The sequence below is a fragment of the Poecilia mexicana genome, unplaced genomic scaffold (genome assembly GCF_051168715.1).
Source record: "Poecilia mexicana isolate PSO_F unplaced genomic scaffold, ASM5116871v1 scaffold_6, whole genome shotgun sequence".
Lineage (NCBI taxonomy): Eukaryota > Metazoa > Chordata > Actinopteri > Cyprinodontiformes > Poeciliidae > Poecilia > Poecilia mexicana.
Window position 1 is genome coordinate 31,930,337 of NW_028263375.1, and position 112,131 is coordinate 32,042,467.

Consider the following 112,131-nt stretch of genomic DNA (forward strand, 5'->3'; position numbering starts at 1 on the left):
AAGCACATTTCTAAAAGAATGTTTAAGGAAATGTAACACAGTATTACTCATGCAGCTTGTAAAGACATTTTTCTTTATGCTATTACTTTTCGACCTTTATTAGTTTTTACATAACTTTTACAAAGGATATTTACACAGTGCACCTTTATAATGAACAGCTGAAGCCAAACATTTGCATACACTGTGTGAAACAACTTTTTTCTCATTAAGTGGGTTTCATATTTTAGGCCAAATGAAGTTACAAGAACTATTTTAATGAATCAGCTAATTGAGAGCATTTTTCTTGGCTTTATTTGAATTCAGAAGCTAAGTATAATGGCATCTCCTGTTCCAATCTGTTTTTCTTCGGAGCTTAAGAAAATCCTGATCCAAGACTGTTGCTGTTGCCTTTAGTGAGTTGTTAAGAAGGCATACAGTTATGGTTTATGTTCTTCATTTTATGAAACAACCATCTTTTGTACAATCACCTCCAGAAAATCAGGAGCAGTCCTCAGGACGTTTGCAGCTTCTTTCTGCAAAATGACTAACTTGTATCTGTACTCTAGTACCAAGTGATTAATCAAATATTTTCAATTAACTTTAGCTGTAAGTGAAAATTAATATAGTTCAAAATACTATTTCTATTTACATTGAAATTACTTTCCTCTAACTCAACATATGCAAAGGTTTTGGTTGACGTGTTCTTGAGGAACGTTGGTTCTGCTCCACCTCCTGATCGTCCTCTGAAGAAGACATTTAGAGACCATGTCAGGATGAAGACATGCGGAACCAAGACGTCTTGGTTCCGCATGTCTTGGTTCCGCATGTCTTCTTTCTCATGCCTCTCATGTTTGTCTGTTTAATTGTCTCCTTTAGTTAAGTTTTTCTTTTGGATCTTTAGCCTCTAGTTCAGTTTCTCTCAATTCTGGTACTCAGGAGCCACCGCCCTGCATGTTTCAGGTGTTTCCTTACTGCCACAAGCTTGACTTGAATAAATAGGGGATTAACAGGCTTCTCCAGCACTTGATGACATGCAAAGGAGGTCATGTAGTCATTTTGTCAACACCATCAAAAACAGAAGGACAGGATAGTGAGATATTGCTGTGAAGGATTCTTTACCTCCCTTCACATGTAAACTGGACTGTCTTGTTCTCTGCTTTCTTTTACAATGTGTGTTTTGGTTTTCCAGTAAGCACATTTTTGTCCAGATAAATTTTGGACGTGGTCTCCAGGTTGAGGTTTTGCACTCCAGGCTTTTCAGTTGTAATATTTTTGTCCTCTTTTACTTGTTTTTCCTCATGTCTGCTTGTGTATAATCTTGATCAGACTGTAACTGCTTTTGCTGTCTTGGGAGCAATAGGCCAATAGTTAGTGTCTGCTCTGCTCCAAATAAAAGACGTAAAAGTGAAAAGCCAGTCAATTCATGAACTGTTGGGTTGTACAGCCAAAATCTATCCAGACAATATACAACAGGACAGAGACGTCTTTAGAGATATATTTCTAATGTACTTTGGAGGCCAGTAGATTGTTACAAATATACCATCATTTAAAGATTTGAACTGTATGCAAAAAGTATTGTTCCCGTATTTTAGTTTTTCATAGGTAGAATAATAATAAAGCATTATGAAAAACACAAAAACAAACACCAAGATGAGATAATACAGTAAATATGTATCACATTTGGTTTGTGTTGAGGACTTTTTTCATACATTAACACTTCAGGCTAATAGAATTATGGCAGAAGCTGCATTTCTGTGGGATCTTTATGTTTTACTTCTCAAACGACAGAACGATATAAACCTAAACATCAGAATGTTCGACTTCCAACATTCATTCAACAACTTCGTTAGTCCAGGAAGTCTAAAGGTGTTTGTGATCATAATCCATAATCGGCTAATTGCAAGAGTGTGTCAGTGTGTTAGGGCACTGTGCTGCTGCTCCCCTTCGGTGGCTCTGATTGGTTGCTAGAAAGGTTGTCTCCAGCAATCGCTTTAATCCTCTTAGATAAAACAGAGCCTTCATCCAATCCCCTTCATCAATCCTTTCTCCCCTCCTACTTTTCTCTCTCTCTCCCTCTGTCTGCCTGTCTGTTACATATGGAAGCAGAGTTTTTAATCCAAATGGATTGTGCAGCAAATTTGGCTGCCGTGGAGAGGAGCAGAAACCACTGCGAGTGTGACAAAAAAAAAACAAAAAAAAAACTGAAGGATCCAAACAGATAAAATTGATGTGTTTCTCTGCAGTCTGTGCTAGGTCCTGACATTTCCTTTTCCATTCAGTTCATTGCAGATGGCTCTGAGATCTTCAAGGGCTTGCCTTTTTCCCTGACAAGGATCAGAGCTGACAGGAGATGCCACCTAAAGAACACCTTTACCAAGACAGTACGGAAGCCAAAAAGGGTCAAAAGTCCATCAGCAAAAATCTTGGCACTCTCTGCCTGCTGGAAGCATGAGGAAACCATTCTCTTCAAACTCCTGATTGAACTTTAAATCTGAATTCCCTGAGACATATGAACTGGGATTAACTTTGGGAAAGCAGGATGGAAACAGGAACGTTGGGAATAAGGAGCCTACTGAGGATTCTGGGATGTTTCTGCTTGTGGATTCTGGCTGATGCTCAAATGAAGATCCCACCAGAGACGTAAGTTCCACCTTGTATTGTTTCTTATGGATGATAACTTTCTCTTCTCAGTCACACAAAATAGAGCACCATACAGTAAAGGGTTTTCCACCAAGTGATTTAATTAACTTCTCTTGGACATGATGAAACTTTTAAACCATGAAAGTTTAAAAGTTTCTTGGCAAACAAGTTTCTTCTGTCTAATGGTAATTCTGCTGACTCTGAATCTGTGGAAGGAGTCCAGACTAAGGTGATGGCACAGAGGCATTTCAACCTCAAAGAAATCACCACTAAATTTGAACAGTCAAAAATACCAGTGAGACAAAAACCTTGTCAGCAACTGCAGGAAGAATTTAATGATGTAATGCAATTAAAGTCTTTCCCATTAAATTTTAAGACGGGTAAAAATAACTGCTCTTGTCATAAACTTTGGATCAGGTTAAGGCAACGCAACAATATGAAATGACTAATTTCTGCACTCTAAAATGCAATACCTATTCTTACTTAAATTAGGTTTGTATGCTTTACTTAAATCTCACTAAATTGTTAATTCAACTCAAATAATGTGAGTAATGTACATGTTTGACCTGGGAAAGGTACAAGACTAAGTTATTCTGAGTAAACTGGATTTGAATATTTTTGTTACTGGAGCAAATGCTTCAGCTCAGCAGTACGCATGCGCAGTAAAGTGCGGGAAGCTTCCAGAATGTTTGTGGACTTGCACATTAGAAGAAACTGAGCATCTTTAAAGGTGAGTTATTCCTCCTTAGTATGTTTTCATGTGTCATTTATGCCTTTACAACTCTTATATGTGGTTACAGGTTTATTTTTCTTGTAAAAGATGATGCATGATCCTTGCAGGCTAATATGCTAATGTTAGCATGGGCTCATGGGTCCACCATTAGCTAAAACTCCCATGCCTTTTACTTGAGAGCCTTTAATGTTTTTGTCCATGTTAAGAGATCAGATTAATAATTTCCTATCTTTCAACTGCAGCCCTTTAGCTTGTTTGTAAGTATAAACTCAGCCTGCTAACGTTCATGTAGCATTAATTTCACTCGGCCATGGAGTGTATGTGGTATTCAGGAACAATCCGATTTTTTTTTTTTAACGGCTCTATGCCTTGAACGGGAGGACTCAAGTCTCAGTTGGTTAGAGCCGTTGTTCTATCAGATAGCCATACGCTGTCAGGATACCATACATGCAGTTAGTACGCATGCCCGCGTATGCGCATTAAGAAGCCCGACCGTCAGTAGAGTTGTCAGTTCAGCATACGCAACAAGTTATGACGAAAATAAGTCGTTAAATTGTTTATAATATCATATAATATGATATCTATATAAATATACATGCATTGTCGTGGTTTCAACGTGTATTTAAAGCAGGTCTGACTGCAACTGCAGTCAACTACAACACATGCCCGTGTAAAACTCATTAACCTACTTAACCGCTAAGTCAGGATGCCATACAGCTGTTAATAACAAAGTGTATGATGTTCTACGTTATGATTCTATGTTGCTGATTAAATAAAATCATATGGTAATGACTGCGTATACATGTCTGAGCTAAGTATGACTATCTGACAACGTATGCTGATCTGACAGAACAGCGGCGGAAAATTAAAGCACGTGGGGTGAAGCAGGTCAAAATGCATCAACACAACGAATCTAATATGGTATAAAAACAGTGCCATACTTGACGGAGTTTGGCTACATCGAGGCTCACTGCAGTAAAAAAGACTTACGGAGCGATCAGATAGCAGGTAAAGCAGCGCACAGCTACAAACACTCACCCGGATTAGCATGACGGTCAGAAAGCTAAACAAATAACCTGGAAAATTATTTAAGTCTTCGAGCTGCGATGTAAGACGCTGGTTCTGCTCTCGCTGTTGAACCGCTGCTACGCTACAGGTAGTAATATTTCACAGATGGAGCTTCGCTTCTGCTCCATCTGGTAGTGACTCTCACACCGAACCTCTGCTTAAAGCTGCAGCATCTAACTTAAAAAAAAATACATTTTACATATGTATTAAAACTTTCGCTGTCCTAACATGAGACAGATAATCTCTGAAAAAATAATCGATCTCCTCCCTGTTCTGCATAATTACTCTGCTCAGTCTGAAACAGCCAATCAGAGCTAGCAGTAATCAGCTAGCCGCCATGCTATCAGGAAGTTTTCATTCTGTAAATCTGGATTGTTTATTGTAATGGAACCTGTTTTTGCCTTTGAATGTTAAGTTTTATACTTGAACTTCTTGGCAATGTTGAGAGGTTTTATTTTGGCTCTTTGTATTATTTAGCCTCTTCAGAGCCTTCATATGTTATCAGTCTGTTAAAGATGGTATTATTGATAGCAGTACAATTTGCACAATGCCTGTTTTGTTTAGTTTTCTTCTTGGAAAAAGTTATTAAAAACAAGTTTTTGTATAAATTAAGGTGAATTCATGGTTCCTTTTTCCACATAATGTAACTGGTAGGGTTTATGATAAAAAATAAATAAATAATAATTATGTGATCGGTATCGGTGATCGGCCCTCATGGGTGATCGGTATCAGTATCGGCAGGAAAAAACCTGATCGGCACATCTCTAGTAAAGGCCAATATAAAAAGAAACTCCATGAAGTTGTAATTGGCTCCAGATAAAGCTGAATTACAAACATGAGGGTCATAAATCACAGTGATGTAGTAGACATGATCCAGATTCTGTTGCATAGTGATGCATCCTTCTGACTGCATGTCTGCCTTCTATCCAGGGTGCAGCAGTGGGCATCGGTGTTCTCTGTTCAGCTCCGAGTCTTTTCAACCAAATTCTCTGGCTCTCTGCTCCTTCAGAAGGTAAAACAAAACCGCCTTAACAGATGCACAAATTTCACAGATGGATATGATTTGATGTGTCACTAAATTTGCTTCATTTGCTCACACTTAGACAAACATCCTTTTTGAATAACACCGAGAATCAGCTTGAGGGAATCAGAACCAACGTATATAAATGAAATCCTGTGGCAAAAAATAACAAAATGCATTTTATATATATATATATATATATATATATATATATATATATATATATATATATATATATATATATATATATATATATATATATAAAGGGGGAGAGAGAGAGAGAGAGAGAGAGAGAGAATAGAATAGAATAGAATAGAATAGAACAGAACAGAAAAATTGTTGGTCTCAGTGGGTAAATTTAAGTGTCACAGCAAGAAGTTAAGGTACGTGGGGACAAGTAATAAAAGTACAATAATAAAGGTAATGTGTAGCTGGGTTTGTTAATCCAAAGCAATGTGTCACATTAAGCTTGTTAACAAGCTTAGGCTACTAGTTTTGTTGTTGTTCAAAGGTGGGTAGTTCTGGTTACATTTACTTGATGAACTTTTTGAAGACAAAGTGTACTTATAGGAGTAGTTTTACTGCACTGCACTTTTTAATTTTACTTGAATAATATTATGAACTTACTTGAGTAAATTGATTTTGCATTTAAAGCAATAGACTTAAGAGAAGTAGACCTCTGCAACGTATGAGCTAATGTTTATGTGAATCCAAGCATGATTGTTCAGCATTTTCTTCATGTCACTGTTTACACTGTTATTGTTTTTTGTAAACATGGTTATTTTATTTGAAAGGTTACATAATCTTCTGTTTATGTATTTATGATAAATTAAATGTTTACTTAATGTAAACATTGCTGTCCATAGCATTCTTGTAAGTGTTCAGTGTTGACAAATTAACAAAATTGTAAATTGAAAGCAAGATTGCTCAGATATGTTTCACAAAGAGGTGCAAAGTGTTGATCATTTTAACTCTACATATCCTTACATAACTCTGATTTCTGATAGAAGTTAAGTGAATTTAATAAGTGGCATTATTTTTATATTAGAAAGCAGTGAGAGAACCAGGAGAATCATGTATTTTCCATTACTTGTATCTGTGCAGTGCAGTTGTGGGTTGGTGTAAAACCCACAAAAAGATGTTCAATTAAATCACTGATTTGTGGGTTTTAGAAGCTACAAAATTGATAAAAGCACAAAAACCACAAACCTAATATTTCTGAACAAATGGAGACAGAGACAATGGAGAGTTTTGTAGACAGTGGAAGTTTGCACTGCTAATTTATTTACCTTCTGTGTGCTTCAAAGGCTAATTGGAATTAGCGATTAACTTAGTCAAGGGTAAATAACCAAACTGCATTTCTTCTGACATACAACAACCTAATCCACTTGAAGTTTTTTCATCTCTTACTATTTAATCACTGTCTGGAGTGAGAAATAAAAAAAAAAACTTATAAGAGCATATTTTCCTTATGGTTTGAACCAGAGATATTTGGGATTACTTGTTGGGTCTCTTACAAATACTCCAGGGAGTGAGATTACGGTACACTTGAAGGTGGATAATTTGACACCAAACATAACATATTTTGAACTTATCTGCTGTTGTTTTTGCTCAAACTGACACCAGATATGCTTTTCTTTTCAGAAACTAAAGGATGTAGAATCCATTATCAAGATTACGGAGCTGAATGGAGATGATTTACTGAGGGACTACTCTGAGGAAATTGAACGAATGTTGGGAAGTAAGATGAAGTCTGTAAAGGTAAAACAAAAACCCCTCCTAGGTTATAATAGAGCATGTTTAAACACAGTGCTAGTAAGACCAAGTTCTTCTTGTGAAAGGCAGAACAAGGTACTAAAATTTAGCTGAATGCTGGGCCAAAGAAAAGTTATATATATATATATATATATATATATATATATATATATATATATATATATATATATATATATATATATATTACTATTTCCAAATATGGCATATACCAAGGAGATGCTCTGTCCCCACTGCTGTTCTGCATAGGCCTGAACCCCCTCAGCCAAATCATCAACAAGACTGGCTACGGATACCGACTTAAGAATGGGGCCACAATCAGTCACCTCCTCTACATGGATGACATCAAGCTGTACGCCAAGAGCGAGCGAGACATCGACTCACTGATCCACACCACCAGGATCTACAGCACTGACATTGGGATGTCATTCGGACTAGAGAAGTGTGGCCGGATGGTTACAAAGAGAGGGAAGGTCGTCCGCACAGAAGGGGTCTCACTCCCAGAGGGAACGATAGCAGACATAGAGCACAGCTACAAGTACCTGGGAATACCACAAGCAAATGGCAACCTCGATGAGGTCACAAGGAAAGGAGCCACAGCCAAATACCTCCAACGAATAAGGCAAGTCCTGAGAAGCCAGCTCAATGGCAAGAACAAGATCCGTGCAATAAACAGCTATGCCTTACCAGTAATCAGATACCCTGCCGGAATAATTAGCTGGCCAATGGAAGAGATGAAGGCCACGGATGTTAAGACTCGGAAGCTACTAACCATGCATGGAGGGTTCCACCCCAAATCCAGCACCCTGAGACTGTACACGAGCCGTAAGGAAGGAGGCAGAGGACTAGTGAGTGTGAGAGCCACTGTCCAGGATGAAACATCTAAGATCCATAAATACATCAAGGACAAAGCCTCAACGGACGATGTGCTCAGCGAATGTCTCAGGCAATGGGGAACAGAGGACGAGGTGCTGGAGGAACCATCATGGGAAGACAAGCCCCTACATGGGATGTACCACCGACAAATAACTGAAGTGGCTGATATCAGGAAATCCTACCAATGGCTGGAGAAAGCTGGACTCAAGGACAGCACGGAGGCCCTCATCCTGGCCGCCCAGGAACAGGCCCTAAACACCAGAGCAATAGAAGCTCAGATCTACCACACCAGACAAGACCCAAGGTGTAGGTTGTGCAAGGAGGCCTCTGAGACAGTCCAGCACATAACAGCAGGGTGCAAGATGCTGGCAGGGAAAGCGTACATGGAACGACATAACCAAGTGGCGGGCATAGTGTACAGGAACATCTGTGCAGAATATGGACTGGAAGCCCCGAGGTCAAAATGGGGAACACCCCCAAAGGTGGTGGAGAATGACCGAGCTAAGATCCTGTGGGACTTCCAGATCCAGACAGACAAGATGGTAATGTCGAACCAACCAGACATTGTGGTGGTGGATAAAGAACAGAGGAAAGCCGTTGTGGTGGATGTAGCAATACCAAGTGACCACAACATCAGGAAAAAGGAGCATGAGAAACTGGAGAAATACCAGGGCCTCAGAGAGGAACTGGAGAAGGCCTGGAAGGTGAAGACCACAGTGGTGCCTGTGGTCATCGGGGCCCTCGGGGCAGTCACCCCCAAACTGGAGCAGTGGCTCAAACAGATCCCAGGAACAACATCAGACATCTCAGTCCAGAAATGTGCAGTTCTAGGCACAGCCAAGATACTGCGCAGAACCCTCAAGCTCCCAGGCCTCTGGTAGAGGACCCGAGCTCAGAGGATGAAAGAGACCACCCGCGGAGGGTGAGAGGGGAATTTTTTTTTTTTATACACACTGCTGAAAAAATTAAAAGGAATACTTAAACAACACAAGTAAATCAAACTTCTGTGAAATCAAACTGTCCACTTAGGAAGCAACACTGATTGACAATCAATTTCACCTGCTGTTGTCAGCACATTCAACTTTGTACAGAACAAAGTATTCAATGAGACTGCCTAGTTTTTTGGTTTGTTTGTTTATTACCATCATTTATAAGTTCGACATATTAATTATTTTTGCCTCTCTATGTAATGGAAACACTGTATCACTGTTTTAAATCATTTAAAAGCAGAATTTGCCTTCTTTCTTGCTTGTTTTTGTCTTAAATATATTTAATGGAATAATCCTTCTCTGTTCTAACAGAGTAGATCATTAATGCTTTCAGTGACCTGTATAAGAACAATATTTTTTGCCCATATTGAAATATTCTTAAGAAAATAATTGCAGATTAAATAATCAGAGCTTGCCTTCATTGATGGTGAGCAGAGCAGCTCTATATGCTTTTAGGTTGGAACTTCCTCCTCTTTTTTTAGGTTTTATTTGTGCTTTGTGGATGCAGAACAGGATGTCGATCTGCTTCTTCATGTTGAGAGTCTGATTTTTAGGTAGTATCCTGCACTGTCATGGTTCTGATTTCTGATTGGCCGATTAGATTGGTTTGCTGCAAGGAAGCTAAATGAGGTCAGGTGTTTAATGAGATGGAGCTGAACTCTTTCCAGGATCCTTCTTTGATTTTGAAGGTACAGCAGATAGAAATCACATAAAGTGGAACAGCTTTCTCACAGAGTTTCTGACTATCTGATGAATTCCTAATAAGCACAAGGCCGTGAAGAATTAAATAATACAATTAATATTATTTTTAACATTTACCCTTTAATCTCTGTGAGTGTAATATTTTAGTTTGTTAGTCTTATGTCTAAAGAAAGATAATTTCATGTAGTTTAAAACCATCATATGAAAAACAAAGTTTTGGTCTGACAGACCAATGTAAACACAAGAGTTAATGCATCTATTTGCGGACAGGCTTTACGTTACAAGATCTGGGTTATGGTCGTTGTTATAAGCAGATTGTTTCAGGCTACTCAAAAGGTTTAGAATTGGTTAAGGGTCTCACTGATTGTCATGCTGATTCAAGTCACTTCAGCTGTATGAACAAATCAAAGTAACTGTTAGGAGATAGAAAATGAAGGTGGTTTGTCCCTTGGAAACAATTCCAGACCACTGGAGTGTTGGAAGTGAAACGGTGTTCTCCAGGTAAGACCAGAACAAACTACAAAGAAACCAGCATTGGTGCAAAACCAATTCTTTTGTTCTAGTCACTGTACACAGAGGTTCTACACATTGTTCGTCCAATCTCTAGTTTTAATTTAATCTTATTGTGTCTGGTCTATTTCTTGCTAGAGGTTAGCAGAGTCTGCAGAAGATGCTGACCTGTACCATGAATACAACAGTTCACTGCAGGTCAGTGGATCCTCCTCTTTGTTATCACACAGATCTGTCTGTCTGCTTGTCAGTCTGTCTATTTATCTAAAATCCTTGATTTTCAAGCGAGGGAGATGCTGTTCCACACACCACTGCCCACACCAAAAACTGTTTTTCATTGATAGACTCAACTTGGCAAATTTTTCATGTAAACAAAAACCTATTTACTGCTCAACCCACGAATGCATTTTCCTTTAAAATGTGGTGCCATTTAAATGGGAAAAGTGACAAGTGTGTGTGTGTGTGTGTGTGTGTGTGTGTGTGTGTGTGTGTGTGTGTGTGTGTGTGTGTGTGTGTGTGTGTGTGTGTGCGTGTGTGTGTGTGTACATAAATATTAGCGTGTGTGAGTGTGTGTCTATCTAATTTGTTAGAGGTATAATTGGCTTGCACTGTTAGATAACGGATAATGCTGACTGTGAGTGAACTGGAGGTAACAGCAGGCTGGTTTGGAGTTGGGGCAGCAACACGCAGGAGCTTTACGACTTCAGCTGACACCTGAAATTAGATTACATCAACTTTAGCTCGCTGTGAGGAAACTGGGTCAACACCAATGCAAGAAATCTTTGCTAAAAAAAAAATCCTATATGAATCCATTAACATAACTAATTTCTGCTGGTTGCTACAAAAACGAAAATAGCAAAAAATAAATAAATAAATAAATAAATAAAATGTTTAAAGACATGCATGTCATGAATATAGAAGAACTAAAGATTCACGATGCCCTTTGTGTTCTTTGGGCAGATATTTATCTTTTCTGAAGTTACCCATCTGACTTTCAATGTAATGTTACTCTAATTTGGCCCAACATGAAGAACTAATCGGCCCATAAACCTATGAACTGGTTGTCCCACCTTTACCTTTAACACCTGCCATTCAGTGTTTGCAATGACTGACATCAAGTTTTTCTATCTCTTTGGAGTAGCACAGGTCTTCTCTTCTTCAAGAAACTGTTTTATATCTGCCAATGTGGAAGGTTTTAAAGAATGTTTGGAGAGTTTAAAGTCATGGCACAGAATTAAGTTCAGAGGTTCACTAGACATCTCCAAATCCAAAATATACTTTTCTTTTCCATCAGTTCTGACAAGGACGTGCTATGTATAGCACCATAGCTACCCTAGACCATCACACTAGCAACATCTTGTTTGTGAGCATAATGTTATCTTTGTCTGTTTGATGATAGGTAATATTGAAGTGTGATTAAAAGAAGCAATAACAGAACTCTGTAGGAGGAAAGACATTTTTATGTATCTACACCAAAGACACTGTCTACAACTCTGCCAGAGTACAGCTCCTCCCACTGATGTCAGATCACATATTTTATCCTGTTTTCATTTAAAGAAATATATATATAGAAATGAGAAAATGTTAAACATACAGAGCATTTCTGAATTTTTGATTTAAGGTCCACATTGAGTCCTTTTCATTTGCTGTCCCAGTTTTTTGCTGATTCTGTTTTCAGAGAACAGACAGACAGCACTGACATGCAGCAATGATTGATATTGAAGAGTTTAATTCCCTTTTACTGTCTCTCAGTTTGATTATTACAACTCCATGATGATCAACACGATGGATGAAGATGGGAACTATGTGGAGCTGGGCGGAGATTTTCCGCTTGAAGAAAACGAACATTTTAACAACCTGCCTGTGAATACGCAACAGAGCACCATCCAGGTTCCCACCAATGTCTACAACAAAGGTTGTGAGGAGGTTCACATCACACAACTGCTTGTGGAAGTAAAATTGCCCAAATCTTTCTCATAATTTTGTCATTTTCCCAAGCAGATCCCAAATTGCTTAATGCCATCTACAACTCTGAGGCTTTGAATGATGTCTACATTAACAACTTTCTGAGAGATCCCACACTTACTTGGCAGTACTTTGGCAGTTCCTATGGCTTTTTTAGAATCTACCCTGGTAAGTTTATCTTGACCTTTCTCATGTTCCTGTTTTTAAGTATAATAAACTGAAAATTTATTTTAATAAATTTCTTCTATGTTTGTTTGTGCCTGTTTTTGATGTGGGAACCTGATGTAATAACATCAGGTTCAAAGAAGCTCTTTCTGAAACATATGTCTCTTTAAAAGTTTTACAAATGTATTTTTTTAGCACATTTTAAAGCATCAGCATTTGACCAAAGTGCTTCACAACAATCACGACAAGCATAAAACAGTACATAGAATAAAACTAGAATAATGTGAAAAAAACAAAGAAGAATTAGGACTTCTAAGAACTTTTAAGTATTTCATACTTAATCAGTTAAAAAAAAGAGTTTTTAATTAACATTGGAAGGAGTGCACACTCTAAGCACTGAGAACATGTAAAGGAATGTTTAATTTCTTCTACGTTTTAATTTCATCTTGAGATATGAAGGAGAAACTGGTTGGTTTACCAAAGTCTTCCCTAAGGTGTGTGGATGTTAGGAAGATGCCAAGACATAGAGGAAGCTGTTTTAGATGATAATGTCAACAAAAGCTTTGTTAGAGGTACTTTCATATAGATAGGAAACAAACTAAATTCTGAAGGATGCCACATATGAGATGAGTGAATGCTACAGGCAGACACTACAACACTAATGATTGAGAGCAACTTAAAAATGTATCTGTAACAGTGAAGTAGTAAACCTCCCTGATGACATGTTATTGTTATGTTATTAATGCAATTATTAGTTTCATGGTCACAGCCAGCCCAGTCATGTTTGAGTTCTCCGATTGAGATCCATTTCTCAGATGCAAATTGTCAAACACACAACTCTTCATTCTAATCATGCAATGCTCCGTTCTTATCATTCAAATCTCCACTCCATTCTAGAACAAATTAACGCAGAAACATTTTCATGAGCTACTAAATAGTGATGCAACTTAAGAAACCAGTGTGCCCCCCTCTATTATTCTTTAGTTTAAACTTAAGTTGTAACGGCATTGAAGTGAACCTGGCAAATAGAGCAGAAAAATTAGGAAAATGTTTACCAAAATTTCTAAAAACACAGATACATGTTTGCTCTTCAAAAAACATGCTTTATATGCACCAAATCTATGTTTGGTTTAAAAACTTGCCATGTCATATAAAATAATCCACTGTTTCCCTGAGTAGTAATACCTATTTGTATCAATGTCAAATTGAAAGGAAAATGGAAGCGCTCATGAACACATTAATAAGACAATTAGCTTAATAGCTAGCACTTATTTATACGGTTATCTTGTTGACTATTTAACAAAAACAGAAAATAAATTATACATTTAAGTCATATGTTTTCTTAATTAGAAAATATATTAATTAAGGTAGAACTGTACCTTCCTTATTGGTTTTGCCCTAATTAAGGAAGTTGAAATATTTTTACCTTGTAAGTGGTCATATTTTAATCTCATTTTGCAGCAGTTTTGAGTGATATGAGTCTCAGGTAATTTTCTTAGTATTGGTATCAGATTATTGTTTTTTAATTGTGACAACCTTCGTGACTGTAAACTTCCTCTTTCAGGTATTAAATGGACTCCTGACAACAACGGTGTGGTAGCTTTTGACAGCAGAAACAGAAATTGGTGAGTTCTGTCCAGTTCTCAGAGCACACTGAAGTCAACATTAGATGTGTATTTTCATATGTTTTGAATCTCTTATTATTTTTTGTGACCTGTTGTCTCTGAAGTAAATGTTGAGAATGAATTTTGGCCATTGAGTGATTCTCAAGCCACTCAATGGCCAAAATCTGATGTAATAGACTATTACATCAGTCTATTACATCAATAGACTGATGTAATAGAGCACATCATTCTATTGACATGAGTCAATAGAATGATGTGCTCTAATAGATTCTCTGATTCACTGACTCCACATTAGTTACTTTACTCTTTCGACTTCTTTTTTACTAGACATGGTCTTTTTCTGCTTACTCATGAGATAAATAAACTGCCCATGCAGAATAATAAAGTCATGGGAATTTATTGTTCTTTCAATGTTTAACACCAGATCATACGGAGCCCCCCAGGGGACATGGGGAATTTTTTTTCTTTTGCGTTCCCTCGCAAAACTTTTGCGTTCCCTCGCAATACTTTTGCGCTCCCTCGCAAAACCTTTTGCGTTCCCTCGCAAAACCTTTTGCGTTCCCTCGCAAAAGGTTTTGCGTTCCCTCGCAATAATCTACTGATCAGTTCATGCGGCATAATTGATACTATAAGCCTTTTTTACGGTGGAAGCCGTACTTTTTGCTTTAATACAAGCTTATAAGGTTTTTCCATGGACTATTGAGTTCTGTCACAATTATCGATTTTTTAAATTTTTATTATGCTCCAAACTTTGCGAGGACTGACCCCCCAGCTCACCCGCTGCCTCATACACACCGAGCCAGCAGCGTCACCTTCCCATTCATACTTCATGACAGTCACTCCCACATCGACACGCCCACCACCAGGTGTCAAAGCCGCTGCTCCTGTCATATCAATAATTACTTATTTCATTCATATTGCTCTTATAGAGCCTCAGTGAAAACGTGTTTATTATTATTAACGCTTTGCTGCAAAAAACTGATTGAAAATCGATTTATTTACTGCATGTTTATGTCTGTTAAAGCTTAGATGGAACGGCACAGAAAGCAGCCCTTTAAACCATTCAGACACGAACACAACAGAGACACAATCAGATGACTTATTACCCCGCGATAATAACTCAATAGTCCATGGAAAAACCTTATAAGCTTGTATTAAAGCAGAAAGTACGGCTTCCACCCTAAAATAGGCTTATAATATAAATTATGCCGCATGAACTGATCAGTAGATTATTGCGAGGGAACGCAAAAGTTTTGCGAGGGAACGCAAAACCTTTTGCGAGGGAACGCAAAAGTATTGCGAGGGAACGCAAAACCTTTTGCGAGGGAACGCAAAAGTTTTGCGAGGGAACGCAAAAGAAAAAAAGTTCCCCATGTCCCCTGGGGGGCTCCGTAAGATCACTGTATTGCATGGCGTATATTTTTTTAGTTAATTGTTTTTTAGCAAGCAGGAATAACTCTGCTCTGTAGAGTTCTGGTCAGACCTGGTTCCCTTAAGTGAATAAACTGAACGGCGACCTGGACCTGTGATCCTCTCTAAAAGACGTTAAGCTGTTTCCTCAGCCAGGTCACTGCAGCCGACATGGCACCATATGTGACTGTTCATGCGCTCTAAATAATACCAGAGAACTGTATGTCCCTGAACATTTCTCCACAAAGCGAGTTTTCACCTGAGACCCCAGACACTGCTAGATCTATGAAAATGTGTTATGAAAAAATAATGTGAGAATACATTTTTACTTAAATAATTAACACTAGGGTCCTGATATTGATCTAAATGTGTCTTTTGCTCCACTGTTTCACAGGTACATCCAGGCAGCTACATCTCCCAAGGATATTATCATCATGGTGGATATCAGTGGCAGCATGAAGGGATTAAAGATGACCATAGCCAAACACACCATTAACACCATCCTGGACACACTAGGAGAGAATGATTTTGTCAATGTCATTGCTGTGAGATGCATTTTTAACAAGTCTCCTTATTCACAAACACACTGCTACTTTGCAAGTGATTGATTAGATGCGCTTACTCAGTTACATTTATTTTCTTTATTTATGTTACACCTTGTTTGTCTAGGGGGTAACATAAGTGTTACACCCCCACAGTTCATAAGTGGGGGCTTGTCCAGGATATTTTTGTTGAACATGACTAGGGGTGTTGTAAACGAATATTTTAGTAATCGAGTAATCTAGCGATTATTCTTACGATTAATCGAGTAATCGGATAAAAAAAAAAGTAAAATGAAATATTGGTAAATCTGGCATAATACCGGTGTTACTATCAGATATCAATGTCAGTCCAATTTTTCATATTTGAGCATCCCTAACAGTTGCTTTTTTGTAGTTTAGAAAACTAACCTGTAACAATAATAGCTCACTTTCTAAGTTAACCAGAAGAAAAGTTATAGAAAAATCTGAAATTATATTGAATTTAATAACAAAGAGGCAGGCTCACAAATGTGCTTATAAAAAATGTCTACAATCCAGCTTTTAGTTTATGTATTCATCTTCAGTGAGTTTAATAGATTAATTAAACTCACCTTGCCACCTAACCTGTTCACGCTTTGGGTTTGAAAATACGGGAAATGCCGCCTGGAGTGGGAGGAGAGGGCGAATGAACGAACGTAAGATGGGTGGAGGGGAGGAAATAGACCAGCGGACTGACGAACCGTTATACCGGGGGACGAACACGGGGGGAAGCAATACGGGATATTTACGACACCTTCACTGGTCACACTCAGAAACTCATCTACCAGCCATGTACGATGCGCTCCGCCACCCGTTTCTTCAGACCGGGATATGAAATTTATTGTGCGGTTCGTCGGTAAAGCTACATTTACACGGTAAGCATCAGCTACTCAGCCGCCCGCCCTGTTCAGTCTATCCGCTCACCTCAGCGCTCTTCCCGCCGTTCGCTTTCAACCAGCAGCCCCGGAGGAGAAATGCTGCCGTACTCCAGGCATTCCCCCAGTCATTTTAAGGATGCTTATTGGTTCCCCAAAAACGATAAAAAGTCGGGCATTATCATCAATCAATAAAATCCCCATGGGCCAATCTTGAAGATTGGACTTTATGCCGCTGAGACTTAGCTTTTGTCAACAACTCAGAGGCGGAAGTGAGAGCTCCGCGCAACGCAAATGAAGTCCTGGCCGGAACACGGTGCGCTAACTAATAAAACATAAATTAACGAAGCTTCGAGGCAGGTAAATTTTCCTCGAGGAATTTTAGTAATCGAGGTACTCGAATCATTCGAGGAATCGTTTCAGCCCTAAACATGACAAAGTTTATTTTGAAAATTTTGTGGCAGACCCTACTATTGAACAAGTTATTGACTGTAGGAAGGGTGATCTGTTTGACATTACTGATCATTATGAAATACCTGTGTTGAAATCATTACTTAAGAAAGACCTTAAGTCTGTTGTTTTAAAAGGATGATCTGACAAAGGAGTGAACCAACACCAAATAAAATTTGAATTTGTGTCTCTATTATTGATACTTTGTTAGTTAGAAGGGGTGGGACAAATTGATCCTTCAATTTTGTGCTTATACCACCATACCACTATTGTGTATCAGACTTTTATTGCAGAAGTGTTGGAAACGTGAGATCATAGTAAAATAACTGTTCACATATTGTCAGTTTGCATACATAATTTGATCACTAAACAAACCAGGTTAGCAAAATGTAATTTTTGGACATACTAAAAAATTATATCATAGGAGCACCACAAGTCCCACACATGTATACCTCATACGTACACCATTGTTACAAAATCACCACAATTGTGATATAAAAACCATAACATTACATCCAGACATTTGTCTCACCTCAAAATACTGGATCCTTGACACTCAAAGTTAATATGGCTATTTTTTTCTGACCATATAGAGCATTGAAATGAAGTTTCCACACAATCAACTGATCCTTTAAGACATAAGACTGCTCTGTCACAAAAAAAAGAAACACGATTTGTCCTGATACAACAGAATCCTGCAAATTCCAGATATCAATTCAAAGGGACCTAATGTGCTCTTTCACATGTGCACATCATAACAGGAGTGAGTCAGAAGTGGTACATATGCTATAAAGCCTCAGCAGGAGCCGGAGCCTCGTGTGCTTTCTGAATGTACTTTTTCTTTTGTCTGCCTCTCTGTAGTACACTGACTATGTTCGCTATGTGGAGCCATGTTTCAGAGGAACATTGGTGCAGGCTGACTTGGACAACAGGGAGGTAAGATAATTATCATCTTCTTTAGAGAGATTAAAGAGCTGAGCATGCATCTCAGCTGACATTTAACACACACACACAACTTCTAACATCAATTTCATGGCCTGCTTCTAATGCCACTACACTATGCTAATTCACTAGGTTAGAGTGTAATTTGACCTTCAGGGGATGGGGCATTCTCAGTGGTAATTAGGTGAAAGGTGGGTTACATCCTAGATACCTCAACAGTCCATCTAAGGGCAACTCAGAGACACAAGGGACAAACATCCAGACTTACAGAAACCATCAGTTATTTGGGCACTTAGAGAGACAAATTGAGCTAGCATGTCTATATATAGACTGTAGGAAGAAACTGGAATATCTGAAGAGAACCCACTCACTCCTTTTTCTGGAAGCCTATTACTGTGGTTAGTAGCCTCTTATGCCTCATTTCCACAGAGAGTTAAGGTACAGGTCAGTTCTGTATGCTAGTTAGTCTATTTCTGTTGTAAAAGTGACTTGTATATAGCTAACCCAAACTGCAACAAGCTCAAGGCATTGTAGTGCATCACAATTGTTGTCACACTCATATGATGCCACGTTGGATGTATCTTTTTAACCCAGGTTGATACCAACTAGTGTTGGAATTGATTTTGTGGCCATAAAATAGCATCAGAATAGCAGCGCTCCATGGTGCTTCTCAGTGCAAACAAGGTAATACTGTAATAGTATAAAGATTATCATACAAAATGTCTTCATCACTGTTTTATTCAGTCTCTTGAATAAAACAGAAGAGCACAAGTATCTTTCCTTGTTAGAACAGAAGTGACAAATGTGTGTTTTACCATCACAGCTGTTTTTGTACAGTTTCTACCATGTGGCCAGAATTCTGTAAGTGTTACATCTGGTGTAATAGAGTTTGCCATTTCTCTTTCAGCACTTTAAGCTGCTGGTGGAGGAGTTGCATGTTAAAGGAGAAGCAAAAATAAAGAATGCCATGAAGGAGTCTTTTAAGATCCTAAATGAGGTTTGTTTATTTTTGGCTTGATGGGTTGGAAGTCAGTTTTGCTGTTTTGCTGTTTTTCAATAATCATTCAGAAAAGAATGCCTTGAATCTGGAAAGGAGTTTTACTGATCATCATCTTTTTTTCCCATCTGTATGTTTGTCTACAGGCGAGGATGAATGGTCAGGGCAGCATGTGTAACCAGGCCATCATGCTAATCACAGATGGAGCCATGGAGGACTTTGAATCTGTCTTTGAAGAATTTAACTGGCCAGAGCGCAGGGTGAGGAATAAGAAGGAGTTCAATAATGTTCTTACCAATATGATTTTAGCATCAAGGTTTCCATCTTCCCCTAGAGACTGTTGTTCATTAGCCTGGTAAAAGACAGCCTCTTGTTCTACTCTTTACTGGACCTTTGGCTATTGAGAAACTATTGCATGCTGGAGGCATGAACTCTGTTGAAGTTTTAAAGGGCTGAATCAGATTTTACCAATCGCTAATGTTTGGCTATGACCTATGTATTGCGCCAGCTTGATTATGATGGAAGCTATGTTATGAAGCTTACCGGAAATTGATGAAAATTTAAATGCTGTAAACAACCCCCTCACCACCCCCTGCAAAGAGACACATGCTGAGTTGAACAACATCTTTGCATCATCATCTAAAATATCTTAAAGACTCTTGCTCTGATTTAATTCCTCATTATTTGGAAGCGTGGCCAACACAGACTGAATGACTTCATTCACTTCCTCTGCTGCCTCTGCCAAACTAGGCTAACTACATTTCTAAACAGAATTGTCTGCACATCTTACCAGTTTTGAGGTCAGGACCATTCCATAAACCTGATGGCCGTCTCCTTTATTCATTCCAAAATCTGTTTTGATATGTACATGGAATCAGTGTCACCACTGTCCAAGCTCATCCAGTTAACCCATATTAATATTAAATCAGATCCAATAAAAGGTCATTTCAAGGGTCAGGCATGGCAGGTTCTATATTTGCCCTTGACTTTCCTCTCTGTATGGTGTTTTTTTTAATGCTGGGGCTAAAGTTCTGTTTCAGCATGGTGTCTGAAATTACTCATGTTTTACCTTTTCAGAACATCAGTGAATGGATTTTCAGATTTCTATTTGTAAAAAAAAAAAGTTAAGTGATGTATTTTCTTTCCTACTTTACAATTATTCACAACTTTATGTTGATCTATCACATAAAATGCATCCAACTTCAAGTAAACAATGTGCAAAATAGGAACATATTTATTGTATGTTCATAAAGTTCTACGTTTGTGACAATAAAAGGCTCACTGATGGTTTCCAACTCGTCCAACAGAGCATAAACATTGTTTGCATTTAGAAAAGATCACTGACCTGGATTTTTATGGATGAGGTGTTTTCCCTAAACCCTCTCATCTGGCTTCTCTCGCAATACTGAACTGTACTTTTTATGTGAGCATGATTCTTTCTACCAATTGAAAACATCTTCAGTACAACATTTAATAATTTGTCAACATTGTATATAACACGCCTTTCCATTAACATGATTCTCTGTTTAGGTTCGAGTGTTCACCTACCTGATTGGTAGAGAGATGACATTTGCTCAAGCAACCAAGTGGATCGCTTGCAACAACAAGGGTCAGTCCAGTATGTGTGTGTGTGTGTGTGTGTGTGTGTGGGTGTGTGTGTGTGTGTGTGTGTGTGCGTGTGTGTGCGTGTGTGTGTGTGTGTGTGGCTATTGCTCTGAATGGGCACAGTCATAAAGACTATGATCTTGTGGTTTCGTCAGGTTACTACACACACATCTCAACTCTGGCTGACGTTCAGGAGAATGTCATGGAGTATCTGCATGTGCTCAGTCGACCAATGGTTATCAACCACGACCATGACATCATCTGGACAGAAGCCTACATGGACACAGTGGTAAGATGACCCGTCCACATTGCAGCACAATCACTTGAGTGTCCTTTCCCCGAACATGATGCACATTGCTCATCATCTTCATTTTCATTTTCTTCATGTCTGTATCTTCATGTCCATCTGTCTTTTCCTTAAACTGTATTTGGACTCATTCTCCCATGAACCTGTTGGCCATGCAACCCACTCTGGCAGCTTCCCAACACAAAGGAGGTAAAAAATAAAATAAAATAATAAAAAATAAATAAATAAAAAGAATAATACAACCTTTTTACTGTGAGATGAAAGTTGACCGTTTCTGGCATATTTATTTCTTTAAGTTCTTTTTTTCAGCTCTGGCCAAATATTTGATACTATTGCAAACTTTGTGCTCATAGTTAATTTCTTCCATTATGGTAGGAGCCAAATATTTTATCAACATGCTTATTATGTTATTAGTTACTGTCTGCTAGTAAAGTTCCCACAATCTGGATTCAAAGCATTCGGTTAGGGTAAACTTGCGCAGCACAAACTTCAGCTGAAAAGAACTGCAGAAAACAGGGACATAATCTGACATTCTTCACACTACTGGCTGACATTGGCAGTGTTGTCAACATGCATTTAAAATGTCCTTTATTTTACACAAAGAAATTCAGCTTCATAATGCCATCTGGTCAATCAGTTTTCTGCTGTCTAAAATTATATTTTTTTGTAAATGCCTTGTTTTGAATATGTACATATATAAACTGAATTGAATTAATGAGGAACCATGTTCTTTGTCTTTTAGCTTTTCTACACCAAAGCTCAGAGTCTGCTGCTGATGACTTCAGTGGCCATGCCAGTTTTCAGCAAGAAGAAGGAAACAGTCAGTTCAACAATTCGCCCTATGATATTCTCTGAAAGTCAGATATATATTTATTTGTTCAGATACAATATTTAATCCACATTTATGTCTAAATTATAATGGAACAACTCTCTGAACAATTGATAAGTGAAGTTTATCATACATGGCTGAAGTACATTTTTTTTCATTTTCAACATAAAAAAAACATAAAAGTTATGAAAAACAATATGTGGACATTACCCACAATAGTAATCATGTAAAGTAGGTGTAAAACCAATCAGTGAATACAATAAATAAGAAATATAATATTACAAATTCTTAAAAAATGTTCAAGTTATTGCTTTGCACACATTCAAACATGATTGAGAATTTATACCAACGTCCGACCCAAAATAGAAACAAATCCGAAACAAAAAATCAGCTTAGATCTAGTTAATAGTTTTCATAGTGGAAAATATTCATATATTAACAGAAGACATTTAAACAGTGACATTACCAGAGAAAGGAATAACTGAATCACTGAAACATGACGTTAAGAGAGGTTGTGTGTAAACTCTGCCTTCATGATGCTGCCTGTCTTCAGCTGTCGCATGGCATCCTGCTGGGTGTGGTTGGCACTGATGTTCCCCTCATGGAGGTGATGAAGCTGGCGCCGAGATACATAGTGAGGCCGAGTGTTCTTCACTTCTCCAGCTTTTCAAAACTTTAATTCACACACTTGTGAATAAAGCTGACAGCAGTATTTTGTGTTTTATCAGCTGGGGCCACATGGCTACGCCTTCCTCCTCAACAACAATGGTTACATCCTGGCTCATCCTGACCTCCGACCTCTGGTGAGTACAGCTTCTGAATACTTTCTTTTCTGCCGCAGTGATGGATAAAGCAGAGCTGCTGAGCATCAAACTAAATCCAAACTTAATGTTCAGCAATAGAAAGATGTAAGAAACTGGCAGTCACTGTCACTGACTGCTTAGCAACAGAACAGACTTTAAGTCATCCTTAAAATCCTCTTCAATTAGTGGCCAAAGATCAGAACAGGTCAGACATAATATTTTAGTTTATTTTTTTTTCTAAAAGCAGAACATTACTACCTTTTTTTTACTTTATGCTGACAAAGGATAATCATGACAACAAACTCCAACACTCGATAAATGAGGCGTGTTTATCCAAATGTTAGAGGGATTTAAAGTGATTATATTAACGTGTAGACAATGGAAACAAAAGTATGCTTGTATATTATTCACTAGATCAATTTTGATGGAAAATATAGAACAGTAAGTTATTCAGTAACACAATATTTAAGAAGGGAAAAGTTGAAGGATGCACAAAGAATTTAACAAAAAAGTAGAAAAAATTATACAGAAGGAAATGAAAAGGAATGCTCTGAACATTCTCTGTATGCTCTGAACTCAAAGACCACACATTAACATAACCCAATAACATATACGTACACATATATAGTTAGCACAAAATTAGAGTAATTTGTGTTTGGTCTATCACTTTTTTATATCAATTCTTCTATAAATAAATCTTTACAAAATCAACTGGTGCCATAGATTAGGTTCCTTTGCCCATGTCAGGCAGTTTATTTTGTTATTGACTCTGATTTTTTGTCCTGGGTGAGTGAAGTCTGGCCAGCCCTTTGAATATTTTAGCAGGGACCCCAGCTCAGATACACAGTAACGGTGCTCCTCTGTCCTACAGTATAAAGACGGTAAGAAGCTAAAGCCAAAGCCAAACTACAACAGTGTGGATCTGTCAGAGGTGGAGTGGGAGGACACAGAGGAGATGGTAAACACACACAGGATTAAGACTAAAATGGCTGCAATTTAAATCTGAATGTATTCAACAGTAAAGACTCAATAGATTGAGTCTGTGGACCTGATTTAGTTATGTGAAGAATCTTTTTGCACTATTATTGTAATCTGTCTGCCGTACTGATTGTAGGGCAGACAGATATTTGCTTAGTAATTGTTCACGTGGATGCAAATGTTGTGCTTTGGTATTGTTCACTTCTATCTAGTCTAATTTTGTATTTTTATTCTTACAGCTGAGGACACCTATGGTGAAAGGAGAGACAGGCAGCATGACCCTGAACATCAGAGCTTCTGTGGATAAAGGGGTGAGAAAGTTCTGTACAACAAAAGCTTCTTATTCCATCCTGCTTAGAGTTGACTGTAGTCGATTAAAATGTGTTATATTAATAACTCCTGCTCACCCACAGTGACTGTTTTTACCAGAACTGTTGTTGTAACTCGGTTCATGTAAAAACTGGAGCTAAAAACTGGGCGTCTCACAGGCAGGAAGTAGTAGTGATATTATTCTGACTGCTGACTGTGCTCAGGGAAATCTTCATAAACTGGAAGATTAATAGACAGGTTCGGTTTACGTTAATAAGTTAACCCACAATTCAGTTTATCTTAAAATTAAATATTAAATCACATAAATAAGAAAGGATTTTTAACACAGAAATGTATGTTCACTGTATGTATCTGGAATCAGTTCTTCATCAAGCCTGCTTCTGTTTTAATCATTGCTTGTCAGGTTTATGCTAAGTTTTGTTTGTCTGAAAGGAGAACAGTCTGCAACTGAGCAGCAGTCCACAGTCCTTTTTTATGTATCCCAGCTGAGATGCTTCCAGCATTGTCTGTCAAGACTGGTTTAACAATGTTGCTTTTATCCCTGTTTCTTGTCCTCGCCTTTTTCTACTGCGCAACTTCCACACTTTGAAAAGCCGACTTCTTTGAGCAGAGCCTTCCCCATAAGAGAACCTTAAAATAAAATGTATAGATTTCAAACCTCAGATTCTTAGAGCTGCCACCCAGGAAAAATAAAAGCAGAACTATATTGAGTTAAACGTGAAAACCTTTTGTTATAACTTCACTTACATGCTTTTCTATTGATCCTTTGCAATATTATAATATTCTGATAATTTTCAAAGCTAACAGAACTAACTGGTTGACGTATCACTGTGTGTGATGAATCTATATAAGTGTGAGAGTTTGAATTGAATTCCTGTAATAATGTTTTGATGTTATTCTGATTTATTGACATGTATCATGTTCTAAACATGCTATGGGCAATTTGATTACAATTTCTGTTTTGAATATTGCATGATCAGATGTGTTTTTTTATTCAACAGAAAAGACCAATGTACCTCACCAACAACTACTTCTACACAGACATTGCTGAAACGCCTTTCAGGTATAACACAGTTCATCTTTTCGTTTTTTCATGCTGTATATATGTTGGATTCAATACTCTTATTTTCTTTTGTTTGTTTCAACAATTTCCATATACTTCAATATATACAAATGGGAAAGATGTGCTGAAATGAATGTTCTTTTTGTGGCTTGTGTTCTTCAATAGCATCAGTGGAATCTACCAGTTGTTTATTCAGTATAAAGTTTACCTTTGTCCCTGTCTTTACCCGTTAGCTTTGGCCTGGTGCTGACCAAGGGTCACGGCAGTCTGATGTTTACAGGAAATGTATCAGTGGAAGAAGGTAGGATTTTCGGTTATGGTTTTACAATATTTCCTCACATCTTTTTTTAATCCCGGCCAAAAAAATTGCCGCAAAATGCGGTCATATGTTTTGGTCACCCCCATGTGACCAGCCATAGGATTGTCATGAGCAAGATTTAAAATGGCAAGACGAAATTTCTGTGGTACCACAATTTGATTAACTGCCCGCCAGTCATCCTCTGCAGTGGCCTGTGATGGTGTCCATTTACGCACCAACAGGCCATCTACACAAAAATATCCCTCGTGCATTTTCTCAATTTCATCATTTGACACAACACGGTTGAACAAAGGGACAAGAGAGGGATCACGACTTTGTTCCAGAATAAGATTTCCCCTCGACATGTTGTCGTAAAGAGCCTCCCCCTGGTCCACATCATGTGAAGGTGCCACAGGTGTAGAAGGCACCGACGTACCTGCAGAATCCAAGTTGCTTTCCCCATTCAAAGGGTCATCTGATAAGCTGCGTTCCTCCAGGTTGATCACATCACCGATGTCCAGTTCCATGTTTTCCCGGGCCATAGCTCGAGTAACCGCACACACGGGAAACACCTTTGGATATTTTCTCTGCAACTCATCTGGGGCATCTGATATCACTGGAACTGTTGTAACTTCCGGATTAATCAAAATTTTACCCCCTGCCAAATCGTTTCCCAGAAGAAAATCAATCCCTTTTATTGGGAAAACTGGACTTGCGGCCACCACCACCTCACCAGAAACCAACTTCGAAGTCAAACAGATGCGATGAAGAGGGATGCGTAAGAAATTCATTCCAAGACCTTGCACCAACTCATATGAATTTAGAAAGGTCTCATCATTTAACGGCAGAACACTATCAAGAATAATGGATCTAGATGCTGCCGTGTCCCTCAAGATTGTTACAGGTACTCTTTGTCCGCCCGCTATGGAGACACTCCCAGTCATGAGAAAAGGTGCATAAATTCCCAGCTCTACGTTCCCCGCCTCGCAGGAAACTAAAACTGGGGGTGGCTTAGCTGGCGTGGCCGCTGTAGCTGACAAAGGCTTCTTGTTGAGCAAAAAACAGTTGGCCATAATATGACCACGCTTATTGCAATGAGCGCAAACTGGCCTCCTACCAACTCCACTTTCAAAGCGATGTTCCACCTCAACGTTGGGCTTCGCAGGAGGCGGGGCACTACGCAGCGGCACATAAGGCTGCCTGTCAAATACATTTTTATGAGTCAAAACATACTCATCCGCCAATACAGCCGCCTTGGAAATTTCAACAACCTTATGTTCATTTATATACGTTACAATCTGCTTAGTTAGACAGTTCTTAAATTCTTCCAGCAGAATTAAATCACGTAACTGACTGAAATTTTCCACGCCCAGTGCTAAACACCAACGATCAAAGAGGACCTCCTTGTCATGGGCAAATTCTACATAACTCCGACCTTCATCCTTAACAAGACCGCGGAACTTTTGCCTATACGCTTCCGGCACAAGTTCATATGCTTTGAGAACAGCTGATTTCACTGAGTCATAATTCAAACTGACGTCAGACGGAAGTGAAGCATAAACCTCTTGAGCTTTCCCCGTAAATACGCACTGCAATAATAACGGCCAAAATTGCTTTGGCCATTGTAATGATATAGCCACTCTCTCAAATAGGACAAAATACATGTCCACATCATTTTCGGAAAAGGGTGGTATCAAACGAATGCACTTGCTCATATCAAAGGTAGAGGAACCCCACGGGGCAGTCGAGCTGCTCACTTCAAGCTCTTTCAAACGAACTTCTTTATTTGCTTCAGTTTCCAATTTACGCAGTTGGAACTCATGATCCAATTCCCGTTCTCTGAGATTGAGACGGCGAAGTTCAAGCTGTAGTTCCAATTCACGAAGATAAAAAGAAGTTTTTTCAGTCCCAGCGCCCTGACAGTCTTGATGACCAGTATGGGCATCAGGGCTAAGCAGAGGAGCCGTGTCAGAGTTAGTTTGAATGTCAGCACCAGAGTCAACCTGTGGACCAGCATCAGAACCAACGCGAGGAAGAACGCCAGCGTCAATCAGAGCAGAAACAATCTCAGATTTCATTTCCGCCTTTTTTAACTGCTTAGAAACGGAGATCGAAAACTCACCAGCAATTAATAAAAGCTGATCCTTTGTACAACAATCAATTTGCTCGATTGTAGGATTGTCCGAAAACTCTTCCAGGCTAAACTCCATTTCGGTTTAGAAAGTCGTAACAAACTAAAACGAACAAAACGAGAACCAAAGACGCTCCTTGCAACCCACAAACATCAATAAGTGCCGGAAATCCGCCCAAATATGACGAGCCCCCAATATGTTACGGCCCGCACAGGGCACACAACATAAAAGGTCCAGACCAAGTTATATAAAACAAAAGTTTTATTCAGACTGTGGCTGGACATAGAGGTACTGGGGAATCGTGGCAAATAAACAAAAGAGTGGGAGCATTCACAAACCAGCCAGCAGTTGGCCGTCGGATTCGGGCCGCTCCCCTCGCCCAGCCTCGCCGGATCATTCACCCTACAACCAAAAACCGGAAAAACCTCGGCTTGGCCAACGATCCCCAGACCTAACAACACAAAAGGAAAGTTAACCAACAAGAAAACACATTGAAGGAGCAGGAGCGAGGCATGGAGACACGCCACCAACCAGGAGCTCTCCCAACTTCCTCGCTGCTCTGGTGGGTGGGGCTTGATCCCTTTAAACTCTCGCCAGCCAATCAACTGCAAGAAGAAAACAGCAATTAAACAGGGATTCATTCACAATAGTGACAGGCGCCCGTCACATCTACACACCAGCAATATTTTATCTTGTCATTATAAGAAATCAAACAATATGTTCAACTCAGTTGGATTATCTGACAGTTCTCTTGAATGCTGTAATTAATGCAGAGTGAATGAAACATCAACACTCTTGCTCTTCAACTGACATCAACTCCTGTGATTTATTTTACTGACTTACATATTTTTACTTTCCAATATAGGTCTGCATGATATGACCTCCCCTGACCTAAGCCTCGCCTCTGAGTGGTACGTCTGAAATGCGAACTGACATTTAGAGTAAATCAGGATAATTTATAGACCTTCTAACTCCATTTAGTGACAGACAAACAGCTGTTAAAATTACCCCCAAAACAACTCTAAATTATGCAGATGTTAAATTGTATTTTACAGCAATGGTACAACAACATATTTACATTTATATATTTGAAACAAAATTACTGAAAATATGGAATAAAAGTTTTTCAGTCCCACTTATCATGTCAGTGAAAAATGTTTTTCATACATTTTCCAATGCAAGAAAAATTGAATATTTCCATTGTTAGCTGCGTATATTCAATATATAATTTGCATGTTAAAGTTGGAGATGATTTTGCATTACAGATGTTTAAGAACTTTTGGAGTCAAGTGAAATGCTACAATAGAAATTTAAACAAGTTACTTTCTTAATGTTAAAATGCAAACATACTTTAGGAAATTATTATAATGTGCACTGAATTGTTCTCATTGTCCATATGCTTTTCTTTATCTATCGTTTCATTTACTGGATGTTGATTGTCCAGCTGCTGTGCGTTCTGCACATATGTGCTTTAACACCTGCTGCACACTTCACGCCTCGGTGGGGAGTGTTACAGAAAAGCTCCATTCTGAGAGCTTGTTTCAAAAGCTCTGATCACTGGTGACGTGTTAACAATCAGCTGGACCTCAACAAAAATGTTCTGATTTCACTGAAAACCAGGCCTGTGTGAACAGAGCCTGTGCTACATGAGCTCAGACCTGGGGTGGGATATTGAGCATAGCCATCCAAAATGAGTGTAGAAATCACTGTTCTTCCTCTCCTTCACCAGTGGGAGCTGTAGGAATCAACAAATCAGGCTTCCAACTGGATCAACGGTCCTTTGCTTTGTTTATCCAACTGTCAAAATCTTTTCTTCTACAGGACTTACTGTGAGACAGACATCGACCCAGATCACCGAAAATACACCCAGCATCAAGCGGTCATCAGATACCTACAGGGGAAGGAGCCTGACCTGGAGTGTAGGTTTTACCTCCTCACAAAAACATCTTAACATTATTTCAGTAAATTTTTACAGTTTGCAGATTGACGTGCTTCTATTTCTATTTGATTCCACATTTGTTTTGGCTTTAGGTGATGAATTGTTGCTCCAGCAGATATTGTTTGACGCCGTGGTAACAGCCCCACTGGAGGCTTATTGGAACTCAGTGATGCTTAATGACAGGTGAGACCACTGAAACTGAATCACGTGTGAGCTCACAACTGGACTATAATCTGCTGCTGTAATTTAAGTTCTCTGGTAGGAATATGTATGTGTCATGCCTGTCTAATGTATTGTGGCGTGGTGTGCAGGGTGGAGCCGGGGGTCGAGACAGCTTTTCTTGGGACTCGCTCGGGGCTGATGAGGTTAATGAGATATGCAGGAACGGAGACCAGAGTGGCAAAGTAAGGATGAGAACACCGACTCAAGTCATAGTCTGTCTCTGTAGCAGAAAGTAAATCTCACTTACATAACAGAATGTGTAGATAACGCATCACACTGGTGGGTCTCAATAAATTAGAATATTATCAAAAAGTTTGTTTATTTTCATAGTTCAGTTCAATAAATGAACACGGTGTATAGATTAAACCTTTATTTCAGTTAATTATGATGATTTTCCTCTAAAAAAAACTACGAGAAACATGACATTAATTTATTAGAATAAAAAGTATGTTTAATGCCAAGTTAAAGGTTTTTTTAATATGTACTTTTAGTGTAGTAAACAGATTAGAGGTATATATGTTTTATTCTGATGTACTTTTATCTGAACAAATCTGATGTTTAGTGATGTTCAAAATCACTATCACTAAAAATGATATTGAACAAAATCACTTTCAGTTGATTTTGTTCAAAACACACAAAATAAAATTTGATCTAAAGTAAAATTTATCGCTTACAGAAAATTCCTGACTCCATTGGACAAAAACAACCTGTTCACCATCGACCATTTCCCCCTTTGGTATCGCCTGGCCGTGGAAAACACTCCTGGGAGATTTTTCTACTACGCTGTTAATGACAAAGGTCTACACTCTTATATCTCTTAACCAAACATATTTGGTTTGTATTCTTTGCAAATAACCAATCAGAAAATATGTGAGTTTATTGAAAGTGATTGTTCTCCTAACAGGAGTGAAGTATGTTATAGCAACAACAGCTGTCACCGTGTCATCTGGAGACAAAATGGCCATGGCTGGAGGTCAGTGTCACTGCTGTAGTCCTGATCTGCTTTCTGGAGAATGTCATGTCAAATGCATTTTCTCTTTTCATGGAGATTTTCCTGATGTTGCCTGGTCTGTGGTACTTACGCTGACCACTAACAGTGGTACGGATTGATCAGGATAAAGGAAATTAAAAAAAACAACATATCGTCACCTTACTAAAAAAAGAGTCCTAAGTCAATTTTTTTGCCAAAAGTATTTATTTATTTATTTATTTATTTATTTATTTATTTATAAATTTATTGCCTAAATAAATCACTTTTGACAAAAAATGACTTATTTTAGGAAAACTGTCAAATTTAACTCAAATCTACTGATGCTTCTGATATATTTTTATTTACATACAAAAAAAAAACAAATTGAGACATAGTTCAGAATATGTCGCCTGCAGCTGCAGAATATTAGTTGGTGGGATTTAACTGATCTTGTTGATGGGGGATTACAATATAAACCCTCTCTGGAGCAGCTGGAGAAGGATCAATTCAGTCCCTGACAGATCAGTCACTACAGAGGATCACTAATGTCAACTTGCCACATTTTAATGATATAAAAAAAATAAATCCTTCCAAATCTAGCATTCTGTATAACTCAGCTGAAAACTAAAAAAAAAAAAAAAAAAAGTATCAATCTGGCTGCTAAAATGTTCATAGTCTTAAACCACTATTTCATGTTTTGCTCGACACTCTGAACATCACACCAAATATTATTTTAAAGTAAATCTAATGAAACTTCAGGTTGTGCATAAGAATGACATGACACTGTCATAAACATGACATGACTTCTGTTATGAAGAGGAAGGAATCTTCATGAATCTTTACGACTGTTGTCATGACATATAATTTGGTAAATAATGACACTTTTCATTCAAAGTTACATTAAATTTTGCATTAAAAGTTCATTAAATGTGTCAACTTTGCTTGAAAAGTGTCATTATTTACCAAATGACACGTCATGACAACAGTCATAAACATTCATGAAGACTCCTTCATCTTCTTGTTATGTCATGTTTATGACAGTTTCATGTCAGTCTTATGCACATGTGACCGGTGGACTTCTGCGTTGTGTGTGTTATGTGGTGATCAGACAAACCACAAGACACCAAGTCTGGGTTTGGAGGCGGTCTCCGTTTATTTAATCTGTCAATCGGGAGATATTAGCATTAGCACCTAGCATGTGCTCCAACCTGATCTATACAAAATAACAGTGTTAGCATGCATCAAATGTTATAAAGGCGTAATAGCAACTCAAATGAAAATATCCAAACAGTTATTAATACAGCAGGAAAAATAAACATTTGAACAATATAAATTAAAGGATTACAATGGATTATAAAACTTGCCTCTCCCCAGTGGAACGAATAACAAAAGGAAAAAGGAAATTAATAACTTAATATTTATAAATAATCCTGGAGGACCCTGAACAAAAGAAGAAGAAAATAACGCAGAGTTAGAGGACCAAACCCCTTATAGTAGACTCAGAGGATCACAAGAACAGTCAAGTATAAGCGGACAAATACATGAAAGGACACATTTTGTGTAAATATACAATTATTAATATAGACCCAGTTACACACACACTGTCAAATAAATTGTAACCATTTTTTCTAATTTGTTAAAGCTTTAGTGTTGAACCACTGCGACCTTTATGTGTGTTCCTGTTTTGATAATAATAATGATAATTCTGATAATGATCAGAAATTTTCCTACTGCGATGTAAGTAAAGGACTTTTGTAAAAATTCTGACCCATCTGTCAACACAGCAGGGGTCCTTGAGATAGATATTACGAGAAGAAATCAGGAAAGCATAATGCCCCAGGTTTATAAATAAAACCTACCTCAGATGATTCACAACTTACACATTTTTTTAAGGGATTCAATTGGGAATCACAGCAGATGCTGTCATTGTGATGTAATTTAGCCAAAAACTGAACTTTGTGAAGTTATTTTGAAAAACAAAATACTGCTGAGAGAAATGAATTGCTATCCTTAACTTGATGAGCAGAGCAACTGAGGTTGAGATAATGTTTCAAACAAGTTTATTCCTCATAAGAGAAAAACTTCCAGACAAATTCTTGATTATTAAGGATTGGTCATGTGACGTCCTCACGTGTTTATGCAGCATTTGATTTTTAAAATGAGAGTTGCCATAAATGTTGTACCTTGACAGAAGGGGTTTGTAGTTCAGAGCTTCTCCTCTAGGTAGCAGCAGAAGTCTGGAATTATTTAGTTGTAGTTGTTACATTAAAGCTTAAAGCTGGATTCTCTCATATATCAGGTCTCAGTCATTGTCTGTCCTGAGAAGGTATGATAGAAAAATACTAAATTAACATAATTTACAAGTTGTCAAATATGAAACAGACATGACTGTTGGGAAACTAATTTAATTTGCATTGCTGTGCATCTTAAGCTTGTACTCAGATGCTGTGAAAGAGAAAGGAAAACACAAATAAAAAAACTAGAATGTCCAGATGTGCCAATAAGCACATATATAGGTTTCATATGAAGAGCACCAATGCATTTAAAATGTGCTACAGTTTTTAAACTTCACCTAGTCTAACTTGTTAAATTAGTTGTACAATCACTCCACGCCCAGAGTTTTAGCACGGTGGCAGAATTGCAGAGTTTCTCCCTTTAGACACTGTTTGAGAAATGAAGAGCAAAGCTGCCAAAACAATTGGATCTCAGCATGTCAGAAGCTGCTGATTCGATATCCATACACAAAGTCACAGCCGTCTTTGGATGTGTCAGTAGATAAAGCTGGGACGTCATCCAGGTCAGTCTCAGTTCCAGACTTGGCTATCAGAGGCTGACCGCGGCTCTTCATCTTTCTCTGGTACCGAGCCATGAGTGAGGCATACACACAGCCGTAAGTTGCTGCAACAACCATCATGATGCACACTGTGCCACACACCACTCCCGCCACTATTTGTGTGCCATGTGCCCTGCGTACGCTGACTGGCCTGTGTCGCTGCCGAACACACTCATCCATGCTGCTGAGCCGCCCTGGTGGGCAGGAAGGCTTAGTGGCCTGATTCAATGCAACATCCTTGGTTGGACTTATACAGTACTTGAACATCTCTGCTGGAATGCTACGGATGTCCCTGCCCTTAAGGTTCCCGGGGAAATTGCACTGCATCACATCTACCTGTCCATCTGTAAAACAAAGGGACAAGTGAGAAGACAACATAGCAATGTTGTATCAAACTACTCTCATCGCCTATTTTGGAAATGTTAACCTGCTTACCTCTGTAAATTAACCACTCCATCCAGTTCTTGAAATCCCTCAATTTGCAGTCACATTCCCAATGGTTTCCAGCCAACTGGAGCTGCTGGAGGTTAACTAGGGGCTCAAATGTAACTCTGTCTAGGGTCATAAGTTGATTGTGAGCCAGGGACAACCAGGTGAGTCTCTGAAGCCCATCCAGGAGGCCCTTTGGCAGTAATAGAAGGCTATTATAGGACAGATCAAGCCCCTGCAGCTGCCACAATCCCTGGAAGACCTCCTTGCTTAAACCATCACTCCCATTCAGTCTGTGGCCAGTCACTGTGCTGTTAGGGAGGTCAGAGGCTGTTACAATAAAACCAAAGTAGTTAGAAGAGAGATTTAACCATCGAAGGCTGCTCAGGCCAAGGAAAGCTCTAGGCTGCAACCTGTGAAAATGATTGTGGGACAGATCCAGGAGCTCCACGTAGCTGAGGTTCAACATGTCGCTGCTACCCAAGGAGGACAGGTTGTTCCGAGAAAGATGGAGCACCAGAGAATCCAAGTCTAGCTGCTTTTGGATGGGTATCAGAGAGACGAGCCCCACCGCAGAGCAGTCAGTTGTGTTGTGGTAGCAGGTGCAGATAGTAGGACAGCCACTGACTGAGCCCAGAAGCCCCAGCAGAACCAGCACCACTCCAGTGGAAGCCTCATAGACTAGGAGACATGAACAAAGGAATAATAACATTCTTAGAAACACTCCTGTGGACAGAGATATTTAAATTATTACAGACTTGTTCTTAGTTTGGAGTTCTAAAACAGCCAAAGGAGTAACTGCATTCCTACAGTGTGAAGGGTAGGTTTATAGAAACTCACCCAAACTCCCATGGTGACTCTGTCCATGCCTCATGTCTTCAGCATTCACTCTGCTGTAAGTGCCGGTTTACATTTGGCTCGTCTTGCTTGGTGCTGGATAACCCTGACATCCAGGTTTGTAGATGAACTTGAAGAAATAATTAAAGAAAATGTCAAAGTACAATGGGGTTATGAAATTGAAGTAGAATTGAGTTTTTGATTCGGAAAACATAAAAACAGAGGTTTATAAAATCCAGGATGCAGGATGCTTTTCATAATATCTGTAGCAGAATGAGTCGCTCTCAGGGGTTTAAGGAATTTCAGTGCTGTACCATGATAGGATGTCACTAGTGGATTAACTACAGTAAAGAGTTTTCCTCACTACTTAAATAATTCATAGTCAACTGTTGATAGTATTACAAAAAATTTGAAGTAACTGGAAACAACTCACCCTTAAGGCAGTAGGACAGGAAAAATTACAGAGCTGGATCAGTAACTGACAGCATAGTTCACTGAGGTCCTCAAATTTCTACACACTCGATAGTTACCAACTTTCAGACTTTGGTTTGAAATCTTCAGACGCGTGGAAAGCTTAATTTAACTTGTCATTTAGACCCAGCTGCATGATTAAGCAGCTGGGTCTAAATGTTCTAAATGTTCAATGAACTGGTTTGTTGAAAAGCAGACTTTCTCTCAATCATGCTTTGCTGTTTGACAATATGATGGACAAATCTGAATTTGACTGTTCCCTGGAGACCAGCGCTTGCTCAACTCCGTTGAGTCACGTTAAATTTTGTTGCAGGGATGATTATGATTATGGCGTAGGGCTGACTCACAGGAGCCATTTCAGGCTCTTAGTTTCAGTAAAAGGAACTCTTACTAAGATTCTAGAAAGTTTCATTCACCCAATGATTTGGAGCCTTTTACCACATGTCTCCAAACAAGTAAACAAAGCAAAACTAGAAAATTTCTTCAGAAAGAAAGGAGTGGGGCCTGGACGAGTGTACCTATCACTTCTAACCCAGCATTTTAAATTCACCCTGACAAATGGATCTATACCAGTCTTAGATGTATGATCTACCAGTAGAATGCAATGAGTAAAACTTTTGTCAAGTCCATCATTTCAATGTTGTGACTGACCTTGTTCACTACGACTATAAGCTTTACACATGTGGTTCTCACTCACGGTCCAAAATAAAAAACATGAAGACAGTGGGTAATTGTTTATTTCTAAAAAATGTTCAACCTTCATACTAAGGATTTGAATTTACACTGAAAATTCAGAGAAATAATTTTATGTAAGCAAAATATGAATAGTCACAAGAAATATGTATTCTTCCCATAATGCATTGTGAGACCTGGCTCTGTGCTTGTTTATGAGACTACTCACTGCCTCTGTCTGGGACCCGTTGCTATGGTAATTAATTATCTGCACCTGGGCTGGTTCTCTCTGTCAGACAGGATGCTGGAGACAGAGTTTCTATATTTGTGAGACACCCAGCGTCGGTCTCCAGGACCCTGACAAAAAAACCATAAGCCCTAGCAAAATTTAGCAAACATTTTACGGGAGCAGGCATGTGTATTTTTGAAGAAGATTTTAAGTTATAGTATATTTTTGGGAAATATCTCTGGCTCAATCTTCTTACGGATCCCAGGTTCTCCCAGCGGACCACGTGTAGCCACACAGAAAACAACAATGAGTGTTGACGTCACAGAATTTCAGAATTTAATCCAATAGAACAGTGGTCCCCAACCCCCGGTCCGTGGACCGGTACCGGTCCGTGGACCAATTGGTACCGGGCCGCGCAAGAAATAATTAAATATTTCCGTTTTATGTATTATTTGAGTCTGGAGGATCTTTTATTTTGAAAATCCTTTAACCGGATTCTCTCAGTTACTTGCGTACCAACACTGAGCCCACAAGCAGCAAAATGAGTAAGAAACGGATCAGATGTCTTTGGAAAGTTTCTTTGCAAAGGGGAAAAGGCCCAGAGAAGAGACAGGAGCAGGGCTTAAAGAGCTCCGGCCGAGGGCCGGATTTCCGGCTTTTGACCAAACGGTGCACCTTAACCAATCTTAATAGTCCGCCTCAACCAAACTGTAGTCTCCGAGCTTAAAGAGCTCCGGCAGGGGGCCAGACTTCCGGCCTTTCAAGCAAAGCGAGCATTAGACCAAGCGGCCCGCCTCAACTAAACTGTAGATAATAGACAAAGATGTTGTCTATTATGGATCCAGATGGATGTTTTATTTCCATCTGGATGTTGCCCGCTTCCATGGAAGGACAACAGAAAATCGCTCTTATAAACATGTAATTACTAAAATCACGATACCCTCACTGTGTATCCCTCTGAAAAATGAACCCATTCAAATAAAGAAATCCCTCCATGGGTGATACCACGATAGAGAGCGTTCATTTTATAGCGTTAACACCGGTGCTTTAAGTGGTCCAGCATGAAACGGGTGTGATAGAACAACGGAACCACAGCACTTTTAAATGTCGATAATCAGAATACCGAAATAGTTTCCGTTGTTTTAAAAGGTTTATGTCAGTCTGCCTTTTCCCCATCGATACGCTTCCCCTACCGCCCTGCACCTTAGGGGGTTAAAAAAAAAAACGACGCGCACATTGCGCAAAACTCTGAAACAGGAGAAGCGGGACATAATACGGAGCGACAAACTAGATGTGAATTATGGCATAAAAACAGAAAATCCGACACTGAACAGTGAAAAATCAACACATGATGTGAAACACATGACGATTAGGCGGCGCAGCAGGTGATGAGTGAAGATTACTGGTGGTGAGCATCAATAAACGATAAAATAAATCTACCAACAGGAAAGAAACTAAAGTGGACATAGCAATAAACCAAGAGAGGGTAATACTAATCAAATGAAACTAAATGGAAATGAATGAAGAACAAAATGCAAGAATAAACTAAGAAACTAAAGTAAATACAGAGGACTAAACTGGTATGGCAAGACCTTTCGGGCAATACTTAATACAGAGCACTGTATGGCAAGAATAAACAGACACTATTTCTAGATAAAAGGTAAAATAATATTGTTGAAGTGCCATGGGTTTGTTGAGACCATATCTAGTACTGAGAATAAATATATCTTACAGACCATAACAGTAACTTATCACTTATTTATGTTTTTAATAAGATTTGATATATTTATTTCTTCAATATTATTTTTCATGTCAGTGTTAATGTCATGAGGCTGATGACTCCATGACACTTTCAATTTGACTCATTAGGATTTGATTAAGAACCAGATTTGTTCTTTGTAATTTCTGTCCAGTAAAACTATTAATCTATAAATCAATAGACAGATCTATATAAAGATATAATCCATGTTTCTGTCTCATATTTGTATGGCATTAAAAGGACCTGGAACTTTTGTTTTGTCACTGAAAGCTCTGGTTTGCACAATAAATACCATGTTGGTGAAATTTTATGGATGATACTCTGATGTCCTATTCTCCTGAAGGCAGCACAGAGCTGCACCACCAGAAACCGACAGAAACACTGAAGAGAAGAAGAGCTATGATTAATGTAGTTACAGTTCTATCCATGTTTTAATGTTGCAGAGCTCAGTCGGTTTGCAAATAGATCAAAATTTAAACTGGCATGTTGTACATCTTTTATCTGGTCATTTTGTGTAATATTTAACAACTTGAAAATGGCAAAGAACAAGAATATTTTTTCCACTCTGATTGGCTGCTGTTAGGCCTACCGATTTTAAATTGAATGTTCACTGCATTTTTCATAGACACCTGTGAAAACAATTTCTATTCCCATGACTTTTTTGTTCTCTGGGAAATTATTTTGATGATAAATACAGAAACAAGCATAAAAATCAAAACATCTACAATAGTGACAGTAATATTAATAATAATATAATAGTCAGTTCAAAGTAGCCTACAAATTCCTTGGTGGGGTAGGGGGGCAGAGAGGGACCTGGGCATGGGATGGGGGCGCTGGCCCGAAAAAGGTTGAGAAACTGATTTGGTTGGTAATGTTGCATGTTCTAAATTACTTGCAAAAACATTGACTGAAAGGACTCTTATTTAATGTTGAGGGATTTTTGCCTGTAAGGCAAACCTTTAGGGCACAGACATTTTACATTTTGTTTTGCGTTGAAATGTACTGAAGTCTTATTTAAGTTTGAGTGTTTAGCTAATTCTATTGTTAATTGTATTGTTATAAGCAATTGTTTGCATTATTCAAAGACACTTTTTATTAAACTGTGGCAATAGCAACGGTATAGTTCATTTCTATCACCACTAAGTTTCAGGCTCAGGATTTTTTTTTACTTTAAGCCCTGGACAGGAGGATGGATTTATCCCGGACTGGTAGGTGAGTCAAACATTACAAGCCGCTCTGTGTAACATGCGGCGACCGGCTGCTAATGAGGCAATGAAGCTTCAAACTGCTTCGCCACGTAGAGACCAAGCAGGCTGTGGATATAAGCAACACTTTGGGTGTCATTGTCTCCCATCCCTCCCAGATGGGACCGTCTCGTTGCAGAGAAACAAGCTCAGGGCTCCCGTTAGTCATTTAAAATTTTCACAAAAGTAAAATGCTCGTTTTTGTGGCGCATCTGTATATTATTTTGAAGGGATATGTAAACGTTACCATAGCGACCAGAGTCAGAGAGCGTTTGGGCAGTGGTGAAGAGGAGATGAGTAGAGCTTGTGAGTCTTAAGTCTGGTTTAGACGGCAAGATTTAAGGATTGTCGGCCGATTCTCCAAACCTCTGTGACCACAGAGCTGATAAAAGTACAAGTTCGATCGGTTCGTGTGTCCAAGGCAGGAGCAACACGAACCGATTCCAGTCACAAACATCACGATTCCAGAAGAAAATCCACAAAACCCCCAACATAGCATACGGGAATTTAGAATGACCGAACACGGATGACGATGTAGAAGCAATAGAGACAGTTTGTGGAATCATTTTAAGAGATAAAAGACGTAACAAAAAGAAAAGGCGGTGGATAAAAGACAGCGGGAGCAGCCACTCTATTTGCTGCACTATGATTTGGAAGCGACTATGTTTTTTCATAGTTAACATTTTTAACTGAATAAACATAAACATATATAATAATGACCTTTACACATAATAATAAACATTTCCACATATCACACCCCAGAACGGTTCACCCCAGAGCAGAGAGCCACTGCTCTCCCTGTACATTGCTATGGCAGGCCCCAACAATAAAAGAGTTTGGTATGGAAGAACTTGGCTGACATTAATCTCTTTCTGTCTTCAACCCAAAAGACCATCTTTGGTATGAATTAGTATCCTAAAGGTGGTAAATTATTAGTGGAGTAGATGCTGTAAGCCAGGCCTCATCCAATGTCCTTAAATGTGCTTCTGTAGTTATAAAACACTCCTAAACCTTGTGAAAATCCTTCCTAGATGACCTGATGCAGTTTAATCTATGATGCACAACCATCATAGATTAAAGTTTGAAATGACACATTTGTATGTGGGTAAAGGTAGACAGTTAAATACTTTCGGTGATTGTAGCAGAATGATCAGTATCACCAACTGATATTGTAAAATGTGTAAGGAAATCTGGGTGAATATGAACCAGGTTGATTGAACCTGATAATCACCACCTCCACTGCAGCCATCTTACATCAATCCCACCATATAAAAGTAATACTAAACACTGTCTGATGTGTTTAAAAGTCTATATATCAGTAGATATATAGACTACTGATATATCTGTGTGACAAAATACTGACCCAAGTTTTAATTTTTAATTGTAAATTGTACCTTCTGGGGGGAAAACCCCATTTCATTCATTCTAAGGACTGTTTAAAACCAGAAGTAGCCAAACCTGTCATGTCAGTTGAGCTTCTGGTCCACATAAGTGAGACGCTCAGGAGACAGGAAGAAAAGCTCAAAAGTTTCTTTAACAAAGAACATGCAAATTATACAGATCTTTGTCTGGCTTATCCTGGAGTTTGTGAACAGTAACTTCAGAAAGAAGACAAGACTGGGAAGAGATATAAAAATTATGGAGGAGGAAATGAAGGAGCTAATGGAGGGAGAACACCAGGGACAAATGAGCAGAGCTTAGCGTGTTTGGTTGGAGTGGCTGATGATCCGATGGAGCTGGAGCTAACTTGACAGGTGTAGCAAAGCAAGCATTGATCGGTTCACCAGCGTTTTTCTCCAACCGTAGACCAGCCCTGCAAAAGTTTGTGCTGTTGCTGAAGAAGAATGATGACTGGAGGGCCAGTGAAACAGCTGTGGTACCAGCAGCTAGTTTAGACAGGTAATGCAACAGTTGAGGGGTACGGAGTAAGACGGAGGCACCAGGAGCCTGTTCAGATGGTGGTCAAGCACCTAACCCAGTCACTCAGATTAATTCTTATTTACATGCAATCTAATTACTTTTATTCAACATAATTATTTCCAATGCAGTCATATTACAACTCCCTCTAAATCTGGGATGTTTACTATTCCATTTTTCACATGTTGGAACAAATAACATTTTCTACTATAAGCTAATTGGCTAAATTAGTTCTAAATCATCTACTTACTCTTTAAATATTCTTGTGCTTTAGTCCTATGAAAGCCATTATTCACTTGTGGCCCTTTGGATTTTTTTTTTTTTTCCCAAAGAAGTTTTATTTTATACTGCTAACACTTACATATGAGAAGAAAGTTAAAAGAATAGAAAGTATCTCTAGCTGCTGCCACAAGGTTGTCATAACATGGATTTAGATGACACAGCTGTCTTACCTCAAGCTCACGCTGTTGGAGTTTTAGGTCCTCCCATTATTCGTACATTTGTGACACCTTTGGCAGTAGGCACAAGTAGCATTTTGTTTCATGAAAACCGATGGTTTGTCTTTATGATTGGAAGTTTTACTTTTCAGAGTCGGACCCACTTCATGGAATTCAAATGTGGTACAATTTCTCCACTTTCCTCCAGTTTTTAGATAACATCACTATCTCACTAACACCCCACTCCCCTGAGCCCCAGTGCAGCAATTTTCCTTTCAAACAGCTCGAGAGAAACAGCAGGACAAAAGTTCTGCAGTACCAACACACTGCAGCATCCAGACGGAGGCAGAAATGAGCAGGGAAAAAAGTATGCTAATGCATTTACACACAGACATACACACTCAGTGTGATATAACGGTGCACTTATATTACTTTAAATCACATGAATTAATGTCCCCAACATCATGAGGATTACAGACTTTACTGCTATATCTCTCTGTGTTACATGTGTTTGCTGATCCTCAGGGTCCTGCTGCTGCTCCTTTACAGAACATCAATAAAAAGAGAAGCTCAGTCTTGAAGGTCTCTCTCTCAGTCAGTATAACCTTACTTATCAGGCAGTGGTTGCGGTGAAAGTCACATCTCTGCAAAACCTCCTACATCTCTCCCCACCCACATCGGCAAACCGACTTTTGCTTTTTTTATTTAGCAAACAAAATTACCAACATTAGTCACACGTCTGCAAAATGTCCTTACTTTGACAGAAGTTTAGAAAACTAAGATATAGTTGTTTTTTTCAACAGTTTTCAAACTAGATAAAGCTAATAAGAAAGAGATTGTAAGTTATTATGATTACCATATTATGTGTGGTTTATTGCAGCCTTGGAATTTTACAACGTCCAGAAGAACAACTCAACTTAGGTTATTGTAAATACATAATCTGCACAAAACTATCAAGCAACTCACCGTCTGCTCGGCTTTTCAACCTCCAGAGAGAGGCAGCGTAGATAAATCATTCCTGTTCTTCATCTGCATTTTTCACTTAAGTATCTGCTATATGGAAAAGGGTTTTGGCTTGAAAAAAATCTTGACTCTGAAAGAGCTAGAATTACCCTGAAAGGGAAAAAGTATAAAACCTCCAGGAGTTTGCTCTTCTTTGTAAAGTAGGAATCTATAGTTGTATTTGAAATTGAGTCCAGTTCATCCACCACTGATTATTGCCTCCTCCTCTTCATCGCCATCACTGGCTCACTCAGCTTCCTGGGACAGCCAGAGCTTTCCATCCAGCGTGCAACTTGCCAGCTGACTGAGGAGAGGAGAGAGAGAAAGAGAGAGAGAGTAAAAAGGGGATAGACAAGCCACACAGCTCTGCTGCTGCTGCTGCTGCTTCTGTGTGTGTGTGTGTGTGTGTGTGTGTGCATGTGTGTGTGTGTTTTTGTGCATACACACAAAGTTCTCCACAGTATTTCCCAACAAATACAATGTTTTGCTCCTTATCGTTCCCGAAGCCTGGGCCTCATAAGAAGTGCTGCTTTTAGATCAGGTTTAGGACTAAGTTTTGGAAAGCTTCTATGCTATTTTAACTCCACCTAGTTTTCAAAATAATTCCTAATCTAATGTTTTCTATCATTAAATATTTCTTTATACTAAAGATGAGTTATCAGCATCATCATCATAATCATTTCTTTGAACATTTAATGACCTAATGTCCTTTAATGACCTACAGGTCATTCTTTACAGATGACCTAAAAGTTTTCACTTGGAGTTTGACTCATAATTTATGTTCTATAAGGAATAAATATGATCATCTCTGTTGAACTTAAACCTTCTATCTCCAGTATGAGTATATTAATGGGAACCAGACAGCGACACAAAAGATGACCAGTAGATTGAATTCTCACACAGAAAATAAATGACTTAATGTTAGGACCAGGACAAACCATGGATATTTTTGATTAAAGAATTGCATGGATTTTAACACAGTGAAATTTTTGACACAATTAATTTTTTTTTTACCTACAAAGGTTCTGACCTTTGTATTTGCGTGTTTCTGGTATGCCCATAAATCTGACGCACAATCAACATTTACAAACAATAGCATTGATGACAAAGTTGCTTCTCCCACTGAGAGCTAATTCTCTGTAAAACTGTGTTCAAGTTTTGCTAAAAGCAGTAAGACTAGCAACAAATCTATTCAAGACTAAAATAGCATCTCAATGATAAACATGTAGCAGCAGCAATGCTAATGCTAACACATATAGTTCACATTTCTAAGACGTTCTATGAATGATCAGGAGTTCCTGAAACACTTGAACACTGAATGGGTATAGCAACACTTTGCACCGTTCTGATGCTTAAATAACCTAAATAAAAGATTAAAAACATTAAATATCTTTACTGTTGAGCTCATGTGTCTATTTAATAATTTAGCAAAAAAAGGGACATTGAATTAGAAATGTTGATTATTTTGATAATAAATAGTTTGATTAAATGTGATTAATTGTGATTAATTAATTATTTACAGACCCTGCAATTTCAATGGAGTCCCACCACTACTTAAACTGGAGATACAAGACTTTTACCTGACAGTGTCTATATTTATCATGGAAGGAAACAGGACACAGTAAAACTGACCTGTAAAGGCAGTTAAGTACAGGTTAAACTCCTGTTTCCATCAATGCATCCATCCATTTTCTATACCTATGAGAAAATGAGAGTTCACTTTGGACAGGTCGTAAGTCCAACACCAAGCAACCTAGAAACTCAAAAGATAGACAAAAAAAAACATGCACACACTCACACTTAATGGCAACTCAGAGGCCAGTAAACAAAACCTGTATGTTTTTGGGCGGAGGGAGAAAACTCCAGAACCTCAAGCCAACCAGTAGATGCACAGGTAGAATATCCTCACTCTAAGCAGAAAGAGCTGTTAGCACTCCATTTTCTGTACAGGCAGAGGCAAGATTTGGGCGATTTCCTGCCCTTAGTCTTTCCTCAGCAAACACAACAAAGTGTTAACTCTGCAGATTCCATCTTGTTCTGCAGCTGTTCTTACACTGTGTGTGTGTGTGTGTGTGTGTGTGTGTGTGTGTGTGTGTGTGTGTGTGTGTGCGTGTGTGTGCGTGTGTGTGTGTGCGTGTGTGTGTGTGCATGTCTGTGTGTGTGTGTGTGTGTGTGTGTGTGTGTGTGTGTGTGTGTGTGTGTGTGTGTGTGTGTGTGTGTGTGTGCGTGTGCGCTCGCGCGTGTGTATGTGTGTTTGTGTCTCCTATTTTTAGCTATCGGGGTACAGATGTCCTTGGATTGGCTGGAAAAAAGGTTCTGGGCCATTGCCAAACAGGTGAATGCAGGACAAAAACACTCATGAGCACTTTGTGGGATGTTTGATAAATTGAATGATGCTGACTGTTAGTTGTTTCTTTTCTTTTTTAAGCACCTTCCATTGCTCATATTAATATTTATTAGGGGTGCATCGATAAATTGGCCAGCCAATAAATCAGCCTTGATTTCCTTAATTTTGGGGGATTGATGATCAGCTGATACTTACATATGAAGCCAATCTTATCCATTGATCTTATTTACCTCAGCAAAGGTCTAAAATCAACCACTGTTCTCTTCTGCTCTGTTGTGAGAGGTTTGACTGACACACTGACCTACCAGGTCATGTCCAAATGTTCCCACTGTTATCAACTCAATGAATTTCTTGCTAGATCTAGCGACATTTCAGACTGAAAAATCAGTACCAGCCATAATTGGAATCGGCAGGATAAGCCTTTTAAAGATCGATAATTCGCCAGAAAACTGCAATCGATGCACTCCTAATAGACACCTCACACTACCATTGAATCGTCCTTATTTTATTGTGTTTCTTGGTGCATCATCCTCAATCTTTCAGAGAAAAAGTTAAAAATTGAGATTGTTATTCTGTAAACATGAAAAACATCATCATACAGACTGCTTGTTGCACAATGTAGAACTAAACATATCTGTGCTTAGTGACACAACAAAGACTCTTTTCCACAATGTTATTAACATTTCCAAAAATCACTTTTTTATTTCTGATGCTTAGATTCAGTTAAAAAAAATAAAAAAAATAAAAAATAAATAAAAATGCAAGCTAAAGACAGTTTTTTCAAGCTGCTGTTTTGGTTGCTAAGTACATATTCTGTAATAAATATATGTACTTAACAAAACTGAAACTCAAAGTCTTAAATATCTGGTGAGCGACAGTAGCCAGATTCTGCCCATGCCGTGGATCCTGACCAAGTTATTTTCTTTTTTCAAGTTATATTCAACATCAAAATGCCCAGATTCTCAAAACATGAAGATAATCAAGTTTTGTCTTTTGTAAATCAAGTCAACAGAAAATACTTTTTTTCCTCTCTCCCTCAAACTATTCCCTCCAAGTCATAAATATAGGACTGACTGCTGTGTGGAGCGTGATAATCTTGAAATGATTTAAATCTTTAGCTTTGTCTTCATCACTTTTCTTTGTGTGTGCTTCTTCTAGCCCAGTGACACAGATGTAAGTAAACAGGTTCTATTATTATTATTTTTACTACGCTCATCAAGTTCCAGTGACTTTCATTCTTTTGTTTTCAGTGCTCAAATGTTGAGGGGGTGTGTCCTCTGAGCTGTGAAAGTGATGTAAGTACATGACTTTACCTTTTTATATGATGCTCTTCACAAACGTTCTTCCCTTTGATTTTAACAACAAATAACTACAGGCATTAGTTTTGCTCATATTTTATCAGGACCTGAGTTGCTACCTAGTCGACAACAATGGCTTCATTCTGCTGTCCAAAGAGAGGAATGACGTAAGTTTCACCGGCAATTCTGCTCTTGTTGTAACTCTGATGTAACTTTAAGAAAATACCACAGCTGTGCAATAAAAGATAAGTTATATTTTATTTACAATTAAACCATGAAAACAGCTAAAAAAGAAGAAAGATTTAGTGCCTATCTGCATGGAATCCTTAATTCTACAGTCATAAAATCAAGATTAATCTTATATATAAATGTGGTCATAATGGAGTTAAAACACTATGATGTTCTTCTTTAATAAAACCTTGATTTTAGAGACTTTATTAGCCTTAGTTATTTATTTCACTTTAGCTGAAGACATCTTGTCTCATGTAGTAATTTAAAGACAACCGCTTTGTGTTTGTTAAAATAGTCTGAGAGAGAAGCACAACAAAATGGCAGCACAACCACAGACAATGAGATGTTTACTCTGATTCATTGAGTAACTAATTCAATAAATCACTCAAAGAAAACCAATATCTCATTTGAATCTATATAAGAACTTCTTTACACTCATCAAATTTCATCAATTTCATTTTAAGCACCTAAACACTAACATCAGTTTTGATTATTTTCAAACAAAGTTCCAAAACACCAATCACTTTTATGCTGGACACTTTTGGAAAGCTGTAATTACATCAAAACCCAATTGTAATCAGAAATTGGATTTCTTGATCTCTGGAAGTAGAGATTAAGAAGCCTCTGTTCCCAGATGTTTCTTAATCTAAAGCTTTGGAAGCAAATATAAAATCACACATGGTTCTTTGTGCAATATTGACAAATTACTGTCATCAATATGTTTTTTGTTTGTTTGTTTGTTTCTCAGTAGGTATTTCAAAGTGTCTTAGTATCTTTCTCATTTGGAATGTCACTGACCGCGCCAACAAACAGAAGCCCAACGAGATATGACAAAACATTAAAGTAACATAATGATTATTATAAATATTGTAATTTTCCAAGTAAGTGGGAACGGCATCAATGTGGATCTGTTATATCTACGTAGTTACTGCCGTTCAGATGATTTCTCAAAGCAATTATCTAAACAACAAACAGTTTTTTGAATATTTTTGAGAATTTTGGAATGAATGTTAATTCTTCCAATAAAAAGAAACATGCTGATAAAAATGTTACATTTTACCAAACTCTCCCACTGGTTTAAGTAGTTTCTGGTTTAAACTAACATAAGAATAAAGTCAGAAAATGCATCAATTTCATCTGCAATGCTCAGTAGTCCAGTATTGTATTTCAAAGATCTGCATTAAGCAAAAGCTACATATTGATGAAATACTTTTTAAAGATATTTTTTTGCTCATGGTGGTGAGCAAAGTGTTTTTGAAATTAATTATTATTTTTGAACCAATAGTTTCAGGCTACTTGGAATCCCAAAGCTGCATCTTTTGTTATTCAGATTTAGTGTCAGAGTTGTGGAACTCATCTTCATCTCTGTTATTTTGGATGAAAAGGGATTTCAGGGTTTTGTGACTCTTTGGATCATTTTATGGTCTTATCAAAAACATCTGGATGGTTCATGGGATTTAAAGGCAGATTAGGATTTAACCCACGTGTTTATGCTGCATTAAGGAGATTACAGCAGCTGTTGCACCTGCAAGCATCATCTGACCTTGGTAGAGCGTTAAAGAGAGGTGCCAGTTTGCAGAAGGTCTGATGGTTTTTATCCATGCACGGAAAATTCATCCAACCTGCTGATCAAAAAACTGTAAAATGTTGTGTCTGTCAGATGAGACTGAGCAGGTATAGAAACTACTGGAATTATGCAGTGTATATACACACAGCTGCTTGGGGCTATCATAAAGGACAGGTGTATTTTCTAGTTATCAGCACTTTTGGTCTTTCAGGATTTAATTAGAATCTGCAAATTGTGCATTTCTTTTATGCACCAAACAGCGCAGCTTGTTTTTAGACTTATTAAATTATGTCAGTAGGCTTTTTAAGTGGCTGATTAGGGCAGCATTTGTAAAATCTTAAGTTCCACAGGAGTTTGTGTAGAAGTGTGATATACTCAAGACAGAAACGGATTAGGAATCTGATGTCCACATTACGGCTGCCTGTGAGATTTGGATTAATGGCTAAGAGTCATAGCACGAGAATTAATCCTAAACCCGCCAAGTTGCTATAAATATACTTATTCACCACATTCACACACATCCGGCAGATTGGCTGTACATTACAAAACAGATAAATTATTCTATTTAAACCTTTCTTTTTTTATCAAAAAGGTTTAATTGGTAAGGTTTAGACTTACAAAATGGTGTTCAAATGTAGAAAATACAACTACCCAGAAATAGTCTGATCTAAAGTCACCTACAGAAGAAGCTCATTTTTCATTTTCATGTTGACTGTATTCCCAGTGGCGTTACTAAGCAGATATGACAAAGTGCTGCTTTGACGTGTTTGCTGAGCTCTGAGTTTTGCAGGCAGGTGTGGAAACACTAAGAATCTACCAAACGCTACACCACCGTTGCGTAAAGGTTAGGCCTATAGAATATTGCTGGGTACGACAAAGACTTTTACAGAAGAGAAATGACATCACTACTAATAAGAATAAACAAGAGCAGAGAAAATTGTAGGAAACATGGTGACCCAGCAAAAATCAAAAAAGCACAAAAATGTTAACTATTGTGTCCAAATACCTGTGATTCATCCTCTAGAAACTGGAAAACTGAAGAAATTAAATATTCTTCTATATAAAAATAGATTAGACAAGTTTAATCTGAAATGTCTTTTCAGAGAAGTAACATCAACATTCATATGGTGTTTAAAATTTCCTCCTTGAACCGTTAATGACAATCCTAATTGTTTATGAATGCTATAGCTTGTTGCTGAATGAACAGGGAAAATAATCAACATGATTAGCAGAGCTTTTAGCTTCTTCTGTTAGCATTACCACAGCATTTAGTTTACCATTAGTACTGAGATAACATACATGACGTAACACATTTCTAAGGACTGTTTGTGTTGCCTGTGCCAGGGGCGCGGTATAGGGGGGAAAAGTGTTGGCAATTCTAGGGACTCTGACCAACAGGGGGCCCTCCACAATTTATTTCTTTATTTATTGTTCATAGAAATTAAAAAATTGGTTGTCCAATACTTACACGTGAAGCCTATCTTATTGCCTAATCTTATCTTCGTCAGCAAAGGTTTATAAATCAGTCTCTGTCTTTTTCTGCTCTGCAGTGAGAGGTTTGACTGGCAGATTGACCCACCAGGTCAGGTCTGCACATTTGCAGTTAACAATATTCACCCCACTGTTGCCGACTCAGTGATTTTCTTGCTATATTTAGCGACATTTCAGACAAAAAAAATTGGTATCAGCCAAAATCAAAATCGACAGGTCAGGCTTTTTAAAGATTGGTAACCAGGGATCGGCCAGAAAACTGCAATCGGTGCAGCCCTACACACATATTCATGACATTCTTTGGTTAAATAAATTTCTCTTAAGCGTTACTCCAATAGCTAAAAAATTTATTTTTTTCAGGTGAGTCTTTTTTCAACTTAGAAGTTGATGTAAAAATGTTTGTTTTAGCCACAAAATGATTATGCTCAGCAGCAAACAACATATCCCCGACTACAGCATAGAGTAGCTCATCGATGTAGCAGCTATGTAGCCTGACGTAAAAACATTTTGCTAGACAATGTCAAACATTGAGAAGTTTTAATTATTGTTATCAAACGTTTTCAAACACAGCGTTTTGAAGCCAAAAATACCTCAGAAATATACAGAGCCAACCATGAGAATCAACTCATTTGAAGTTTAAACTCACTTTCAGACAAACACATAGGCCCTAGCATAAATGTTTGGCTGTTTAACTGGACTGTTCAAGCTAATTTTCTGTTAGCAGCTTTACAAATCTTTTACATTTGCATTACATTACATTACCAAGGCACATTAAAACAAACCTTTATCTTGACTTTTTTCTATTTTCTCTTTCTTTTCTCTCTCCCTGAAGGATAAGTCCTTTGTTGAGACATTGTTTTGCTAACTTCACTTCTGACCGGAACTTTGAACGTTTGGATGCTCTGCTCATTGCAGGGCAGCTCATGTTAACGGTGAAGCGTGCAGTACCTACCGCAGCCACCAGGGGCCCCCCCCGAGAGCATGTTTTTTTTCTTTTTATTGATAAAATAATAACTTCTTCATACATTATCAAATATATATTATTGTAAAAACAAATAACTTCACAGTGAAATTGTGTGTTTTCGATATTATAATGACAGAAATTATTACAAAAAAAATAAATAAATCAGCTCCACTGAGGGGGCCCCTTAGTGGCTTTGGTGCCCTAAGCGGCTGCTTAGTTTGCTTATACCTTGGGTCGGTCCTGGTTATAACCCACATCCCTCCTGACCTGTTCTCTCCTTACTGAAATTAAAGCTGCAGTATGTAACTTTTATAAAAATATATTTTTTTCATATATTTGTTAAAACTGTTGTGACAGTATGGTATGAGAGATAATCTGTGAAAAATCTATTTCCTCTGCTTTTTCCCAGTACTCTCTAAAAACAACCAGTCAGTGGCAGGAGAGTTTTAATGCTGTCAATCAATCTCATGTGGCTCATCCTTCCTCCCCCTTGCTTTGTGGTATTCTGTAGCTAGCATAGCCTGTTGTAAATGCTTAGTCTAGTTAGCATAGCTACCAGTGATGGCAGATAAATGATTTTCCTGTAACAATAAGTTGTTTCTCCACCATTAGCACATTTAGCAGTGAGTGAATGAAGTTGATTGACAGCGCTAAGAGCGTCCTACTGGTTCTGATTGGTTGTTTTGGTCAGAACAGTGCATTACTTTAGCTAGCAATAGTAGATCAGGAAGGAGGTGGAGGAGATTGATTGTTTTCACAGATTATCTGTCTCATAACAAACTGCTACGACATCGTGACAGCTTTAACAAATATGGAGAAAACATATTTTTTATTAAAGTTACATACTGCAGCTTGAATAAAATGCAACCTCATAGCATTTTTTGAGAAGTCTGGATTGTTTTATATGTATTTTGCGTGTTGCCTATGACTGTTGCTCGGGTGGAGACATTTCAGTAATCTAAAACTAATAGAAAAAATTTAAGCAACCTACTTGTACTGTATGCAGACTGTATGCATACTGAATTTTACTCGTGCATGTAAAATTCAAGAACAGTAAATATTGTACTAGTTTTCAGTATTGGACCCAAAGAAAGCAAGGCAGTTGCAAGTCTTTGAAATAGTGACGCTTTTGATGGGTCAGATAGACTCAAGAAATTATAACAGCAGCTGCATGAGGGGGGGCCCAATTTAATTTTTTGTCGGGGGCCCAAGATTCCTGGCAGCACTTCTGGTCTGTGCATAAACTGAGTCTGGATTCAGAACTTGTGTTTCGTTGCCCATGTACTGAGTTTCAGTGATCTTGTTAAATGATCTGGTTGCCTGGCCTGGCCTGGGGGGGACACACTGTTTAATTGTGATGTGCAGAAGCATATATAGAAAGGCTCTGGTGTGACACAATTTATGGGCGAACAATTTATAGATGTATTTTTCTCTGTCTCTCATGAAGAGTTTGCAAAACATTAAAGGGCTGATCAGTCGTTGGCTTCATCTGTTGATTTGATCTGGGGATCAGGAGGTAGGAGTTCATCCTGTGACCGGTGGTTTGCCGGTTCTAACTCCCACACTGTCTTTCTCGGCTGTTGTCACCCGCCTTGTCTTCTGGTGGTGGTCAGAGGGTCTGGTGGCCGGCGATGGCGCATGGCAGCCTCTCTTCTGTCAGTCTGAACTTGGGCAGCTGTGGCTATGTTGTGGCACACCACAATCAGGGTGTGAATATGTGTAAATGTAGTGCAGGGGTCCCCAAACTACGGCCCGCCTCCACATTTGGTCCGGCCCCCTGAACAATACCAGAGAGGATTCAGATTTTTTTTTTTCATTCATTGTATTTTCCGGTTTATATGTGGATTTTTACTCAACCACCAGGGGGCTCTTTAGCAGGAAATGTGTCCTGTAAACTGTGGGTGTTTTGTATGGCGCATTGCTGCCATCTGTTGGACTTTTAGGGAACTGCTTGACTTTTATGTTATTTAATCAGTACGGTTGTTTGCTAGCGGTAGAGCAGATGAACGCACGTGTCTGTTATGAACGCCGCATTCCAGGTTGAATTCTTCGAAGCGATGCCGGTAAGTAGCAGCTTATACTTCAAAACGAGCCTTTATGTTAACATATGAGAAATTAATATGTTATTTCCCTCAATGGAATATATACTAGTCAGTCCCAGTCACCGTTTCACTCATGGGTTTTGCCCATGTGCTTTCTGGGTAAAAATCAACGGAGAAACGCAGCCTCCCCCCGTGCCCAGCAACAAATCCTAAGCGATGTCGTGTGGAACTATAACGCACTGAGTGAATGGAGAAGTTTGCGTTTTGTGGTGGAAAATTACCTCGGTGTCGGGGCTGAAGCACGTAAAAATGCATCAACACGACGAATCTAATATGGCATAAAAACAATGCCAGTTTGGCTATATCGAGGCTCGCCCCAGGTGAAAAAAGTATACTTTAAGTATATTTCAAACATACTTACATTTCTGAAAGTACATTTTAAGTAAACTAAGTATTAAGTGTACAACCTAAAATATATCTGAAGTATACTAAAAGTATATTTGTACCAATTTCGAAATTAGAACTTTAAGCACACTTAAACATAATTGTGCTGCCTTTTGTTTAGTTAAGCTGGACCAGCAAGGTTTTGAAAACCCCACTAGAGCACCCCCTGGTGGATATTTTTGTGTGCGTGTGTGTGCGTGCGCGCGCGTTCGTGTGTGCGCGTGCGTGTGTGTGTGCGTGTGATTCAATCTGTATGACTTGAATGCTGTGAAAAAATGCATTGTGAATCGGCGCTATATACTATAAATAAACTGAATTGGTTTGTGTGAATGGTTGTCATATCTGTCTCTGTGTTGCCGTCTGATCACTGGAGATTTGTACATTGCCTCTTACCCAGTGACCGTTAGAGATATGCATCCCTGTGCAGATGAGTGGATGTAAACAATGGTTGGTTATTTATGTAAACAGGAAGGTCACCTGAAGTCAGAACTCCTAATTTAAGATTACCTTTACAGTGTTATAGCTTGGGCTACACTTGTAAAAGCACAGGGTGACTTTTATAAGAATTTTACAACAGGAAATGGTGGCATTAAACAGTCTAATGTTGTCAAACTTCTAATATACAAAAAATGATCTCTCCTTCATCCCAAGGGTATTCCATTGTTTATCACAAGCATAGTCTCACTTGTGTTATTATGCTCTGACTTGTATTTTTTAACATTGTGACAGAATTCTGACAGAAACCAATCAGAAGAGTAGTTCATTGTGACTACATGAAGCACCTGTTTGCTAGATGTTAACATTCATTTAAATAGAACTGTGCTATATGTCTATGTTATGGGAGTATAATAAAACACAATGTTCTTTCCAGGTTGGTCGTTTCTTTGGGGAGGTGGACGGGTCGGTCATGGCTTCACTCATCAAAATGGGAATGTTTAAAAAGTAGGACTTCATCAGACACCCTTCAGCTGAGCCGTTCTGTCTGCTGCCAACCTAAACCCAATCTGGATTTTTATTTGCAGAGTGTCTCTGTTTGACTACCAGGCTATGTGCAAGAACAGTCACCATCATGCCAGCAGTGCTCGACCTTTGCTTAGTGTAAGTCTCTCAGCACACTGAGCAACTTTTGATATAATATAACAGAGTTTTGACAGCATAGATCAGAAAGAATCACAGGAAATCATTTATTAGAATTATTATTAATGTGTTTAATTCAATATTTTTTTTTCCTTTGAAATCTTGCAAATACCTTCCTCCTGTTTAGCCGTTCTACATGATTTTGGCTTTGATGAGATGGCTCTTCTCCAACGCTTTGATGTAAGTATCTGTATCTGTAATGGAGGATCTATGATTATTTTGGATCTGATTTCCATTATTCAAACATTGGTACCAAAGAAAGTTTAAACTGTTGGTACCAACAGTTAGACTAGTCTGGTCCCAATCCAGCATTTTAATGTTTTCATTCAGTGTTTCCTTGGTAAATCAAACTACACAGCAAATTCAGAAGTGTCAGATTTCCAGTGCAAGTGTTGTATGTTCAAAATACAGTGTTAATTCAACAACATGAGTGTTAGTGAGTGTAAGATTCCCTAACACTCACTAAAGAGTTCCAAAGAGTTAAACAAAAAGCAATCCAGTCCAGTGTGGATTTCTAAATTAACACCAACAGTCTAAATCAACACTCAGTCTGGTGTTGATTTAGAAATCAACATCAGACAGTTCCTCCCACAATTGTAAAATATCTGTGACATCACATCACAGAAGGAGGCAAGGAGCAACAGATAGAGTAGGGGTTGCAACAGGCTCCCCAGCCTGGACCTACAGGGGGGCCACATGGGAGGTAGAACATGCCTTCATAGATCAAAATTTTCTTTTAAAAAAAAAAAATCTGATGAAAACTGTAAAGGAGAGCCCTCCCCTGTTGAGAACTGTGTACAATACCACAGTAGGTTATATAGTAGGGTTCCCCATTGTTGACTCATGGTTGTTAAAAACCTTACCAGACTGATTTTAGTGACATAGTGGGTGTAAAATATTTAATAAAATGTTGTGCCACATGACTGGCTTTATTTTCACTCTTATATTTAACTTTATGACACACAAAACTACAAATGAATCGTTCTTATTGTCTCCAGGTGCATTCTAGGTAAAGCTTGTCACCAACGTCATCATCAGTCACTTGGCAACAAATGGCAAACTAGCTAGAGCATTTCTACGGACTACGTTAACATGTTTTGAATTTGTGTTGTTTCATCGTTAGTGACCAGTACCCTGATGTTTCTGTTCTACTCTTGGTTTGTTGTACTTCATGTCAGATGGACTTCAAAATGACATAGTCGCTCTCTGTGGTGATGAAACTTGTTAGCTCCTCTGTTGCGGGCATGTCCATGTTGTAAAGTTAAATTATCACGAGCTTTATTATTTGGGCCCGGTCATTAGCCCTGCCCCCCGGCCGACGCCGTCTTGTTCCGCTATTGCTTCACATGTTTGCCTGAGGAGCAGAGGCAGCTGTATGGTGTCTTGTCTGGAGCTTATTATAACAAGGTAAGTTCCATGTTAAAATGATCACATTTGACTATTTTTTATGGAGGCATTATTTTTCCGTTTACACAAGAGTATCGATTCATATACATAGTTCGCTTAACGTATGTTTATTTGTTTGGATATCACGGTATATACAACTATTTATTATCTTAACCAAACATTAAAACTGTCAGGAAAATCTGGAGGCCATTTGAGTTAACATTATTTAGCTGCGGGGTCGTTTTCTTTAAGTTTTTGGCTGTAGACTGCAAAATGGGGAAGTGGCTGTGCTGGACCATTGGCTATGCCACAGGTGTCAAACTCCAGTTCTGGAGGGCCACTGTCCTGCAACATTTAGATGTGCTGCTGCTGCACCACACCGGAATACAATAATTAGGTGATTAGCAGGACTCTGGAGAACATATCTACGCAATGAGCAGGCAATTAAGCCATTTGACTCTGGTGTTTTGTACCTGTGGCAAATCTAAAAACTGCCAAAATGTTTTTTCTTTGTCAGTGTGTCATGTTGGTGACTGAAGCCTGTTATGATGACTTCAACACATTTCTTCAGACAGGTTGGCACAACTTTTAATGATCTCCAAAAAAAATGTCTATAAACTGTCTAATTTCTTTAGTAATTATTTCTGACTTTTTTATGCTTTATCTTGTAAACCAGGAGGGCAGAGTAATTTGAATGAATGTGACGGTGACACACTATTAAGAGAGGAAAAATTCTTGAACTATAAAAACATTTTGACTCGTTAAATCCTCTCTATGCCCGGATTCAGAAAATGCTGTGCGCAAAGACTGAGATCACACAGAGATAACGGCGTCACAATAATCAGCATTTATTCAAGAGAGATGCATACTATCACCAGAAAAGCACATCACAAAACATCAGAAACCTCAGAGCACAAACAACACATGAATTTACCTGAGAGAGAAAAAGACAAAAGATGGAAACGACAAACAAAACGCAAAGACATCTTTGGAGAAGTTGCAAAGAGCAAAATCTGATCTTGTTACTCTATGTGGAAAGTTTTATCTTCTTTTCTTTAATTTATTCAAATAAGGCATATCTTTGCTCATCCAACCAGGAGCCATCTCTGACCCTTTCTCTAAAGCCAGGAACTCCTGCTGTGTTTACGGCTTTTCACAGATGAGTGTGAAAAGCTAGAACTTCTACTGTATTGTTTTCCCACAGACAAAAGACAGTTCAAAAGATCCTAGCAAACCATCTACTGTAACTACAGGTACAATAAAGGTCAAAAAGCCAGAATACGTTACTGATTTTAAAACCACAATTAGGCTATTTGAATCAAGACATGTTAAGTTTTAAAACTAGCTTATTTTAAAATTATTTTCTTAACAACACACAGGTGAGTCTGATTAGTTTTGCTCACACTACTTTTTAAAATATTTATTTATTATCCTAATGTTTCTGCTATATTTCCTGTTTTTCCTTCCAGGCTGGAAGTCTTCCTCCTTCATGTTGGCGAAAACAAGAGCAGCACCAAAGACACTTCACCATCAGTGATCACAAGACCATCCATGGCCGCTTCCATTGAACTTTCAAAGCACACTTCACCTTCAGTGCAAAGTACCATGAATGAATGACCTTTGTTGTATATTGCTGTCAGTGCTGTTTGATGTTTTGAAATAAAAGTAGATTACATACTGCAACTGGTGCTGGTGTTTTTGTAGCATCTAATGTCTTTTAAAATGAATTTGGGGATTATTGATGGCCAGTAGTTTCTGGGGGAAAAAAGGTTTTAATTGCTCTAGTGGTTTTTATTTGGTAGTAAATTGACAAAAAAAAGTGGGTAATTAGAGAAGGGGAAGACTGGGAAGTGAACCCATGACAGCTGCATTGAAAACTAGAGCCTCCATTTGTGGGTTGTGCTTAACCCCTGTACCAACACAGCATACCATGCCAGTAGTATTTCAAAACTCAGATTTCTATGTTAATATATACTTTACACCATTCTGTGTTGGATTAACATGTTCATAGTGTTAACTTTTGACAATATACACTAGTGTTGGGTAGTTTAACACTGAAGTGTGTTTGATTTCAACTACTGTGAGTGTTGATTCAACTATATCACAAATAACACTTTCAAAAGTGTAACTTCTACACCATCCAGAGTGGACCAATATAGACACTTTCAAAGTGTTGAATTTAACTCTGTAGGAGTTGATGGAACACTTCCAAATTTGCTGTGTACTGTTTTTTTCTAAGGTGTGTTTGTTTTATCCTTTAGGTTTGTGCTGGACTTCAACTTCTGTGGTCTCTGGCACTCTGACTATTTCGTAGATGGTAAGATGAAGTTAACAATCTCAGTTATTGTATATTTCTAAGCTCTCCCAAACACAGTTAACAAAGAAAAAGTCTGAATGAAATATTTCAAATAAAAATGTTTGTACTCACCCAAAAATGCCAAGCTATACATGAGAACTCTGTGAAGTCAGTTTGTTCAGAAAGCGTTATAAAACTGATTGCAATGGATGTTGCACCAAACATCCATTTTTCCAGTTTAAGATGAGTTTCTTTCATAAAATGTCCCATAATGTCAGGTGATCGGAGAATCTCCATGCAAGACATTTTTTTCTGATGTTTGCAGTGTGAGTTGGAACTTTGAGGCACAGTCTTCTGCCGTGTTTCTGAAGCAGGGAGAGTTTGGCATTTTGAAGTAAAGGCATAGTTATATTATGACTTTGAGCAGGTCCAGAGTTATGCTTCTTTGCACGCATATAGGAAATCAGTTTGACCTGGATTTATCATAAAATAAAGCAACTGGTGTATAGCTGTTGTGGTGGGATGGATGATACACTTAAGGTAAGATTTCACATCTTTTACAGAACTGGAAACTTAGAGATTATAATTTTAGAAAGATCATATTTCTATGTTCTCCTGTTTTAGCTTCTCTTCATTGTCTCCCTGTTAAATCCAGAATAGAATATAAGGATATAAGTTCCTAGAATTATTAAAAGTAGAATGTGAAAACACAACCTTTAGTTCTCATACTCCTCTGCTTTGGAACCACCACCCTGTTTTAGTCTGTGACACAGACACCCTGTCTTGTTTTAATACTAAGCTTAAAATTTTCCATTATAGCTTAGGCTATTGTACCTTAGATTACGGTTATAGTACCTAACCTCTGTGGCTATGCTACTGGTCTGCTGGAGGACAAACTGACCATTTCTCCTGGATCTGCTATGTTCTGCTTGTCTCCAAATTTACTTTAGTTGCTGTTATTTCAACTTTGAGTTTCATGTCCTCTCTGTATTTTACTCTTTATCTGGTCTGGCAGTCTTAATGTTTTCTTTCTGATACAGCTGGTCCAGTTTTTCAGTGTTTAGCCCGGCCTCCTGTAAAGCTGCTGGTCAAGCTTTTGCTGTGACTAACTGCATATCTTCTCTTTTACCCTCCAGCCTTTAAATCCAGCTCATAACTCATCTCAGATGTGCTTCTCTCCTAGATAAAGCTAAGAGAGCTACGACTGCCATTAATGTCTTATTTTTAACTTAAACACACTACTCCTGAATTAGAGGTCCTATTTCTTTTTTATGTGTGTGCTGTGCATTCTCAAACCACCCATCGGTGGTTTGAGAATGCACAAAGTTACTGACAACGACCAGGAGTGAATGCAGAAAGTCAATGACTCAATGCAATCCGCTGGATTTCTTAAAACAGAAAAAAAAAAACTAACCAATATTTTAATAATTTTAACCTGAATGCACTGCACGGTAACTAGGCTTAATTAGAATGTATGTATGATAGAAATGATTTTATTTCTTTTTTATTTTGAATTTGAAACAATAGCTGTGATCATCTAGAGCTGCTTTATGCTCTAGCAAGCTAAAGCAGCTGTTTAGAGCATAAAGAAGCTATAAAGCATTTGGAGGAGTCTGCATCCAAACGCAGACTCAGTGAAACCACGTGTATTTTGCCAACTATATGAAGGATTAGATTAGTTTTAATTCTTTCTGATATTCTTTATGATGAATGTTGTACTTTCTTTGTTTGTTTTGGATTTATTGATAACATTTGTGTAGTTAAGTCATTTTAACCTTGTTTTGTAAATATGCAGTGAATAAATCAATTTTCAATCAGATTTTTGCAGAGTTAAGAATTAATATAGAGAATATATAACACGTTTTCACTGAGTCTCTTTTATGTGTATACTTAAAATTTTTAAATCACATTTCTGACTGTCAACTTATTGCGTTCCTTCGCAATAAGTTCTGCAAGGGAACGCAAAACTTATTGAGCGGTAACGCAATAGCACCTGCAACATTTTCTTTTGCAAGGGAACGCAAAAGAATTTTTTTTTTCCCCCATATCCCCTAGGGGGCTCTGTAAGATATGGACCAGACAGAGTGAGCAGCTGCTGTCTTGCTGCAGTAGAGTCAGGTTCATCTGTTGTTCCTGGAGTCATTTCAATAGGGATCATTCATAGTTAGTGACAGGTGCTGCTTCATTAGTTCTTTTGTCCAGAAACCCAAATCAATCTGAAACTCTGTGATAATCATGATGTCTGGAGATGTGATATTTTTGCTCTATGTTTCGTCATATGACAGCTTTATCTCTCATTTTCAAATGCAACACACTGTTTCATTTTCATCATCCCATCATCATCATCATCATCATCATCATCATCTCACTCTGTGTGGTCACTACCATTTTCCATGCATTCAGCCAAAGCCGGCTATCACACATGTGAGTACAACATGCCTGAGTGTGTGGTGGTATTAGGACAACTACTGAGAAAATCCTGTTATAAATTTATCTCATCTGAACTGATCAGGAATGTAAACTTTTGCATTTTGTGTTTTTGTATTTTCAGCTCATAAGCAAAAGAAAGTGGATGCACTGCAGCCCTGTGACACTGCATACCCCGGATTCATGTATGACTCATCGGTCAGGGAGGCCAACAGTCTCATCAAGTGTGGACGCTGTCAGAAGTACGGATGTTAACACGCGCGCGCGCGCGCACACACACACACACACACACACACACACACCTTAAACTTTCCACTAACTTCCTGGTTTTACAACCTATTTCTTTATTCAGATCATTTTTATCAGGGATCAAATTGCGCTAACAATTTTTTGGAATCAGTCTTATTAGCCAAGCACAGGATCACACGTACAATCAAGAAATTATTTATATAGATCCCGTCTGACGCCATGAAGTAGACTGAAAGATCTCAGGAAGCAACACATCTTGTCCTGACTTAGTGACATTTAAGAATAAATGAAAAACAAAATAACTGACATCTATAAGTCTGGAAAGCCATTCTAAATATTTCTAAATATCTGGGACTTCAGTGCACAACAGTGGTGAAGCTTCCCAGTAGTGTCTGGCTGAGCAAAATGGCTCCATGAATCCAAGAACAAACCTACAATTAAGTCATAAATTATCGTAGAACGTAATATAGAGTTATAGTATGAGAGCCTTCAGATTTTATGCATGCTGCTGTTGATGCAGTTAAACACCTGCATCGATAGCAGGTGTTGTTGTGAACTGTGATATTTCACAATTCAGGATTTTTTTTTAAAGTGCCAGCTCTGCAGCACATCGCCATCTTCACATGATTTATGACTGGCTATAAAGAGCTCAGAAGCAGTTCAGCTTTGCGAGTTTATTGCAGAAATCCTTTTTGAAAGGAGCTAAATGCTTTTATTGATACACATTTGCTTGTGCAGATGTTTAATGGTATTGTTGTCTGTCAATGGTCAAAACCAAACAGTTTTGAAGGGAAATCCACTGAATTGTGAGTTAAGAATTAAATTGGTCCAGGCTTAACTCACAATAATTTGATGGGACATCATGGGACAATAATCAGCTTTTTTTTTTTTTTTTACTCATCTCCGTTCAAAAATTTCTAAGAGACATATTTTTAATAAGATTATGTTTAACTCATCTATGGTTTATTAAACCATAAAAAAAACTCATAATCAATCACAATCACTTAAAAAAAATGCTTAAAAATTAAACATCTCATCATTTTTTTCCCCCTTAACATCACCGATTTGGAATTTCTGAAGCTTGCATTCAATTACTGTTCAAGCTTTTAAGAAATCTGGTATAACTTCATTAAAATACAAAAAAATGTATGTCCTCAAAAGCAAAAAAATAGACCTTTATTCAATATATGATCCAGACATTAATTTCAGCCTCCTATTAATCTTTCTCAACATAAAGAATAAGGAGATTAAGGCTTGTGGCATATAGATTTTACTAATAAAAGAAGCAGCTTTCAAGTCACTATGGTGTGTTTTATAAGATTGCTATAAATATATATATATATATATATATATATATATATATATATATATATATATATATATCAAATATGATTTAAAAGAAATTTGACTTTGTAATTTAATGCCTTTACATTGGGCCTTTGTCGCTTTAAATTCACTTGGCATCATGTGTGTTTCAGGATGTTTGTGGTGCAGCAGGTTCCTGACAGTAACTTGGTTCTGGTTGTTACACAAGCTTCCTGTGACTGCTCCCGTCAGTTTGGACCCATCCTGCTGCAGCCAAAGGAAATTAAATATATCCTTCTACTGTTCAACAAATTGGCTCCCAACTAATGCATACATTCTGTTCAGGTCTTGGAAAAATAAAAAAAAATAAAAATAAATAACAGAGATCTCTGATATCGTCTTGTCAGTAGCTACGGCTGTGCCTAGAGATCTGCTCAGCACCGGCCCTCTGTGTGTGTGCATAGCATTCCTTAATATCTGTAAACATAACGCAACTGTGAAGTGCAACAGGATGAAATCTCAGAAGGTGCGAAGGCGTCCAGAGTCCTGCCACTCCTACCACCCAAAGGTCAGTGCTGAGAATGAACATTTTAATGTTGTTGCAGGATTATATTTTTAAGTGCTGAGCAACTATGTAAGTAAAATCTGGGGGTGTTTTAGCAATTTTTTTTTTTTTTTAACAAAATGTCAAAATGTGTGATTGGTCCATCAGGAGAATGCTAAGGACTGTGGAGGAGCATCTGCCATCTCCATGTCCCTTCGTCTCTTTGCTGCATCTCTGCTTTTCTCGGTGCTCCTTCTCCAGTGGACATAATCAGGGAAAAAAGATCCCATCCACCACCAGAAGACAAGAAAACAGTTTGAAACAAGCATTCTGTGTTTTTCTCTGCTACCGGTATATAGGACTATTTATGTTTTTTATTTGTAATATTTTTTGCTTAATTCAATTTAGAATATTTTTTGAAATAAGTAATATCAGATCAAAAATATGAAGAAGCAGAAACAGCAGCCAAGTCTCTTGAGCTGACTCGTTGCGGGGGAAGTTGTTGCCTCCTGCTGGTCAGGTTTAAGAAGTGCAGCTTCAGCGTGTGGGTACGTTGCCATTGTACTAAGATATGTAGCATTCTTGTAGCTTTTTCATACAGAAATGTTGTGTATGCATTGAGATTTACATTGTAAAAAAAATAAAGGTGCACTTTTAAACATGTTTTCAAAAGTTTAGTTGGTCAGAGGTTACCAGGAACACACCACTGCAAAAGTCTCTAGTCATGATTAATTTCCTTTTGCTTTTCTTTGTAACCTTTTTAAATATTACAAAGCTTTCTAAAAGTCTTTTAAAGTTCTATTTATTCGTTAGAATTTTTGTTATTAATTCATGAAACACTCGAGACCCAAAACACAACGGAGTATCAATGTATCAGCATATACCTGTGGACTTCCTTGAGTTGAACCTATAAAAAATGCCAACAGAGATATTGACAGAAAAAGCTATTTTAGCACCAACAGGATGAGTCGGAAATAATCTCGTAGTTGCTATCTGTAAACTCAGATAGCAACTACGGCATTAAATTACCTAGTAGGTCCTGTGTTTGCTGGAGTTTCTGGAGTTTGCTGGAGTTTCTTTCAACCTTAACTGATATTTTGAGACACAGTCATTAATATATATTGTATTAAAGGCTGGATTACAGTGATAACAGGATGTTGTGTAAATTGTGAAAGGATTAGCAACCCAATGAAGGGTACTGTCAAGTGACACTGTGGCCATCTCTTCCACAAGAGATGGCCACAAGAGATGGACAACAGTGAGATTTTTTTGTAGCTGCAATAATTCAAAAGCACAACTCTGCTGATTCCCAGCCATGTTAATGTCAACCATGGTCTGAGGATGTAACTGGATCTGAGAGGCTACAAAAACATCATGTTATCTCTGAATGAGAATATGTCTGTCTGAACAAGGTCAGAGTCAGAAAACTTTTCCATTTCCAACCACATCGATGCGTCCTCAACACAATCACATTTACAAGTTGCAGATGACATTAAAGATAGCCAAGATAGAATGACTAAGCTTAACCAAAACAAAATTAAGTTCTGGTTAACCTTATTAACCAAAACAATGTTAACCAAATTGGTTCACATCTTGAAAACCACTGAAACTACAGACATCGCAGAATAAAGCAGGTTTCTTCTGCTAAGCAGAATGTGATGTTACTGTTCTACCTGAAAGTAAAATCTACAGGCACATTTGACTGTCTTTTATGACTTTGTAAAACATGCTTTAATTTCAGAAAACCAAAACTTTATTATTCTTTTTATTTTGCAACAGTGGTCTACAAAAAAAAAACCTCTCAGTCATTATTGCAGAGTTTATATAATTAAAATATCCTCATGGTAAGTCCAAGCTGAGGTAAAATGCAAATGAAAATTGCTGTGTTGTTGTGAAGCAGAACGGTGAGACGAGTTGTTCCAGGTAAATGAAAAAACATCTGATTCATTTCTAAAAACATTTCAGCCTTGTTTGGCCGCATAAACATTCCTCAAGTCGAGTATTTCTTCCTCGTTATCAGGAGGACAGACATTTTGTAAAAGAATAAATAAAGAAAGCATCATGTTCACTCTGTTCTGTCCCGGCGTATATTCCTCTCTGAAGAGAAATAGTTGACTGTTAGCTATATATATATATATATATGATCCAATCTGAACAGTTGCCAGTGGGGGACCACACAGTCAGGCAGAGAGGAACAGAGTCAACGGCTTCATCTATTTCTGTCCAGCTGGTTGAGTTTTCTCCAGGTTCCTCAGATCCTACACTGCCTGCTGTCTGTCCTGGGTTGGGTCTGTCTCCTCCGCTTCCCCTCCTCTCTGCTGGTTCCAGTCCCTGAGGCCATCTGGAAGGCTCGTGTCTTCCTCGAAGCTCCCCGTCCCCTCCACAAACTCCTCGTAGGTTGACTTCTCCTGGAATGGCCGAGGACCCAGCAGCTCCACCATGTCTGCTTTGTCTAGCACTTCCTTCTCAAGCAAGCGCTTCCCCACCTGAGGATGACACAGAGGATAAACATAAAATAGCTCAATTCAATAAATCCACCCGCCTGTGGGAATCCAGAAATTTCAGCATGACGACAAAGACAACTTCTGTAAGTCTCTGTGTCAATCCTACCCACAAACGTCTACACCGGGTAGCCAACTATCACATAAACTTGCAGGTCTAATGACAGGCAGCACTGAATACAAACAGAAGATGGGAACATTTAAACCCAGTGGTTCAGCCTCACTTAGAGCTGCTCACTAAGATATTATATTCAAAATCAAACCAGGTAAGAACAAAGTAACACTATCTTTCTAAGCACTGGAACCCCTTTGGTGGAAAAATTCTAAACTTTTCCAACATCTTTCAACAGCTGGTATTTATGTCGGTGTACTATAAGCCTGGCAACCCATCAGGCTAGCAGCAGCAATTAACAAACACCTAATGGAATTTTGCTTCAGTCGAGCTCATCTTATGAACCACCTGTCAGTCAAATACTCATAATGGTTGTAAAAAGAATCATGAAGGTGCTTCATTGTGACAATGTGATGAAGGCGCAGTGTCAGTAAGAGTATCAGCTTCTTAAAGAGACAGAGGCCCAATTTCAAGGCGTCAAATTGCGAAGTCAAATTTCTTCTAAGTCAGAGGTTCCCAAACTGTGGGCCATTGCAGGGAGGGGGCGCGGGAAGCCATTTGGATGGATGAAAAAAAAAAACATGAACGCTGTATGCACTCAGTTTTTACCTTAGAATGGCCAACTCTCTGTTATTCCTATGTCAATTTGATTCAGTAGGGGCTTCCACACTTCCCATATCTGTGTCCTCTGTCACTTTTATCAGCAGTTAAAACTGTTTAATCCGTTGTTAACATGTGGGAACCTGTTTTTCTGAGCCGCCTTTAAACACAACATGAGTGCTACGACACTCGCGCTGGGTTTACACCTGTGCGGCAGTGAAGGAGACCTGCTGCTGCTGTGCGGAGCTACGCAGGTTTGTTAGAATCATGGCAGCAAACCAGCAAAACGCAAAAGACTTTTCACAGCTTTTCCCCCAAACTAACCGACTGAGTTGAGTAAAGCTGTTGGATGCAGGTAATGTTAGCTAAAAGATGACTAGCTAATATCAATACATCACTTTAAGCTTAACAAGTAACCGGTAGGCTACCGATGTTGTTGTCTATGTTCAGCTACGTACATTCATTTTGCCCCCAAAAGAAGTCGATTACCCCCCCGCTCATTCTTAGAGACTCCCTGTCTCTAAGAATTACAAATAGCTGTCTGTTCAACCAGACAGCTATTTGTAATCCATAGGGGGGGCCCAGAAAATGTTTGGAAACCACTGGGGGGGCCCAGGAGAAAAAGTTTGGGAACCACTGTTCTAAGTTATGTTTCAGAATCAGAAGAATTTATTGTCATTGTCAGAAAGACAATGAAATTGCAGTTTCAGTTTGATATATACAGTTAACTGAAGTTAATACAGTAACCTGACAGATATAATATGACACTATGTGCCTAAAAATACAAAATACTACCTCTTTAAACATAGGGAACAACCCTGAACTCCCTCCTGTTCCCTGTGCCACCTGATAAACATCTCACATAAAAGGTCTCACCTTGTCCACTTGGTCCCTCTTGTTGGTGATCAGCTGCAGGGTGCGCTCATACGCTCGATCCACCAGTCCTCTAACCTCCTCATCAATGAGCTCAGCTGTCGCCTCGCTGTAAGGCTTCTCCAGGACCATCTCACCCTGCCGGGGTAGGTCAAACGACACCTGCCCCACCTTGTCACTCATCCCAAACTGCACCACCTGAACATCAGCAGAGAGAAGTGTCACAACTCAACAAAGAGTCCCCTTCTTCCATATTACTTGGACCCAGCAAGTGTGCGTGTGTGCGTGTAGGTGTGTGTATGCGTGTGTGTACCTGCGCATAGGCCGACTGTGTGACCTTCTTCAAATCATCCTGAGCTCCGGTGGTTATCCGGCCAAAGAAGACCTGCTCAGCCACACGCCCTCCCAGCATCATGCACATCCTGTCAAACAGCTGCTCTTTGGTGTAGAGGTACTGCTCTCTAGGCAGGTACTGAGCATAACCCAAACCCTTCCCCCGTGGAATGATGGACACCTGAAAACAAGGCAAGGCTCATGTAACTGGACAGTTGCTGCTACTGCAATGTATTTACAATGCAGTAGCAATGTAAATTGCTACTGCAGTACAATATATACATTACATAGTTCTGCATTGTAATGCACACATTTACATTGCAGTACATTGCATTAAATACATTTACTGCAATGTAAATGTATTTATATTGCAGTAGCAGCAACTGTCCAGTTACATGAGGCACTATTAATTGTTTTGTCTTGGAATTGGAATATTGTGAAAGTCATCTAGCCATAGACAGACCTACAACACAAAATATGTGTTCTACACCAATGTTTGCAAAACTACACCAGGGATTCATGACAATCCCCTGTGCAAAGTAAAAGCTTTTAATGTGAATTTGAGGCTTTCCTTGTGAAAGACATTGAAATGAAATGAAATGAAATGAAATTTATTCGAACATGATACAAATATAAAAATAAAATAGTGCACAGTAACAAGAAGTGCATAAGAAAGAAGAGAAAATACAGATTTTTTGTTTCAGTTAACATATCATGCTCAAAATGGGGTAGGAAGAAGTGAGAACTTATAAACTCCTACCCCTAAACACTTGAGACTTTAGAGTCCTACTGTCATTAAAAAAATCAAATCAAAGTGGCAGTCAGAAGTAACAGTTACTAATATTTACCTATACATTTTCCCATTTTATGCTGGTTTGCCTTTCTAAACCCTTACACCAAGTTGTTATCTGCAATACACACCTTATTGCTTTCTATCACCCGTATGTGTATCTATCTATTCTTCCATATTACAGGAACAAACCAGAACAAACTCTGCTACTCTTTTATATCTGCTACACCAGAGAAAAACTAAACACCCTCTCACCCCAGATATCTTTACCCCTTCGGTGTAAGCACGCTAAAACCTCCAGCTCTACTTCATGGAGAGAACCCACAACTTCCTCCTTCACTGGTTCTGTTCCTGAATACACGTGTGTCCAACTGTTGCTGTCCAGGAGGTCATGGTATGCTTTCATATTTCTAAATAGAAAACTTTATATAATTACTAAAACCTGTTAGCTGATGATCAGGTGCAGCCATTTCCAGCAGTACACCACTTTCTAGTGGACTTGCAAAGCAGAAACTTGGTCAATGTCTTTAAAGAGCATAACAAGGACCAATACCAGCTCCTATTTTTAGAATGAAATTAAGTTTTGGGGTGGTTTATGTTTATTGCTGTCCGTTTATTTGGAAGCCGACAGTTTTAAGAGTTCTTCTCTAACCCATACAAAAATCCTATTCTTTCTAAGACCTAGTGTTCTGTGTACATGTGTGTTGAAACACCAAAGAATACCGTCTTAAATGCAGCAAGTGGTCCATCAGATTTACTGTTAGTAACTTTATAGAAGTAGATTGAATGGTAAATAGACAGGATTTATCCAATATTTTTCTAGCCATAGCGTCCATTTTAAGTGCTTTCCACCATGGCTACACAGAGAAACTGATTTTCTAATGACTAGATGAACAGCATCACTCTTGCATTGCTGGATGATGATTCTGCTGGTTTTATTTTCTTTATGGTTAATTATTGAAGTCAGTTTGGTTTCTATAACAGTCTGTGCTTACTCTGAATAGAAATTCATGACAAACTCCTCAGCCTACATTTAATATTGGCATGTAATGTGAAGTTGATTTTGTTGCCATGATGTGATGGTGCCATGTTCAGACTCCATACTTTGAGCAGCGGGTCAGCGTGCTGTAGAAACCACCCCACGATGGCGTGGCCGGCTTCATGGTATGCCACCGTCTTCTTCTCCATCGGCTGCAGGACCTGAGTCTTCTTCTCCAGGCCTGAACACAGGCAGATAATGTGAAACATGAATATAAAATATACTGTATAGTAAATGTTCTTTTCAGTCCATCTGTTAGCCGTTTCTATTTTATGTCATAAGACACAGGATTTTCATTGGCAATGTGAAAAAAAAGCCAGCAACGCAGCTAAAGTTGGTGACTAACCTCCGATAACACGGTCGATCGCCTGCTCAAAGTGTTTTGGGTTGACGGCGGGGCTCAGGTGCCTGGCAGCTATCAAAGCTGCTTCATTGCACACATTAGCAATGTCAGCACCTGATTCATTGACAAAAAAAAATACAAACCAGCATCATAGTCTGGATTGAATATATCAGTTTATTTGTCGATAATGTTGACAAATGCAATTTCTATATAATTGTCTTTAACATTTAGAGATTTACTTCACAGTTATCGCAAAGTACTTCGATTTCATCTGTCGTGAAAAAGCTTAAGGACAACAAAATCGTAGCTTCACATAAATCAAGTAGATGTTACACACCAGTGAATCCTGGTGTGGCAGCTGCCATTTTCCTTGCTAGAGCGTCCTTATCCAGACTGGGATCCAGTTTGATTGGTCGCAGGTGAACTTTGAAGATGGAAGCCCTGCCTTTGATGTCTGGAGGACCTGAGAGGAGGAGGGAAAAAAACATCAGTGATGTGCATCAAGTATTTGTACATGAGCACTATGGTCTTCCAACACATGTCCTCTGAGGCAGACAAGCTGATGTCCACCTTGAATATTTTCAGTGATCTGGTTTTACAGGTCAGCTTTCCATAAAATCCTGATGTTTAACCAGATTCCCACACAAACTGTGAGCTGCAGTAAACATAAAGACTGAGTGTACCAATGTAAATCTGTCTGTCAAAGCGTCCTGGTCTCATCAGAGCGGGGTCCAGGATGTCCGGCCTATTGGTTCCAGCGAGGACCACTACATTAGTAGCTGTGTTAAAACCTGAGAAACAGAATAACAAAATTAAAAAAGAGAGAAAAAATGCAGCAGGCTCTAAAGCAGAATGTGGCTGTACCGTCCATCTCCACCAGCAGCTGGTTTAATGTGTTCTCCTGTTCACTCTGACCCCCAAAGTTTCCTCCTCCTCTCTTCCTCCCCACAGCATCAATCTCATCAATGAAGAGGATGCATGGCGCATTTTTCCTCGCCATGGAAAACATGTCCCTCACCTTCACAGAAGCCGTGTTAGTTCAACTCTCATTTCCTGAGAAGCACTGCACTGGACAGCGGCGGGGCCTATTCCACTCACCCTGGCTGGACCGACCCCGACAAACATCTCCAGGAACTCAGAGCCATTGACTGTGATGAAGGGGACATTGGCCTCTCCTGCTGTGGCTTTGGCCAGCAGAGTCTTTCCTGTGCCAGGAGGTCCAGACAGAACGGCACCCTGCGAAAACACACTCATCAACTGACTGTCACTTGAAGAACGAGGACGGAGGACTTCCCTTCTGCCTTCTGACAGGCCTGGCTGCTCTCACCTTGGGGATCTTGGCTCCCAGGTCCTGGTACTGCTGTGGGTTTTTCAGGAAGTTCACAAACTCCAGAATCTCCAGTTTTGCTTCCTCACAGCCAGCCACATCCTTGAACTTGACATCTATGTTGTCCTTCATCATCTTGGCTGTCGACTCACTCATGCTGAAGGGGCTCCTTCCTCCACCAACGCCTCCTCCTATTGGTCCACGCCGCAGTGTGAACAGCAGAAAGCCAATCAGCAACAGAGTAGGAATCATGCTCATCAAGAAGGAGCTGTAAGGATACAAGAAAAAAATCTACTGAAATATATTGTAACATTTCTATGCAGCAATATGAAATCTAAGAATAATATCGTTCAAGTGACTAAAACATTGAGAGATGGTGCAGAAACGTCAACAGACCTGTTTATTGCTCAGCTGATTCACCAATACGCAGAATATAAAGCAACTTTGTTGGAAAGCCGAATTTAATCATGTGGCTTAGCAACCAGCTTATGAATTCGTCTTACACAAAAAGCCCAGGATGAACAAGCTTTTTCTATATTTTTGCATGTGGATGGAATCAGACAAATCTTGAATTTACTTTCACAATAAGTTGTTCCAACCTTTACAATGACCACCAGTGCTGATGTACAGAGTAGGGCTGGGCGATAAATTGATACAATTTATGTATCGATTTGATATGTATTTGATAAATTTACAATTTATCAAACTGAAGATTTAAATTTTGGAAAATCTGGATTTTTTTATTTTTTTTGTACTTCCTGTGATGTTAACCCACCAAGAACAACCATCTTGTCTGACAAAGCGTATTTTACAACTTATATTTATTTTGACTTGAAATTCAGGTCAACTCATGGAAGGAATAACTGAAATAAAAGCCAGTTTTTATAAATATTTCTAGGTGGACATGCTGATGTGAACCGTTACCTCTGCAGCCCAGTGTGCTTCAAACTTAATGAGTCATCATTTTTTTTAACATTGACCAAATAAATTGTGATTCTCATTTTTCCCCCATAGTGAGGATCAAGCTCTGTTCTTTGGGTGTTAAAGGGTTAAACTCACCCGTCACTCTCAGAGCTGTAGATGACAGCGGCCCGGTGTGATGGCTCCAGACCCAATTCCATGTGTGCAGCCTCAAGATTCCTCTCAAATGTATCAACGCTGCCGATGTTGAACCACACGTAACTCTGAGGAACACATAAAGGACTGAATGTAACGGTCTGAAACAGAAGCAGGTTAACTAGAGAATGACTGTTCAATGCTAAATCAAAGGGATTGATGATAACTACTTTGATGTATTTGTTTTGCTGTGTTGCAACAACCATTGATAGACCTTAACATCCCCTCACCCCCTCAGCATCCGCTCCTGGTACCAGGATGACTCTGACGAACTGTTTGTTAACCACCTCCAACCGCTCCACCAGGCCTCTGCCCAGGTAGCGGTGCACAAAGTCCTTCCAGCTGATCTCTCGGCCCGTGTCTCGGAAGTAGAAGTAGAGCAGCGCTGAGCTGACTCCAGCAACAGTGAGCATCATGTAGCGGAAATCCTTCTCATCCCAGGGGAAGTCGCCCTGAAAACAGACACATCCAGCACCAAATAAAGATAATGTGAGGTTATTACTGGCACTGGGCAAAAATAAAATAACCCACAAGACACACATCGATTGACATCTTACAGTTTTCCCACTAGATTCCAAAGCAAAACTTCTATTTTTTAAGATGCAGAAGGGAAGACTTGTGCAGGTGCTACTTCATCTGTATAAAATGACCCTCAAGCTACTCTTAACCAACAGGGAGAAACTCTGCAATCATCTGCACCACCACTCAGCAGTTTGCTTATTTTTATAATTTTCTATATTTTATCAAAAGGATCAATCTGCAAAGTTTACAAATATTATCATTTACTGTTGGATCTTCATGGCTTCATTTTTCCTGACAAACCTTCTGCATCCGACTCCACCAGTCTTTCCCTCCACCTCCTCTCTTCCCTCCTCCTGGTCGTCCTCCTCCGCCTCCTGCTGGTGCTCCTCCTTTTCCATCTGAAATGCCGACAAGAAGACTTATTGCACCACTAAGAGGCACTTCTTTCCATGATGATGATTGGCAATACTAAAATATAAGAGCCTACAAATATTTTACTGCAAACTCTCCTTTGTGTTATAATATAGCTATATATATATATATATATATATATATATATATATATATATATATATATATATATATATATATATATATACTCTTTCTGTAATTCTGCCTTCAGGAAGTCATCATAACATGGCTCCTCTATTAACCCTTTAACAAATTTTTTCTAGTGTTGCTCTGAGAAGTAGCTCCTATAACGAGCTCAGCAGATGAGCAGTTCTATCAGATGTCTGCCAGTTGCTGCTGGCTAGTCTGAAGGAGCAAAATGGTTGCCATGGGAGATTAAAGAATCACCAAAAGGATCAAACATGCATGAAAGAATTGAGGTGACATTCCAGGTATGTTTTTGATGAGGGAATAACATAACAAAAAGCTCAAAAAAGTCAAGTTTCAGTGATTTTTTGACAAGGACCACATATAGGAGTATTAGTAAAAAAAATATGAAAAGATGCTATGTAACAGGCTTTAGCTCTCAAGCTAATTTCCATCTGCAGGCCCTCATTCACACAATTTTACATAAAAAAACATAAAACTATGCAATCCATGCTATTTACAGAAAAGTGTTTTAATAAATATCAATAAAAAACAATGAAAACATAAAAACCTATTACCCTATAGCCATCCCACACCCTTTTGACATCACCTAATCTTTTAGATTCTAATCTAAAAGAGTCTAAACTTGCAAATTTCATCAAGTTTGACTGAAATTTGCATTTGGATGTATCCAGGAGCTCTATAGAATGGTGGCCTGAAAATAAAATTGTCTTACTTTGGTTGTGGAATGGACAAAGCAGGCTAATGACAGTGAGCCTGTTGTGAGAACTGGTCTCTCAAAGGTCCAAACTCAACACTCAGAAAAATGAGTAGACTCAAAAGTCGGATTTATGCAAGCTATTAAATTCAGTAGTTTTCATAGTAGAAATTGTTTTGCATATAAAAGTAATAAAAAGTTTTACAAAAAGTTTCAAATAAAAATCGAGCAGATGATCATATCTAGCAGCTCTCACCTTTTGGCTCGGTGGAATAGACGCAACGCTTAGCTATCCAGGCTCTTTGACGAGACAAGAAATTAGCTTGACTTTGACTGAAAAAACTACAGTCCTGAAAAAAAAAGACAACATCAGAACACAGCAGATACAAAACTCTACCATAAGAAACCACACAGACTCTGATAGAAGCACCTCAAGAGTTTACACAGTTTGAGGAAAGGATATATTTGTTTTGGTTTGGATTTTGCCTTGATTACAGCACTAATCTTGCTGTGTCATTGTTTTAATAACCTTCAGCAACCTTTATTCTAATTTAGAATTGCTTAAATGTTTTCATCCAAAAAAAAGTTAGAATAAGTTCCAGACTCTGCAGAGGCTAAGCTAAGTCCAAAATATTGTTCGCTGTTCTCCCAGAACAATTCTTTGATAGACTCTAATAACCCTTAATGCCACTGATCAGCAGAGAAGCAAAATGGATGTTAAGTATATTCAGTGAGCTTTGCTCTATATAGTGATTAATTCACCTTTCTGGCGTTAACCTATTTTAACTGTTAACAGGACAGAAACTATCTCAACTATCCTTGTTTTCTTTTTTTTCTGTTGTTTTTTTATGAAGACTAACCTTTTAACCCTTCTGTGACACAGCTTCTCCATGAGACAGGATCTGTCGATAAAGCTGTTTAAATCAACTACTTTATTTTATTTATATAGGGACCAATAAAACTGTCAAACAAATGTGACCTCAATGCTCTTTATAAAAGAGCACTGAGGTTACAACCTTTAAGTTTGTATAACACGGATAAACAGTTTCAAAGTTAGATATATCATCATTTGATTCTAGTAATTAAACAATGTTTTCAAGTTCAGTCTATTATTGAAATGAACTTCAATTATAAGTTCAGTTCATGCTGAACTTATTATTCAGCTGTTTCACAGCATGAGACTGCATCTCTGAGTGGCTGATGTAATGTTTCCACCATGATTCGATCCTAATCACAGCTAACTTGACGTCCTCAAAAACTACATTTAGTTGATATTTTAAGCGGGACCCCATGAAAGGTGGTCTGAGAGCTAAACGGTTATAGAATCTTCTTATGTGTTTTTACAATACAACTGACGTTTCTCAAATAAAAAAAAACGTGTTTAATGTAATCTCTAAGTATTGTAACACAACCCACTTCACGTTTGAGCATTCTCTGTATGTTAGATTTTAAACTCTAACTGCTTAAAGGTTGGTCTCGGTTTTGTAAATGCAGCGGAGTAGCCCTTTAGTCTAGTGCCGTATATGAAGCTGCTAATCGGATGCCGACTTCAGCCTCGTTTTAAAACCTTTGATCAAAACCTGAAACAGCAAAATCCAGAACAAAGCATCAGTTTCTGATATAATAATCGAGTAGATATGAAATCTAAATCTTAATTGTTGATTAAACACGCAAAGTGAAACTTGAGCTTAAAAAATACAGCGGAGGTCGAAGATACAAATGCTTTTAGATAACCTGCTAAATCTAGCCTCATATTCAATTTAGGAATGTTGTTGTTACGGAACATTATGTTTCGATTAAACTGTGTTACAGTAAAATGTGTCCATTTAACTCCTGAAGTGTCCCTGAAGGGATCGCAGTGGTGTTTACAGCAGTGAATGGGAAACAGTCAGCAGTTACCTACCTGAACCGCGAGGCTTCCTGAACCCAGTGTGCGACCTCGGGCTCCTCCGGCCCGGCAGAGAGGCAAAACAGCCGCCGAGAGAAGTCTCAGCATGTGAGACATCCTCTCTGTGGCCCCAGAAAAGTTTCTAGCTTTCAGAAATTACAGTATTCTGTTTTGCTACGTTACCTCCAACACTCTAGCGCCAACATGTTGTGCTTACAAGTGAGGTTTGGTAAGAAATGTCAACGGGAGGATGATCGAAGCCCAATAGACTTTCTCTTTCAATGCCTGTGAAAAAATATTTTCAATCGGTAACAGAGTATTAAATAATATACATATTTGCATCTAAATTATATATAAACTGAAGAATTTTCCCTAAAAAATTCATAGTGTCTACAGATTAATATATTTTAAGCTGGTTTTATGAATTTATTATCACTTTATTACATTCGGGCAGAAGTAAAAGGCAGCCATGGGTCCTCACACTTGCCCGTCCATAGACATCAACATAGACATCAATACGCAGACCCCTCATGGAGCGCTGAGTCGTACGTAACAGTGTCCGCCATCTTCTATGTGGCAGCAGGGCGATCGGAGCTCCGTAATACAGAGCCCTCCAGTGGACATGAGAAATTTTTTTTTCTTTTGCGTTCCCTCGCAATACTTTTGCGTTCCCTCGCAATAATCTACTGATCGGTTCATGCGGCATAATTGATACTGTAAGCCTTTTTTACGGTGGCCGCCGTACTTTCTGCTTTAATACGAGCTTATAAGGTTTTTCCATGGACTATTGAGTTATTATCGCGGGGTAATAACTCATCTGATTGTGTCTCTATTGTGTTCGTAGTCTGAATGGTTTAAAGGGCTGCTTTCTGTGCCGTAACATCTTAGCCTTAACAGACATAAACATGCAGTAAATAAATCGATTTTCAATCAGTTTTTTTGCACCAAAGCGTTAATAATAATAAACACGTTTTATTATTATAAAACACAGCAAACTAATGGTGGTAGAGGGCCGCACTGGGTTAACTCGGGGAATCTTATTTGTCCGTGTATCAATCAACTCCAAACCTCTTCTTTGTTCTGTCACAATTATCGATTTATTTAATTTTGATTATCATGCTCCAAACTTTGTGAGGACTGACCATCCCGCTCACCCGCTTCCTCATGCACACAGAGCCAACAGCCAGTAACCTTCCCATTCATACTTGATGACGTCACTCCCACATCGACACGCCCACCACCAGGTGTCAAAGCAGCTAACGTTTTCATACTGTTATCTAATGAGAGAGAGCTGATGAAAAACCGCTGTTAGAGGAGAAATTAATTAAAAACCAGAGGATTTTGTGAGGAAAGATCAGTCAGGATCAGAGCTAGAGCTGCTGTTTTTCAGTCTCTGTTTCACAGCTCAGCTTCACCATGTCGGTATTTAGCTATAAAGATGCTACGAGTCAGAGCCCAACATGCTGAAAATGTCTTTTTCTGAATGTGAAGGATCATTTCTCTGTTATCCTTGGCTTTAGCCTGTGAACCAGGACGTCTCAGAAGTCACTGAGTTCTCCCAGTGTGACCAGCAGACTAAAGCCCTGCCTGTGGCCAGTGTTCCCATTATATTAAATAAATGTTTTTTTCTTTCACTTTTTGTGTATTTTTAAATATCTCAATCTGAAGTATTAGTGTATTAATACAGCTTATGTAATGAAATAAGAATAATTTACTCTGTTAGAATTATTTTCACTCTTTACTGTCAATAGAAGAGTTGACATACTGTAATACATATCTTTTTCTCTGGAAAAAAGTAAGAAAAATATGTAGCTTAATGTTTGAAAATGACTGATTTATAAATCAAAAGTCATTTCTCAATGTATAAAAAATAAATACAAGAAAGTTATTTGTTTCTTGTCTTGAAACGTTAAATGTACATTAAATTATGGAATTATGTAAATATGTTCTTTAAACACTGTAAAAGTGTGTCTGTTCATCAATGTTAATATAAAAATGATCAGAATCATTTCTATCAAATAAAAACATTGTGCTCTTTATTCAGAAATGCACCAAAACAATTAAATAATCACATCAAAAGTTAGAAACGCTGTCTTTAGTCATTTCTTTGATTGCCAAATATATTAGTGTGTGTGAGAAAATGTGTCAGTGACAGGAATTAACTCAAAATACTTTGTCGAACGGCAATTTCTTAAGTTCGGTCCATTTACCTGTATTAGCTTACTGGCACATATTCCACATTCAATATGGCGGAATGTGTGCCCGTTGCTGTTACGTATCGCAGCAACGGGCCGACCCGCTCCATGAGGCGTGTACGTATTTATGTCTATGTGCCCGCATAGACATAATCATAGACATAGACATAATATAAGAGTAGACCCCGCATTGGCCGCTCCGGCGCAGGAAATACGGCGGCCATCTTGGAGCGGTATACCCTCCTACTTTGCTCAATCAAAACAGCAGAAGATGCCTCAGCACTGAGGGATATTATTATTCGGATCTATGGATTATTGATGTGAAGGCTCCACAAACAACATTTCACAAGTAAGATGGACATATTATTGTGTATATTGTGATTAGAATATTACTTTACTGTATTTATGTCCACCGGCGAGATACCAGCTAATATTAGCTACAGTGCTTGGTGTAATACCGGGGTTCAGCCCCGCTATGAAGGCTAACTGAGATTCCGTAAATCTAAAAAAATTAATTATTCTCTAACATTGACTTAGATTATCTGACACAAGGGCCTATATTAGAAATGAAACAATATAACACATATGGTAAAACTTATGTTATAACATTCACCGGCAAAGTTTACACAGGTGGTAAAGACTATTATTTATATTCTTTCACTCTGTCAAAAGTAAGATACATCCTAAATCTTCCGTTTTTGTTTTGAAAGTTTCCTAAAGACACGATGTGAGGAAGAAGAGGGAGATATCTTTAAAGAGAGATGGATTCACTGCAGCACGGATGAATCTCGGATTTTGGACTCAATCTCAGCTGCTGAATCACTCTGAAGCTACAACTCGTCGGCTGAAAAACATATACATATCTATATATATGTATGTACACACATACATACATATAAACATGTATTCAATATATATTATTCAGTATTAATCATTATTTATTTGTGTCATTGTTAATCATTATTTATTTGTGCCATTAATCTTTATTTATTAGTGTTTGTATAGTTATATAAATATATATTGATATTACTTAATAATTTATTAAATAAATTATGAACGGCTGTGTGCTTTGTAATATGCTCTTCATATATCCATATCAGAATATTCCATTCCTATTCTATTGTTATAGCCACTAAGCATATTTAAATATGATGAACTATGTATTAAAAACATACTTAAAAATACAATTGTTTATAAATGTAGCTTTGATAGATGTTTGAATATGGTTTACAGTAACAAAAAAGTGTGTTATGATCGATTAAATGCGCTGATACGTCATTGTGCCTGCTAAACACATAACGCTGAGTGGAGTGGTGTACCGCGTCTATCCTTATATTATATCTATGATCATAGACATAATGTAAGAATAAACGCCTCATGGACCGCTCTCGCCTATTGTCGCTGACGAGATTTAGAGCGGCCATCTTGGAGCGGTCCACCACTCCACTCACTCAGGCACGTGCAGAGGGGGCAGCTGGGGGTGCTTGAGCACCTGCCCTTTTTGCTCCTTGCCACCAAGTGCCCTTTTGGTCAAATTATTATTTTTTTATTTTTTTTGCTATTATTATTTCCTAAGCCCTCTTCTGACACATAAAAACATGTACTAAAATTATTTGCTTTTTTTGGGGGGGTTGTACAACATAATAAGCCGGTCACCTTGTTACCTTTGACCTTTTGCCCGTGACTCATGACGCAGTTGCCTCTCGCGCAGTGAGATAAGGCGGTTAACTGGAGCTCAAGGTAGCGAACGTTCCAGATTACAGAACAGTTTTTGGTGAATTAAAAAACCGTTTTTGGTGAATAAAGTGGAGTAGACTTGGTACTTGTCAGATAACGGAAAACGTTGAAGTATCGTTTCTGCTTCAGCACGGAGTAGCGGTTTAAGCAGAGAGGTAATGAAATACAACAGACACTGACAGGCCTCTGCGTCCGCCTTTCTCTGAAGAACGACTGAGTTGGAGGAGACAGCCAGGTGAGGAAAAACTGTTCTTATCTATCGATTCGGTATTTTCATCATACAGACATTAGGCTGTTGTTGTTGTGCTATTAGCTAGCTGCTAGCTAACGACTTTGCTAGCAAAGCTAGACAACAAAAAAGCTTCTTCCCTGTGTACGAGGCACATCGCCCGTCCAAAACTTATCATCTCCATAATGGATATATGTCAGATCTTCTAATTTCCTTTGCTGCATAATGTACATTGCATTTATTCTAGCTTTAGGTAAACATAGCACTTAAATAAAAGTCCAACAAGGATATTCATTTAGAATTAAAAATAACACACCCTGAATTACCATGATAGACATAATGTGTGTGTGTCATTAATGAAGGGGAAAAAACTCAACCCAGACTTTAAGTTTAGGGTCTGGTTCGCAGAGTATAAAGTTAAATTTGTTTCCCAATTATTCAATGGGGAAAAAAAAAAAAAAAAAAAACTAACCTCAGTTAAGTAAAATAAAATTGTAATCAAAACTTTTGGAATTGTAATGATTTCTTTAAAAAAAGTTGTTTAAAATACTTTTTTTAAAATTAAATAACTAATTTTTACCAAACAAACTTTTATTTGCACACATCAGAAATCTTTTGTTGTGATTTTAGGTCCTGCCCACGGTATCATGTGAGAATCACAAGCAAAACTTTGAGTCACAAACAAAAACTTAGAATAGCAAGAAAAGATTTCTGACAAGCGCAAATAAGTTTGTTTTGCAAAAAAGAAAGTTAACTTCATGAGTCCAAAATGTTTGATTTAATTTTTTTTTTAATTTTAAGCAAAACTCAGTAGGCTTTATAATATATATACATATTTATATAACTATACAAACACAAATAAATAATGATTAATAATGACACAAATAAATAATGATTAATACTGAATAATATATATTGGATACATGTTTATATGTATGTATGTATATACATACATACATACATATATATATATAGATATATGTATATGTTTTTCAGCCGACGAGTTCTAGCTTCAGAGAGATTCAGCAGCTGAGATTGAGTCCAAAATCCGATGTGAGATTCATCCGTGCTGTGTGTTGTATTCGTGCTTGATAAAGACCAGACGTTGTATAATGCTCAGATACTTTTATTAAAGCATCTTTTAGAGGTCTGTTCACACGGCTTGTTCACAGGTGTGTCACATCTACTTCTATTGTTCCATTCTCTACATTTATACATTCACGTGAACTCATGCTTGCCACCTAGTGGACATAAACATAATACATTCAATCATGACATCCTCCTTTCTTTAAAGTAAGATTGTTACAAAAAGAATCCTATCAAAGAACAACATATACTGCATGAAACAGTTACCACATAGCTATATTTAACACATTAAAAAGTTCCATTGATCAACAAAGGAATTGTCCATTTAACATCTCTGTCAACACATTTCACTTTTTCTGACTCATTTTCACAATTCACAACACCAATAAAGAATGTGTCACTTAAGTCAGTTTCATCTACTAAGTTTACACGATTCCTCTTTTCTTCTTTCCTCTTCATAAAGCATTGTTTTGCAAAATGATTCTTTCCACGGCAATTTAAACACTGCTTACCATAAGCAGGACATTGTCTCACTTTGTGCCGTGAGCCACAGCGCTTACAGCTGATAATGGCTTCCTCTTGCAGCTGCCTCGTCTGAGCATGGCGTTTCTTCTGGCAGGACACCGCTCCCACTGCCACTGCTCCGTCACTGAACTGTGAAGTAGTTCCTGTTGAAAGTTCAGAAAATGTCCTCACTTGCTGTAGAGACAGTTCGCTTGCCCAGCACATCTTTACAGCTGTTTCCAGGGTCAGTTCCACTTCTCTCAGCAGTCTTTCTCTGAGCTTCCCATCATGTACTCCAAAGACGATCTGATCTCTGACCATCGAGTCCTTCAGCAGGCCAAAATTGCATGACTGAGCTTTTACTTTCAAATCTGTTAGAAAGTTATCGAAGGGTTCATGCTGGGTCTGCATTCAGGAATGAAACGCGTATCTCTCATAGCATTCATTCTTCTTGGGTGAACAGTGAGCATCAAATTTACTCAGCACAACATCCAACTTGTCTTTGTCTTCTGCTTCATCAAACACAAATGTGTTGTAGACTTCCAAAGCCTGCGCTCCCGCTATGGTCAGCAGCATCGCTACCTTTCTTGGCTCTGGCTTTGTCTCCAATCCCATTGCGGCGACATATAGTTGAAAGCGTTGTTTGAAAGCACGCCATTTCTCATCAACGTTTCCCGTCAGCTTCAAGCTCTCCGGTGGTTTCAGCTCCATGGTCGGCTCTTAGTTGACTCCTGACACCATGTTGTATTCGTGCTTGATAAAGACCAGACGTTGTATAATGCTCAGATACTTTTATTAAAGCATCTTTTAGAGGTCTGTTCACACGGCTTGTTCACAGGTGTGTCACATCTACTTCTATTGTTCCATTCTCTACATTTATACATTCACGTGAACTCATGCTTGCCACCTAGTGGACATAAACATAATACATTCAATCATGACACTGCAGTGAATCTGTCTCTTTTAAAGATATCTCCCACTTCTTCCTCACATCGTGTCTTTAGGAAACCTTCAAAACAAAAGCGGAAGATTTGGGATGTATCTTACTTTTGACAGAGTGAAAGAACATAATAGTCTTTACCACCTGTGTAAACTTTGCTGGTGAATGTTATAACACTTAATATAAGTTTTATAATATGTGTTACATTGTTTCATTTCTAATATAGGCTCTTGTGTCAGATAATCTAAGTCAATGTTAGAGAATAATTAATTTTTTAGATTTACGGAATCTGTTAGCCTTCATAGCGGGGCTGAACCCCGGTATTACACCAAGCACTGTAGCTAATATTAGCTGGTATCTCGCCGGTGGACATAAATACAGTAAAGTAATATTCTAATCACAAAATAATACACAATAATATGTCCATCTTACTTGTGAAATGTTGTCTGTCGAGCCCTCACATCATTAGTCCATCGATCCGAATAACAATATCCCTCAGTGCTGAGGCATCTTCTGCTGTTTTGGTTGAGCAAAGTAGGAGGGACGACCGCTCCAAGATGGCCGCCGTATTTCCTGCGCCGGAGCAGCCAATGCGGGGTCTACTCTTATATTATGTCCATAGACCCATTTAGGGCCCATGTAGGGCCTACGTAGGCTGTGGCCCTACATGGGCAAACCCATGGGGGGTCACCGTGGAACCCGCGGACAAACCCATATGGGACCCATATGTCAGCCCTCCTTTCCCCCACATGGGGGCCCACCTAGGCACACTGGCAGGGATGAACTGATCAGTAGATTATTGCGAGAGAACGCAAAAAATCCCCATGTCGCCTGGAGGGCTCCGTAAAAGTGGAATAATTTCATTGATTTGGTATTGAATCATCTACATCTAAAATCTTTGTTAGTTTGGTGTTTGAAAAAAGGGAAATGTCCTGGGTGTTATTTTAGTTACACCCACAGTACGGCTCCCTTAGATAAAATATACAGGATGATACGGTTCTGATGTAAAAAGTCAGTTCATGTGATGTGAAGTTCTCAATAAAGCAGCTTAAACTGGATGGAGCTGTGGGAGAGAGCAGAAGGCAGGCTGAGAGAACCAAACACATCAAATAGCCTAAATAAATTAGCATAATAATGGAACAAAAAAGTAGAAAAGCAAACAGAAATACCAAAGCAGCCTGGTGTGCTGACATAAACTGAATTACATTGAATTTAATTCTGTCAGAATGTATCTGGTTTTAGATTAAACATAATAATTTGTCTTATTTTTGTTTGGTACTTTGTTTTTTGAATCTGACACCGACTGGGTTCCAGAAAATAAAATGGCAGCAATATTTATCACGCTAAAACTTGATCTCTCAGATTAAAAATCATGAAGTTATACTTTTGGAGTAGCCAGTAGTTCCTCCTTATCACACATTTTTTTAATCAGGCTTCTTTCATTATGTTTCCACAGCTGCATACAGGGCCACATAATACTTTCTGGGTTTAAGAGTCACTGAGCAAATTTTATGGTTTTATGACTGGGAAAATTACTTGCATCATGTTTTTCAGGAAATTAGTAGAGCATGAAGACAACATACTCATAAAAATAACATTTTCACAAATGGGGATGTAAATGTATTTTATATGAAAAAATGCTTAATATGTGTTTACATTTTTTGATAGAAGTCACTTTTTACATGTTTTGTCATCAAAAATAAGAGGTTGTCTTTAGTAGCCTGGACCCAACAGCTGCTGCCTAAACATGTCATAATTAGAAAATGTTTAGTCAAACTACAAAACAAGAGACTGGGAAATCTGATACTGGAAACGCATGACTGAGGGCCTCACTGATAACACGAGCAGCAGCAACATAGAGAGGAAAAGTGAGTGACGATCCAAAGCAAAGAGCAACCCTTAGTAATGATATAAAGAAGGAACAGTGAGACATCAAACCCATTTAAATGGTTTCTTAAGAATTTTTCGCTTATATTTTAGGCACACCAACTCTGGTGTAAGCAGTTTAATTTGAGTTAGAACAGACAAAAAGGTAAAGATCTTGACTGGCACATTTCAGCCCCCAAAACTGTAATCATTTCTAACTATGCTATGTTTACAATGAGCATAGAAACTGAGAAGACTTTTGTATAGAAAACTGAACTGTGAAATTATTTTTACTTCAGAGAAAAAAGAAAACCAGACATTATCATGCACACTTTAATATTTGCTTGGTGATGTTTAAATTACATCAGACTTTATCAGTGGGCAGATTTGAAAAGTCTTAATCAACAAGTGGATCCTACCTTGCTGACTGGGGGAAATCTGCACTTTTAGACTGGTTATAATGATTCATGAGACTCAGGACAACCTTTGACACCAAGACTGTTTGCTATGTATGCTTTGTGTCTGCAAGCAGCAGGCGAGAGGTAATTCATTACACCAATGGTGTGATGTCTTTTGGGATCAGATAGAAATTGCTGCTGCAGAGAGGAAGTTTGCTCAGCAGGTAAGACTTCTGTTACAACCCATAACATTTTGAATTTCTAAATGTTTATTTTAGCTTAAACCTTATAAAGTCACTGGAATGTCCAGAAATAATACTATGTCAGAGGTTTGCTAATGTCCCATTAATAAGTAGTGAAGATGAACATGCATTTAACTTCTGTTTGATTTTTGTCTGAGGTTGCATTTTTAGCTAACTCTGCTGCTTTTTTGATGTTAATGTCCAAACTTATGTTCAGATGCCAATAACACCTGAGAATCCAAATTAATTTTTAACCATTGTTAATTGTATCAATTTCAACAAATTAGGAGATCTGCAAATTCACTTAAATAAATATTCTCTTAGAAAGATTCTTTTGAAATTTTTCAATGATATCAGTATGGACTGTGGAAAAACCACAGTGCTGGACCGGCACTGCTGGTACAGTTGGACTTTAAGTGCAGGATTTGACACTGCAAACTCCATGAAAAATTATTAAAGTGACCGGAGAAAGATACAGGACTTGACTTGTTCTGATCTTACCTGAAGAACAGAGACTTCTTTGTGTCAGTAGGTCAGGCCCGGCCCAAGCTGTCATGGGGCCCTAAGTGAAATTTGGTTTCGGGGCCCTCTAGTTTTGCTGATATTGTAGACTGGCTGCAATCAACAGTCAGACTGTTAGATCATTCAAAAACCTGCTAAACTTATTGCATCTCTGACAGTGATGTTTGCATTATATCCAGTATGAACGTATAATGTGTTGGCCCATTTATCGGCGCCGATTTCCTTAACTTTGGGGGATGGGTGATCGGCCAATGCTTACATGTGAAGTTGACATTATCCACCTCAGCAAAGGTTTATAAATCAGCTTCTGTCCTCTTCTGCTCTACAGTGAGAAGTTTAACTGACAGACCGGCCCACCACGTCTGCACATTTCCAGTTACAATATTCACCCCACTGTTGCCAACTCAGTGATTTTCTTGCTACATTTAGCAACATTTCAGACAAAAATAAATTGGTATCGAGAAAAATCTAAATTGACAGGTAAAGCTTTTTAAAGATCGGTAATCCGCGATCGGCCAGAAAATTTAAATTGGTGCAGCCCTACACACAGTCATGACATTCTATGATTAAATTAATTTCTGTTAGGTGTAATTACAATAATTTATACCAGGAGAGTCTTTCTCACCTGAGAATGTGGTCTGGTACTGAGCTAACTCTGAGCCTTCAAACAATTTTAATTGGAGAAGTTTCACATAACTTATAAATTGATGTAAAAAAATACTGTTTGTTTTAGACATACATTTTTATACTCAGCAGCAAACTAATATATATTGCCAACTACAGCTTAGTTGGCAATATATCAGTGATTCTTGAGAATAGGGACAAAATGGGTTTTAATTTTCCCATAATTTTTTTTATTTCTCAACCTTATGTAGGCACATATGACAAATAATGTTTAGGAAATGTAAAGATGCTATGGTGCAGGCTCCCAGTTGCAACGTTTTTTTTTTAAATTACATTTTTAATCGACCTGACCTAGAACGTTGTCATCACCATCTGACAAAAATAAATAAAAACTAATTTTTAATGACCCTATTAGTGATATTTTTTTTTACTCATTTTACAGATAAATGCTTCTCAAGAAACAAAATAAATTTTATTTAAAACCAAAAACAACAAAAAGGCCATCTGATGGAGTTGACAGTGCATGACGGAGTTGACACAGAACTGAAGGTGGTGACAAACTAGTGAATAAAATGAAAAACTTGGTACATGTGAAGTAATGCAATTCATGTAAAATACATTAAAATGAATTAATTGCACATTTAAGTGAGATTTGACAATTTCACTGAAAGAGTCAGAAAAACTGATGGAGTTGACATCTGACGGAGTTGAAAAAAAGCCAAGCTACCTCAATTTATATGATGTTATTCTGAAGGAGGCCATATTGTAGCTCATCAGGTCCATGAAATCTTTACAGTATACCAAAATTAAGCTTTTATTTCACAAAATTTCATCAAAGTTTTGTAAATTGTCAGTTATGGTGTTGACACATCATGGTTGTGACAAGCAACTTAGGAATAAAACAGAAGAAAAAACTAAAGAATAACATAAGCTAACCAGAGCTAACTAGCCCTCTTAGCAAAGGAAGAGAAAGGAAGAGGTCATGGGGTCCTCAGAAGTTCTGGTGCCCCCCAATAATGCCTGATTTTTTTACATTCTTTTCATTTCTGACAGTGTTGACAAAAACTAGGGACAAATTTAAATGGAATTGGAAAATATATAAACATGATTTTTAATTCAATTTGATACTTTTATATTTATTTATATGACTACTTATACTTAATTGTCACAATATATAATTTTAGTATTTATTTAATTATTTTAAACTATTATGTATTGAGTTCTGCTTCTGGACAAGGGCTTTTACATGCACAACTACAATGTTTAAAATAAAATATTCAGCAAACACCAGGAAAATATACATTGTTGTGCTCACATGACCCAGGTTAGTTGAGTCAGATATTTGAAAAAATATATATTTTGTGTATATTTTATTCAAATTTTGTGCTTTTATCCATAGGACCTGTTTTGTCCCTATTCTCAAGAATCACTGATATATTATTGCCAACTAATAATTGACATTAATATCATTGGTATTAATGTAGTTGGCATGTAGCCTTATGTAAAAACATTTTGCTAGACAATGTCAAACATTGAGAAGTTTTAATTATCAAACTCGGCGTTTTGAAGCCAAAAATACCTCAGAAATGTCATGTTTGGTTCCAGTTTACGAACCCACATGCACGAACACAACCAGGAGACGCGTGTACAAACAACAATAGTTTATTTGAAGGCGGGAAAGCTGTAGGAGAAAAACACGGAGCAGGAGTCTGGAATGGATAACCAGTTCAGCCACTGTCAACGAGAGGAAGCGGTTAGTAATCAGCGAATCCAGGGGGGTGGATGAATGGATATACTGAGAGGAGAGGCTTACTAGGAGCAGAGAAGGATCCAGGGGCGGCTTGGAGAGGCGATGAACTGTTGGTGGGTGGACAGTTAAGTCTTGCTGGCGGCTGACAGCGGTCCGGGATAAAACCACGGGAAACTCTTTCTCGAGGAACTCCGGAGGAATCCAGGTAAACCTGACAAGAGGAAAAACACAGGACGCGATTATCTCGGGGAAAATGCTCAGAGGGCCTTTCTCTGGAACGAATTGTTACCGAGGTAAACAAACACTCAGGCAAAGAAGTGTCAGCTCGTCGCTTCTTAAATATCCACAGCATCTGTCAGATAATGCGCCACAGGTGTGTCTCTGGGTTCGACCACGCGCTTTCTCCAGGGGCTCTGCTCCTCGGCGGCATCTGGTGGAGGAAGTGGGAAGCAGCAGGCTTCCAAACAACAACAAAAAAGAAAAAAAACAAACCACCGATCCTGACAAGAAATATACAGAGCCAACCATGAAAATCAACTCATTTAAAGTTAAAACTCAGTTTCACACAAAAATAAACATTGTAGCATAAATGTTTGGCTGTTGAACTGGACCGTTCCAGGTCGCTAAGTTTCTAATAGTAGCTCCACAAATCTTTCTGATAAATATTACATTACCAAGAAAAACATACCTTTATCTTGTCTTTATTCTATTCTCTCTTCTTTCATTTTCTTCCTCTTTCTTTTCTCTCTCCCTTAAGGATAAGTCCTTTTTTGCGACATTGTTTTGCTAACTTATCTTCCACCGGAGCTTTGGATGCGCTCTGCTCATTGCAGCGCGACACCGTGTAGTGCGGTACGTACCGCGGCCACCGGGGGACCCCCAAGAGCAACTTATTTTTTAATCTTTATTTTTGTCCATATAAAAAAGACTTCTACATACATTATCAAATATATATTATCCATCCATTTTCTTTAGACCCTTGTCTAAAGAAAATCATTACTATCATTACTAAAACAAAAAAAAAAATCAGTTCCACTTAGGGGGCCCCCTAGTGGCCCTGGGGACCTAAGCGGCCGCTTAGTTCGCTTATGCCTCGGGCCGGCCTTGTAGTAGGTAACCTTTCATCTGAGCTGGCAGAAGTCCCATGAATATGATAGTAATCCTCCGATTATAATAAGTAATGTGATTAGTTACCTCAACTATCTATTTGATACACAGCTCTACACATTACAATCCCACCAGGTGACTCCAAACCCATCCAAGCTCTGAACAAAGAACAAAGCAACACATGCATGTGCCATAGCTTTCTTCAGCTGAACAGAAACAAAACAGAAATTTTTATCTTTGGACGATCTAGAATCAACGTACAGCTTCAATTATTACTGATGGAAACTAGAGATCAGGCTGAAGTTTAGGTCAAGCTTTCTAGGATTAAAGGACTAATGGCTCAGCAAGATCTAGAGATACTCATCCATGCGTTTATCTTACTGCAACAGTGTCTTCACAGGTCAATCCTCAGAACGCTGCTGCTGGTGTTCTGACTAAAACCAAAATGAACTGACCTGGGCACATGTTTCCATCAGAACATGGCAGGAGCAGAGTCCAGCCCTCTGACCACTTACGTGGTGAACACAAGTGATGGAGTCCCAGGCGCCAAGATCGCCCTGAGCTTGCATCGACTTGACACCAACCTGATGATTTGGACTATGATCGGTGTTGGGTAGGATTTTATTGTGTTTATCTCTTTGAAAATTAGTTTAATTTAAGACTTTCTTTTGTTGCTCCATTTAATTCAAAGCAGTTGTATTGTTTGAACTACATTTGGTGTTAGAAATGTCATATTATTGATTTTACTTAAGATTTCCATCTCATCTTTCAGGACAACAAATGAAGATGGCTGCTGCCCAGGACTGATCAGTCAGGAAGCTTTCATCCCTGGCATGTACAAGCTGCGTTTTGAGACTGGTTTATATTGGGAGAGACTGGGAAAGACATCATTCTACCCTTATGTAGAGGTGAGATCCAATGAGATTCACATTACTCACTAGTAATTCTTAATAATTCTCACTTGTAATTCTTCCTTTATATATATATATATATATATATATATATATATATATATATATATATATATATATATATATATATATATATATATATATATATATATATCAGTGTTGTGGTACTCGAGATCGGTCTTGGTCTCGAGTCCGGTCTTAAGACCGTTTTCTGATAGTCTCGGTCTCGTCTCGGACTCGACCGCATTTGGTCTCGGTCTTGTCTCGGTCTCGGGCTCTGAGGACTCGGCATTTTATTTCAAGACCAGTCGAGACCGCAACTGTGAAAATATCACTAAACGTGCAGCATACTGTCCAGTTTATTTGTTAACATCTTTGTTTTCAGTGGATGCAAAACGCACCAATTAAAATCCAAGCAACTACGTGTTTCTCTCCCTCCCCCTTCCCTCCCCACCTTTCACTCGCACGCGGCGCTACTCCCTCCTCCCTCCTCCCCCTCCCCACCTTTCACTCGCACGCAGCGCTCCAGGACGTGCGCAGTGGTTTTCTCTCAGCGGCAGAAAATGTTTGTCTAATCGTCAGTAATATAATAGCGCTGCATAAATAGTAAGAAATCCGATGGCCAGAGCTAACTCAGCAGCGCTTCCTTTCAGAGACGATGGGGACAACATCTAACTATTTTCGTCACTTAGAAAAGTAGCTCAAAGAAGGTAAGCTCCGTTAACGTGATGTTAGCAAAGCTAGCTGTACAGAGACACATAAGAATTTGTGATGAAAAAAGTCACTCACTGCCTGAATTATTGTGGGAGATGTTGACTGACTTGTCGCATATATAGGACAACGCTATGTCCAAAAGTCTGCAATATAGTGATGTGACATTCAGAAACAGTCGATTCTTCTCCACGGCTCTTTATTTATTAGATAGGACTGGAGTGTCACTCACTGAGAGCCGTTCTATCAGATTACCATACGCTGTCAGAATAGCATACGTGCAGAGTACCATGCCTGCGCATGCGCATTAAGAAGTCCGACCGTCAGAGGAGTTGTCAGTTCACCATATGCAGCAAGTTATGACGAAAATAAGTCATTAAATTGTTTTCAATGATAACTATATAGATATACATGTGTTGTCATGGTTGCAAAGTGTATTTAAAGCAGGTCTGGCTGCAGCTGGAGTCAGCTACAACACACGCCCGTGTAAAACTCACTTAACCGCTAAGTCAGGATGCCATACAACTGTTAATAACAGATCTACGTCATGATTCTATGTTCCTAGCATACATGCAGTGAGTACCGTGCTAGCGCATGCGCCTTAAGAAGTCCGACCGTCAGTGGAGTTGTCAGTTCAGCATATGCAACAAGTTATGACGAAAATAAGTCATTAAATTGTTTATAATATGACATAATATGATAACTAGATAGATATACATGCCTTGTCGTGGTTTCAAAGTGTATTTAAAGTAGGTCTGGCTGCAGCTGGATGCCATACAACTGTTAATAGCCAAGTGTATGATGATCTACGTCATGATTCTATGTTGCTGATTAAATAAAATCATATGGTAATGACAGCTTATGCATGTCTGAGCTATCTGACAACGTATGCTGATCTGACAGAACACCGTGAGTTCGTGCTAAGCATGACGATCTGACCTGACAGAACACCCGTTCTTTGTTCTAGTAATGCTCTGTGTACACTGCATCATTATTTAATTATGTACGTTGATATTTAAATGAACAAATAACTAAAACACAAGAACGAAAGAGCACGCAGAGCATGCACATTGCTCTTTGTTTTTGTTCAAAGTGGCAGCTGTAATGTCTGCCATGGTGTCAGACTACCTGGCTTCATGTACTGGGATAGAGAGTGAAAACAGTCACGATGAGCGCCTTCTGTTTGGTTACTTCTTGCTTGTTGCTCCTTGGTCAGTGTTCATAGTTGAGTGTTATTTACCGTCAGGGCATTGCCTCAATTGCTATGTTTAATGGTGCAACAGTGGTGGATTCTTATATGAGCAATATGGGCAAATTCCCAGGGTGTTATGTTTTTAGGGATGGCACGAGACCATCACACATTGTAACACAGAAATGGAATATTTAATATTGGTAAAATGTATTAAGTATTTAATATCTAGGTGTTTTTATGGGAATATGGATCTTTCAGATTACTCTGAGAAGCAATTTCGATCATATTTTACATTTTATTGTGTCATGTAGCACGGCCGCTGGTCTTGGTCTTGACTTGGTCTCGGACCCTAAAAGTCTTGGTCTTGTCTCGGTCTCGATACACTCTGGTCTTGGTCTTGTCTTGGTCTCGGGTTAGGTGGTCTTGAACACAACACTGATATATATATATATATATATATATATATATATATATATATATATATATATATATATATATATATGTATGTATATATATATATATATATATATATATATATATATATATATATATTTACAACTGGCATTGAAATTAAAGTTTACAATGATAAAGCTGTTAAAAAACTGAAAATAGAATTTGGTCTTGTCTGTAAAATTGCTTTAAACAAACAAAAATAAAATACTAATTTCAATCTAGATTTAAAAAAAAAAGAGCAGACCTTTTGATTTCAGGAAGTTGATTCCAGAGCAGAGGAGTATTGAAACTAAATGTTGCATCCTGTTGCTTTGTTCTGAGCCTGGCAGCATTGATGGCTTATTAACTCAATGCTGAGGGTTTTAGGGTTTACTCTAAAATTTATATAGGCCCGATACCTATCCCTTCACAAACAGGAAGACCATGTTCTGGAGCTGGTCAGCAGTCTGGTAGCAGCATTTTGGATGAGCTACTGTGGTATAAATTTTTATTTTTATATTTAATGGGAAAATAAGTATTGAACTCCCTGTGTGCAGTTCTGTCTGTAGAATGAATTGCCTCAACCCAGACAATGACACTCTGACCTTTCAACATGTGATAGATAACTTCATCAAGGGGACATGGTAAGGTCACAGTATGCTGGGAGGAAATTACTCATGGAGCTGTTTAACCTCTGTTGGTTGTGAAACCAGATAGGATTGATATTTAATAAAAGAGGTTCTGAGTTTTCAGTGTTTTATTTTGATGAGCATTGAGGATTCTGTGACTTTGTGAGTGTGGTTAGAAAAATGTTAAAAGAATGTTTAAATCCTGAACTATTCAGAGACTGGGGATATGACCAACTCCTTGCTGCCAAAAGCTAAGGACTCAGAAGAACTATCACAACCGTCTCGGTTGAAAAAACTATTGCCTAAAGCTTTTTGTTTTTTAACAGAGACCAAAACAATAATAAAAAATTAAGCCTGAGTGGTGTTTTCCTTCCTTCCTTCCTTTCTTTCTTTCTTTCTTTCTTTCTTTCTTTCTTTCTTTCTTTCTGTCTGTCTGTCTGTCTGTCTGTCTGTCTGTCTGTCTGTCTGTCTGTCTGTCTGTCTGTCTGTCTGTCTGTCTGTCTGTCTGTCTGTCTGTCTGTCTGTCTGTCTGTCTGTCTGTCTGTCTGTCTGTCTGTCTGTCTTTCTTTCTTTCTTTCTTTCTTTCTTTCTTTCTTTCTTTTGGCATAGGGCCTGAGAAAATTTGCCCAGTTGATTTGAAGAATTTACTACTTGTAGTAATTCAGGAGTAAAACAGACGACATTTCTCTAAAGATGGGCATCATAACAATGCAGCCTGTTTGGGATGTTTAAGACAAAATCAATTTGCCAAAGATTTATAATAAAACAATTTCAAAAACGGAGCTGCATTAAAGACTCTAACAGCACTGGAGAGCATGGTAACCAGAGTGAAGCCATGTTAAGCTTGTCCAGTCTTCTGGATGTGTGTGTGTGTGTCTAAGTGTATTCAGGAGTCCACGCTTTGCACACTCAGCTCCTTCAGCAGCACTTGGCAAACACCTGGTGCAACTGTGAATCTGCTTAGCTCGGTTTGTAGACAGCATAATAAAGCAGCATTGTTGTGATGACGTTCCAAAGGCAGTCATCAATGATGACTGTAATGGAAGCTTCTTAAAGAGACAGAGCATCTTTACATTAACTGAAGGTAGTAGCATAGTTACATGACTGTGCTATAAAATGGCACAATGTGACTGGAAAATACATAATACCCTTTAAGAACTAGGTCAATATGAGAAGGTTTGTTTGTACAGAGCTGACTAAGTGGTCTTATAATTCATCGATTCTTCCTCTACTTTTATTACTTCTGGGTTTTTTTTTTTTGTTTTTTTTTCAGACTGTGTTCACCATCCAGAACCCAGCACAGAAGTTTAATCTCCCTCTGCTGATGAGCCCCTTCTCCTACAGCACCCACAGAGGGAACTGAAGCTCTAACATGGCAGACAGCCTTCTCTGCTGTCAAATTTGTATTTTAGCGATATCGTGTCTTGCTATATTCAGGTTTTTCTGTCCCCCGAAATCCCCGCCTCTTTGTTGTTGTCGTTTTGTTTGGCAAATCCGGATGTAAGCACAAAATACAGTGTGCACAGTTATGAATCAACTGTGTAACAGATTATGCTTCAGCTTTGTTTACTAAAAGAGAAGAGCTACAGGATCTGAGATCATTTGCATTGGAGAATTTAAAATCCTCAGAGGGCTTGAGGAACCTTCTGCAACCTGTTTCCTAGAAAACGACAGAAATGAGGTACAGCTGAGACAGAAAATCAAGTCAGTTTAAGGCTTGCAGCATGTAGAACCCAGGTGTTGCTCCAACATGCATGGAGGCAATGTTTTCTTTTCTTTCTATTTTATTTCCTCCCTGTATGGTAATTATATGCTGATCTTCTTATAGATACAAGCATAAAGTTACATAGCTGGAACTGACTTTTTGAATAAATTCTTTCTTTCGTTTTTTTTTTATTAGGAAATTATCAGTTTTGGTAGTTTTTGTTTGGCAAATATCCAAGTGCTTATCTCCAGCAGAGACAAACAACCACGCACACACACATTCAATTTGGAGAGGCCAATCAACACAGTTCTGACACACATGAAACACAAGTGAGGTATGGCAGGCAGAGGGCTTTGAGTTATAACACAGACACTCAGGCGTCAAAAGGACTGAGAGCCACCTCATGTGTCCAGAAGCAGACCTACAGACACTGCCCTCTAGTGGAGAGCAGCAGCTTCTGAGCTTCACTGATCCCTCTGGTGGAGACCTAAGGTAAGGTAGAGAAACACCAACCACCACACAGACAACCTCGCAGACTCCACACAACTGCCTTGCCTTGCCTTACATGCTCAGTATGAGCATGTAAGGCTATTATACTACTATTATACTATTATAATTATATTATTGATTTTGTGTTTGCAGCTCATCCAATTTTCTTAAGTTGAGAATATTTTTGTATATAACTTAGTTATTTGTTTGGGCTGGCATTTGTTCTGATTCCTAATTTTAAGCAGCTATTTGATATATTTTGTTGAATTATTACATTGGGACATGCCTATTCTATTTTCCTCTGTTTGGTTTGGTGGTTTGTAACTCCTCTAGTTGTGTTATTTCCTTTCCAGTTGCAGAAGGCTGTTGGTGGTGCTGGTGGTTTCATGGAGGTGGTGTCCTCTTCTCATTGCTGAGCTTCCTGAGTTTTGCATTGTTTCACCAAGTGTCTGCATGTCTTAGGGCTGTTATTTTGTTTTACTATGTTTGCTCTTCTGCTATGGTAACCTCAGCTCCCGATTAGATTTATTTCCCTCACTCTTTTTTAGTAGGAATGTTTTTAGGTATATTTTTAAATATGATAAATTATTCATAAACTTTAAATTTCATGTCAGATGTCATACATATCTAACTTAAGTACCTTAAAGGGGTAACATCCTCTGGGTGAAATTTCTAGGATGCTGTCAGTGAGCTGCTTCTTTTTGGGGCATGTTGAATATTATTCATGAGCCTAACCTTGTGACTCTACACTACAAAGGCAACAACAACACAATGCCAGTGATTGTCCACTGTCACTACATGCTCATTCAGGAAGAGGGAATCCTGCAATCTGCTGGGTTTCCTCAGGGAGAACAGAAAACTAGCTTTATTTAAAGGGTATCAGGTAAAATGGACTTTTTTGAAGTTTACATCATGTCATAATGTTATTCCCTCATTATAAACATACCTGGAATGTTGTCTTGACTCTTTCATGCATGTTTGAGAAATCCTTTCATCTCCACGGCAACCATTCAGCTGTGCAAAAGGCCTAGACAGACCTAGCCCTGCCTCCAAGGCGCAGCTCCTCCTCAAAGTTGCAGCTTCTAGGTTTCCAGGTTTCCGCCTCACAGAGCAGACCTTCCCCACTATCCACCCATTCAGTTCCTTCAGACTAGCCAGCAGCAATTAGCAAACACCTGGTAGAACTGTTAATCAGTTTCAGGAAGAATAGGAGTTTTTAAAAAGACACAGGTCCAATTTCAAAGCATTAAATCACGTAGTAAAGTTTCTTTTAAGTCATATTTTATATATATTGTATTTTTATAACAACTGAAGTTCTCATAGTTAGTTGATTTTACTATTAAGTTGAATTTGTGTGTATAACATTTTTGTTGTTATAAGTATTTTGAGTCAATATTTGATAAGAATTGGCACTATATAAATAAACTGCATTTAATCTTTGATGTTTTTAAGCTGGGCTGCACAGTGGCGCAGTTGGTAGAGCTGTTGCCTTGCAGCAAGAAGGCTCTGGGTTTAATTCAGGCCTGGGGTCTTTTTGCATGGAGTTTGCATGTTGGGTTCTCTCTGGGTACTCCAGCTTCCTCCCACAGTTCAAAAACATGACTGTCAGGTTAATTGGTTTCTCTACATTGTCCCTAGGTGTGTGTGTGTGTGCATGGTTGTTTGTCCTGTCTGTCTCTGTGTTGCCCTGCGACAGACTGGCGACCTGTCCAGAGTGTACCCTGCCTCTCACCTGGAACGTTAGCTGAAGATAGGCACCAGCAACCCTCCAATAAGGGACAAGTGCAGAGGTGTACAGAAAATGGATGGATGTTTTTAATCTACTTGTTAACATACATCCATTAATGTCACATTCAGGAGCTGAGAAGCGTTTTCCTGCCTTCCTGTCTGTGTTTGGGAGGTATGATGAGGGTTTCAGTCTTTACCATCCCTGTGTGTGTTCCTAACAGCCACACTCCTTTAACTGTGTGTACTGCACTGCTTCAGCATCTGCCTCTTTAGCTAGCCTGCATCCTGCATTCTGTGTGATGTGGTAGATTCTGACCTCTTGCTTTGGTGCTCTGGCTGAAGAGAGTACTGAAAAGTAAATCTACTTTTCTCTACTATCTAACTTTCTCTAGCCATTTCCAGGATTTCTCAGAAGCAGCGCTTTTTGTTTTTGTAAAAGATCTGTTGATCTATTTTTTTATGACTTTGGCCCAAGACACCAATTTGGGGTGAGGGTGTTGGGTGGAGTGTTGACTGAAGGGTAGTAACCTCTGCCTGAGCCTTCAGTCTCTACTCTATCATTAGGAGCCCATTATATACTCGACTGCTGGGCAGCGGGTTCAGGATTTGAAAATTAAAGTGAAGCTGCAGTGATTAGAGTACAAGAGCAGGAAAGTGAAACTTAAATAGTCAGCTTTGTAACTGCTTTGTTTGGCTAGTGATGATTAAAAGGCACCACAAGCAGTTGACTTTTCCTTCTAATTTAGGCGTCTAATTGAGGGGACAATGATGAATCTAAAAAAGCAGCCAAGCGTGTTCCAGATGTGGTCGCCTCAGTCCTCTTCATTCTCCTCCCAGCTAGGAAGTTTTGGACAGCGAGGTGGGTAGAGGCGGAGGAGGGGCTGTCAGTCCAGGGAGGAGAAATTTGGCATCATCACTAGAACAAAGTTTGGCAGTTTGGGAGAAACTCTGCAGGAGCCGGACGCACAGAGCTGATCTGCAGATCCCTGAGTTCATCAAGATCCGGATCCAGTTTATGAGTGTGATGATGGAGTTTGTGTTGAATATGAAGGTCGTTCAGGTCATGGTTCTAATGATGAGTCTTCATCACTTCGGGCTGGTTTCTGCTCAGGTGAGTAAAAAAGACTTCCAAACAGGCGACTACTTCTTTGATTTCTCATTTAACCTCTTCAGAGTTCTTTCTTCAACTGCCATGTTGGATGCTGATAATTCTTTTTGGAAGAATTGTTTCATTGTTTCTTAGACGTAGATCTAAGTTAAACTGATTTGAATTGAAGCCAAACTGACTGGAAGTTGCTGGTTTGAGTGCAGTTCTGTTCACATTTGAATGAGCAAAACACTGAGTGTGAAGTACGACTAGAAAAATTCTAAATAACTTAGTCGATTTACCAATAATCTACTGTGAGATCAGACATGAGTAAAGTGTGTTCAAATGAACAACTGTTGCATTTCCATTGTAAAAAGTACATCTTCAAGCAGCAGGGGGTCATCTGCGTTTAGAGCAGCCCGCCATGCACAGCTCAGCTCCTCTCTGCTTCATCTTCACTCCCACAACCAGCAGAGAAGAATCCCAGCAGATCTCAGACCCAGAGGTTCATGGCTGCAGGGTTTCAGTGTTTCACCTGCCAGGATGATGTCTGCTACTATTTACACCCAGATGTTACTGTAGCTCTGAAAACCTCACCTTTATGTAACAACCTCCTACCTGCATCATGTTGGAGATGAAGAGCCGGCAGTGTGAGATAGCCCTTTGTCTGCAAAAAGAATAACACACACATTTCTAGAACTAGAGTTCTGATCCTGGGTAGAATTTTACCTTTGAGAAATATGTTTTCTGATTAAAGATACACTCAATGCACATGTTTTTCATCTGCTGTGGTTTTGAACACTAAATCTACTTAAGTAAAACAAGTCAGTTCTCTAACAAATATCTCTATCTATAAAACCTATAGTCTGTTTCATAAACCCAATGTGGTCAAAAGCTAGTTGACAATATTTTCGAAAAATTCCTAAAGGCTCTCTCCATAATTTTTTTCAAATAGTTTGAGTCTTTACTTCCTGTTACAAGTTCAGTTGAACTCATTTCTGCTTTTTGCATCAGAATATGACTAAAGCTATTGTTGATGGAAGACCAGATTTAATCTTCACTCTTATGCAATGATTATTTCATTTAAATCCAATTTTTAAATATTACGTGAAATATTTTATTCAATATATTATGTGACTTCTGACAATATTTATCTTGACATGAATTTATGATCATGAGAATAAGTTAATTTATCTCCCCCTATCATTGGACTCTGGTGTTTAATTTCCTTCATGATGCTCCAAACATTTTCATATACACACATTTATGGAAGGCAAAGCAAACTCACACACTTTGTAGGCATGAAACTACACTTCTGGAAGTTATGTAGATTGAAATCTATCATTATCCTATCAAAATAATTTTTACAGCACTTTTTAATCATACTACTGAAGAGCTACATTCATCCAAATATATTGACATACTATAAAAAGTGTATTTGGGCTGTAGTTCATGTTATGGACTTATTTACATTAATCTCACTTAATTCTTTTGGGTTGATAGCTTACATTTTTTGTGTTGAATTAACTTAAAAGTTACATATTTTTAACCTAAAGGAACTTTTACTTTGACTTCACTTGAAACAATTAAGTTCAATGTTGTGTTCGTATCCTGACATCTGACATCATGACACAAGCTTCACCAGAGACAGATCCTATACCAATCAGGATGCTGTGTTGGTGCAGGGGTAGAGCACAACTCATTATTAGTTTACTTCTTTATTTGAAATAAACTAAATGATTTCAGTAAGACCGATTTAAATTTGCCGAGTTAAACCAATTTAATAGATTAAGTTGGATAAACTTAATTGGATTACTTGTTACCGAAGAAATTCAATTAAGTTGGTTCAACTATTTTCTTTTTTCAGTGCACATTCATACCACTGATTGGTAGGGAACTTGGAGTCAGGTTGTGTGTGTGTGTGTGTGTGTGTATGTGTGCACGTGTGTGTGTGCGTGTGTGTGTGTGAGGAAATTTTGTTTGGAGGACAGATACTGAGCCACAGTCGCTCCACAGTAATATTCACCTTTCCATCAGTGGTTTGCCTTCACATATCTGCATATGAGCCAGGGCTAATAATCCACACAGTCACACACACTAACTTTTACATCCATTCACTAAGAACAGCCTACATGCTGATTGGCTATTAGAACCAGATGTTTGTTTCTCCAAAGTGTTCAAATGAGTCTTCATTCAATCTGAGATAAAACTGTGTACAGAGAACTTCAAAGAATTTCTAAAGTGGTGACACTTTAGAATTTTTTTATATTTTATTAACATTTCTGGATGTGCATACATGCTGGCTGATAAGGGCTTTTACAGATTCCCTGTAGCTTTCTTACTTCTGAGTAGAGTTTGTCCTCTGAAGTGTCTTTATCCTGTCCACAGGAATGTCCATCCACCCATGATCTACTGAACTCCCTGCGGCAGGTAGAGAAAATGTTAGCGCTACATGAGACATCGTACCAGCAAGGCCTGCGTTCCCTCAGGAAGAAGATAAATGCCCTGCACAACAGCACCATGGCCTTCTTTAAAATGGGTAAAAATGCAGGAAGAAGCTACAGGAGACGTGGTTTCTTTTATCATCTGTTCATACATTCAAAACACGTAAACAATGACAAAAAAACCAAACAATTCCCTCCAATAGTTTGTACCAATATCCAAAAGAGCTGAGGTGATTCCAGTCACTCAGAAATCCCAGTCTGAAAATGATTCAATAAAAATTTATTGAATATTTACCTTTTTTCAATAAATAATCTAATACTACCAAAATATATAATATATAAAACACAAACTATGATTACATCAACAACTTGTTAATGATGTCATTTTAAAAATATTTTGCTTTCATATAATTAAATTTCTTGCTTTGAATTAATTTAGCTGGTATATTATCTGCATTTTTTACCCTGGTCTAAATCGAGTATTTGATCTCTGTTTTTTACTTTCTTCTTCATTTTGACCCTGGCCCTCTGGTTATTTTGATAAATCCAGTCTCTCTTATTTAAATAAGCCGGTAAATCCTGTTAGCTTAGGGGTCCAAATATGCGTTTTTTGTCTGTTCGCAAACTACATCAGAGCCAATATGCAGTAAAATTGTCTCTTTTTTATGAATAAAAGTCCATGTAAATACCAGACTGATGCAGCAACGCAGTGATTTAAAATTTCCATATAAATCTAAATGACCAATGCGGTGCAGAAACTAAACAGAACATTCAGAAGGTTGTGAAGCTTTGTGAACCAATGTCAGTGAAACCCTCCTGGTTTGTTTCCAGCGTCCTGCCCTAAGCCTGACCCCCCGGCTAACGGACGCCGACTGGGCAGAGTGTTTGCTATGGGACACGAGGTCCACTTCCTCTGTAAGCCCGGCTATGAGTTGATAGGCCCACGAACCCGAGTGTGTCTAGAGTCTCTGAAGTGGAGTGGACAACAACCCATGTGCAGAAGTGAGTCACACACACATAAATAAAATAAAAATAAAATAAAATAACGATGGAGGATGGAGGATCGGTACTTTGTCATTTCTTTGTTCTCATGGTGTCTCTTTAGGTCTTAACAGCACCGCCAACTCCTTGGCTTCCTTCTCTTCAGCTGCGTCCTCCTTCGCTGCCTTATCTGCCTCCTCCACAACAACCTCATCTTCTTTGGCTTCATCCCCAACACCCTCCTCGCCCTCCTCCTCTGTCCGGCCTTCTAACTGCACACATTTCCTGGGCTCGACTCACTGTACGTGTGATGTTGGTTTCACTATATCAGGCCGGGACAATAACATCTGCACAGGTACGGCTGCTCCTCAGAAAGAGTTTCCTTCTTAAAAAAAAAAAAGAAGACAATTTTCAATATCAATCAGTCTGTGGAATCCACAACAGGCTTTTGTGTGTGTGTGTGTGTGTGTGCGTGCGTGCGTGCGTGCGTGCGTGCATGTGTGCGTGCGTGCATGTGTGCGTGCGTGCATGTGTGTGTGTTTCAGATATTGACGAGTGTCATCTTTTCCCCCTCGCGCAACCTGGCCGTCTCTGCATCCATCAGTGTGTGAACACACCCGGAAGCTTCCACTGTGTTTGCCCGCCTGGCTACAGCTTGTCCAGAGACGGTCGCAGCTGCACAGGTCAGCAGCTGAATCACAATAGCTGACTGCCAGCATCAGTATTCAGTTGTTCAGCTCTGCAGGGTTCCTGGTAACAAGCTGCTTGTTTGATTCTGGCGTGTCAGACGGATCTAAATTGAAGGAGAGAAACTCTGAAGGAACTGGGAACTGGAACCGATGTTTTTATCCATGCTTGTCTCACTTCTCGCATTTCCCTTTTAGATATTGACGAGTGTGAAAACCTTTCACACAACTGCACGGCAGACCGGCTGTGTGTGAACACATTTGGAGGTTTTAAGTGCGTGACAGTGAAGTGTCCCAAGACAAAAAACGCCACATACATCAAGACGTCTCCCATGTAAGGACAAACATCACCTACATTCACCTACTCTACCTGAAACTCCCAAGACTCTGCTTAGTTCATGTTATTTGCAGCCAGGAGGAGAGGAACCAATAAGCTTTTGAGCTCAAGTAATATTCAAGAGTCATCAAAAGTTGCTCTCAAGAAAGAACAGAATTATGTATTTTTACCTGACTACATAAAAAATTATTCTGAAAAAAATACTCAGGTAATATTCAAGTAAGAGTAAGAAAATGTTTGGTAAAAAGGCGCACATCAAGTGTTTTACTATGATATTTTATTTTATTTGTACAAATTTATGTAATCAGGTTGACAAAAATATGAAAGTTATGGACAAATTCTAGTACTTTTAAAGAATAAAATAAAGAAATTATTCATAATTTCAACATACCAAATTCAGGCAGAAGAAATATAGATTTCCAAATACAAGAAAACTGATACTTACAAAAGGTAATGTACATAAACAGATCTGGAAAAAATGAAGAGACCACTGTACTGAACACCATTAAAAACCTCCTGGTTGTTCCACCAAATATTGATTTCTGAACTCTTCCTGAGTTAAAACTTTAGTTCATGTTTTAAATGAACATGAACTTGTTTTCTTTGCATTATTTGAGGTCTGAAAGTGCTGCATCTCTTTTATTATTTTTGATAATTTTTCATTTTCTGCAGATAAATATTACATTTGTGCTTGGAATTTCGGAAACATGTTCTCAGTAGTCCATAGAATAAAACAACAATGTTTTTTTTTTTTACTCAAACATATAAAAAGTGAGAAACTGATTATTTTAAGAGGTCTCTTAATTTTTTCCAGAGCTATATATGTTTAAACAACGGGTAACACTTTATTTGAAGGGGGGTGATTAAGACTGACATGACACTTTCATTAACATGACATAACACCTGTCATGAACATGAATAAGCCTTCATAAATATTTATGACTGTTGTCATAAAGCGTCATTCGGTAAATTATGACACTTTTAATACAAAGTTGACATTGTTCAAAATGTCTTTATGACAACTTGACATTAACCAAGAAATCATTACTGATATAAATTTGTTATAAAAGTATTACTGATTGCACTTTAAAAATTAGGTAACTTTATGTTATTAAAGGTTACGTTTAAACAGTAATGTATTAAATCTGCTGTTAAGGTGCTGTATTGTTATTTGCTAGTCATCTTTTAGCTAACATCACCTTCATCCAACAGCTTTACTCAACTCAGTCGGTTAGTTTGGGTGAAAACTGTGCAAAGTTCTTTGCGTTTTGCTGGAACGCAGCAGTGTTCATGCTGCGTTTGAAGGTGGCACGGAAAAACAGGTTACGACGTTAACAAGTCGTAACCTGTTTTTTGTTAACAAGTAGCCTGTAGGCTACTGATGTTGTTGTCTATGTTCAGCTACGTAGATTCATTTTGCCCCCCCAAAATAAGTCGATGCCCCCCTGTTAAACTCGTCTGGAGCCGGGGCTGGTCTTGGAATATGCCAGTGTGCCATCAGAGAAGAAAGAAAAAAACCAATTGAGGGAATAACCTGGTCATTTAGTACATTCAGGGCATCAGCTGACCTCATTATTTTGGCACAGAATGTTGCTGACCTTAAACCTAACTGTCTGCAGCAACCCCAGACCACAGCACTGCCTCCACAGGTTTGTACTGTATGCACTAGATATGATGGGTAATCACTTCTCCTACTTCTCATCCTCCCCTGATGCACCATCACCCTGGAACACTCAGACCATTGCTCCAGAGTTCAGTCTTTGTGTGTACTCATAAAAGACTGGACAATAATTCTGCTGTTATTCTAAATGGAAGCCATTTTCTCTGGTTAGCCTCACTATTTAATGGCTACCTACGGCAACACCACCTGTCGGCCCCAATCCCTTGAGCTGTAACTTTCACAATTAAACATAGTCCTGAATTCTACTTGTTTTTTTTTTGTTTGTTTGTTTTTTTAATTTGATTTCACCAAACATTTAAGTGATCTCACATGAGGATTTTTTTTTTTTAATGATTGCGACAACCTTTTTTTTCCTCAAATACGATGGTTCTCCACTTCCCTTCCAGTTTTAAATAAAGCGTCGGACCATTCTTAACCCAATGTTAGTGGTTTCTGTAATCTCCTGCCTGATGCATGCCAATGATCTGACACTTCATGAACAGATTGATGTCTTTCAACATTGCTGACAAAGAAGCTACTCATTGCATCAGCTGATGTTAACAGATTTGCTGCTGCAGTAGTTATCCTCACTAAAGACTCGTGTCTATTTACTAGTTAAATCCAGGTGGTCACCTTTATTTGGCCAGGAAGTTTGTTTCTGGAGGTTTTGTTTGACCTCCAAATGTGGCTGGCTCAGCAGATAGGATGAAGCTGTCCTAGAAATGTTTCATGTCTGTGTGTTTTTGACTAAAACACACTTGGTTTTTATTCAGTGAAGTAACTAGGACTGAGTAGAGTAACCAGAAACTCATTTAGAAATAATGTTAGCTCAAAATATTTCTCACTTAGAAGTGAAATGTCTGTTGCACTAAAACTACTTCTACTTCTTAGTTCAGTTTATTAATCACTGTTTCGAAATGCAGTGTAGGCAGAGTAATCAGTAGAGACAATGTGTGAGTGGATCTGTGTAGATTAGGGTGATGGTAATGAGACCCTACATCCTCAAACTGCTTGAGATCATCATAATTTGCCGCAACGCCAGTGGGAAAACCAACAGGATGGCAATTGTAATATTTTAAATTATTTTAACATTTTTTGAGAGATGCCTCAAAAACAATAATTCAACAACAATAATTGTTGAATTTAAGACATTTTTTAATTTAAATCTGCTTGAGATCTGAATATTTTGGGCTTTAACTGTAAATTAACTTCAACACAAAATTCTCTCAGTATTTTTTGAGTGAAGTACTGTAAATGTTATAAATGTTGATTTGTGTAAAGCCAATGTTTGCACAGTTTCACAACTTTCATACATTCTGCAAATGATTCAACAAAGTTGACTCCTACTGGCTTACATTAAATCTTCATCTGTTAACACATTTTCCAAACCCTGCCTGCAGGAGTCAGCTGTGCTCAGGAACCTGATGGACAGTAAATCCTGTCAACCATCATAAATAAAACAATGCTTGGCTTCTAATGAGAAGCTAACAAACTAATTGTCTTGAGATAAACAAGAAATAAATAACTTGGCAAGCACAACGACACAGCCATCAGCAGGAAAGGAATGAAAATGAGGGATTAGAAAGAGACAAAGAGAACCACAAGTCTCTTACCTCTGGGAACTGTCACTTTGAAAACAATGAGCTCAACCTGCATGTCAACCACTTCCCCTCTGCACCCAGCACTTAGCCGCTCTGCAAGCCATTCTGGGCTGAGACTGAGGTTTGGCCAAACATGAGCTGCAGACTCAGGCTCCAGCCAACCTGATTGGTCAAAGGCATCAAACTATCTTTGACACCGGAGATGTTTACTACTTTCAAAGTTTAAATTTATTCCTACTGCTAAATCATGACTGTGGTAAGAACAGTGTTGTGGTGCAACCACCAGAGACAGCTTCTGAAAACAACAGGTCAGTGGGGGATTTTTCAGGACAAACACATAAAAGTGCATCATAATCGAGCTGCACATGCATGATGAGGCAGCAAATACCTAAATACAACCTAGCTGTTAAAGCAAAGTCACATATTAAGGGACCTCACTTAAGTCCGTACTTATCTTCAACAGTAGCTGAAGCTGGATAAATGCAAATGCCGCATTCCAGGTAGACTTATTTATTTATTACCGTGGCCTAGTTTGGTCCTTTCTACAAAAAAAAGGTTTAAATAGCATTTCAATCTATTAGTAAAATAAATCATGAAAGAAAAATAATGTAAAATAATTAAAAATAATAGCACAAAAGAAAAATAATGTCTACGGTTAGAAACTGATGGGCGGAAGTTTTTTTCTTGTATTTGGACTGCTGAACTGATCATTGTTTTAACAGGAACAACAAGTTCAGGTAAGTCTTTAGTTCAGGGAAAGTTTATTTCTCTCTGATATCACATAATCGATGCTTCAACATAACCTGCCACTGCTGTATCTGGGGACCTGGAGCACAGGGCATGTTCGTAAATCTTTTTGAAAGAAGAGCAAGTAAGAAGGGGAAGTAAGGAGTAGATTGATCAAACCCGCAGCCTGGTTTCTCTGCTGCTATTACTCTCCCTGAGAGGACAGGGGATCCATCTGGCTTTACCAGTGTGCCATTTCCTTTAAAGGGTCAGTACTATGAGCCACACAGTATCATTTTATAGCACAATCAAGTAACTTTATTACCTTCAGGTGTTATAAATGCAGTATGACTTAAAAAAAAATTTAATTGGGTCTGTATCTCTTTAAGGAAATCCTGCTCTTTCCAACACTCCGCCTTCAGGAAGTCATCACAGCATGGCCCCTCTATTAACCCTTTAACAAGGTTTTTACCAGCGTTGCACTGAGAAAAAAAGTAGCTCCTATAATGAGCTCAGCTGATGCTTAGTTCCACCAGGTGTTTGCTAATTGCTGCTGGCTAGTCTGAAGGAGCTGAGTGGGGGGAAGCTTGGAAACTGCAGGTCCGAGGCGGAGCAGCAAAACACTCAGTTACCCCTAGTGCTTTGCAAAGGTGAATGTGATTGCCATGGGAGATTAAAGAATTTTCAATCATGCATGCAAGAATCAAGGCAACACTCGTATGTTTCTGATGAAGGAATAACATTATAACATGATGTAATGCTTAAAAAAGTAGATTATATATAACACTGTCCTTTTAATCATCCAGAGTCCCAGATGTTCACCATTTGTTTGCCAGACAGCAGCCAACCAATAAAACAAACCAACAATGTCCACATAATATAAAGTCAATGTGGCCAACCACTGAGCAATCAAAGTCTCCTCATATGGCAAGAATTTTTTATCATGCCACGCTCGTTAAAGTGGTTCATATTGCCTTTGTAAGAACACAGCATCACAGCATTGCCCTAAAGGTTGGATCTGTCACTGGTGTGAGTGAGTCGCCTTTTGGAATATTCACACTTTGTTTTGCAGTGTGTCCACCCACTGTGCTAAAAATGCAATCTCAGTCTCATCTGATCAACGCATGGTCCTAGTTAAAATTCCACCAGACCAGAGTAAACCATACATTACATCTTTACATAACTAACTGCAATACTGAAAAGGCTTCTTTCTGGCATACCTCTGTTATAATCGTCCTCAGCCAGAAAACTTCACCATGAGACTTTTTTTGTTGTTGTTTACTAAACAACATGAGAATTTAAAACTAGATCTGCCTGCTGTCACACCCTTAAAATGTTGTGAAATGAAGGGCAAGGAAAGCCTTTGGGCTTGTTTGTTAAATGAATTTAACAAACATGCTTTAACTGAGAATGTGATGCCTGTTTTTCTCCAGGCGCTGTGAGAGGAATCCGTGTATGTTTGGGGACAAAGCCTGCACTCAAGCTCCAAACTCCATCTCCTTCCACTTTCTCGCTGTGGTGTCCAATATGTCTGCCCCTCGCGTCCTCTTCCGGGTGTCTGCAGCCCGTGTGCTGGGAGACACGCTGCGGTTTGGCCTGGCTGGTGGCCGTGGTCGCGGTCACTTCAGTGTTCAGCGCTCGGGTCGGCAGACCGGGACTCTTCTCCTTGTGACGTCTATTAACGGGCCGGCCACACTGGAGGCCGAGGTGGAGATGAGTGAGCTGGAGAACAACACCCTGCTAGGCCGCTACCTCACCAAGGTCACCCTGTTTGTGTCCCCGTACATGTTCTAACAGGGATGACAAGCAAGAGGAGTCCATGGACTAATAACCATTCAATGGATACCATAAGAGTTTATGGTAACACTTTATTTGAAGGGGGGTGAATAAGACTGACATGACACCGTCATAAACATGACATAACACCTGTCATGAACATGAATAAGCCTTCATGAATATTTATGACTGTTGTCATAAAGCGTCATTCGGTAAATTATGACACTTTTAATACAAAGTTGACATTATTCAAAATGTTATGACAACTTGACATTAACCAAGAAATCATTACTGATATCAATTTGTTCTAAAAGTATTACTGATTGCACTTTAAAAATTAGGTAACTCTATGTTATTAAAGGTAAAATTTAAACAGTAATGATTTCTTGGTTAATGTCAAGTTGTCATAACAAAGACATTTTGAATAATGTCAACTTTGTATTAAAAGTGTCATAATTTACCGAATGACGCTTTATGACAACAGTCATAAATATTCATGAAGGCTTATTCATGTCCATGACAGGTGTTATGTCATGTTTATGAAAGTGTCATGACAGTCTTATTCAACCCCTTTCAAATAAAGTGTTACCGAGTTTACTGAGACCTGAATTTTCAGAGACATCATCTTTTATTCGTTTGTCAATGTAGTAGTTAGAAAACTTGTACTACTAGCTTCTCTGGTGACCTCTCAGCACTTTATTATTATTATTATCACTGAGACATCCAGTCCTCTGTTTGTTGACTCAGCATGACCACTTAGCTATGAACATGTGTAGTGTATAGTCGTTCATTCTACATATAGACTTACTGTGAACCTTTTCTACTGCTTTAAACATGCTCTCATTTAAGGAGGGACAACAATATTTGTTTCTTTCTTAACACAGATTAATATTGCTATAGATGTTTCCAGGTAAATCCTGGTGAAGATGTTAGCATTGGAACAGTCTCAGTTGTTCTGAAGGATATTCCTTGATTTAACACACACTAATAAAATAAATGGATGATTAAATGGCTTAGTCATCCATCCATCCATTTTCTGTACACCCTCCTCCCTTACTAGGGTCGGGAGGGTTGCTGGTGCCTATTTCCAGCTGGCTTAATCATTCATTTAATAAAATAATTGGAATATTAAGCCAGCTTCTGCAAAATGTAATGAGATGGTGAGGAAGTAACTCAGCTTTACCATTTGGATCAGCTGTAGTGGTGCAGGAACATTGCTAAGACGAAGCCTTAAGAAGTGGTTTCAGAAACCATTAGGTCAAAAACATGCAACTTAATCGGCTCACATATAAAACACCACAAGATGGTCATTTTATTAGGTCAACTAAGCTACAGTTAATGATTGACTTAAGGCTTATGAAGTTTTGAATTGGTTTCTCTTTAAAATACTTCTGAAATCTAACAATATGAACAGAAATGACTCTGAAACAGAATGCAAGTCTTGCTCTGTGTTTTTGTTTGAAGCTGACACAAAGGCTGCTGATCCCCCCACTGTATTCTGGCTCTGCCTGCAGCTCCTCAACAGACTAAAGAGGTTTTACATTTTATCACAGACAGCTAGGAAAAAAAGAAAGAAAAACTAAGTGTGCAGTAAAAACAATCCATATTTAAAATTACAAATACTGCCTGATTGATAATATGGGCTAACAGTCAGGAAAACCCTTTAAGCATTTATAAATGTGCATGTTCTTGTAAAGTGCTGATGTATTGAAGCACTCTATATATATATATATATATATATATATATATATATATATATATATATATATATATATATATATATATATATCATCCTGGTCCAAAGTAAGACTCTGTTCCTACTAGTGTGGATTATTTTATCTTTAATTTTATGTGAATTTGTGTCAGTGGTTTATCTGTTCATTGGTCTGTAACTGATGTAGCATATAAAGGAAGAGATTAACCATGTTTCTGCGACTTCCCTACTTATAGAGGTTTATCTCCAGACATGGCCACAGTTCCCAAGTTGAAATAAAAAGTGGACAAAAAAGAAAATAAAAAAAGACTATTTTTAAGCTTCATCTTTTATGGCTCCTGCTCTCCAACACTCCATGGTGACTGCCAGTCACACATGCAGAATCTTACTTTAAACAAGAAGGTCGGCACATTTACACTTGTAATCAATTCACATGCGTGTAGCACTCACCATCGCCATGTATATGTTTTTTTTCTTTGCACAAGCAGAGGCGGTCCTAGCCTGTTTGGTGCTCTGGGCGAAACCCCCCACCCACCTCCCCTAAAATATTTGAGGAGTTCATGGTGTTGCTGAATGTGTTCACTATCAAGTGAAAATTCCTCCAGTGAAGGATTTCATAATTAATGGATTGTCAATAAACCAAGATTGAAAAAAAAAGAAAAAAGAGTGAGGTTTGACCACTCTGTCCATTAATTTTCAGTGATGATGGCTGCTTTTACAAGAGCTGGAAATAAATAAATGCAGGTTTATTACAGCCTCATGCTGAAACTTTTACTGAAATTATGACCTAAAGCAGTGGTCCCCAACCCTGGTCCTCAAGGCCCACTGTCTTGCATGTTTTAAGCATTTCCCTGCTGCTGCACACCTAAAATCACCTATTAAATGAATAGGTGATTAACCGGCTTCTGCAGCATCTGCAGGAATGCAAATGAGGTAATGCAGTCATAGGAATCAGATGTGCTAGAGTCCAGACTCATCAAAAACAAGCAGGACAGCAGTCCCTGAGGACCAGGGTTGGGGACCACTGACCTAAAGTATTTATGTTGTCTTTTTGTACGCATGTGCGTACAAAAAGACAACATATTCTCATGTACCGTCAGTGTTTCTCAACTCCGGTCCTCACGGCCCCCTGCTCTGCATGTTTTAAATGTGCCTCTATTTCAGAACAGCTGATTCAAATGATTGCATGACCATCAAGTACTGCAGAAGCCTGTTAATCACCCAGAGAGTCACAATTCAGGTGTGTGGCAGAAGGGAAATACCTAAAACATGCAGGGCAGGGGGGTGTGAGGACCGATGTTGAGAAACACAGGTCTATCATCTCCAGGTTTTATTGCTTATCCTGTTCTGAGAAGCAGCTGCTGATCTTTTCACAGGTGAAGAAAAGGGTTAGGAGATAACTTGTACGTTTGTGCTGTGAAAACTGGGATGTTTTGGTATGTTGGACATCCTCTCACATTTTAACTACGGAGCTACTACCTGGTCTCAGACTAATCAAACTATACTCAAACCATTAGCAAGTCTCTATAATCGGGCTTTAAAGGTTTTATATCAAAAGCCGATTAGATTCCATCACTGTCACATTTTGGTTAAATTTAGCATTTTAGATTTGACAAATTTTCTAAATTATAATGTATTAAAATAGATTTTTAAGTGTTTAAATGGACTTGCACCTACACCATTAAGCGATTGTATACAGAGACTACAGGGCAATAGCAGATCTACCAGAGCAGCTTTGGATGGAAATTGTAAGGTCCCCTTTCGAAGAGCCACTTTTGCTCAAAGTGCTCTGCCTGTGAGAGGATCTGCAGTTTGGAACTCACTTCCTGTTCATTTAAAGTCTGTAACCAGTTTTAGTACGTTCAAAAATCAAACAAAACTTAAGTTATGTCAAAAACAGAACTGTACCCATTTTTGATGTTTTACATTTTTCTGTTTGTATACATTATGTTGTGCCATTTTAAATGATTATCACTTCAATTTTTAGAGTTATTTTTTAAAACGCCCAACTAGGGACAAGTGCTGCGAATTGGCTGTTGCTATTGCACCATGATGCAAACATGGGACTGCTGTTTTATTCAGTTTGTCTATGTGTGTCTGTCCCCATCAAATAAACTTTATATTAATAATTATTTTACACTGATTTGTCAGGCAACCAGGGGCCTCCACTGACCAGACAGAACACACATGAAAACACACAACTCAGATGGACACCAATCCTTACACACAGAACCTAGTGCAACAAACCAGATTGCACTCAGGTCAAACATCCACAGTGGATCTTACCGTTAGTCTGACAGCCAGCTCAGCCGGACAGCAGAACTATATCAGCTAAACATACACTTTCTGCCATTATCTGTTTGGGCAGCAGGATGAGAGTCAGAGACAGAAAAGGCTCAACAACCTGATAAACCTGAATGCTGGTTCTGTTCTAGGGATTACCTTCTGGAGATTACAGTGCAAAGGAAACAACAAAATACAATAAAAAAAAAAAAGAAAAGAAAATGTGCCGTCATAAAACAGTCATCATTTGGACACTACAGAGCCACTTTAACAGTCCTCTACAGGAGATCCTTCCTGCCAACAGCCATCAGAACATACAGCTCTGGAAAAAATTAAGACATCTGCAAAATGATAAATTACTCTGATTTTACTTTTAAAGGTTCATGTTTGAGTAAAATGAGCATTATTTTTTTTTTCTAACAAATACTGATGAGATGTCTGAAATTCCAAGCAAACATTTTAATTAGCAGAAAATGAGAAATGATAAAAATAACATAAAAGATGCAGTGCCTTCAGACCTCAGAAAACAAGTTCATATTCATCTAGAAACAATATTAATGAACTCAAGAAGAGTTCAGAAATCAATATTTGGTGGAATAACCATGATGGGGTTTATCATCATCATCATGGGGTTCAGTGCAGTGCTCTTAATTTTTTCCAAAGCTGAATATATATACTTTTTTTTTTGGTTTTAACAATTTAGTTTCCATTCTTAATTTCACTTATTAGTTCACTTACTAGTTTGGTGAGTTCAAGTATTTTTGTTCATCTTTTATAATTTGTAGAGAAGATGTCCATCTATCCTGTTTGTATGCAGAGCTTTCTA

At 38.5% G+C, this 112,131-nt stretch overlaps 5 protein-coding genes and 1 long non-coding RNA gene across 6 annotated transcripts; 3 read left to right on the forward strand and 3 right to left on the reverse strand.

Moving 5' to 3' along the window:
- Positions 1 to 2,488: 2,488 nt before the first annotated feature.
- On the forward strand, positions 2,489 to 62,818 carry LOC106925571 (voltage-dependent calcium channel subunit alpha-2/delta-4-like). The gene is made up of 40 exons (XM_088006597.1): positions 2,489 to 2,619; positions 5,351 to 5,432; positions 7,086 to 7,202; positions 10,430 to 10,489; positions 12,044 to 12,206; positions 12,293 to 12,424; positions 13,986 to 14,046; positions 15,851 to 16,001; positions 18,203 to 18,277; positions 19,191 to 19,280; positions 19,427 to 19,540; positions 20,811 to 20,889; positions 21,041 to 21,174; positions 21,364 to 21,381; positions 21,935 to 22,012; positions 22,575 to 22,655; positions 22,750 to 22,824; positions 23,696 to 23,782; positions 24,042 to 24,113; positions 25,134 to 25,195; positions 25,429 to 25,496; positions 28,491 to 28,536; positions 29,447 to 29,544; positions 29,657 to 29,747; positions 29,876 to 29,968; positions 30,463 to 30,584; positions 30,691 to 30,759; positions 44,860 to 44,921; positions 46,092 to 46,106; positions 46,184 to 46,228; positions 46,336 to 46,398; positions 53,842 to 53,912; positions 53,993 to 54,068; positions 54,235 to 54,287; positions 57,755 to 57,810; positions 60,193 to 60,213; positions 60,341 to 60,458; positions 61,944 to 62,059; positions 62,256 to 62,338; positions 62,483 to 62,818. The coding sequence occupies exons 1-40, from the start codon at positions 2,519 to 2,521 to the stop codon at positions 62,582 to 62,584; spliced, it is 3,300 nt and encodes a 1,099-aa protein (XP_087862723.1). The 5' UTR covers positions 2,489 to 2,518; the 3' UTR covers positions 62,585 to 62,818.
- Positions 33,470 to 34,892, reverse strand: LOC106911704 (uncharacterized). Its single transcript, XM_014978530.2, has 3 exons — positions 34,859 to 34,892; positions 34,025 to 34,699; positions 33,470 to 33,933 (listed from the first exon to the last, which is right to left on the reverse strand). The coding sequence occupies exons 1-3, from the start codon at positions 34,890 to 34,892 to the stop codon at positions 33,470 to 33,472; spliced, it is 1,173 nt and encodes a 390-aa protein (XP_014834016.2).
- Positions 62,819 to 64,017: 1,199 nt separating the features above from the next.
- afg3l1 (AFG3-like AAA ATPase 1) lies at positions 64,018 to 75,289 on the reverse strand. Its single transcript, XM_015002495.2, has 15 exons — positions 75,029 to 75,289; positions 73,382 to 73,475; positions 72,171 to 72,268; positions 71,579 to 71,800; positions 71,292 to 71,416; positions 70,233 to 70,500; positions 70,004 to 70,141; positions 69,770 to 69,923; positions 69,589 to 69,696; positions 69,243 to 69,368; positions 68,909 to 69,019; positions 68,628 to 68,743; positions 66,714 to 66,914; positions 66,404 to 66,598; positions 64,018 to 64,800 (listed from the first exon to the last, which is right to left on the reverse strand). Exons 1-15 carry the CDS (start codon positions 75,128 to 75,130, stop codon positions 64,573 to 64,575), a joined length of 2,286 nt encoding a protein of 761 aa, XP_014857981.1. The 5' UTR covers positions 75,131 to 75,289; the 3' UTR covers positions 64,018 to 64,572.
- An 11,713-nt stretch (positions 75,290 to 87,002) lies between these two features.
- Positions 87,003 to 88,392, reverse strand: LOC106913699 (uncharacterized). Its single transcript, XR_015763095.1, has 3 exons — positions 87,396 to 88,392; positions 87,170 to 87,317; positions 87,003 to 87,090 (listed from the first exon to the last, which is right to left on the reverse strand). It is a non-coding gene; the product is annotated as an uncharacterized LOC106913699 (long non-coding RNA).
- LOC106910855 (5-hydroxyisourate hydrolase-like) lies at positions 87,214 to 94,338 on the forward strand. Its single transcript, XM_088006598.1, has 4 exons — positions 87,214 to 87,311; positions 88,690 to 88,826; positions 88,986 to 89,121; positions 93,362 to 94,338. Exons 2-4 carry the CDS (start codon positions 88,693 to 88,695, stop codon positions 93,449 to 93,451), a joined length of 360 nt encoding a protein of 119 aa, XP_087862724.1. The 5' UTR covers positions 87,214 to 87,311; positions 88,690 to 88,692; the 3' UTR covers positions 93,452 to 94,338.
- Positions 94,339 to 96,800: 2,462 nt separating this feature from the next.
- On the forward strand, positions 96,801 to 107,513 carry LOC106910856 (fibulin-7-like). The gene is made up of 7 exons (XM_014977554.2): positions 96,801 to 97,121; positions 99,486 to 99,636; positions 100,373 to 100,543; positions 100,647 to 100,877; positions 101,068 to 101,205; positions 101,407 to 101,542; positions 106,966 to 107,513. The coding sequence occupies exons 1-7, from the start codon at positions 97,026 to 97,028 to the stop codon at positions 107,324 to 107,326; spliced, it is 1,284 nt and encodes a 427-aa protein (XP_014833040.1). The 5' UTR covers positions 96,801 to 97,025; the 3' UTR covers positions 107,327 to 107,513.
- The last annotated feature ends 4,618 nt before the right edge of the window (positions 107,514 to 112,131 follow it).

What these genes read in the sequence shown, in the direction of transcription:
- LOC106910856 (XM_014977554.2), top strand. Translation starts at nt 97,026, where the DNA reads ATGAGTGTGATGATGGAGTTTGTGTTGAATATGAAGGTCGTTCAGGTC. An exon ending in CATGGCCTTCTTTAAAATGG is followed by an intron (nt 99,637 to 100,372) that starts GTAAAAATGCAG and finishes GTTTGTTTCCAG; the next exon opens with CGTCCTGCCCTAAGCCTGAC. An exon ending in TACATCAAGACGTCTCCCAT is followed by an intron (nt 101,543 to 106,965) that starts GTAAGGACAAAC and finishes GTTTTTCTCCAG; the next exon opens with GCGCTGTGAGAGGAATCCGT.
- LOC106911704 (XM_014978530.2), bottom strand. Translation starts at nt 34,892, where the DNA reads ATGAGGCATGGACAGAGTCACCATGGGAGTTTGG. An exon ending in GAGTCACCATGGGAGTTTGG is followed by an intron (nt 34,700 to 34,858) that starts GTGAGTTTCTAT and finishes CATGTCTCCTAG; the next exon opens with TCTATGAGGCTTCCACTGGA. An exon ending in GGAGTGGTTAATTTACAGAG is followed by an intron (nt 33,934 to 34,024) that starts GTAAGCAGGTTA and finishes TTTGTTTTACAG; the next exon opens with ATGGACAGGTAGATGTGATG.
- LOC106910855 (XM_088006598.1), top strand. Translation starts at nt 88,693, where the DNA reads ATGGCAGGAGCAGAGTCCAGCCCTCTGACCACTTACGTGGTGAACACA. An exon ending in TGGACTATGATCGGTGTTGG is followed by an intron (nt 88,827 to 88,985) that starts GTAGGATTTTAT and finishes CTCATCTTTCAG; the next exon opens with GACAACAAATGAAGATGGCT. An exon ending in CATTCTACCCTTATGTAGAG is followed by an intron (nt 89,122 to 93,361) that starts GTGAGATCCAAT and finishes TTTTTTTTTCAG; the next exon opens with ACTGTGTTCACCATCCAGAA.
- afg3l1 (XM_015002495.2), bottom strand. Translation starts at nt 75,130, where the DNA reads ATGTCTCACATGCTGAGACTTCTCTCGGCGGCTGTTTTGCCTCTCTGC. An exon ending in TCGGGGTCGGTCCAGCCAGG is followed by an intron (nt 69,924 to 70,003) that starts GTGAGTGGAATA and finishes GCTTCTGTGAAG; the next exon opens with GTGAGGGACATGTTTTCCAT. An exon ending in GCTGCTGGTGGAGATGGACG is followed by an intron (nt 69,697 to 69,769) that starts GTACAGCCACAT and finishes TCTGTTTCTCAG; the next exon opens with GTTTTAACACAGCTACTAAT.
- LOC106925571 (XM_088006597.1), top strand. Translation starts at nt 2,519, where the DNA reads ATGGAAACAGGAACGTTGGGAATAAGGAGCCTACTGAGGATTCTGGGA. An exon ending in GGGAGGACACAGAGGAGATG is followed by an intron (nt 23,783 to 24,041) that starts GTAAACACACAC and finishes TTATTCTTACAG; the next exon opens with CTGAGGACACCTATGGTGAA. An exon ending in TGTCCAAAGAGAGGAATGAC is followed by an intron (nt 46,399 to 53,841) that starts GTAAGTTTCACC and finishes TGTTCTTTCCAG; the next exon opens with GTTGGTCGTTTCTTTGGGGA.